Below are 144,179 nucleotides of genomic sequence, written 5' to 3'. Positions count from 1 at the left end.
GAGGGCTTCCAGGAAATACTCCAAAACGCCCCAGTCTCCATCTAACCAGGAACACTCTAAATTCCAAAATTTAAAGCTAACACTGGGACAATGTTTCTTGAGTGAGCTAAGAACATTTTGAATTATCCACAGAAGAAGTGCTTCAAAAAGCAATTACAGTTCTGCTTGAGACAAATAAAAACTTAGCCCCAGGAAAGAAATACCCATATTTTAAAATGACATGGAAATTTCAGAACTAACAAATAAAAGTTAAGTTTTAAATGCCTCTAAATGGTTTCAATAGCAGAATGAAGGGAAAGAAAGAATCAGTCAACTAGAAAGTAGAAATTAGCAAACTGAAAGAAGAAATGAAACAGACTTTTAAAAATTAAATAGTTTCTTCATTTTTCTAAAGTACATGTGAGAATTGAAGCAAAAAATATGACATGGTGTTATCCTAAAAGTATTAGGAAAATATTCGTAATAATTATGTTACAGAGGAAGAGTGTAAGACAGCTATATACATCACTGAACCTGTAAAATGATAGCATTTGTAGACTCTCATAAATCACTGTTAATACCAAAAACTATATAAGAGCACACTCGAGAATGCTACACATACATTAAAATGTTATGTTACACATTGAAAAATAGTCAAATAACCTATGAGAAGAAAGTAAAACAAAAATAAATCAAAGCAATAAATAAAAAGTAAAACAGAAGTAAAATATAACATAAAGAATAAAATATAAAAATAAAATACAACATAAAGAAAACATAAAAATAAAGAAAATAAAACAAATAAATAAAAACATATCATAGCAAACAAAAATTCAGGAAACAGAAAAGAAACAAAAACATAAAGTGGTAAAGTAGTAGTTATGCCTTAACACATCAACAGTTATATTAAATGTAAACAGTTTAAACATATTAATTAAAAGATATTGGCCAAGACCTATAATTTAGGAGGCCAATGAGAACCTTTAACACATAGCACAACCTTATCTTGAAAATAAATAAATAGATTGGCAGAATAGAATTAAACATGTGACTCAACTATACATTGTCTAAAAGAAGCTTACCCCAAATATAACAATAAAGAGAGGCTGAAAGTTAAAAAAACAAAAAAAACAAAAAAACAAAAACAAAAACCACTATTGAAAAGAGGTTATCATTTAAAGATTAATCTAGATAAGGTAAAAATTACTATATTAATGACAGATAAAGTAGACTTTAGAACAAAAAATTTATCATAAACAGAGAAAGTACACTAAAAAAGTGAGTCCTAAATCGGTACACCACAAACATAGAAGCAAAATAACAGAGATGAAAAGAGATACCGAAAAACTCAGAACTACTGTGGAAATGTCATCATCGTCTCTGAATATCTGATAGAATAGATAGAAAACCAGAGAGGAGGACTCAGTTCCATAAACTGATAGGATTAGTCATCGTTGACAGAATCCTCTAATGATTAGCAGAATGTATGTTTTAGCTAAAATATATCCTGGGTCCTTCAACAAAGCTAGAAAAATTTAAAGCAATTGGAACAATACAGAGTGAACTCTCTGTCCATGTGACAGTAAAGTGGAAATGAATACAGAAGAGAACAGCAACAAAAACCTCTGGATATTTGGAAACAAAGCATCATGCTTCCAGATAACCCATGGTTCAAAGAGGAAGTCTCAAAAGTGTGTGTGTGTGTGTGTGTGTGTGTGTGTGTGTGTGTGTGCGCGCGCGTGTGTGTATGTGTATGTGTGTGTATGTGTGTTTGTGTGAGTGTGTGTGCATGTATGTGTATGTGTGTGCATGTGTGTAATGTGTATGTGTATGCATGTATGTGTGTGTGCATGTGTATATGTGTGCATGTGTATGTGTGTGTATGTGTGCATCTGTGTATGTGTATGTGTGCATTTGAGTGTGTGTGTGTGCATTTTAGTGTGCGTGCATGCGTGCGTGTGTGTGTGTGTGTGTGTGTGTGTGTGTGTGTTTGTGCTTGTGTGTGTTTTGTCCTGAATGAAAATGAAGATGTACCATCCGACAATGAACTGGAAGCAGTTGATGCAATGTGGGGAGGGAACTGGCAGAATGAGGAGGTGGGAAGTTCCCACCTCAAGAGCCTAGACTGCAATGACCAAACCACCAAAACAATGGAAAGAGTAAAGATACATAATGAATAACTGGTTTAACAGTTTCTATGTGTTTGAAAAGCAGAGAAACAGTTTGAAAACAGAGAACAAGGCTTAATGTTAAAATATTGGGATAAGTTTAAGCCTGATTCTCAAGATTTGCCCACATTCAATGATTATATGTACATTCATATATATGACAGATAACAGATTGTTAGTGAGGAAGACAAAGCCAGGTGAAAAATGAGACGTTGTTCTCATCTCTTGCCTCTAATTTCTGAGCTCATTATTTGGTTTCTTTACCTCATTCTGATTCTGTTGGAATGATGTAACTAGAACTTCTTATGTAACTGATAGTTATTCCCCACTCCTCTCTTCCTCTTCTCCCCAGCTTCTGGTCACTATTTTCTCTCAATGTCCATAAGGTTGAACCTTTCAGATTCTATGTACAAGCGAAGTTATGACACTTGTCTTTCTGTTTACTGGTTTGTTTCATTTAACAATGATCTCTTCCATGGATGTAGCAAATCTAAAATTTTCTTTTTTAATGCTGAACGACATCTCACTGTGTTGTGGCAAAAATTAAAAAAGAATGTTTTCTATCAGTTCCCACAAGCTTGATCTGCTCACTCTGGGTGCTACTTTGCCACATGGTCTGCAAGCTGCCTACTCCTGGCTGTCTCCCTTTTAACTGCCCTCTCTGTGAAATCTCCTAGGTGGTAGTTACCACGCCTTACACACATGCACACGCACACGTGCACGCACACACACACGTAGTTCCGCAGGCCCTTGTACATTCTCACTCTACAAGGACAACAGAGCCATGTCCACACACTCCAACTGCCTCTCAGCCATTTCTTTCACACACTGTTGTCTTTAGCATGGTAATTCAAAGTTCCAGAAACTTGTAATTTAACAATTAGATTTACATGTTAGTTTCTCAATCTATAATAAATCCACACAATAAATTTATAAAGATATACACAACCCACCTACATGAGATAAAATCTGGTTCACCCAAATCTGAACCATCCTCCTCTGTAGACTCCATCTTGATCTCTCGCTTCTCCTCCTCCCCTCTCCTGCCTTACAAAAACTTTGTCCCCACCCGACTCTCTACTGTACAATCACGTATCGCCTTGACATCAACCTACATCACTATGTGTGAACCACATTTTCTTTGTGATATTGGAAAGCTTAGTATAAGTCAAATCAGGTTTACATTTCAAAACAATGCTTTGATAACCAACATAGTGTCATGGTGATCTATTATGGTATAAGGTTTTACAGGTCAGTACTGTTGTAAATGTATTATGACTACATGATTTAAATTCTCTCATCCTAAGAGCGTGCTCATCTTCTGTACATTAAGTTCTACAGAAATGTGTGAAAATGGAATTTTTGATTGATATCTAAACACATTAACGTTTTTTGACACATTATCTCAGAAGCCAGAAGCTTGAATCCCGAGTGTACCTCACTTCCACGTGTCTGGAATCCAGTATCTGGGAGATTAGACTACCTTAAAGGACAGCATTCATCCTGCAGCTGTCTTCTCCAGATGTGCCCCATGTTTCTTCTGCTAACACAATCCCATCCTATATGTCTCTCAGCAAATCCCCAGAAGCTCTACTCCATTGGTGCCAATTTCTCTTGTTCTCCAGCTTCACATTCACTTAGTTTAAAAATATGTTTTATGCTGGTGTCATGGCTTGGGAATTAGAGACAGGAGAATCAAGAGTTCAAGGCTAACCTGTGCTGTAGTTGAAGGGAAGCCTAGGCTACGTAAGACCCTATTTCAAATGAATGTACTTATGTGTGCATACGAGTGTGCATTCGTGTGTGTGTGTGTGTGTGTGTGTGTGTGTGTACTAGTTGAGCTCAGGAATTAGTGTGTAGCACGACTGGTCAAAAGAAAGGAAGGGAAAAAAGAAGGAAGGAAGATAGGAAGGAACAAGGAAGAAACATAGAAAAAGAGAAAGAATGAAGAAAAGTAGGAGAAAATATCCAGATAGTTGGAAGGATTTGGAGAGAAAGGCATCTGTGTTCCGTCTATCATCTTGTTTGGATCTCTTTTAGCTCCATTATAAGGGAAGGTGGGTGACTCAGAGAGTCTATAAAAAGAAACCCAGTAAGTATCTTTATATAGAGACGCTTTAGGAAACCGTCCTCCTCAGGGATCTCTGACCCTCTTGTCTGCCATTGGACCCTGTGACACATCATCTGTGAGGCTGTTTCCTCTTGAATGCCTCCAGCTGTGGGGCCTGGGGCAGAGCACACAAGTATTTTTCATATCATTTTAATGGATTAGTGGCTCAAAGTCAAATCCTGGCAGACTATCAGAGCCTCACATCAGAGGTGTGAGGTGAAAGTTCCCTTTTCTGAAGTGCAGAGCTTTGGGTTTTGGGTTTTTTTTTTTTGGTTTTTGGTTTTTGGTTTTTGGTTTTTGGTTTTTTTAATGTTAAATATATTCATCATAATCTTTTAACCTAAGAATTCAAACTAAAAGCCACATGATGCCAAAGAATGAAAGGCTCCAAAGAACAGAATAATTTTGGAAGCAATAAGATCTATTTTTTATAAAGAAATTGCCTGTTTTAAGTGGTCGGTGTCCTTGGGTTCCATATCTGACTCTCAGAGCTGAACACACGCTTCCTGTTTTCTATTTAAGGCTCTGGGTTCCAGTTCACAAAAATGCTCTGCCCACTTGCTTTGTGCTTCTCCCCTGACTAAAATCTACCTGCTTTGGTCAGCAAACAAGGTCTTTGCCACAAACTCCCACCAGAGGCTGTATCTTGGCGACATTGTGATCCTGGAATGTTGTCTTCCATTTATTTATTTTGCCCCTTCCCTGCTGGGAAAATATTTGCTTCTTCTCCCATGATTCTTTCTTTCCCCTAGCTGTCCAAATCTCTTACATTCTTTATTTCAACTCGAGTGTGAATGATAACAACAACTTGAACTTTAAGCCTTTAAAACATATGAGCATTTTGACTGAGCGCATTGGTGTGCCATTTTTTACTCCCTGAATTCAGGAAGCTGGGCCAAGAGGATTTTGAGTTTGAGGTCAAGTTGGGCTACAAGTGCAATCTTTTCTCAAAAAAATACCCAAGGGCTGGGAGTTAAAAAGATGACTTAGTAATAACACTTGCTGCTCTTGAGGACTGAGTTAGGTTTCCAGAACCCACATCGGCAGTTTATAACCACCTATAACTCCAGTTCCAGGGAATCCAACACCCTTTCTGACCTCCAAGGGCTTCTGCACATGTACAGTGCACATACATTTATATGCAGTTATGTGCATTTACAAGTAAAATTATATACATATGCATGCAACCACAAAGACTAAGAAGGAATTCCCCAGTAGAATACTTATATACCATGTACTAAACCCTAGGTTCAATTCATAGTGCTAGAAAAGAAAACTAAATTTTGACATTCCCCTCTCAGTATGGGATCCTTGGGTTTCTAGGGCATCTAAGGACTATGCCCAAGTAGTTGCCATATAACTTCCTTCATCTTGACGTCACTTGTCTTCCCAACAGGACTTTCATCCCACTGCGGCCAGAGTAATGTGTACATTTTGGGTCAAAGAAAAAGACTAGCTGCTGCAGGGCAATGCCGAGAAACATTTAAGTATGATCCCTTCAGGGGAGACAAGCAGAGAGAGTGGGATAAATTCTTCCCTACCCTGTTCAAAACATCTCTTTTTCTCCTCTTTTATTTTTTTCCTACTGTAAAATTTCTGAAAATTGGTTTCATGGTCAAATTATGAGTGTAAAACAACTGAGAGGGACACTTTCTGGTGTGGACAGATCTGGGTTCTAATTTCTACTTCCCAAGCCTCAGCTCAATATGCAGTGGCTTCTACAGTGGCACACCTAGCCAGAGCATACCAAATGCCCCATCTGTGTCCTGCCTTGAGCTGCACATTTGTGGAACAGAGACCTGCCCCTTTCATCCTCAGGGCTGGAAACATAGTGTAGATGGGATTGGTGTTTTCAGTGAACATGGAAAATTAGCTTGTGCCAAATGGTATGGTGTCTTTTAACTGATCCTCAATTTTTCATGTGTAAAGTAGAAATGCAGACAGCATCTCGCAGAGTTGTTGTGAGGATCCAGTGAGGAATGGACTCCAACTTCCCTGACAAGTGATGGGCCCCATATCTACAATTATCAGTAAGAACTGCCATTCTGGGTCTCTCCAGCTTCATACACATAGGATGTGTAATTTTTTTCTTTAATGATTTCACACATAGTCACATTTTGATCATATTAACCCTATCCTCTTCTTTTCCTTTTCCTCTTCCTTCTTGTTCAATAATGCACTTCTAAGTCTAATTAATGGTGCTTTTATCTTTTATGATTGAGGAGTGGGGATATCCACCAAAGCACAGGCAACCTACCAATGGCCAACTTCCTTTGCCAGGAGTCATTGACTACCAATAATTCCTAAGCTAGTGGTAGAAACTTATGAGCATTAGCCATGCCATGCCTGAAAGATGGCTTTTCACAGCACTCCCTGGTCCCCTGCCCATCCACCTGTTCTAGGCCTTCCTTTTCTCACATTCCCTGGGTCTTTGGTGAGGATGCTTACCCATGCCCCCTTTAAGGCTATAGTGTTCCATTTTCTTCATGCACAGTCCACTTGTCTTACAGCTATCCAGAAAACGTTGGGAAGGCATTCTATTTCTCATCTTAAATTGTCTAACTCCCACAGCACCCACTTCAGTGTCTAGCACACAATGAGTTCTCAAGTTATAAATATTGCCACTATGGATTCTTCCCTTCTGACACATTGAAAATGTGTCACCCTCTGTTCTCATTTCTATTTGCTTCTTATATAGAGAAACTTGCTGTAGTTCAAAGCACTTTAAGGGGGGGTCGAGTTTCTGTGATTTGGTCTTTTCATCTCTATATATACCTATGTAAAGAAAAATAGGGCATAGGAACTGAGCTTTTGTGTGCTTTTTCAGATATGTTCTTGGTAATCTAGTAAGAGCTTGTATCCTCTGCTCTTAAGCTACAAAATGCTGGGGGAATCTGTTGGTTTCAAATGACATCTATTTACAAAAGGAAGAGAAACATAGTCTGGATACGCCTGAAGAGCAATGGAAATGATTCCATTCTCATGGAAATAGAAGGACAAACATGTAAAGGATGAACATCTGTAAAGATCAACCACATAGAGCATGTTCAGCAGAGGAAGAATGTGGAAAGGTTTACATGATCTTTAGCCATCCGATTTGCTCTAAGCTAACAGTTTTCCAGCATGGCTATTAAAATATTCATGTTTTTAGAGAAAGAAAACAATGACACACATTTTTCACATTGCATACTCTGTCACAGAACTTCTGTTATCCCCTATATTTTCCATTATTCACACTTCTCTTTCCCTTCCATTCGGCCCTTGAAATAACTGCAGGGAAAAGCAGAGGGGAAACATAAACAAAAAGTTCTTAGGCTAACAATATCACTTCTATAATGGCCAAAGCCATCACAACCCAAGTCACAGGTGCCCCCAGTAGTCCTGAGACTCCGAGTGTCCAAAGGACTATGAAACATAGAGTGATCCACAGAAGAGTTACTGCTGGCTCACTTCTCAATAGCAATCGTGTACTAGGCGTTTTTATAGATAAAGAAACCAGATAAGTTGTAAAATTGTCATTGCAGTCTACAGAGCAACAAGCAAGGTCTGGCCCTGGCCCAGTTCCTGGAGCCTCTGTGTGGGTAGCCCCTCAGCTCTGCACTGTGTGTGGCCCACTATCTGAGGCCAGTTTCACTACTCTCTGCCTCAGGATCTTCACCTGTGAAATTAGGGTAGCGATAACCGGACCATCCAGCTGCCAAACAAGTTAACATTCTCCAGCTAGGCAGACCAGGAGTCTGTAGCTTATGGGGCCAAATCAACCCCATCCCCTATGGGGTTCTGGAAAACAGGTCTTGTTGGAATAATGCCTGGCTTCTTTTCTATGTGTAGCAAAACTGAGTAGTTACGACGGAGACCGTATGGCTCCCAACATGAGTGCATTCACAGAAAACATCCACCGAAATCTGATTTAGGTGAGTGCTTGGCTAGCCTAAGCAGACTGACTACAGTCAGTGTTGACTGTTGTCCTTGTTAAGTTTAGAGGTCACCTTGACATCTTGAAGAACAGACATTTCCATCTACTGATGCAACTCACATGTAATACTCTTTTCTTTGGCCATAGTTCTGAAGCCTCTCACTTGTGTCATGAGGTCATCAGCCTGGTAGAAAAGAGTTTTCTACTTTGAGAGAAAACTGTAGAGTCACTGTGATGGATTGTGTAGAGTCAACTTATCAAAAACGTTTGGTATTTGACATGGTTGAAATGAGACTTTTCCAAGTCTAACAACAAACTTGTTTTCTAGGAAAGCAGGAGACAAAGGGCCCATTGTCCATTTAGGCCACTGTGGGTATATTCTCCAGGCATAGGGATTGCCTAAAAAGGCCTTGCTATTTCTAGAAGTCAAATCTGTAGATGAGGAAAAGTAACAAGAGATGTCATATGCTAATCTGAGTTTGCAAGGGAAAATGAAAATAACAACCATTTCACTGACCTAGGAAGATGAGTCAATGCTGCCCAATCATTGGCATAAAATTGATCTATTCTCCACACAGCATAAAGAGTGATCTTGAGAAAAATCACCTAATAGCTTCTCCTTTGTTGCATAGGTGCCAAGTTCCTTGGTTCTGCTCTGTCTACACTACTGACTTCAAACCTTCCATTTTTCACCCTCCCTTAGTGGGTCACCACAGAAGGCGTCTTTTGTTCCCAGGGTGCCCTGAGTATGAATGTATCCCAGAGAATGTGTACCTGCTTCCTTCTCTTCCTGGCCCATTGTGACCCCACATCTTCACAGGGCTGCCTGTGATCTATGCTGGATCTCAGATCACAAGGCTAGCCCTAGCCAGGCTTTCTCAAGGGCACACTTACTCCAGTCTCCATCATATCGCCTATCTTATTTTATTCACAGCCTCAAAACAAATGAAAAGTATCTTGTCTATTAATTTGCTTGCTTGGTAACTGTCTGCTTCTCCCATCACCAGTGCATAAGTTCTGTGCTACCTGGACCTTCTACCCAGACATGATAGGCAGTTACTCAACAGTTGTTCAATACACGAATGAGCCAGCAAACTTCTTATCCTACAGCTAAAGGAAGCTGTCACTTGAAAGTCTGGGGTTTGGAAAGGTGACAGATGGCTCTGCTAGACAGACATGATTAATTAGCATATGCTTTCTAAACCCATTTGCATACATGGCTCTAATCCAGTGCCACTTAGATAACCTGCTTGGGAAGCCTATAGGAGTTCATATTAATGGGAAATAATATTCTTCCTCATTAATTTTCACAAACCACGTAAGGGCAGCAGACCAGGGGAATTCCCCTGAGTGCTGAGGCCACCTCGTTACAGTTATCCTCCTCAGCATCTGAAAGATCAGAATCAAAAGAGAGCAGACGTGGTGGCACACAGCAGCAATTCCAACACTCGGGAGACTGATGGCTCAATTGATAGTTCAAGGCCAGCTGGGCTAGGTAGTGTGACTCTGTCTAAAAGCCCAAATGAACACACAAGTTAGGCAACATAGCCTTTCTGAAAACAACGGAAACCACTCTGAACTTTCAATTCACGTTTGAATCAAAATGTTTCATGTTTTGAACCATTCAAAAAGTTCTTAATATATAAAGCCAGACAAGGAAAGTAACCCTGTAACCAAGAGGAGCAATCCAATAGCTTCGTAAACATCAATCTATAATCACCAGTTGCCCTTGGAATAACCTGGACCAGAAGCTCTATGGGCTGGACATGCAGCCCCGGTGGGAAAGTGCTTGCCTAGTTAGGGTGAGGTTGGGTGGGTGGGTTTAGTCTCCTGCCTTGCAAAACATAAGAAACAAGTTCAATTAAAATTTCCCTTCGCACTGGGAATAAAACAAATATCCCACAGCAGAATTACAAATCTAAACAATTCAGAGTCTTCCGGACTTTACCCACTTAATGGGTTACCACATAGATCTATTATACTAGAAATATGGTTATATTTAGACAAAACATGTGCACTTCATACACATGAAAGGTATTAGATTGACTTTACAAATGGGAGAGTTTATTGAATTCTGAGAAAAATGGCATGTAATACACAATGTTCGTTCATGAGAGCATTGTTTGCTAGATGTTTGTTGGGCTCTGCAGTTTCGTCATTTAAATCTTACAAGTGACCTGTCTAGACAAGTGTGAAATTCAAGGGGGCATAGCAAGTTAAGAAGTTTACCCAAGGCTCTTCCAGTGAGCAGGCCTATTGGGAGATTTGGCTTGAGTGTTACCCGATCCTGCAGACCAGAAGCACCCACTCACTTCACCAGGGCCTCTTCCAGTTGAGAAATGTCATTTAAACCTAAATGTGAATCAAGTGGGTGCCAAGGTCCATTTGACTTTTTCCCAAGAGGAAAGTGGCTTGCTTTGGACGTACTCCAGGGCATTGAATGGGCTCCTTTTGACCATTCTCAGCGAAGACACTCAGCACGAGTGCTGCTACTTTTGCAGTGAGTCTCTGTGGGAATGGAGCATTGCCACCGAAGAAAGCTTTTTTCACCATAGTGAAAAACATCTTCATGGAACCTTCACCAATGAATTAAAAATCAAGTGTGAACATGAATAAAAGTTATCGTTTGGTCTCAGAGCCCCTGGGACAAGGGACCGGGGTGCATATTTTATGTACCAAAGCAGGCCTGGCCTCCAGGTTCTCCCAACCTCCCTCAGTCCCTACCTGGCACACCTTGCCTCCAACTCTGAACTTTCCAGTCTAAGGGCTAGGCCTTCCTCCAGAGGCTCTTCCCTATCTCTATATAATCCAGACATTTTTGTCTCCCCTCTACCCCCCCTTTTCTGTCTCTGTCTCTCACCCCCACCCTCACCCTCGCTCTGTCAGCTCTTTCTCTCTTCCTCTTCCCACCTCTTGCTCTTTCCATGGTTACTTCCCTGGCCTCAGTCTTTGGGCCCAGTGAACTCCCTGGAAAGCAGCTTCCCAATAAGCCTACATTTAATATGATCTAATCTGGTTTGAATTGACTCATTTCTCCTGGTAGAGAAATAATTTCTCAGTTATTTTATAATTAAAGTTTCTACTAATCTCAGCCTCACATTATTTTGCTTTTCTCTTCTTCCTGGTGGTAAGCAGTGCTCATAGATATTTTTGGTAATCTTGCTATAATGGCTATATGTTCATACAAATGTTTTGTTGAAAGTTTTTGAGTTTTTCAAATCCTCCGCTCATCCTCTATGACTCACCTGTTCTACTTTGTTCTGAGGGTATATCCACATTAATATATTGTTTCTAACTGTTGTGTAGTGTTTCATTGTATGAGTAATCTATTCCATGTTTTCCCTTAGAATAAACAATGCTGTAACTGACTTCCTTTGGTATATTCCCCTACATTAGATTTTTCTGTGGTAGGTGTCTGCAAGTTAACAGATGCTAGTTGATAAAACAGCTATACCCGGAAACTTTAGTAGTTAAACGAGATCCATGACTTATTTATGTGAAGTTCATGTAGGTAAAGGGTAGGAAAGACACATCTGTCCTGTAGAGCCAATCAGAGACCTGGGCTGAAGGAGGGCCTGCTTTTGGTAAAGATTAGCCTGTGTGTCAATACCCAGCCGAAAGACTAGCCTTTTAATCTCTCTGGGTCAGAGGTTATTCTCACTCATCTACTCTGATAAAATTATCCTTCTTAAATTACAGCCTACAAACGCCCAGGACACCTACATGCCTGGAAAGAACAGTGGCCCTCCCTGACCTCATCCACAAAGCTACCGGGCCTGGGAAAGGGGAATGTGTTATCTCATGGACAACTGACTATCCCTGCCACTGCTTGACATTGTCATTGCCAGTGCTTTCAAGGAAGAGCTACTGGATGTTGAGACTTTGGCTTTCAGGACCCTTCTCTGGTGATACAGGTGTGAGGGGCTTGGTAGCAGCAGAAGTGCTAGACTCACTCCTAACTTCTGCTTGTCACCATATCTGCATTCATGAAAGAACCTTTGTGGGTCGTCCATTGTTGGTGGATGGGACTGAGACAAGGGTAAGGCCGAGGCTTTCACTCACCCAGTTTCTGAGAGAGCCCGCTGTGGCTGCAAGTAGGTACCAAGTAACCTTGCAAGTGCCAACTTCAAGAAATGGATTAGAAGAGCAGACTCATTCAGCCATATGTTAATGCCAAGGGTGGGCTTTCTTAGGCCAGCATCTTCAAGCTGTTAATGGCTTCTTTACCCCACCCTTCTGGAAACTAGACCTTCAGAATCTCAAATCATCTGCTCACCCAGCTCTGACTAAAAAAGAGAAAAGACACAAAACAAACCATGTAGAAAGATTTCAAATAAACATCAGTTATCAAGAGGAGGAAAAAGACTGGGGAAGAGTTTTAGATTTGTCTTTTAAAAACAGGCTTTAAAACAAGAGGGAACTGCCAACCAAACAAAAATACTTCCCTTTCAGGAAAGTACCAATCAGTCACCTCAGCAGAACTTTCTATAGCAAGTTTGGATAATATGATGGATTACCATGATAATTTTATATCTATAATTACTCGTCAGTTGACAATTATATGAGACCAATGAAAGGTGTAATAAGTGTAACTGAGAGGCTCTCAGCTTTCCTATTATGGCATATACTATACACCCACCAAGAAGAATATCTGTGTGTGTTATGCGGTATCTTTAAGCTATTTATTAAATATAAAATTGAATATGCACACATAAAACAAATAGTTGTATAAAAGCACATTTACATAGTACATGTAGCACATATAAGAAAGAGTCTCTAGGATAAATAAACAAAAAAACCCACAAATAATATTTGCAAAAGCTGCTTCAATGGTGGAAGTAATAAAGTTCAAGAGTCACAGGCTGCTGTCATCTCATAATTTTAAGTGTCTGGAGTAGCCGTATGAACATGTGCACATACGTGTGAACTTTGTGCATTTGTGTTTAAATGTGAGGAAGGGCGTGGTACAGTAGCTGGATCAACCATCCACTAAGAATGCGTTCTCAAACTAAGGATTAAACTTCTGTTAAGAGTGGACCTAGTGGGGCTGGGGAGATGGCTCAGTGGTTAAGAGCACTGACTGATCTTCCAGAGGTCCTGAGTTCAAATCCCAGCAACCACATGCTGGCTCACAACCATCTGTAATGAGATCTGATGCCCTCTTCTGGTGTGTCTGAAAAAAAAACCCAACAAGTGTACTTATAGAATAAATAAATCTTAAAAAAAAAAAAGAGTGGACCTAGTAACTATCATTACAATTAAAGGGGGGCTGGAGAGATGGCTCAGCAGTTAAGAGTACTGGCTCCCCTACCAAATGACCAAAATTTGATTCCCAGCTCACAACTGTGTGTAATTTCAGTCCCAGGGGATCTGATCTCCTCTTCGGGCCTCTGTGGGTACCAGGCACACACATGGTGATCCAGATGTTAAAGAATAGCTGTGGCTCTGTAAGGCTTCTCCATGCTGGAGCCACATCCCTGAAGAATGGTCTTCTTGCCAGTCTGCAAGAAACAGAGCTGTCCTTGTTCAAGGGGTTAGTGACAGAGAAGAATGGGAGGAATCACAAATAAAGTCAAACAGCCCAGAAGCATGTTCACAAGATTGTCAGGTCTAAAGGAACACATGTAAAACTACTAAACACACCTTAAACAGAAACATGATCAGCTCATGTTTCTCAGTTAATAAGAACTGATTGTTTTTATATATTATATTTATTTTTCTTTGCTTTTTGAAACAGAGCCTCATTGTGTAGTTCTGGCTGCCCTGGAGCTCACTGCACAGATCATGCCAACCTCAAGCTCACAGAGATTCACCTGCCTCTGCTTCTGAGCGCTAGAATTAATGGTATGTGCCACCACACCTGACTTGATTATTTTTTAAAATTTTTGTTTTGCTGTGATCCACTTAGGAAAACATTCTTTGGATTATTTAGGGTTATGTTGCCAGCTAATAAAGTTTGCATTAAAGTGTTTTTGATCAGTCGCATTAAAACTCAATAAATACATAAAGCAAATATGCAATGCTATGTACACAATAAAATATATTTATTAATAAAGAATAACTATGTTATTTATAAGAAAATGGGTGCCATATTATCCAAAAGTAAGCCAGTCTCAGAAGAAAAAAATAACAACAAAACCCAAAGCAACCCCTTTTCTCTTATGTGAAAACCTATTTTAAAGAAAGAAAGAGAGAGAGAGAGAGAGAGAGAGAGAGAGAGAGAGAGAGAGAGAGAGAAGACATTTTAATGGGAAAAAGGGACCATTTTAGAGGAGGAGCTGCCAGTTGGAGGGGAAAGAGTAAAATAGACTGGAAGCAGGGGAATATGGTTGAAATGAATTGTATACATGTATGAAAATGTATCATCATCATCATCATCATCATCATCATCATTATTATTATTATTATTATTATTATTATTGTCTTAGGGTTTTACTGCTGTGAACAGACACCATGACCATGGCAACCCCACTTGAATATGTGAGTACACTGTAGCTCTCTTCAGATACACCAGAAGAGGGCATCAGATCCCATTACAGATGGTTGTGAGCCACCATGTGGTTGCTGAGAATTGAACTCAGGACCTCTGGAAGAGCAGTCAGTGCTCTTCACCACTGAGTCATCTCTCCAGCCCCCAAGGCAACTTTTATATGTACAACATTTAATTGGGGCTTGTTCAGAGGTTCAATCCATTATCATTTAGGCAGAAGCATCCAGGCAGGCATGGTGCAGGAGGAGCTGAGAGTTCTACATCTTCATCTCAAGGACACTAGAAGAAGACTAGTTCCTGTGTGGTTAGGAGGAGGGTCTCATTGCCCACCCCCAAAGTGACATACTTCTTCCAACAAGGCCAGACTTTCTAATAGTGTCATTCTTTGGGCCAAGCATATTCAAAGCACCACATTTTGTTGATGTTATTGTTATGATTATTATTATCATTATTTTACACAGCATACACAACAATAGCATTTAAAATATACTTTTTCTTTGCCACCCTCACCTGGTAACAGCATTTGAGAATCCCGCAAAGGGGAGTGTAACATTGTCCTTACTGATCGCAAACTGCACTCACCATCCACAGCCACTGATACACAGGTCAACTTTCTACTTGGCTTTCCTCAGAGAGTCAAAGGTCAATGGTGGCTGGGCCTTGGGCCACTGTGATTGTCCACTCAGGAAGGAAATTGTCCCAACTCAAAGACAAGCATCGTCTGATTCTTTTTAAAGAAGGATAGTAAGGAGAGAAAGATACCCATGATAGTTCTAGCAAGCTGTGATCTTGGTATTGAACAGCTTTGACATTCTAGGAGTGTTAAGTGGGTCCTTTTGGGGTGATGTCTTCTGAAGGTGCATCTGAATTATTACTAAGTTTCTATTTTTTCTATAGACTCATGGGGTTAACTTTACTGAAAGGAAATTTGTGGCATAGTTTGGTGCTGAGAGGTCAGGGAACCAAATAGGGCTAGAAACTGTGGCCTGGTTTTCCTGGAAACGGGACAAAGTGCTGGTTTATAGGTCACTGCTTTTTTTTTTTTTTTTTTTTTTTTTTTTGGTACCAGAAGCCTCTGATTAAAGTAGATTATAACCTGCAGGTCCTTCACCTGTCTTTTGCATAAACAAAATTTCCCAAGAGCACCATTCCAGCCCCACTCACCAAATCAATAATTGACCCAAAGCCGTTTTGGCCCATATAAATTACTATATTTTTCCTCCTGTGCTCAAATGTTATAATATGAACTTCTGTTCAAAGGTAAAAGTGAATGATAAGTAGGGCTCTGAGATTTGAGAACTCCATGATTCTAGAATACGGTATAGAAACTCATGAGCTCTGTCTCACTCAAACAACTGAAGGCCTATGATAATTCAAGATTTATTTTTATGTCACACAAATCAGATTTTTTTTCATTTCAGAAAATAAGTTTTCTCTAGCTATTTTAAGAACACACTCAGGAAAGATTTAGGAAGATCTCAGAGCCTCAGTGAGGGGCCAGAGGACAACAAATGAATATCACATAGAAGTCACACGAGCAGGGCACTCTGGGAGCAGGTGGCACCCACCGACTGTGTGCACCAGACTCCTGTTGGAATCTGAACATGGTGTACAGAAAGGTGCTGACTAACCATTTACCTGACATGATGGGTGTTGACAGATGCTTCACAAGCCTCTCCCTGAGGTCTCAATCAGATGACAGTGACTGGCAGGGTCTGGTTCCCAGATCCTACAGTCTAAGATGTCAAGAGATTGAGTTTTGTGGTTGTTGTTTTGTTTTTGCTGTTGTTGTTTTGTTTTGTTTTTTAAGTACAACCTGAGAAATCTGAACATTCTCCAAATGTGAAATGGACTCAAAGGTAATGAGTGACCCTGTTAATTACTTTCTATTGGTGTGATAAAACACCATGACCAAAAGTGACTTACAGAAGAGTTTATCTTGGCTTACGGCTCCAGAGTTCATATTGTAGGGGGGTGGGGGTGGGTGGTGGTGGTGGGTGGTGGTGGTGCTGGTGGTGATGGTGGTGTGGCTCTAGAGTCCATATTGTAGGGGGTTGAGAGGTGGTGGTGGTGGTGGTGGTGGTGGTGGAGTGTTGCCATAGCAGCAGGTGGGTAGGTCAGGAAGCTAAGGGATCACATCTTCAACCACATGCAGAAAGAGTGAACCGGGAATGCAGTGAACCTATAAAACCTCAAAGCCTGTCCCCTTTGGTACACTTGCTCTAGCAAGGCTACACAAACCTAAAAAGTTCTAAAAGAAACTTCCCAAACAGTGCAACTGGAGACCAGTATTTTTTTAAAGGATTTTATTTATTTATTATACGAGTACACTGTAGCTGTCTTCAGACACACCAGAAGAGTGCATAAGAACCCATTACAGATGGTTGTGAGCCACCATGTGGTTGCTGGGAATTGAACTCAGGGACCTCTGGAAGAGCAGTCAGTGCTCTTTACTGCTGAACTATCTCTCCAGACCCTGGAAACCAGTATTTAAATATGTGAGCCTGTGTGGGGAATATTTCTCATTCAAACTACACGTAATGAAATAAACAAACAAACAAGCAATAATGACTTCAGTGAAATGGTTTGACCACAGTATCTTTTTTTTTTTTTTTTTATTTGGAGCTGGGAACCGAACCCAGGGCCTTGCGCTTTCTAGGCAAGCATTCTACCACTGGGCCAAATCCTCAACCCCGACCACAGTACCTTTTGATGCACTAAAAGAGTCAGTCACAGCTTTCCAGGAGAGTCAATGACCTATCAGCGGACTCTTGGCCAATGGGATCCAGACAGTGGGTAGAGGTCAAAAGGATCATTTTTCCTTCCCTTCTATTGGACTGCTTTCCAACACAGCAGCTCATTGCGCCTCACCGACCACGCCCTTGGGACAGCATTAAAACGGTACCTGTTACCCACAGTAGTCTGGCTCAAGCCTTCATTCTGTCTGCAGCTGCCTCGCTGGCTTCAGCCTCACTCTTGTGCACTAGGTTGTACCTCCCCCAACACATAACAAGTGGCACAACACAACTCTCCTCTCCCCGCAGCTCTGACTTCTAAGGGAACATGGTTTATAAATACATCGTATTGCAGATGCGAAGTTTTCTCACTACTGTCTTCCCCTGGTCTCTGTGTGCAACTAGCTTCACATATTTTCCATTGATAATACCCGTGCTGGTTTGTAAGCCTAAACTTCCATCTCTATCACTCGTGCTGGAAACTTCTTTTCTACTATCCCTAATTTATATGTCTTCTATGGAAAAAAAAAAAAGAATCGCTCTTTAGAGGGTCAGGGTTGTGAGAGAGCATAGGTGGACAGTGGGGCTGTTTGCTCTCAGATTTGCTGCTAGTCTCCAGCTTTCCCTTAGAAGCTCCGCGTTTTGCTATAGCCATGAGCTTCCTCTTTCTGTAAGCAAGCCTCCCTGCCTGGCTCCTCCATGCTCTTCTTTCTTGCTTTATTATCGCTCCCAAGAAGTTGTTTTCTTGTCCCCTATTATTATAACAAACTGCTTCTGGGACTATATGTCCTTAAAAGCCAGCTCTGTCTGTTACATCTTTAAGGAAGGCTTCTTGAAGGTGTCTCCAACTCGAATTGAGCTGTGCACTCCCATAGCTAGCTTGTGCACCATACTTATATGAGTTGCACTGAACTCCAGCCGTTGCGACTCTCAGCCTGCATTCCCCAACTTGACAGGAGGCATCCTCAACAGTCATTGCCAAGGCATTAAGTGGCCGATGTAAGGAACATATAAAAGCCAGTGGATGAATGTTGGTGGAATAACTGACTAAACCATTCTTGCCTTGGTCCCTGGACAATGTTGGGACGACAGTTGGAAGAATTCCCTATTCAAGTGCTTCCCTGGGGGGCGGTGGGGGTGGAGGTGGGGTTGGGGTTGGGGGGTGGGGTTGGGGGATAGAAAGGCTCAAGGGCATCTTGCACTCCATAGCAAGACCCCGATTCAAAGAAATTATTACAATGGTTTTCACACACAAAAAAAGAAGTCATATATTTAATATGGAATTTGGGAAACGATTTATTTTGGAGACTAGATGTTGGTAGCTCCATAGAGAGTCTGAATACAGAGACAGTGTGCTTGTTTGCCTGCCTGAATGCTAACTAGAAGGCTTCCTTCTCTTGCTACTGACAGATCACGACAAGAACATTCCAATTTTCACGCATGAAAGATGATAAATATTTCATTTGCAGAGTCAAATGTAGACCAGTCTTTTAAAACCTGTCTCTCCGCTGACATCTGGTGGACTACATCTCAAATACAGTTTTATAAAGGAAAGATCTGTTCTCAGAACCCATGGGTAGAAAAATCATTAAAAACTTGAGAGCCAAACTGATTGAGGGGTAATTTTGCTTATACTGCTGGCATCTAGCTATTTCTAAACAGACATGATGCTGTGAGATTTGACGGAGAAAGCTCTCTAGTGCTGAGGTACATCTGGCAGGCTGTAAATCCTCCTCAAACTTTGGGCAATGGTTTACTGACATAGTGAAATTTAATTCTTTAAGGATCTTCCAAAGTGAAGAGACATGTTAGCTATAGAAGGTAAAGATGGGTTCCTATTGGACTTCTTCGTGGAAATATAATATAGAAAAATATTCTTTTATATGTTAAATCTTAAGAGGTGGGGGGAGAATAAACATGGAAGGAAGACGTCCTGCTTAGGTTTTTAGTAAGAAAATGCCTCCATCAGATTGGCCTGTAGGAAAAGTCTGGGAGGGCATGATTAATGATCAATGTGTTTGTGGGGGGGGGGGTAGCCCACTGTGGGCAGTGCCATCACTGGCAGGTTGTTCTGGGGTGTAGAAGAGAGCAAACTGAGGACACCAGGAGGAACCAGGAGGAGGAGCCAGGAGGAGCCAGGAGGAGGCAGGAGAAGGAGGCAGGTGGAGGCAGGTGGAGGCAGGTGCAGGCTGGTGCAGACAGGTGCAGGCAGGTGCAGGCAGGTGCAGGCAGGTGCAGGCAGGTGGAGGCAAGAGAAGCCAGGAGGAGGCAAGAGAAGCCAGGAGGAGGCAGGAGGAGGTGGCAGGAGGAGGAGGCAGGAGGAGGCTGGAGGAGGCAGGAGAAGGAGGCAGGTGGAGGCAGGTGCAGGCAGGTGGAGGCAAGAGAAGCCAGGAGGAGGCAGGAAGAGGAGGCAGGAGGAGGAGGCAAGAGGCAGGAGGCAGGAGGAGGAGGCAGGAGGAGGAGACAGAAGGAGGAGCCAGGAGGAGGCAGGAGGAGGCAGGAGGAGGAGACAGAAGGAGGAGCCAGGAGGAGGCAGAAGGAGGCAGGAGGAGGCAGGAGGAGGAGGCAAGAGGCAGGAGGCAGGAGGAGGAGGCAGGAGGAGGAGACAGAAGGAGGAGGCAGGAGGAGGCAGGAGGAGGAGGCAGGAGGAGGCAGGAGGAGGCAGTAAGTTCCTTAGTGGTCTCTGCTTCAGTTTCTGCCTCCAGGTTTCTGTACTGAGTTCCTGCACTGACTTCCCTTCAGGATGGACTGTGAGCTCTAAGACAAAATGTATCCTTTCTTCCTCAAGATGCTTTTGGTCAGAGTGTTTATCAAAGCAATTTAAAAACCTCACTAAACCATCTGGTTATTAGGGGGGGATGAATGGAGCTGTGAGGAACACGAGAGAGTAATGGAAGGGCAAATACTATCAAAAGATATCGTGTGAACTTATGAAAACGCCACAGCGAACCACACCATTTCATAAAGTTAAAAATATGTTCAGAGTTCTGAGGGAAATTTTATTTCTGTCTCGCTTATCTTTCTACAGACAAACATACTTTCAGACTTGCATGTGCATGAATGTTAAATGTGCATGATTATTCCCTAAAGTGGAAACTAATTTAAAGGGTCATCTCTATTGAACTCTAATTTATTACATTTCTGTTTATAGAATGTGTGTGCTCCAACAAATACTTGCTACAGCTATTCAAAATTACCACATAGTAGTGCAGTATAGTAGTGCAAGCCTTTAGTCCTCATACTCAGGAGGCAGAGGCAGGGTGAGTTCCAAGTCAGTCTGTCCTATAACAAGTATCAGAAAAGCCAAGACTAACTAGAGAGAACCTGTTTCCAAAAAATCTAATACCGCATTGTTTTACTGAAAATTACTGAATATTTTTATTCGGATATATTTTCTTATGAGCTGTAAACCAGTGGTTCTCTAGCTTCCTAATGCTGTGACCTTTTAATACAATTGCTCATGTTGTGGTGATTCCCAACCATTAGATTACCTTCGTTTCTACTTCAAAACTCTAGGTTTGCTACTGTTATGAATTGTAATGTAAATAGTTGATATGTGACTCCCAAGGGGCTTCAACCCACACGTTGAGAACTGCTACTGTAGCCCAACTTGCCTATTTCCATTTCTTTTGGGGTCTGGGACCATAGCTTAGTGACCCAGAACTTGCACAGTGAGAAGATCTGGGTTTGATCTCCAGCGCTGCAAATGATACATAAATATAAACATATTCTGTTTTTATAGCTTCTCTTTATTCTTTTACATATTCAGAAGACATGACAGTGAACACACTGACACTGTCTTTTCTAGAATGGAGTGTTTTTTAACTTCAACTTATTATTAGGCATTTTTTTAGGTATATCGAAGGGAATCTGTGTTCCAATTATGTTTTATAACTGTGTCAACTGAATTTTTTCTTCTTTCAATTTTTTTTTTTGAGATGGGGTCTCAGTATGTTACCCAGGATGATTTTAAACTCATGATCCTCCTGCCTCAGCTTCCCAAGTAGCTGGGATTATAGACACACGCCTGGCTTTAAGGCAATTGACTTCTGCAGGCAAATTTTGTCTTCATTGATTCCATATGTTGTTGCATTGTTTGCAGTAGGTTTATATTTGAGGTTACAGAATTTTCCAGGTATACAACCATTTATAAACAGTGGTCTCTGTATCAATGTCCAGTGTTTACAACTCTTTTCTTGTCTTATTCCTTGGTTAAATTTCCAGAAGTTTGTTAAGTGAAAATGGAGACTACAGAATAATCATTTTGCTGTTGGTTTTAGTGTTTCTTCTCTGAGCAAAATAATGGCCATTGACAAATGCTGAACTTTTCTGCTTTGTTAAGATTGTTAGACAGGTGGTGGTGCCGCACACCTTTAATCTCAGGACTTAAGAAACAGAGACAGGACTGCCTGATCAGGTGGGCACTCCTGAGGCTGCAGAGCGGAGGAGACCACCAACACTGCCCACCCCTGCCCACATCCATGGCCCAAGAGGCAACTGTATAAGGCCTCTGGGTTCCCGTAGGGGAGGGCCCGGGAGCGGCAGGACCCCTGCGCCTGAGACACCGCCGGAACCTGAAGGAAACAGACCGGATAAACAGTTCTCTGCACCCAAACTCGTGGGAGGGAGAGCTGAACCTTCAGAGAGGCAGACACGCCTGGGAAACCAGAAGAGACTGCACTCTGTGCACATCCAGACGCCGGAGGAAAACACCAAACGTCATCTGGAACCCTGGTGCACGGAGGCTCCCGGAAAGAGCGGCGCAGATCTTCCCGGTTGCTGCCGCCGCGGAGAGGACTTAGGCGGTACCCCACGAGCAAACTTGAGCCTTGGAACCACAGGTAGGGCCAACTTTTCCCCTGCAAGAAACCTGCCTGGTGAACTCAAGACACAGGCCCACAGGAACAGCTGAAGACCTGTAGAGAGGAAAAACTACACGCCCGAAAGCAGAACACTCTGTCCCCATAATTGGCTGAAAGAAAACAGGAAAACAGGTCTACAGCACTCCTGACACACAGGCTTATAGGACAGTCTAGCCACGGTCAGAAATAGCAGAACAAAGTAACACTAGAGATAATCTGATGGCGAGAGGCAAGCGCAGGAACCCAAGCAACAGAAACCAAGACTACATGACATCATTGGAGCCCAATTCTCCCACCAAAGCAAACACGGAATATCCAAACACACCAGAAAAGCAAGATCTAGTTTCAAAATCATATTTGATCATGATGCTGGAGGACTTCAAGAAAGACATAAAGAACTCCCTTAGAGAACAAGTAGAAGCCTACAGAGAGGAATCGCAAAAATCCCTGAAAGAATTCCAGGAAAACACAATCAAACACTTGAAGGAATTAAAAATGGAAATAGAAGCAATCAAGAAAGAACACATGGAAACAACCCTGGACATAGAAAATCAAAAGAAAAGACAAGGAGCTGTAGATACAAGCTTCGCCAACAGAATACAAGAGATGGAAGAGAGAATCTCGGGAGCAGAAGATTCCATAGAAATCATTGACTCAACTGTCAAAGATAATGTAAAGCAGAAAAAGCTACTGGTCCAAAACATACAGGAAATCCAGGACTCAATGAGAAGATCAAACCTAAGGATAATAGGTATAGAAGAGAGTGAAGACTCCCAGCTCAAAGGACCAGTAAATATCTTCAACAAAATCATAGAAGAAAACTTCCCTAACCTAAAAAAAGAGATACCCATAGGCATACAAGAAGCCTACAGAACTCCAAATAGATTGGACCAGAAAAGAAACACCTCCCGTCACATAATTGTCAAAACACCAAACGCACAAAATAAAGAAAGAATATTAAAAGCAGTAAGGGAAAAAGGTCAAGTAACATATAAAGGCAGACCTATCAGAATCACACCAGACTTTTCGCCAGAAACTATGAAGGCCAGAAGATCCTGGACAGATGTCATACAGACCCTAAGAGAACACAAATGCCAGCCCAGGTTACTGTATCCTGCAAAACTCTCAATTAACATAGATGGAGAAACCAAGATATTCCATGACAAAACCAAATTTACACAATATCTTTCTACAAATCCAGCACTACAAAGGATAATAAAGGGTAAAGCCCAACATAAGGAGGCAAGCTATACCCTAGAAGAAGCAAGAAACTAATCGTCTTGGCAACAAAACAAAGAGAAGAAAAGCACACAAACATAACCTCACATCCAAATATGAATATAACAGGAAGCAATAATCACTATTCCTTAATATCTCTCAACATCAATGGCCTCAACTCCCCAATAAAAAGACATAGATTAACAAACTGGATACGCAATGAGGACCCTGCATTCTGCTGCCTACAGGAAACACACCTCAGAGACAAAGACAGACACTACCTCAGAGTGAAAGGCTGGAAAACAACTTTCCAAGCAAATGGTCAGAAGAAGCAAGCTGGAGTAGCCATTCTAATATCAAATAAAATCAATTTTCAATTAAAAGTCATCAAAAAAGATAAGGAAGGACACTTCATATTCATCAAAGGAAAAATCCACCAAGATGAACTCTCAATCCTCATCTTCGATTGGTTTATATACAAGTGTGCAATTTCTAGGCTTGAAAGTAAAATGATGCTATCTGGTGCTGGATAGAGGAGCCTTATTTTTTATTATGGCAGCTTGCTATTTTTGTAACATGGTGATTTGGTTGAACACAATAAAGTACAGTAGTAACTGATCTCCCCTTCTTCCTGGATGAGTGAGGAGATGATTAAATGTTGATGTCAGCATCCTTGAGCATATTCAGATGAGCTTCTGCTTCTGTTGAAAAGGATGCTGTGTTTGATTGTGGTCCGAAGCTTTGAAGCACTACTTGGCATCTTCTTCCTTGGAGGTCTCACTGTTTAAACGTAACAGATTTGATAGCTTGTTGGTAAGGTGAGGTCCAGCTTGTCTCCACTAGGTCATCTTCATGTGAATCCGGTGGTTATACGGTTTTGTTCTAGGGATATTTCATTTTTTTAATAACGGTATTAGCTGACATTCATGGAGAGAATGAACCCTTAGAAGTGTGCCACTAGTGAAAGGAAATCCTGTCTAGAGTATGTTTCTTTACAAAGCTGTGTCACACCATCCTTTGGGCCCTCTGCTGGAAAAGTAGAATCAAGTCTCAAATAATGCCTTTTAAATTGTATCCTCTAGTATTATAGATGTAGGACAGTACTGTATCATACCTCTGTGGATGTAAAATAGCTTGTACCTGCTTTATGATACGTTGTAGTGACCGTGCTTTATCAGAGCTGTTTTTAATGATGTTGCTCAGAATGTTTTCTTTCCAGATGATGATTGAGAAGCTAATTTAAAAAAAAATGGTGCCAGGTACCACAAGAGTAACAGAACTGTGCTGTTTTCTCGGGTTTTGTTTTTTACTTTTTTTTTTTTTAATGGAGTGTGCTGGATGTCTCTACAGTTTTGTTCAGATGACTGCAGAACCTGGAAAAGCTGTTGCTGCTGTTGATGCATAACACACTGCTATTATTGGTCTTTTTATATAAATATAAATATATATATACAGATATATAATTTGAATTTTTTGAAACTTTAGCTGTGCTGTCAACTTTGGAAAAAAGTATCCCCGTTTACTGTGTTGAGTTGGCACTGTACAGAAATTAACAGCCATATTGGTCTAGAAATGTTGAACTTAAGTTTTTTCCATTTGTACAGGGGTAACACACTGTATTAAATATGTAAGGTCTTATCTACGTGGGTTTGATTACAAAAACTAATAAAGTATTCTCTAAATTAAAAAAAAAAAAAGAAACAGAGACAGGCAGATCTCTGAGTTTGAAGCCAGCCTGCTCTATAGAGTGAGTTCCAGGATACAGCCAAGGGCTACACAGAGAAACCCTGTCTCAAAAAACAAAAACAAAAACAAGCAAACAAACAACAGCAGCAAAAATATTGTTATAATAAAATTAGGTATGTCAAAATTTGTTGAATGCTTTTTGAGGGCATATTTAGAGAAAACAAGATTTTTTTTTTAACCTTCAGTCTGTTTTAGCAGGCAGATAACAGAAAAGGGTTTATGGATTTAAGCAGGGGTTCAATTGCTTTTGAATTAAAGGTAAGCAGAAGCAGGCTGACTACACTGTAAAATGGGCCATTGCTGTCAGAATATGGAAGTTGTGCTCCTAGCCAATGTTTGTTGAGTGTCATCTAAAAAAGAAACACACACACACACACACACACACACACACACACACACACACACACACACAAAACCGAGAACCTGAAAAGTCCTCTGAGCACATAGTCACTAGAAGACTTGTAAGGGTCCAAAAATCACTGAAGGAAGGCCCTGACTTAGATAGTATGCAAAGACAAAGAGTGTTTATTCTGCAGAAACAACCAGCATACAGGAGTCAATCTTTCATGACAATCATGAAGGAGCTTACAGGCCTCTTTTTATGCAGGGCTAGGGAAATTTTCTAGAACAATTAGGTAATCTCTAACGTGATTGGTCCCCACCAAAGCAGTGACATCTGACATCGGTACAATTTTGATTGGCTACTATGTTAGTTCTTCTATATTTAGAAAGTGGGTCAGGTGGGCTGGAGAGATGGCTCAGTGGTTAAGAGCACTAACTGCTCTTTGGGAGGTTCAACTCCCAGCAACCACATGGTGTCTCACAACCATCTGTAATGAAATCAGAAGCCCTCTTCTCTCCAGAAATGGAGGTATGAGTACACTCACTGAAAACAGTGACAAGGTACTCGTACATAAAAAATAAAATCTTAAAAAGAGAGAGAGAGAGAGAGAGAGAGAGAGAGAGAGAGAGAGAGAGAGAGAGAGAGAGAGCAGGTTTGATAATCTAAATTTTCCTTGGTGCATGCTGGAGAGGTCACATGGAATAGCTTCTGATTGGCTTGTGCTAGGTGGTCAGTGGTCTGCATTCCTATGTCACAAACTTTTAACCATAGTATGAGATAAGGCTGCCCAGCACAGATGCCCATCCTGAGATAAGATATTTCCTATTCTATCTATTCTATCTATTCTATCTATTCTATCTGAGCCAGCTATCTCCAGGCTGTTCTTGGGAGAGGGGTTTTATAACCCTGTTCCTGGAATTTATAATCTGTTCCTGGAGCTGGTGACTTATAGCCTGGTTCCTGAGACTGGTGACTTTTCTTTTGAAGTCAGGTCTGGTTCTAAAATGGAGACAAATGGGTTTATGTCATCCTTTCACACAAAACTTACAGAATTAAGAAAGGATATTAAAAGCTGTAAGGGAAAAGGACAATGCAACATATAAAGGTAGACCTGTTAGAATAACACCTGACTTCTTGATGGAGACTCTAAAGTCCAGAAGGACCTAGATGGTTGTTCTGCAGACTCAGAATACTATATCCAATGAAACTTTCAAACACAATAGATGAAGAAAAGACATTCCACGATAAAGCTAAATATAAGTAGTATCCATCTATAAATTCATCCCTATAGAGGGCACTAGGAGAAAAATTCCAACCTTAAGAGGTTAACCACACCCAAGAAAACATAGGACTAAATAATGCCAAACTAGCAAATCAAAAGAAGGGAAACTTGAGTATATATGTGCTTGTGCACACACAATGCTAATGCACACACACATGCACACATACACACACTCACACTCACACATGCTCACACAGGCACGCGCACGCGCACACACACACACACACACACACACACACACACACACACACACACACCACTACAACAAAACAACAGGAACCAACAAACACTGCTCATGGATATCTTTCAACATCAGTGTTCTCAATTTCCCAAATAAAAAGGCACAGATTAACAAAGGGGATGTGAGAACAGAATCTACCTTTCTGCTGCATCCAAGAAACAGCTACATCAAGAATAGATGTCACCTCGGGGTAAAAGGATGGGGAAAAGATATTCCAAGCAAATATGCTTAGAGGCAAGCTGGTGTGGCCATTTTAATACCTGACAAAATAAACTTAAAACCCAAAGAAATCAGACGAGATGGGGAAGAACACCATATATTCATCAAAGGAAAGAATCACCAAGAAGACATTTTAATAATTAATTATTTTATGTGAGTACACTGTAGCTGGTGTGTCTGACACAGCAGAAGGAGGCATTGGATCCCTTTACAGATGGTTGTCAACCACCATGTGGTTGCTGGGACTTGAACTTAGGACCAGTGGAGAGCTGTCAGTGCTCTTAACCACTGAGACATCTCTCCAACCCAATATTTTAATTCTTAAAAACTATGCACCAAACACAAGAGCACCCAAGTCCATAAAAGAAACACCACTGCAACTTAAGTCACGTATTGACCCTCAATACACCAATCTTGCAATAGGTCATCCAGACAAAAACTTAATAGAGAAATGCCAGAACTAATTTTATAAATCAATTGGTTGAGCGTCAGGAGTGAGTGAGGGGGGATGTTTCCTCTTGATATCTCTGTATTACAGCTCTTTTAGCCAAAGGTCTTCTCTGACCTTCTTCAACGAAACAGCTCCTTTAGATGATCTTAACTTGGACACATACACTTTATTCCAGCTGGGCTTGAATTCATACACTTTATTTGGGGTGAGCTAAGGGTATATATGGACCTTGGAAAGTGGGAAGGAAATTTTAAGGTAATTGGTTAGAGTTTGAAAGGTCTATGAATAGCTCATTTGCATAGCGAAGTATTTCAGGAATGCCAGGTACTTGCTGGGTGGGTTTTGGGTGGTTGGTTGGGTGGGAGGAGTTGAATTTGTAGGTCTGCCAAGGACCTTCTCCAGGTAGAGGGCATGCAGGGTCTAGATACTCAGACAAGATCAGATAAGGGGAGGCCCTGCTAGTAAAGGGAGTCCTCCATTTTGTACAATGCTCAGAGAAGCTATCAGATGTTGGCAGGGTAAACTTCAACCTTAATTAACAGGATTTCCCTACAATGGGGAACAGCTAATTTGAGAAGCAGGGTGCAGAGTCTTTATTCTTAGTCATATTATACTGTTTTTTTTATAAGAACAAGGTTTATTTTTTATTTTATGTATCTGAGTACACTGTTGTTCTCTTCAGATACACCAGAAGAGGCCATCAGATCCTATTACAAATGGTTGTGAGCTACCCTGTGGTTTCTGGGATTTGAACTCAGGACCTCTGGAAGAGCAGTCAGTGCTCTTAACTGCTGAGCCATCTCTCCAGCCCCCTTGGTTTTTTTTTTTTTTTTCTTACTGTACAAGGAATAGCTTACCAGTTGCATTATTTCTCAGGAGATAAATGTGAAGAACATGATGCCTGTCTAAGGAAATAATTGTTGGAGTGTGAAGGCAATATTCTGCCACACCTTTGCAAACATCCTCGCTTTCAAGAGATGTCTGGCAAGTGCTTTGTCCTGACCTCATGTCAGTTCAGCAAGTCCCTTTTATTTCCCCTTTTTAATTTAGCCACATTTTGTAAATATCATTGAATACTTGGTGTTTGTTGTGTCAATTTTTGATGTTGGGAGGTTTCTGTCTAGACCATTTAAAACAAAAACAAAAACAAAAACAAACAATCAATGTAAACATATAAGCATAGGCAAAACTTGCAGTCTTAATTTGATTAAATGGATTTAACTTCCCCCACGCCATCAGAAATACCCTCCAATAATCCACCACCAGATAGTCCTTGCAACTATTCTGCCAATGTGTGATTAATATAGACTGTAATTACATTACCTTCTGAGTCATTTTTACCATAATTTGATAACTGTTTTCTAACCTTATCCCAGGGGAATGAGGTCTCATTCTAACCCACAGGAATAACACAGAACTGAGTCACACTCCAATTCCATCTTACTGACCACTGTCTCTGTAAGAAACAGCTGGATTACCCTAACAGGGTAATCCACAGCTGTCCTTAAATTGGTGGTTCCAGTATGCAACACACTATCTATATGGCTTTGAGTATTCCATAGTTTTCCTGAATCAGGAAGCCATCTTTGAATAGAATGTACGTTTTGAATGCTTTGATGTAGGGCTGCTGCAGTGGCAACAGCAGTGTTAGGTGGCATTCATTCTCAGTCCAATGGCAATAATTAGTTCAACCATTCTTTCGGTCCTTTACTGTATTCAATATGATAAAGCATAGACATGGGAGATTATTCCTAAGCTTGATCCATCTGTACAGATATCTAAACATTAATCTGGGCTCAGAGTACATGGATGCTGTGAGATCTCAAATGAACAGAAGTACTAGCAGTTAAACGTGTATATAAAGAACAATGAGAACAGGACACAAATCCTTCACATTGATTCCAAGTAGTTCCTCCAATCATAAACAAATAAGAAAGACATATAACGCTATAATATAATGAGATACTGAGAGAGAGAGAGAGAGAGAGAGAGAGAGAGAGAGAGAGAGAACATAGTATCATTGCTGGAAGTATTTTATATTGCCCAATGCTGACATTAGTTTCCAAAGATGTTCTTGAGCAACTCCTTTCTCCATATGAGGAGAATCCCACTCCCATGCCATACTAACCCCTCAGACCCATTACTATGGATGGTGATGGTATTACATGAAACAATCTTAAGTCTTTGCCTTTCTGTTTGGTGTGAGCAGAACCTATAGGACTTCAGAGATCCTGTTGTTTGCCAGTCAAAAGGACAGCTATTGGAGCAGGGTCTTTTCCTGACAGAAAATGGCATCGTAGCCTCTTAATATTAATAGAGAAATTTTATCAGTATAACAAACTAATTTTTGACTGTTTTATTAGGTAAATATAGCAATTCAATGACTGTATCATAATTGTGGTAAAATATGTCTGATAGAAAAGGATGTGCTAGAAAATTAAGTACTCTCGTACTCTCTTGTTGGGTCTATAGTCATTTGGAAAAAGTTTTATCTCTTCATCTATTGACCCGTTATTACTAGAAAATATTTTTCACTGTCTCTGGTAACAGTTTTTGTCATCAAACCTAAAGTTTGTTTAACTGAAATTGACATAGCGGCTGCAGCCTTGTTTGGGCTGCTATTTGTATAATACTCTTTCTCCACCCCTTTACTTTCAAGCTGTTCTGTATCCTCATGCAAATGCTTGTGTCTTGCAGAAAGGATATATTTAGGTCTTGGTTTTTTGTCTCTCCTGACAATCTTGGTCTTTCTACATAATTATTAATGTATAGCTGGACTTTTATCTATCACTTAATTATTTGTCCTCTATGTCTCATTTGGTTTTTCTGTTCTGTTTCACTGCTTTTTCTATCTTTATATATTTTCTTTCTAATTGTTTTATTTGGGTTACCATGGCTATGATGAAACAGTATGACTAAAAGCAAGGTGGGGAGGAAAGGGCTTATTTGGCTTACATTGTAATCCAAACACATCTCTGTTTATCATCAAAGGAAGTCAGGACAGGAACTCAAACAGGGCCAGAACCCGGAGGCAGGAGCTGATACAAAGGCCATGGAGGAGTGCTGCTTACTGGCTTCCCTCCCAGGCCTGCTCACTCTGCTTTCTTAATGAACCCAGGACCACCAGCCCAAGGATAGCACCACCCAGAGTGGGCTGGGCCCTCCCCCATCAATCACTAGTTATGAAAATGCCTTACAGCTAAATCTTATGGAGGCATTTTCTCAACTGAGGTTGCTTCCTTTCAGATAATTCTAGTTTGTGTGTCAAGTTGATATAAGAGTAGCCAGCATTGCTGAAGATAACACCTACACAGCTCACTGAGCATAAAGAACTTTAACTGGTACTTACATAGAGCCTCACCCCTACAGTCTAGTATCCTTGGTACAGAAAAGTACTCTGCAGACTATGACAAGACACATGTAAACACCAATCCAGCCATAAACCCCTTTATCAACAGTGGTGTCTTGCCTCCAAGACAGGGTACTATTGCTAGGGCAGTAGTGGCACAGAGCTTGTGGGAGTCACCAACCAATGTCTGACTTGACTTAAGTCTACTCCATAAGATGGAACTCATCCCTGACACTGCTCGGGACACCAAGAACCTGAAACTAGATAGCTCAGGGACTTGAGATAAAACTAAATACTTCCGTTCTATAAAACAAATAGTAACAACCACAAAATCTTAACAAAGTGTCTCCTTACAATAATCTGCTATGCTCATAGATCAGTGCCTTTCTCAGTCATCATCTGAGAAGCTTTCTCCTACAGCAGATAGGAACAAATCCAAAGACCCAGAACCAGACATTATGCAGAGAATGAGATACCTTGGAACACTCATCCCTAGAGGGGATTCTCCATCAAATCCCTCTCTCAGAGCTCAGGGAACCCTGTGGAAGAGGAGGTAGAAAAGGTGTAAAAGTCAGATGAAATAGAGGACACCAGGAAAGCAAAGCCTCTAAAGCAACCTTATTGAAGCATAAATGAACTCACAGAGACTGAGGCAGTATGTATGCACAGGGCTAGCATGGGTCTGCATCAGTCCTTTGCATATATATTATGGCTTCCAGTTTAGTGTTTCTATGGGATTCCAGACTGTGAGAATGGATGGGTCTCAGGTTTTTCTTACTTCTCTTGGGTTCTTTTCCTTCTGTTTGTTTGTTTTGTTTGTCTGTCTGTTATTTTTTGTTTTATTTTATTATATTTTATTATTATCCCCAAGAAGCAGGTTTTCTAATGAGAGACAGAAGGCAAGGTTGGGAAGAAAAGGAAGGGAAACCATAAGCCGGATAGATTATGTAATAAAAGGAAAAAATGAGAGCCTGTCACTACAATTCTCATTGGAACAATTCTGAGAAGAAACACACCTTCTTATCTGTTACCTCTGGACCAGCAAGCAGATACACCCATCAGTCCCAGACACTCTCTGTGCAGGCTGCTAGCTATCCTAGAATGGATCCTCTTGCCTTATTTTGTTGTTTTGAAATTATGTTTTGACCAAATGCATTTAACTCATCTGCAAACAATGTGCTTTGAGAACCCTAGCAGCAGAGAATCCTTGGAGAGAAAGATTCTACACATTCTTCTACCTCTGTAGTAATGGATGGCATCCTAAGAAAGACTTAGGCACGGAGTCAGGAGCTGTCTTTACTAACCATTGACATCACGAATACTACTAGATTTATACCTAAAGAAGATGAAGTCATTATACCAAAAGACACTTGCACCTGCAGCAGTATTCACAACAGCCAGAGCCATCTAGATGCCCTTCAGTGGGTGGGTAGAGAAACAATGCATGGTCTATTCATGCAATGGAATAATATCTCAGCATAAAAGAGAACGAAGTCCTGTTATTTGCACCAACATGAATGGAACTTGAGGGTGCATGTTGAGTGAAACACAGCAAGTACAGAGAGACAAGTGGCATGTGTTCTCACTTATGTGTACAAACCTGTGTTGGTCTTGTAGATTACACAATGTAGAAGATGAAACGGCAGAGACAAGGGAAAGGGAAGGTAAAGGGGATTGGGAAGGAAATTAGGAAGACTTTCAGAAAGAGGAAGACAAGAAGGAAGAGGAGTGGGAGGGAGAGAAGCAACAGCTACTCAGAAGGTAGCCAGTGCAGTTGTTCATATTAATATATAACAGTTGAAAAATTTCCAACATTATGGATCTCCCCATTTCTGTTTTCTTTTTCTTAAAACAAGTCTTGTTATATTAGTCCAAGTTGTCTTAGAATTCACAATCCTCCTGCCTCATCATGTCAACTATAGTGGCTACAGCTTGAATCGCCAAACATGGATATCATCTTCTTGGTGCACACATTCTTAACTTGTGCATTTATATAAAGGGTATGACTTCCATTAAAAATTCTCACAAGAATTTATTGGTGAGGAGTTTTGTTCTGTTTTAGCTAGGAGCTATTTCTGAGCAGTTTTCTGTATGTCTGATAGAGTACGCATTTGATGATATTTGAGTTTATTTTTCTATCTAACTATAAAATAAAGAACTCTCAAATTGCTGTCTGAAACTCACTTCGAAGTGATAGACCCGATCTCATCATCTGGGATGTGATTACTAAGTGGTGTGGTCAGAAAATTACAATCCATATGCAGAGGCATGTGACCGACAGCTACTCAATGTCCTCTTGTATTATCTGGAACCAGGGGCCCTGGTTTGTACTCTGGTCTCTTCCTATGCAGACTGGTCTTCCTTAACTTTATTCATGAAGTGGAGGTGATACTCACACTATATAGCTAAACCTAGCTATTTGTAAGGATTAAATGGAAAGCCATATGAAAAGCACCTACAAAGGGACTGCCATGTGTTTTTTTTTTTAAATTGGATATTTTTTATTTACATTTCAAATGTTATCCCCTTCCCATCTCCCCCTACCTCTTCTTCTATGAGGGTGTTCCCCTATCCATCGACCCGCCCCTTCCTGCCTCCCTGCCCTGACATTCCCTTACACTGGGGAAGGGAGGGGAGTTCAGGCTTTGGCAGGACCAAGGGCTACTCCTCCCATTGGTATCCAACAAGGCCATCCTCTGATACATATGCAGCTGGAGCCATGGGTCTGTCCATGTATACTCTTTGGATGGTGGTTTAGTCCCTGGGAGCTCTGGTTGGTTGGTATTGTTCTTATGGGGTTACAAGCCACTTCAGCTCCTTTGGTCCTTTTTTTAACTCCTCCAATGGGGACTCCGTTCTTAGTTTGATGGTTGGCTGCAAACATCTGCCTCTGTATTTGTTATGCTCTGGCAGAGCCTTTCAGGAGGCAGCTATATCAGGCTCCTGTCAGCACAAGTACTTGTTCTTAAATGCAGGGTTTGTTTACTTGCTTATATTCCCTCGTAGAAGTCATGAGAGGAAGAATCTTGCACATGGCCTTCAACCAAGAATTCCCAGAATCTAGAATGGCTCCTGGCACACAGCAGAAGCTAGAATGATGAAGGCATTTACTAAAGGAGAGGCAGAAGTACACATAGCCAGCCACTGGTTGCTTCTGAGAGAAAGATCCATTTTTCTCAATTTCCCACACAGAGTCTTAGGAATCTCTCATACAGTCCAAGACAGCAACTGTGGCTTTCCTGGCTCTGATACCTGCTTTTGCGGGAGATGTTTTTTTCTTTGAAAATATAAAATAATATACATTATCATTTACTAATTTTCACCAGGACGTGAAACAGAAATAGAAAACAGTACTATCATATGAAAAATACTTTGGTTGGCATAACACGAGTACAGTTTAAAGGAACACAAAGCATTTCTCCGCAGATACGGGCGTGAGCGAACAGAACAGACACCAGCACTAACAAAGCTCATATAAATACAAAATTGAGCCAAGCCACGTTGTGTCACACAATTCCGTGTCCACCTTGCCCCCTCAGTCAGGTTCAGTACCCTCACTCCCAAACCTACAAGCCACCGTTGGCCCCGCCCCTTCCAAGCCCCGCCTTTAACTCTGTGCTCCCCGGCCCCCACCTTGTGCTCCCAACGGAGTCCTCAGTAGCCACGCCCCGGAAAGCCCCGCCTCCAGCTGCCCACCCCATGTGGCCACGCCTCTCGAAGCCACGCCCCCGTAGGGCTAGGCGTGCTCCGCCTAGTGGTCCAGCAGTTAGGAACCGTGCGCGGAGCGTGGGAGGACGACCACGGGAGCTGATCCCGCGTACGGGCGCGGGAGTCTCGGCGAGGAAACATGGCGGCTCTGACTACTGTGGTGGTGGCGGCGGCGGCCACAGCAGTCGCTGGGGCAGTGGCGGGGGCGGGCGCGGCCGCGGGGACCGGCGTGGGAGCGGCGCCGACGCCGCAACAGGTAACGGCAGAGGCTCTGGCCTTGCTCAGGGCGGGCCTGGCGTTTGAAGGCGCTTGGAACCTTGGCTCTGCGGGTCTGGGTCAGGCCTCAGTTTGAGAGGACTCCCTTTCTTTAAAGAATAGGAGCTAGTGATGGGACCTTTGGGTATTAAGTCAGTGGCCCAGGGCTCCAAGCTGGTTTGGAATCTGAGCACCAAAAAGTGGATCTATTGACATCGGTGCTAGGACACAGGAGGGATTGGATAGGTTCCCAAGATGGGGGTCCTAAGGACCCTAGTCTCCACATGCCGGAATGGAAATTTTTTGTTTAGATGATCAGACCCCTTTTCTGCTTCAGTTTTTTTTTTCTAAAACCACGAGATATAATCCATATTTTATTCCTGTTCTTAAATTGTGTTTCTGCCTCCATGAAAATATAAGTACCAGTTAGGTAGACATTTTCGGAAGCTTTAGGCATTGTTGTATTCCTAACGCCAAGGACTGTACCTGTTGTGTGCCCAATACTGTACCTTTGAGATAGTAGGCACTTTTTAAATATTTGTGGTTCATTCCAGACATGAAGGAAAACTACTGTGAGCTGAGGAGTCTCCATCTTTCTTTTCTAAGGGAATACAGTGTTCTTTCTAGTGTGAAGTTAAGGGAATTACATCTAGGGAAGATTTTCTTATACAGCCTTTGTTTTTCTTATTCTCTCTGTATCTATATGGCTTTATAACTCCTAAATATATTAAGAGAAAATATATAATACATTTTAAAAATTATGTAAAATATTTTAAGTGTATATTTTTAAAAATGCATGATCATTGGGTTGTGGTGTATGCCTGTAATCCCAGCATTTCAAGAGACAGTGTTGGGAGTGTTAAGAGTTAGAGGCATAGGCTGTACAATGAGAACTTTTCTCAAAAACAAAACAAAACAAAAATTTAAAAAACGGTCTTATTCCAGTAGTGTAATTATGTTAAATGCCTTTTTTCACAACAACTTTCTGCCATTCTGTAGAAAACCAACATGACTTCCCCACCTAAATCATAGTGTTTTACATCCTGATGTACCTTTCTCACCAGCTTCCTGACCCTCTTACTGGCATACACTATTCTGATTCTGCCTCAGTGATTTGTAAAAGTTGTATTTGCCTTTTCTGGGGTTGGATCAGAATGACCTGTAGGTCTGTTTCACCGTATGACATTTAGTAATCCCTGGAGACATCTTTGGTTGTCACAAAAGGCAGGATATTAGTTACTAACTACTACTACTGAAAGGTGCTACTAACACCTAGTAGATACTAGGAGGCAGTCCCTCCCTGGAGAATTATTTGTCCAGTGTCAGTATACCGACATTATAGCTAAGAATCACAGTAGCAATGAAGTATTCTCAAGAATATTAATATTAAGGCTGGTTTTATTTTTTAAGTTAAAATAGGGGCTCATGTGGTGAAGTGCTTGTTGCATAACTTTGAGGACCCAAGTTTAAGGCTGCGCACCACAGCATGCACTGGTAATCCCAGTGCTGGAGAGTTGGAGGCAGATCCCTGGGGTTTGCTGGCCAGCCAGCTTCATCACAGCAGTGAGCTCTGTTCAGTGAGAGAATCTGTCAAATAAAATAAGGTGGAGAGAAATGAAGACACCTGACATCAACCACTGACCTCCACATGCATGTGTATCAACATGTAAACTGTACACTTGTGAAAAGTTAGGATCATTGTTGGACTATGTATGGTGTGATGTTCTGAACAAGTTTATGTGTTGTCTGTCCTTCATCTTCCCAGCATCTCCACAGCCACACATACACTTGCACATACAAAACCTGTACTCTATCACTGAACTTCAGTATTTGTCAGATGATTAAATGGACATTTGAACTAACCCCAAAACCATAAATGTTTGCTTGAGAAAAGATAATTCTTATCATAATAGTCTCACAATTTTAGACATCTCTGCCAAAAGATCTAAAGTTTCTGTCACCAGGGTTCCCTTGGCAAAAATACCACAGATAGGGTAATGTAAACACCAGAAATTAATTTCCTCACTTTTCTAGAGGCTTGATGTCCAAAATCAAGATGTCATGAGGGTTAGTTTCTTTTTTTTTTTTTTTAATTTTTTTTTATTTTTTAATTTTTTTTATTTATTCAAAGACTTTTTTTTTTTTATTAACTTGAGTATTTCTTATATACATTTCAAGTGTTATTCCCTTTCCCGGTTTCCGGGCAAATCCCCCTCCCCCCTCCCCTTCCTTATGGGTGTTCCCCTCCCAACCCTCCCCCCATTGCCGCCCTCCCCCCATAGTCTAGTTCACTGGGGGTTCAGTCTTAGCAGGACCCAGGGCTTCCCCTTCCACTGGTGCTCTTACTAGGATATTCATTGCTACCTATGGGGTCAGAGTCCAGGGTCAGTCCATATATAGTCTTTAGGTAGTGGCTTAGTCCCTGGAAGCTCTGGTTGCTTGACATTGTTGTACTTTTGGGGTCTCGAGCCCCTTCAAGCTCTTCCAGTTCTTTCTCTGATTCCTTCAACGGGGGACCTATTCTCAGCTCAGTGGTTTGCTGCTGGCATTCGCCTCTGTATTTGCTGTATTCTGGCTGTGTCTCTCAGGAGCGATCTACATCCGGCTCCTGTCGGTCTGCACTTCTTTGCTTCATCCATCTTGTCCAATTGGGTGGCTGTATATGTATGGGCCACCTGTGGGGCAGGCTCTGAATGGGTGTTCCTTCAGTCTCTGTTTTAATCTTTGCCTCTCCCTTCCCAGCCAAGGGTATTCTTTTTCCTCATTTAAAGAAGGAGTGAAGCATTCACATTTTGATCATCCGTCTTGACTTTCGTTTGTTCTAGGGATCTAGGGTAATTCAAGCATTTGGGCTAATAGCCACTTATCAATGAGTGCATACCATGTATGTCTTTCTGTGATTGGGTTAGCTCACTCAGGATGATATTTTCCAGTTCCAACCATTTGCCTACGAATTTCATAGACTCGTTGTTTTTGATAGCTGAGTAATATTCCATTGTGTAGATGTACCACATTTTCTGTATCCATTCCTCTGTTGAAGGGCATCTCGGTTCTTTCCATTTTCTGGCTATTATAAATAAGGCTGCGATGAACATAGTGGAGCACGTGTCTCTTTTATATGTTGAGGCATCTTTTGGGTATATGCCCAAGAGAGGTATAGCTGGATCCTCAGGCAGTTCAATGTCCAATTTTCTGAGGAACCTCCAGACTGATTTCCAGAATGGTTTTACCAGTCTGCAATCCCACCAACAATGGAGGAGTGTTCCTCTTTCTCCACATCCTCGCCAGCATCTGCTGTCACCTGAGTTTTTGATCTTAGCCATTCTCACTGGTGTGAGGTGAAATCTCAGGGTTGTTTTGATTTGCATTTCCCTTATGACTAAAGATGTTGAACATTTCTTTAGGTGTTTCTCAGCCATTCGGCATTCCTCAGCTGTGAATTCTTTGTTTAGCTCTGAACCCCATTTTTTAATAGGGTTATTTGTTTCCCTGCGGTCTAACTTCTTGAGTTCTTTGTATATTTTGGATATAAGGCCTCTATCTGTTGTAGGATTGGTAAAGATCTTTTCCAAATCTGTTGGTTGCCGTTTTGTCCTAACCACCGTGTCCTTTGCCTTACAGAAGCTTTGCAGTTTTATGAGATCCCATTTGTCGATTCTTGATCTTAGAGCATAAGCCATTGGTGTTTTGTTCAGGAAATTTTTTCCAGTGCCCATGTGTTCCAGATGCTTCCCTAGTTTTTCTTCTATTAGTTTGAGTGTGTCTGGTTTGATGTGGAGGTCCTTGATCCACTTGGACTTAAGCTTTGTACAGGGTGATAAGCATGGATCGATCTGCATTCTTCTACATGTTGCCCTCCAGTTGAACCAGCACCATTTGCTGAAAATGCTATCTTTTTTCCATTGGATGGTTTTGGCTCCTTTGTCAAAAATCAAGTGACCATAGGTGTGTGGGTTCATTTCTGGGTCTTCAATTCTATTCCATTGGTCTATCTGTCTGTCTCTGTACCAATACCATGCAGTTTTTATCACTATTGCTCTGTAATACTGCTTGAGTTCAGGGATAGTGATTCCCCCTGAAGTCCTTTTATTGTTGAGGATAGCTTTAGCTATCCTGGGTTTTTTGTTATTCCAGATGAATTTGCAAATTGTTCTGTCTAACTCTTTGAAGAATTGGATTGGAATTTTGATGGGGATTGCATTGAATCTGTAGATTGCTTTTGGTAAAATGGCCATTTTTACTATATTAATCCTGCCAATCCATGAGCATGGGAGATCTTTCCATCTTCTGAGGTCTTCTTCAATTTCTTTCCTCAGTGTCTTGAAGTTCTTATTGTACAGATCTTTTACTTGCTTGGTTAAAGTCACACCGAGGTACTTTATATTATTTGGGTCTATTATGAAGGGTGTCGTTTCCCTAATTTCTTTCTCGGCTTGTTTCTCTTTTGTATAGAGGAAGGCAACTGATTTATTTGAGTTAATTTTATACCCAGCCACTTTGCTGAAGTTGTTTATCAGCTTTAGTAGTTCTCTGGTGGAACTTTTGGGATCACTTAAATATACTATCATGTCATCTGCAAATAGTGATATTTTGACTTCTTCTTTTCCGATCTGTATCCCCTTGATCTCCTTTTGTTGTCTGATTGCTCTGGCTAGAACTTCAAGAACTATATTGAATAAGTAGGGAGAGAGTGGGCAGCCTTGTCTAGTCCCTGATTTTAGTGGGATTGCTTCGAGTTTCTCTCCATTTAGTTTAATGTTAGCAACTGGTTTGCTGTATATGGCTTTTACTATGTTTAGGTATGGGCCTTGAATTCCTATTCTTTCCAGGACTTTTATCATGAAGGGGTGTTGAATTTTGTCAAATGCTTTCTCAGCATCTAATGAAATGATCATGTGGTTTTGTTCTTTCAGTTTGTTTATATGATGGATCACGTTGATGGTTTTCCGTATATTAAACCATCCCTGCATGCCTGGGATGAAGCCTACTTGATCATGGTGGATGATTGTTTTGATGTGCTCTTGAATTCGGTTTGCCAGAATTTTATTGAGTATTTTTGCGTCGATATTCATAAGGGAAATTGGTCTGAAGTTCTCTTTCTTTGTTGTGTCTTTGTGTGGTTTAGGTATAAGAGTAATTGTGGCTTCGTAGAAGGAATTCGGTAGTGCTCCATCTGTTTCAATTTTGTGGAATAGTTTGGATAATATTGGTATGAGGTCTTCTATGAAGGTTTGATAGAATTCTGCACTAAACCCGTCTGGACCTGGGCTCTTTTTGGTTGGAAGACCTTTAATGACTGCTTCTATTTCCTTAGGAGTTATGGGGTTGTTTAACTGGTTTATCTGTTCCTGATTTAACTTCGATACCTGGTATCTGTCTAGGAAATTGTCCATTTCCTGAAGATTTTCAAATTTTGTTGAATATAGGTTTTTATAGTAAGATCTGATGATTTTTTGAATTTCCCCTGAATCTGTAGTTATGTCTCCCTTTTCATTTCTAATTTTGTTAATTTGGACGCACTCTCTGTGTCCTCTCGTTAGTCTGGCTAAGGGTTTATCTATCTTGTTGATTTTCTCAAAGAACCAACTTTTGGTTCTGTTGATTCTTTCTATGGTCCTTTTTGTTTCTACTTGGTTGATTTCAGCTCTGAGTTTGATTATTTCCTGCCTTCTACTCCTCCTGGGTGTATTTGCTTCTTTTTGTTCTAGAGCTTTTAGGTGTGCTGTCAAGCTGCTGACATATGCTCTTTCCTGTTTCTTTCTGCAGGCACTCAGCGCTATGAGTTTTCCTCTTAGCACAGCTTTCATTGTGTCCCATAAGTTTGGGTATGTTGTATCTTCATTTTCATTAAATTCTAAAAAGTTTTTAATTTCTTTCTTTATTTCTTCCTTGACCAGGTTATCATTGAGTAGAGCATTGTTCAATTTCCACGTATATGTGGGCATTCTTCCCTTATTGTTATTGAAGACCAGTTTTAGGCCGTGGTGGTCCGATAGCATGCATGGGATTATCTCTATCTTTCTGTACCTGTTGAGGCCCGTTTTTTGACCAATTATATGGTCAATTTTGGAGAAAGTACCATGAGGAGCTGAGAAGAAGGTATATCCTTTTGCTTTAGGATAGAATGTTCTATAAATATCCGTTAAGTCCATTTGGCTCATGACTTCTCTTAGTCTGTCGACATCACTGTTTAATTTCTGTTTCCATGATCTGTCCATTGATGAGAGTGGGGTGTTGAAGTCTCCCACTATTATTGTGTGAGGTGCAATGTGTGTTTTGAGCTTTAGTAAGGTTTCTTTTACGTATGTAGGTGCCCTTGTATTTGGGGCATAGATATTTAGGATTGAGAGTTCATCTTGGTGGATTTTTCCTTTGATGAATATGAAGTGTCCTTCCTTATCTTTTTTGATGACTTTTAGTTGGAAATTGATTTTATTTGATATTAGAATGGCTACTCCAGCTTGCTTCTTCTGACCATTTGCTTGGAAAGTTGTTTTCCAGCCTTTCACTCTGAGGTAGTGTCTGTCTTTGTCTCTGAGGTGTGTTTCCTGTAGGCAGCAGAATGCAGGGTCCTCATTGCGTATCCAGTTTGTTAATCTATGTCTTTTTATTGGGGAGTTGAGGCCATTGATATTGAGAGATATTAAGGAATAGTGATTATTGCTTCCCTTTATATTCATATTTGGATGTGAGGTTATGTTTGTGTGCTTTCATTCTCTTTGTTTTGTTGCCAAGACGATTAGTTTCTTGCTTCTTCTAGGGTATAGCTTGCCTCCTTATGTTGGGCTTTACCATTTATTATCCTTTGTAGTGCTGGATTTGTAGAAAGATATTGTGTAAATTTGGTTTTGTCATGGAATATCTTGGTTTCTCCATCAATGTTAATTGAGAGTTTTGCTGGATACAGTAACCTGGGCTGGCATTTGTGTTCTCTTAGGGTCTGTATGACATCAGTCCAGGATCTTCTGGCCTTCATAGTTTCTGGCGAGAAGTCTGGTGTGATTCTGATAGGTCTCCCTTTATATGTTACTTGACCTTTTTCCCTTACTGCTTTTAATATTCTTTCTTTATTTTGTGCGTTTGGTGTTTTGACAATTATGTGACGGGAGGTGTTTCTTTTCTGGTCCAATCTATTTGGAGTTCTGTAGGCTTCTTGTATGCCTATGGGTATCTCTTTTTTTAGGTTAGGGAAGTTTTCTTCTATGATTTTGTTGAAGATATTTACTGGTCCTTTGAGCTGGGAGTCTTCACTCTCTTCTATACCTATTATCCTTAGGTTTGATATTCTCATTGAGTCCTGGATTTCCTGTATGTTTTGGACCAGTAGCTTTTTCCGCTTTACATTATCTTTGACAGTTGAGTCAATGATTTCTATGGAATCTTCTGCTCCTGAGATTCTCTCTTCCATCTCTTGAATTCTGTTGGTGAGGCTTGTATCTACAGCTCCTTGTCTCTTCTTTTGGTTTTCTATATCCAGGGTTGTTTCCATGTGTTCTTTCTTGATTTCTTCTATTTCCATTTTTAATTCCTTCAACTGTTTGTGTTTTCCTGGAATTCTTTCAGGGATTTTTGCGATTCCTCTCTGTAGGCTTTTACTTGTTTATTAATGTTTTCCTGTGCTTCCCTAAGTGTGTTCATGTCTTTCTTGAAGTCCTCCAGCATCATGATCAAATATGATTTTGTAACTAGATCTTGCTTTTCTGGTGTGTTTGGATATTCCATGTTTGTTTTGGTGGGAGAATTGGGCTCCGATGATGGCATGTAGTCTTGGTTTCTGTTGCTTGGGTTCCTGCGCTTGCCTCTCGCCATCAGATTATCTCTAGTGTTACTTTGTTCTGCTATTTCTGACAGTGGCTAGACTGTCCTATAAGCCTGTGTGACAGGAGTGCTGTAGACCTGTTTTCCTCTCTTTCAGTCAGTTATGGGGACAGAGTGTTCTGCTTTCTGGCGTGTAGTTTTTCTTCTCTACAGGTCTTCAGCTGTTCCTGTGGGCCTGTGTCTTGAGTTCACCAGGCAGCTTTCTTGCAGCAGAAAATTTGGTCTTACCTGTGGTCCCGAGGCTCAGGTTCGCTCGTGGGGTGCTGCCCACGGGCTCTCTGCAGCGGCAGCAACCAGGAAGACCTGTGCCGCCCCTTCCGGGAACTTCAGTGCACCAGGGTTCCAGATGGTCTTTGGCTTTTTCCTCTGGCGTCCGAGATGTGTGTGCAGGGAGCAGTCACTTCTGGTTTCCCAGGCTTGTCTGCCTCTCTGAAGGTTTAGCTCTCCCTCCCACGGGATTTGGGTGCAGAGAACTGTTTATCCGGTCTGTTTCTTTCAGGTTCCGGCGGTGTCTCAGGCACAGGGGTCCTGCCGCTCCTGGGCCCTTCCCCACGGGAGCCCAGAGGCCTTATACAGTTTCCTCTTGGGCCAGGGATGTGGGCAGGGGTGAGCAGAGTTGGTGGTCTCTTCCGCTCTGCAGCCTCAGGAGTGCCCACCTGACCAGGCGGTTGGGAGGGTTAGTTTCTTGTGAGGTTTCTCTGTTGTCTCCTTGATGTCTTCATTTGATCTTTTACGATTCTAGATATGGGCTGGAAAGATGGCTCACATGTTAAGAGCACTAATTCTTCAAGAGGACCTGGGTTTGATTGCCAAACCTGGGCTTGACTCACAAACATTTATACCTCCAATTCCATGAGATCCCAAGCTCTCTTCTGGCCTTTACAAATAACAGTCACATACAGGGTGCATAAAACACCCAAGCAAAATACCCATACACATAAAATAAATCTTAAAAAAAATAAAGACTTTGGATGTTCTCCTTAAGAAGCAGGAACCAAACAACTCAGAAGCTTCAAAAAGTTCCTGAAATTGATCAAATGCACTAGGGTCTTCCCTCTCTAAGTTTATATATGTGGAAAGGACTGCTGAGAAACAATCTCAGACTAGATCAGCTTCCTAGAAGAGGTAGATGAGACAAGCTACCTGGAAGAAGCAGAGACCAGATACACTGCCTGGAAAAGTCACTCTTTCAACCTGCTGAGCTGCCTGTATGTTGAGCACTGAGCCCCAGGTTTCCAGCTTTCATGAGCTATCACCCATGCTGGGGTGAGCTTTTAGTGTTGCAGATGTCTTTGAGTAATTTCTTCTCCTGTAAGTCACCTCTCACCTGTACTCTGTAAGTAACCCCAATAAAACTCATTGGTTCACCAAGTTGGATTTTGACAGTTGTCCTTTGGCTGGTTTTGTATCAACTTGACACAAGCTAGAGTCATCAGAGAGGAAAGAGGCTCAATTGAGGAAATGCCTCTATGAGATCCAGCTGTGAGGCATTTTCTTGATTGGTGATCAATGGGGTAGGGCCGAGACTATTGTAGGTAGTGCCATCCTTGTGCTGGTGGTCCTGGGTTCTATAAAAAAGTAGGCTGTGATAAGCCAAGGGAAGCAAGCCAGCAAGCAGCACCCCTCAATGGTCTCTATCAGCTCCTACCTCCAGGTTCCTGGCCTATTTGAGTTCCTGTTCTGACTTCCTTTGGTGATGAGTAGCAATGTGGAAGTGTAAAGCTGAAGAAACCTTTTCCTCCCCAACTTGCTTTTTGGTCATGGTGTTTCATCAAAGCAATAGAAACCCTAACTAAGGCATCCTTACTTTGTTTGGTCTGTTGAACTAAGCAGATCTTTGTTCACATTTCTTTAGGAAGAGTCACACAGCCCTTTTCAAGGTTGAAAAAAAGTACTCTTCTCAAATTTGATATTTGTTCCTAGGAGCTATTTTTTCAGCCATATTGGTTGTTGAATTGCGCCTTTAAAACACTGTAAAGTGTGTGTGTGTGTGTGTGTGTGTGTGTGTGTGTGTGTGTGTGTGTTTATGTGCACATGTGCATATGCCTGAATATGACAAGGAGTACACGTGGCATAGCAAGCACTTTACCTCCTGAGCCACTTTGCCAGCTCCCATTTTTGAAGACTGACAATATCACCCAAATGGTTTTGGACCAGGTATTATATCAGAGACAGGGCTTTATATTGTTTTGGTTCTGGTGAACTTCCCTGTAATGACCTGAATTATGTCTCTTGGCTGACTATATTCCATGGGGCCTGAGAGGAAGCTCAGTGGTGCAGAACACTCTTCTGGAGGGCCAGAGTTTGGCTATTAGCATCAACATTGGGTGGTTCATTACCACCTCTAACTCCAACTCCAGGGGATTTGATGCCCTCTTCTGGTTTCTGAGGGCACCTGTGCACCCGAACGTGCGTGCGTGCTTGTGTGCTCTCTCTCTCTCTCTCTCTCTCTCTCTCTCTCTCTCTCTCTCTCTCTCAAAAAAATAACAATGTTTGAAAATTAACAAAATGTACATTTCAGGATTTGCTGGTGTTAAATGTTCTTCAAAATGGATTTCTTGTAAAAAGTCATGTCTATGACATAGGTCTGAGTGTACCGTCCAGGCATGTAAGGCTGAGTTTTGAATTGTACTGGAACTTTTGAACTCTCTTAAATGTATTTTGCATTATTATGATGGCATGAGTTTTGAGGTCTAGGAGTGGAATGTTAGACTTGGAATCTCAAATTACTCCAACAGGCTCATGTTTTGATTACTTGTTCACTAACTGGTGACTCTATTTTGAGAGCCTGTGGAGCCTTCCAGAGGTGGAAACTAGTGGAAGTGGGTCACTAGGGCAGGTATTTGGAGATTATAGTCCAACCTGTGGTTGCTGGTTCTCACATTGATTATGGGTCTTCTACAGTGAGAATGGTTTCCTTCACATTGTCAAAGTCATGAACTGAGCCCTTGACAGAGTTTATTGTCTTCTTCATCTTCTGAGTTTTCCAGACAACATGATCTGTGTTAACCTATATTCAAGTTTGCAGACTCTTTTTCTTCCAGCTAAACCTGGGTGGGGTGGACCTCTTTGGTGACATTTCCATTCCCTGTACCTTTTAACCCTTCAAATTTGATTTACATCTCTCTCTCTCTCTCCCTCCCTCTCTCTCTCTCTCTCTCTCTCTCTCTCTCTCTCTCGATACCATTCTCAACATTTTTTATTTCTTTAGATATGACTTCCTTCAGACTTGGGGCAATATCCTAGTTGTGAGCTTACTGAGTTAAAAAAAATAAAGTTACTTTAACGATACAGTGTTATAGAATAGATATTCCTATTCTGAAAGGGAAAAATGGGAGAATGAAGTGAGGGATAGGATCAAAGCTAGACTGAAATCCAGAGGGCCAAACGTTAAACCCTGTGGTTCCTTGGCCAGCACCTGGGGCACATAGTTTCATAATTGAGCTCCAACAGGTTTGGGTAGTGTTACCTCTCTACCATGGCCTTTTTTGGGTTGCCTTTCCTTGGTGTCTGTACTGAAAAGTAGAGAAGGATTATTGATTCAAAGATGATATCCTTCAATCTGTCAACTCCATATCCAGGTCCTGACATGAGATTTTGGTTTAGAGATTGTATTATTATTTGTCTTGTTGCTATTACAGAAGAATCAGCACAAGCAGCTCAGGAAGGGAAGGGTTTATTTTATTGGCTCATGGTTGGAGGGTACAGTCCATCATGTCAGAGAGGTCATGGCGGTAGGAATGTGAGACAGCTTGTCACTCTGCATCATTTTCTCCTCTTTATTTAGTCCAGGACCCTGTTCATCTAGAAAATTCCTTACAGGCCTACCCAGGGGCTTGTTTCCATGATTCTAAATTCTGCTAATTTGACAATCAAGATTATCACAGAAGTCAGGATGTCTGTAATAGCTAAGCAGTCTCGGTTGAGCTATGGTCCTGCCAGTCACTGACCCATCATTTCTGGGCTACCGTTTCTCCTAGGACACATTTTTAGAATTCTGTGAAATCTCTTTCCTGAAAACTGGATTCTTCTATGACTGGCTCCAGGCTTGTGCCTTTTCCATCTCCTAGCCTGAGAATTATGGGGAAATTCCAAGTTGTTGGAGCCCATTATCTCAGTAGCCTGACAGCTGAAGCGAAGACATAAGCATCTCTTTAGACTGTCTTCCTTCTGTTAGGTTGGTTGGCATCCAGTGGTCAGTCATCACCTCCACTGGCAATCCACACTTCGGTCAGAACCACCCTGCTTATGTTTGCAACGTTCAAGGACTTTCCCAGCACAAGTCTCCAGGCACTTGTAGATTCGTTCCACAGACCAGTTGAAAAGGCCTTTTCTGTGTGGTCAGGTATAGTTACATAATGACCAAATTTCTCCCATGCCAGTTTTCTGTATTAGTTACATTTGTGTTGCTATGACCACTATACTGGAGGAAAGATGTATTCTGGACATATAATGACAAACAATGAAGAAGTGCAACAGCTAAACTCTAAATGCTCTTCAGAGCCTGGGGAGATGGCACAGTGGGTAAGAGTTCTTGCTACATAAGCATGAGGATCTGAGTTCAAGTCCTCAGCACTCATGTACAATTCTAGGTGTGGCTGAATATATTTATAACCCCAGCACTATGGAGGACATAGACAGAATTGCTGGGGCTTGCTAGCTACCAGCTTAGATCCAGACATGGTGAGAGCAGTGAGACAGGATTGTCTCAAGGAAGTAAGGTGGTCATTGATAGAGCAGGACATCTGATCTTCTCTGGCCTCTGTACACATCAGGGACACACACACACACACACACACACACACACACACACACCCAAACAATGCAAAATACCTAAAATAGTAAAAAAAAAAAAAAAAACCCTGTTTTTTAAAAAGAATATTGAATTACTCATAATTCTTAATTTTAAATTGTTTCAAAGCCACTGTAACCATAACCAAATATGGTAGTGACTTAAGGCTAACCAAAGAATACATGGAGAGAAGAAAGCCAGATCTACATTGTAGGCAGTCAAGTTTCAGGAAGAGCACTATGACAATAAGGAAAGAATAAGGAAACATCACTTTCAACAAGTGATGTTGGAACAGCTGGATGCTCATCTGGCAGTTCAGTTTCTACGGGTGCTGTACACTTGAGTTAACTAAGAGTGGATCAAAGACCTCAGTCTTAGTAGCCCAACTCTCAAAAGATTAGGCATAGTCTTTATGACCTTTGATTGGGCCAAAGTTCCTTCTGTGTGTCCCACAGAGCACAAGCAACTTAAGCTGGATTAAGATCAGTGGACTCTGTCAGAGCTAACTGTTGTTCCTCTGTGGACATTGTCAAAAAAGTGAAGGGGCTGAGGGCTTGCTCAGTGGTTAAGAATGTGCTTATCATGTGCAAGGGTGTAGTTTCAATCCCAAGCACCAAAAAGTGTGTGTGTGTTTGTGTAAAGGCACGTCAGAGAATGAGAAAAACGTGGAATTTCATATACTGATTATGGTTCTGTGTCTAAATTACATGTTAGAGAACAAAACTGCAACAACTTTAGCTTAGCTGTCAAATTGGCTTTTATTTACAACTCATGAATTGAGGGCAATATCCTATCCTATGAAGGAAAAGTAAAACAGATTGTTTAACATCAGGGTACCTTTCTTGTATGGCCTCTTAGTGCTGTTGCTTACAACTTAATTAGAAGACCATGCATGTTGTGCCCAAAAGATAAGGGAATAGTGGTGAACAGACTTCTCTTAAAAGGTGGCAGTAAAAAGATGTCCAAATCATTGGTCATCATGAACTATTCTAAACCACTCTGAGAGGGGCTGTGTATGCAATAACTCTGATACAGAGTGTTTGTCTCATGCCCAAGGTCCTGAGTTTGATCCCCAGCACTCCAAATAAAAAATACAATGAGATGCCACTTAAAACTACTGAGATGGCAGTAATGAAAAGGACAAATAATAATACGTGTTGGTGAGGATACAGTGACATTAGAATCATCACATGTTGTTGGTCGGAATGTAAAATGAAGCAGTTACCAAGAAAATACCTGAAAATGTTTTGAATCCTTGGCATTATCAAAGAAGTGAATAGATGGTTAGTGATATATGGATATAAAATAAGGGATTTATATTCAGAATGCATAAAGAACGAATCCAAATCAACAATAAAAGGCAATTTAAATGTTAAAACAAGAAAGTGAAAAACAATTTCCTTACGATTTAAATTCTGTTGCTAGATGGTAACAAAACTTCAAACATTTTTCACATTAATTCTTGTATAGAGTGTTTGTAGTAGCACTTCATATTGGGAGAATAGTGGTAACAACCCAACTGTTGATCAGTCATATAATACAGTGACTCCTTAACCTGTGGGTAGCAACCACTTTGAGGGTTGAAAGACCCTTTCACAGGGGTTGCCTAAGACCATTGGAAATAGCAGACATTCAAACAAGACCACAGTTATAAAGTAGCAATGAAAATAATTTTATGGCGCTGGAGAAATGGCTCAGCAGGTAAGAGCACTGACTGCTCTTCCAGAGGCCCTGAGTTCAATTCCCAGCAACCACACGGTGACTCACAACCATGTGTAATGAGATCCGATGCCCTCTTCTGGTGCATCTGAAGACAGCTACAGTGTACTCATATACATAAAATAAATAAATCTTAAAAAAAAAAAAAGAAAATAATTTTATGGTTGGGGGTTACCAGATCATGAGGAACTGTATTAAAGAGTCACAGCATTAGGAAGGTTGAGAACCACTGATTAATACAATATTAATTTATCTATTAAAAGTATAAGGTGGGTTAGGAAGATGACTCAGAGGGGACAGTGCTTGTAGCACAAGTCTGAGAACCTGAATTTGGATTCCCCAGCACGTATCTGACAGCTGGGCACTACAGTGCAGATCCAACCCTAGGGCTGGTAGAACAAAGGCAGGGGCATTGAAGGGTCCTTTTTTGCCACTCAGCTAGCTGATGAGCTAAATTCAATGAGTGACCTTTTCTCCTAAAGATAGATGAAGACAGTAAAATGCACCAGCACTGACCTCTGGCCTCCACACACACATGAAGGCATGCAGACACATGAAAATATGTACAGTGCACACATATCCACACAAAAGGAAAGAAATATAGATCATAGAATAGCATGAATGGGTCTTAAAATGGTGTGCTAAGTAAAATAAGGCAGAAAAGACTGTGTATTCTATAAGCCCACTGATCCAAAATAGTCAAACTTAGAAAAGCAGGTGCTGAGAGAAGGCGTCATGAGGGAGAGACTGCTAATGGCTATGAGTTTGTCTTGGTGTGATAAAAATATTTTGGAGCCTGACGGTGGTGTTGTGTAACTTCATAAATATCTAGAAAATCACTAATTTGTCAACACTCTTAACAAATAATATCTTATGCCATGCTAGTCTTTTAAAACTGTTCTTGCTCCCAGAAATATAAAGCCTTGTTTACTTCTCCTCTCTCTGACACCTCCTTTCTCAGCAGCTGCCCTTGGTCCTAAATACTGTTGAGATACATGTCACCTTTTACTTTTGGTGGCCCAGGTAGCTGTCACTCTCTCACCCCTGGCCTATACTACTCTACTGACTTCTTCATGGCTCCTCCTTCCTGTTGTATTGGCCTCATCACCATACTTCCTATCAAATTATGTCAACAAAACAAAACAAACAAAAAACCTCAGCCAGAGAAATTGAGAACTAAGTATGGCAGGATTTCCTAAGCATTTCCTACTCTTCAACCCCATGGACCTGAGAAGGTTTTTTTCAAGACTGATTTTATTTATGTATGTATATGTGGGGGAGGGTGGAGGTGTATGAACATGCACAAGACAACTGGTGTCCACAGAGGTCAGGGGCCTAAAATCTCCTTGAGCTAGAGTTACAGAGAATTGTGAGTCTTCCATGTGGGTTCTGGGAATTTGAACTTAGGTTCCTTGCCTGAGCAGCATGCCCTCCTAACTGCTAAGCCATCACTCTAGTCTCCCTGTCAGAAATTTTATGTGACACTGGGTATATAAGTATGTAAAGTGGGTCTCCAAATCAAACATTTGCTGATAATGTATCATAAAGAAATTTGTTTTAAAACAATTATTTGTTGAACATACAGTTTTACCATTTGTTAATGATGAAAGCAAATTTGCACACTGCTGAAGTTAGAGTAAATCATGTGATAGGAAACTGACTGCCACTCCGAAAAGGCTGTAAAAAACATTATTTCTTTGGAGAAATGAAGCACCCTAGGGGGAACGGTAGAATGATTGATCACTCGGAAGGCTGTTCTCTGAAGAGTCATCTCTGGTCTCCCCTCTCTTCCTCTCTCTCTCTCCCTTCAATACGCCCTGGTGTTTTTATCTCCACAAGTGTATTAACTTCCTTTTCTGACTGACACCCTGCTGTTACCATCTCTGTTACATTGAACAACATATAGGTATACTCTTCAGTAAAATCCAATGGGCCCTAAACCATCTATGTACCTAGCATAAAACGATCTACCTACTTTCATCTCTAGCCACCTTTAGGAATCTCTTGCTGGAATTGTCTATTCTCTGCTAGCCAGTCTTCCTGGCCCTCAGAATTTACATAACTAATCCCTTGACCTAATCAGCTTCCCTTCTGATTGTACAAGGGCTGTCTCCCTTTTTCCTTTGATGTGAGCCTCTCAAATCGACCCTTGGGGGTGTTCTAAGAGAGTACAAGCACCCCCACTTCAGACTCTTATTATCACTTAGTACACTTTCTAGCCTTTTGTTTGTTTTGTCTCCTTTTTGTTGTTTATTCTTTTCTCTTTAAATCTGTATTTCCTCCTGATACTGGGCCATACAGGGAATTATCCTTCCCTGCTGTACTGTCATGTTATAGTGGTCAATCTAGAGATGATAAATGACTTTGTGAATAAAGTACGCCTTCTTTTAGTCAGCAATCCCTGAGCACAACATTTCACACTCAGTTTAGCATTTTAAGATATATTTTGTCTACAAATTATATTTTTACTTTATCTGTATAAATATTTTGCCTGCAAGTGTGTGTGACCATACCATGGACATTTATGGTCCCTGAGGAGCCCAAAAGAGGGCATCAGAACTGGAATCAGAGTTACAGTCAGTTATAAGATGTCATCTGGGTGCTAGAAACTGAACAAGCTCTCCAGCCCCCAAAGTATGTTATTTAAAAATCTAGACATGATTATCTCCAGAAAACTGCTGACGCTTTATTTCTCTAGATATCTCTTGCCACTTTATCATGGATGCTTGTTCTTGTTCATTCTGCAGAGTAATGTCGGCTTTAGTGCTTCAGGTGGAATTCGTCCTTTTCAGCTTCAAAACTGGAAACAGAAAGTTAGTTGGACAAAGAAAGCAGAATTCATACGCACAGCAGAAAAATTAAAAAACCAGTGAGTATAAGAATATTGTCTCCAAATAATATCACTAGCTATTTTATAATGAACAATATAGGATTAATTCAACTCCACCTTCCTTAATCTCACAATATTAGGAACCTTCTAATCACTAGCCTGACAAACATAGCATGGAGGAGGAGGGAGGTGTGAAATGCACCTATTTAATATATAGTAGCTGTATGAAAATGTCTCCATTTTATTTTCTTTTTTACCATTTTACATTAGTGTATTTTAAGGAAAACAAAACAATAATGCATTTATATTTTGTATCTCAAATTGTAGGTAAGCACTTTAAGAATATTTTAAGCATCTTATAGGTTATGAAATTGGTAAATGACTGGTGTAGAGTGAGTCCCTCCCCTCTAGACCTCTCCTGTCTCCCCACCACTGTGCTCTCCCTACAACATGTGATTTCTCATTCCTCTTTTTCAAGCCACTGATTTCTTATTGCTGCCTCTGTATTGGTGGGTCCAGGACCATTAGCTTAAGCTCCTTTCTCCCTTAATCTGCTGTCTCCTAGAACACAGGATCCATCTCCATTTCACTTCCTGGTGTCCCTTTAATACTCAAACCATATTTTATATGTTTCCTTTCTAAGCTTGCAATACTTATTCAAAATGCTCTTCATGGGACTTAACCAGAGAACAAAGTCTATGATGGGCATTTCTGAGACTTGCTTTGTCAGTGCAATTAAACTGAGTTTCTTCACCTTAACCTGAGGCAGACTTTTCAGACAAGGGCAAAAAGCAGCCATGTTCTTCACCAAAATACCGTCTCTAGTCCACATATCGAAATTCTCTACTGAAACCTCTTGGGCCAGGTTTGCACAATTCAAATCACTCTCAGTAACAAAGTCTTCCATATTCCTACTAGGATAGCCCATTAAGCCCCATTTAAAGTATTCCATGGCTTTCCAAATCCAAAGCCCCAAATCCATATTCTTCCAGAAAGCATGGTGAGGTCTATCACAGCAATACCCCAGTCCATGGTACCAACTTCTGTCTTAGTTAGGGTTTTACTACTCTGAACAGACACCATGACCAATGCAAGTCTTATGAAAGACAACATTTAGTTGGGGCTGGCTTACAGGTTCAGAGGTTCAGTCCATTATCATCATGGCAGGAAGCATGGCAACCTCCAGGCAGGCATGGTGCAGGAGAAACTGAGAGTTCTACATCTTTATCTGAAGGATGCTAGTGTAAGACTGACTTTCAGAAAGTTAAGATAGGGTCTTAAAACCTACACCTACAGTGATACACCTACTCCAATAAGGCCACACCGCTAAATAGTTCCACTCCCTTGGCAAAGCATACTCAAACCATGACACTGGGTAAGATTACTGACAATTTTTCTCTCCCAGTATCAAGTGGTCATTCCTAGTTAGGGTTACTTTTGCTGCAATAAAACACGATTACCAGGGGTTGGGGGTTTAGCTCAGTGCTAGAGAGCTTGCCTAGGAAGCGCAAGGCCCTGGGTTCGGTCCCCAGCTCTGAAAAAAAGAAAAAAGAAAAAAACAAAAAAAAAAAAAAAAAAAAACAACAACAAAAAAACACGATTACCAGAAGCAACTTGGGGAGGAAAGGGTTTATTTAGATTATACTTCCACATTATTGTTCATCAAAGGAAGTCAGGACAGGAACTTACAACTAGAACCTGGAGGCAGAAGCTGATGAAGAGGCCATGGAGGTGGGCTGTGTACTAGCTGGCTCCCTGTGACTTGCTCAGCCTGCTTTCTTATAGAACTCAGGCCCACCAGCCCAGGAGTAGCCCTGTCTACAATGGACTGGGTTCTCTTACATGACACTAGGTAAATGACCAACAGTCTTACCTGTAGCATGGTCTTATGAAGGCATTTTCTCAATTGAGACTCTCCCCTCCTGTCTGATGATTAGTTTGTGTCAAGTTGAAATAAAAGTAGCCGGCACACTGTCCTAATTTCTTTTCTTTTGCTGTAATAAGACAGCATGACCAAAGGGATTACAATTTGAGAGGCAGGGAGGCAGGTGTGACTGAACAGGAGCTAAGAACTCATGTTCCTCTTCACTGAGTGATGCAGTTTCTCTATGTTGTCTATGCCCCAATTTTTTAATGATCCATTCTACTGCTAGGCCCCTACTGAGGTTTTAATTCAGGTTATTGAGCTTTATTCCCCACATCATGTGCTTTCCTCAGCCAGTCTCTTTGTTGAACTCCATTTTCCTGTCTTAGAATGATGTTCAGCTCTCTGTTTTTGCCCTTCTAGAACATAATCACGTCTTCTCTGAGTTGTTTGCACATACTCATTCTTTTGAATGCTTTGTCTGAAAGTTTTTCAGGATGTTTGTAGTATGTGCCATTATTGTAGGAATAGTGATTTGTAGAGGAGATGCGGTGTCTTCATTTTTCATGTTCCTGTTTCTCTGCTGGCACCTGTGCATTTGGTGTTTGTTGGCTGAGCCAGCCTGCCTGCCTGCCTGCCTGCCTGCCTGCCTGCCTGCCTGCCTGCCTGCCTGCCTGCCTGCCTTCCTTCCTTCCTTCCTTCCTTCCTTCCTTCCTTCCTTTTAAAATTTTTTCTTTTTAAAATTCAAGTCCCCCTTTTTGCTTTCAGTGGTGGCATTTGCAATATTCAGTGCAGAGTAACTAAGTCACAGAAGAGCTGAAGTGTTTCCCTCTGTGGGACTGGTATTCAAGTCTTCTTCTGAGGATCAAGTATCATGTATATCCGTTTGGGCCTCTTGCTGTGAGTGGAGGAACTCCCTATGTGCCTGTGGGCCTCGCCTCACAGAGAGTCAGGTCTGGTCCTGAGCCCCGGTCCACAGCTTCTGCTGAAGCTTTGCAAGATGTGGGACTCCTCAGGCACCTAAAGGCCTTGGTTCAAAACTAATCCTACTAGTTCCTCAACTACCCATGGAGCCAGTAGGAGATGTGGACTTTCTGATCCTGAACGAGTGGCTGTGGGCTTAACCTGGATTCAGATCAGGTTCCTATACAAAATCTACAGGTTGTACCAAAGCTACTGGGAAATATAATGTAGGGGCTCTTCACTGCTCTCCTCAGCCAGTCTGAGAGCCAGTGTCCTCCTGGTAAGAGCTGCTCTGCAGTGAAGCCCCTTGGCTCACTTGCACATTGGCTCACTGAAGAAGGCTGTGAGCCGTTTTAGTGAGAGGACTGTGCCCTGGAGCTATTTTTCAATGATCTTTTACTTAATTGTCCTCCCTTGATTTATGGTCCTCTCAGATCCCCTCTGTATATTATAAGAATTCCACTTATTTCAAATTTTTATCATATACTCCATGTCTTTCCCCATAAACAGTGGTATTTACTGAGTGTTCATTGTTGGCAACAGCATCATGATATTATTACATTCTGAAAAATGTTTCTGTTAATGTTTCTAGTCCATAATAGCAAAATGTAGTTATGATTGCATATTCTTATTCACAGCAGACAGAAATGTCTCTGATGCCCAACTAGACCTTCCTAGGACTCCCAGCCTTGCCCTGGGTTTGTTTCTAGATAGGATGGAATTCTCTCAGCTTCTCTCTTACTTCTTGTCTCATCTCACAAACAACAAAAGCCCCTGAACACATGCACAGAGGCTTAGTGGCCCAGCCTGTAGGGCTTACTTGCTGTTTCTCCCAGTGTGGTTATCAGTATAAACTTTTTCTCTGTGTTGCCAGATGGGAAGCTCTAGGAAACTGTGTTGAGCATTGCCTCCCAGGTTGTGTGCAATGATGTCACTGGCTAGAGGCCTCATGCTGCACATTGGATTCAAGATGAGAGAGTAAATATTCATATTTACCTTGTAGGAGAAGAAAAACAAACATTGAAAAATTGACTTTTGCCAACTTAAAAAAATAAAACCTCTTTGATAATATATTTTCTTTTTTTTTGTTTTACTTGAGGACTATAACTAACATTTAGAACCTCACAGCTAAAGGCTTCTGAAATTTCAAGGGAAATATGTATCATTTCAAATTATAGATGGTTACAATTGGACTTAACTAGTAACTATTTTACCTGCTATTTTGATTCCTTAACCTTATTAGTCTAAGTAATCACACTCTTATTTTTAAATGACTTGAACATGAAGTACTAATTATTTTAAATGTATTGATATGTTAAACAAATAAAATGTACTTAAGACATATTTATACCATTTGTTTCTTTTCCTAAAGAGTTATTGTCATAGAAAAAGACAAACACAGTCATTTCTACAACCAAAGAGGCCACTTCAGAACTGAGTATAGTTTGCTGGAAGAATTGGAAAACAAACTGATCAACAGCAGGAAGATGGAAAGTAAGTTGGTGTCATGATGACTGTTGCCTGATCTAAAGGGCAGTGTTGCTCTGTACTGTCCGTGTACATAGTTCTGTGGTAATACAGAGCTGGTGACAAGTCTTTCTCTTAAGGACATGAATTTTCTTTTCAGGTTACTGTTTAGTATTCTAATGAACTGTTTTCTAAGTCTATTTCTTAATAGGAAATAGGAAAGATGATTTGGGGTTGGTAATCAGCAAATGCCATTAATATTTAAAAAAACAAAAGTATTTTGTTTCCTGTGCTATCTGATCCTAGCTCATCTCTCTGGCCTTGTTGACTGAGTGCTAGACCCAGTAAATGTCAGCACAGTCAGAGCCTCCATCACTATTTGTACAAAGCTATAATATTGGGTTACACCCAAGCTTGAGTTTCCTTGTCTACATTGTAAAGCCTTCAATTTCTGTGCATCTGATGCTGAGATGAAATACAAGAAAATACCTTACAGGTTATACAGTAAATATGTTCTGTTGTTTGTTATGTAGATTAATCATTATTATAGGGTATGAGAACACCTTGTAGGGTTAGATTCTGTATGTTGTAAAAATCCTTATAATATAAAACTGCTTTGCATTGCATACAGGAAAAAAATGGCCATCACTCAGCTTTACAACATACTGATTTGCTAGAAAGAGTAAACTGCTCATGATACTGCCTTATCACCAGCTAAAAGAAATTTTAGGAATCTTCCTTTCTGAATATAAGATCATACCATTTTTAAAAAAATTTATTTATTCTACATATGCGAGTACACTATTGCTGTCTTCAGACACACCAGAAGAAGGCATCAGATCTCATTACAGATGGTTGTGAGCCATCATGTAGGTGCTGGGAATTAACTCAGGACCTCTGGAAGAGCAGTCAGTGCTCTTAACTACTGAGCCATCTCTCCAGCCCAAATCATGCCATTTTTTAAAGTCATCTTTTGTTATGTAGTAGTGAGACTCACTCTCTCTCTTCTGATGAATAGGCTGCAGTAGAAACACCACCAATTCATTCTTGAATTCCTAGAACAATCTAGATCGTGATGTTGTAACTACTGCTATTCTTGCTTTTGCAGACACAGGCAGGGTGATCTTCCTTTTCTTATTTATATCCTTAAACAAAGGATCCAAATTTGTTTATTTTTAGGTGACTTGTTTTACCCTTTCCTTTGTTCCTTTGAGACAAGGTCTCCTGTGGCTCAGACTGACTTTGCACTCTATATTGCCATGGTTGACTCAAACTCGTGAGCTCTATATCCACTTTCTAAATACTGGCATTATGGGCACATACTGCCATGTCCAACTCACTTTTCTCTTTTTCAATGCAACTTTATTTATTTATTTTTAAACTGTTTTCTGTTCTTCGGTTTTGCTGCTCATTATTAATATTGTGTGCCTTGTCTAAAAGAGGAGGGAACACATGGTCTCTGTCTTAGGGTTTCTATTGCTGTGAAGAAACACTATGACCACAACTCCTAAAAAGGAAAACATTTAATTGAGGCCTAGTTTAACAATTCAGAGGTGTAGTCCATTGTCATCATTGTGGGAAGCATGGCACATGCAGTCAGACATGATATTTAAGAAGTAGCTGAGAGTTCTACAACCAGGTCCAAAGGCAGCAGGGAGAGAGTGACACTGGGCCTGGCTTGAGTATCTGAACCCTCAAAGCCCACTACCAGTAACATGCTTCCTCCAACAAAGCCACACCTATTCCAACAAGGCCACATTTCCTAATAGTGCCACTTTGTCTTAGTTAGGGTCTTACTGCTGTGAACAGACACCATGACTAATGTGAGTTTTATAAAGGACAACATTTAATTGGGGCTTACTTAGAGGTTCTGAGGTTCAGGCGGGAACATAGCAGCAACACAGCATCCAGGCAGGCATGGTGCAGGAAGAGCTGAGTTCTACATCTTTACCCTAAGGAAGTCAGGAACAAACTGAGCATCCTCAGGCAGCCTCCACAGTGACACACTTCCTCCAACAAAGCCACACCTTCTAATAGTGCCACTCTCTGGGCCAAACATATGCAAACCATCACACACTCCCTTGGAGCTTGTGGGGACATTCTCATTCAGTCACCACAGTCTCTATGCAAAGAGACACTTTTCTTCATGGATCTTAGCTCTAAAGAAACTGTTCCTTACCTCAGGGTTCATACCTTGGTTTTTGATACATGCCTGCATTTTTATTGACACTGAGTGGTTTGGCTGTGCAGTGTTTCATTTCCAAATGACAAATAAGATTGCATAAGATAATGGCAGAACTGATGAGCTGAGGGAAAAAAAGACAGAAGCCAGCTCTTAATTATTTAACTTGCTAACAAAATTCCTTTCTTTCCTTCACTGGTTTCTACCCTTGCCCACCACACATGCACACACTGTGTACACATATCATATAGAATTAATGTTGGTTAGATAGTTTTAATATTTACAAAATAAGTTGGCTGCCCTTTAAGTGGTCTTGGCTGTCTTTCAACTGAGGGACAGTGTAGAGTTTACCTGCAGAAGCTTAATTGTAGCCACACTTGTCACAGGATTAAAGTGTGGACTTTTCCTTACAGGAGCAAAAATCCAGCAACAGTTGGCCAAGATACATAACAACGTAAAGAAACTTCAGAACCAGCTGAAAAGTGTGAAGCCAACCCCTGACTGTAAGCAGAGTTCAGTGGAAGAGTCTCTTTAATACAGTGTTCTTTTCTGCTAGTGCATTAAGTAACTGCATGCTTCTCTAGTACATGTCTTGCCCTTTCCATCCAGTGTTAGTGGAGCCAGCCCTACTTTGTTAGGGATTAATCAGGGTAGAGTGGAGAAGTACAGCATTTAGAATTTATGTAGCATTCTTTAGCCTTTGAACTACCATTCAATCCTAAAACAATGTAAAGTAGGCAGAAGAGACAATGTGAGGCAGAAACACTGGCCCAGGAGGCTTTAGAGTTAGCCAACTAGAACAAGACTGCTTTCCCAGTTCCTGGTCTGGTGCTTATCCTGTCATTTGCTTTTTGGAAAAAAAAAAAATCTTTCAGAAGTATTTCAAACACATAAATGGTTTGACCCTACTGGGACAAACGCTAATCTGGAGGAGGAAGAAGTAAAAAAATTACGCCACATCCTGTTTCAAAATTCAGAGCCCAGCACTTGAACCTGGAGAGTAAATTGTGTCAGAGCCTCGCTCTGTCGTTTATTAATCAGGACATTTTCTCTCCAAGCTTTGTGTCTTCAGCTGTGCAATGGAGATCATGGGCCTGCTCATAGGCTGTGGGGCAGGATGGAGAGAAGCAGTGCTCCAGATTATGGGTGCAGTGCTTGGAGCATGGCAAACAATAAAACTGGGAAGCAGGAAAAAAATGGGAAGTACTCATTAAACTAATTGAAGCCATAAAGTGCTAGAGGGAACATGTAGCATCTTTCTCATAGAATTCTGTTGCATAAGAAAAGAACAAAAAAATCTAAAGGAAAAAAAAGGACAATAATTAATTACTTAAGAACAGGTAAACCCGTAAACACTGCTGAAAGACAAATTAGAAAACTCTAGCTACATATGCAATTTCATAATTAAATATTCCTAAGATATATAGAATGCCTACAAATTAGAACAACCAAGATAACAGTGAGAGGAAAATGGACAAAGATTATAAGGTACACACTGTATCAAGAAACACAAAACTCAGGTGAAATACATGTTTCTTAATAATCACAAAAATAACAGTTAAATTGATGACAGATTCTTGACTTATTTTGGACATGGTGGGAAGTACATGGGAGGAAGACGGTGAAAGAGTTGGTAGAGCCTCTGCAGAAGAGATGGACAAGTCTAACATACTGTAGAATAGGCACACTTTCCTATTTCAGCATTTCAAGCTTTAGTAGCTATTTGGTAAAAATACTTACATGGACATGTTATATTATAAATATATGTTCATGGATTTTTACTTTACCATTCTGCATATTTAAAGTTTCATGAACAGGAAAATTAAATGATTCAATGATTTCTATGCTCTGAAATGCCATACATAGTCATAGAAAACATGAGGCAGTAGTATATATACTTACATGCTAGGTTAAGCATAACTTTCTTTTTTCTTTTGAAGCCTCACTATGTAGATCTGGCTGTGTATAAGATATTCACCTGCTTCCACATCCCAAGGGCTGGGCTTAAAGGTGTGCACCACTATTCCTGACTATCCACATTTTTTTAACCAAAATATTTTCTTAAATAAAGATTAGAAGTCAAACGATAGTATGTGTTATACGAACTAATTTTTATAAAAGTAATATTGATTATAGGATTTAATAATATAGGTGTGAGGAAAATACCTTTAATCAGAAATTATGATCACTAAAATGTACTTATGAGCAAGTTTTCTTAATTGGTTAGGTTAAGTAATTTTTTAAATAGGGGAAGTCTGTATTTTATTATTATTACTATCAACTCAGCTACATTAAAATATGGCATTTTTTTTACAGTTGTTGAGAAGCTCAGAGAAATGATGGAAGAAATTGAAAATGCAATCAATACTTTTAAAGAAGAACAGAGACTAATGTATGTTTTAAACTAACTTAACCTAAGATTTTTACTTTGATTTTTCCAATAATTCACCCTTGAGTTCTTGTCTGTGAATGTACTGAGACTTATACAAAAGCAACATTAACACTGCCTTCTGTCCTATAGTTTAAATGGCCTTTCATACTTAAAGTAAATTTTCATTTATTTTGGACACCAGAAGATCACTAATAAAAGTTTGCAAGATTGTTTATGTTGGAGGAAACAAACTTCCTTTAAGGCTCATACATGACTATTACTAATATTAGAAATGCCAACAAAGGGGCAGTTAAATTTTCAGAAGAGTGAGGGTTAATTTGGATTGGTTGTTGTGTTATTCAAACTTCGTTCTTGTTCATTTTAGATATGAAGAGCTTATTCAGGAGGAGAAAACAACCAATAATGAGCTGAGCGCCATCTCCAGGAGGATCGAGTCCTGGGCGCTGGGTAATTCAGAAACAGAGAGAGCTTTCAGGGCCATCTCCAGCAAGCTTCCTGTAGACAGAGTGACACCGAGTACGCTTCCAGAAGAAGTGATAGAATTTGAAAAATTCCTTCAGCAAACAGGAGGGCGACAGGGGGGCTGGGATGACTTGGACCACCAGAACTTTGTGAAAGTGAGGAACAAACATAAGGGGAAGCTGACATTTATGAAGGAGGTTATAGAACATCTTCCGGGAAGAACGCTGGATGAAATTCAGCAACATGAGAAGTGGTACCAAAAATTCCTGGCTCTAGAAGAAAAAAAAAAAGAGGTAATAGTAATGATAACAGATGTCGTGAGTCATGTGCATCTGTGTGCTGGTGTCCAAATGTCCAAAGATTAACTCTCATTAGCTTTCCACAAACAGCCTACAGCAGCCCATGGTCTCTTATAGCAGCAGGTGAAACCAAGGTGTTGGGAAGCTAGGTTACTTGTGCTCAACAGTACAACTTCAGTTAGACTTCCCAAGAGCAAACATTGCTACCACAAGAGATTCCATAATGCTCTGTAAGACCCTGTCTCTCCACTCTCAGGACAAGGACTGATTCAGAACTGCACAGACAGCAGGAAAACTTCTCTTAGCAAATGCCACATTAATTACTATGGGGAGCAGTCTCTTAAAAGTTTCTTTGTTATTTTTGAACTTCAACATCATCTTGTAAAGACTCAAATTTTAGCTACCATAAGAAGCTTATAGCAAATATCCTAAAAGGTTCACTTTCAAATAAACGGTAGTCTGGCTTTGACTTAGGTCAAAGTTTTATATCAGCATCTGGTACTGGATATCTAGCTTTTGGTGGCTGTCCTGTCCATGGTGAGTAGTGTCACAGCTGGGCTCCAGCACTTGGTACTTGCAACACTCCCTTCTTTGCAATCAACAGCTATGTCTCTAGATATTGCCACTTTTGTCTGGGGAGCAAAATCACCTTGGTTCAGGATCATTAATTTAAAGAAATAGGTTCCCTGTTGAAAAGTCTGAGGTTTTGTGTATTCTTGTGTGTTTGCTCCTGTTGTCTGAGGTCAGCTGTTATAGCTGGTTTGGTTTAGCAAGAACACATGTCTTCTAAGCAAATAATGATCTCATGTATAATCTGAAGTTTAGATTAAGCTGTGGGTTTAATGTTCTTACTCTCATTGTTTTATATTATCTAAAATAAGGTGAATGTGAGGAGATTGACTTTGGCAGTTTTAAGCAATTTTTAGCATATAAATAATTTTTAAAGACTCAAAATTATAAGCTACTAAATAATGTGTAGCCTTTTCTTCTACCACAACTTGGAACACTAGATTTTCGGTGATAATGTAATATTACATCAGTACTGTCCTGGAACCAGTTAGAATATCATAGATCTCGACCCCCATCCCTACTGGAACTCTGGGCCCAACAATCCATTTTTTTTACCTAGTTGCTTCCCAGCTTTGTGGAATGCTGCATCTCAGAGAGGACATAGTGCTCCTTATATTTTTGGTTGTGAGCCTAGCCTTTAACGGCTGAGCCATCTCTCCAGCCCGACATAGTGCTCCTTATAATAGAAGCAAGCACCCCAGGCCCAAGTTACGCTTGCTCTGTTTCCTAATGTTTGATAGGTTTGATGTAAGGCTGAGGCAGAAAGTGGTGTGAACACAGAGATGTCGTTTGCATGTTAGAGGAGAGGGAAGTTGGGTGAAATACAAGTATTGAATGTTAAGTATACAGAGTTTAAGATGTTGAGTAGAGAATTTATCATTTCTACCCCAAATTCCTTCGGTATAGCCTGTGTTTTGCATAAACAAGATACTTAATGCTCTGCAGGCCCTTGAATACCCTGTCTTCTTGTGTACAGCTCCTTTCCCCATCCAGTCCCTGATTGACAAATATTCCTAGGTCAAAGGCCACCACCTTCTTTTCAACCCCAAAATAGTGATCACTCACTAACGACTTTTCCACCGTGCTCTGTAATGTGCCCATGCCCCATCTGCATTCAGTGCTGATCCATGGACTTGATAGCAGTCTATAAACTTTGACTACTCTGTCATGAAATGGGGCGATGTGTGATAGTCAGTAGGCCAGTAAGCATACTGTTCATTTCAGTTGATTTGTTCCAGAGATGTGAGTGTGTGTGTGTGGGGGGGGGGGGGGGGATGGGGTTTCTCAGTGAAAGAAGTACATTTTGCCACAAATTCATGATATGTTTGAGGACTGGCATATCAAGTGGTACTGTCTGGATGTATCATTAATCATCTCTGAATCCTATTGCTTTGCTTTTCACATTATCGCACTATGTAGAATGTATTGAATGCATGCATGTATGAGTTAATGAATGATACATTATAAGAAAGATGAGAAAATAGTTTCCTGACTGGGACAGGAACTGAGTGATATTTTAGATGGCATATTGTATGGTATAAAGGTTGCTAGAATTTTAGGTAATCTTTGACATATTCATACTGAGAGATGGGATGGTTTTATTCTTTCTTTCCTGAGCTTATGAAGCATCATGTACCAGGCACTAACTCATTTGTGACAAGAACTCTGTGTAAGAATTACTTCCTACAGCTTTATGAATGACTTAGTCACTTTTCTATTGCCGTGTCAAAACACTACAACCAAGGCAAATTTATAAGAAAGCATTTGATTTAGGGTGTATGGTTCCAGGGGTTTCAGAGTTCATGGCCATCATGGCAGGGGGCATGGCAGGGGACAGGCAGGCACGGTGCTGGAATAGTAGTTGAGAGCTTACATCTTGGTCTATAATCATGAGGCACATGTCCTCCTACAAGACTTCACCTTCTCATCCTTCCCAAACAGTTCTACCTACTTGGGACTAAGCATTCAAATATATGAACCTATAGGCCATTCAAATCACAGCAGATTCAGTCCCATTTTTAAATCTTCTTTTGATACTTGGTAAGAGAAAGATCTCTTAGAAAGCACTGTATGCCTAAAAATAGAATTTGAAAACAAAAGTGAGGTGATTGGAGGGAAATGGCAGTACCTGAGAATGACTGAGGAATCAGGAGGGCTCCTGCATGCAGAGGAAGGCCAAAGAATATCCCATGGCTCAGAGATTTAGGGCATACCATAAGTTTCTTAAATGTGAGTAGAAAAAATTGCCCTGGTCTAAAACAAACTCTAAGAACCTAAATGTCCAGCATCTCCAAATGAATATCTTTCTGGGAAAATAGAGCTGAGGTTGTGTTTGAAATGCCCTTGGCTGATCTCATCACAAACTTGTTTGATTTTGTTGCCTTTCACTCTGATCATTTTAGTCTATTCAAAATTGGAAAATCAAAAAGCAGCAAAAGAAGGAGGAAATACTCAAGTTAAAAGAAAAGGCAGACACCACACCTCCGCCTTCTCAGAGCAAACCAGAAGATAATCTAAAACAGAAAGAGGAACAGAGAAAGAAGCAGAAATTGGCAGTGGAAGCTTGGAAGAAGCAGAAGAGTATAGAGATGTCAGTGAAGCAGGCGTCCCAGCTCAGAGAAGAGGAAGAGAAAGAGAGAAAGCAGCAGAGAGAGCGCCAGCGGCAGTCAAAGCTGAAGCTGCTCCTAGAGAGCTACACACAGCAGAAGAGGGAACAAGAAGAGTTCCTGAGGCTTGAGAAGGAGATAAAGGAAAAGACAGAAAAGGCAGAGAAGAGGAAGACTGCTGCTGATGAGATTTCCAGGTTTCAAGAAAGAGTGAGTAAACACCCTTCCTAGGTAGTTCATAAGTTTGCATAGTGAAGGCCTTGCTTCCAGGTTTGCTTCTGGAGACACTGAGTTCATTCCTCATCTTACACATCACACCTGCTGGCATCACTTTAGCACAATGAGTGCGCTTTGCTCCCTAACTTGTAGTAAGTTACAGTTTAATAGAAAAGATGTGTGCAAGTAAAGTGTGCAGGACACTGTGTCCTGGTTAGATTTTTATTATTATTATTATTTTTTTTTTTTTTTGGTCAAGTTGACACAAACAAGGGTCTTCTGGGAAGAGAGAACTTCAGTTGAGAAAATGCCTCCATTAGATTGACCTTTAGACCTATCTATAGGGCATCTTTCTTATTACTGACTGATGTGGGAGGGCCCAGTCCACTGTGACCTGTGCTATCTCTGCACAGGTACTCCTGGGTTATATAAGAAAGCAGGTTGAGCAGGCCATGAGGAACAAGCTAGTAAGCAGAGCTCTTTCATGGTCTCTGTTTTAGTTCCTGCCTCCAGGTTCCTGCCTTCAGTCAGTGATGAGCTACAACTGTGAGCTAAAATAAACCTCTTGTCTTCCACGTTGCTTTGGTTGTGTTGTTCATCACACCACTAGAAACTCAATTAGGACAAGCGGTGTGGTAGCTAAGGTATAGACAGAGTATTGCAAGTGGGTAGGTAGTACAGAAGGTGCTTACCAGATCTGTGCGTGTTAGAGAGAAGGGGATGCTTGAATTGAGTCTTGAAGGAGAAGGGAAGGAGAGCTCTTCTCTAACAGAAGGGAGAGCATGACTAAAGGCTCAGAGGAGTGTCAACAGTGTGGTTCTCAGAAACTATACACTTTCGAGTACAATGCCCAGGATGTAGTTTACTGAAAGAACTCTTGCCTAGTAGGTTGGAGGCTTTAGGTTCAATTCCTAGTGGCCCACTCCTCCCCCCTACCCCTATACAGTTATATTTCCAGTATCTTTGGAACATTAAAGCAACAGATGGGAATCAACAGTCAAGGAGGTTATGAGCCAGGCTGAATGTGTTGTCTAAGCAAGGCAGGGAAGGTTATGCTAAGATGTTCAAAGTATGAACAAAAAAGTAGATCCCAGGGAGTGAAAATGTTAAGAATTGTTAAGGGCATCAAAATGCACAGCAACAACAATCATAAAGGGAGGCACAAAGGAAAACAGATAGGAAGACATGAATTGTATGCACTGCAATGTATTTCTTTTAGTTTCCCCTCTCCCCACAAAGTAAGCAGGCTCCATAATAAAACATATGAGAAAAAAAAAAGAAAACAAAACTGAAAATAGGAACTCACATGGGAAATTCCAGACTAGATGAAGCTAGGGGAAAAATAATCACTCATTAAGAGGTGTAGAGTGAACCTGTGTAAAACAAGTGACATTTACAAAGACATTAATGCAGGAAGACCAGCAGGGGTCAGGGAAGTGCAGCTCTTAGCCTTCCTGTGAAAACACCACTTTTGAAGGAGTGGGCAGCTGACTTGATTTAAATTTGCAAATCCTTAGGGAAGCAAATTATGTTAATTGTGTTTTTAATGTAATCTTTTTGTTGGTACTTTCTTAGGATTTACATAAACTTGAATTGAAAATTCTAGATAGACAGGCAAAAGAAGAGGAGAAAGCAGAAAAACAAAGGCGACTGACAAAATTAAAAGAAAAGGTATTCTATTCTGTTCTATTTGTTTCTGACACTGATCTTGCTCTGTAGCCCAGACTGTCCTTGAGTGCATAGGCTATCATCATGCCCTGCTTTAACATCTCTACTTTTGAAGTTCATTTTCTAAAACAGTATATAATCATAAATGTCTCCCATGAATGAGTTCTACATGTTCTCTTGTATGTAACGTGTATCTTAGGTGTATTTAAATAGGTTAAGCACGTCATCTCTTCAGATAGTCATCATTTGTTTATGGCAAAATCAGTAAACGTCCTTCCTTTCTGAAGTGTACAGTGGAGAATATCTGTAGTCAAGCAGAGGCAGAGCACACCAGAATGTCTTACCTTCCCCTGGCTCCCTCCTCCTCATTCTGATTCCTTGACTTTAAGGAGACTCGCAGAACCATTCCCTTTATATATATATAAATATATATAAATTTTCTCTGCCTTACATTTCACCCTTATGTACTACAGAGCAGAACTTAATGTTTAGCAACTGTTGAGTTCTGCCATGTCATTTTAGAAGCACTCTTTTCTTTCACCCTGACTTTTCTTGCTCCTCTCACGACTTATTCTTTCTGACCCTCCATTCAGCATCTGTGTAGCTGTGGGCATTGCTTAGTCCCATTGGCTCAGAACCAATGTGGTGTCCTCATGGGTCAAATAGATGTCTTTATTGGTGCTATTTATCCTACCTTTATTGTCCAGTTATAGTGCTCTTACACAAGCTGTAGTCTGTTTCTTATAATTAGAATAGAATGAAATAATAGAACTTGGAAAGGATAACTTAGCAGTTTATTAATTGATATTAGCAGCATAAGCACCTGGAGCTTATCTTGGACACCGTAGTTTGTTCCTGTTTGGGTGATGCCAAATATAGTTTTTAAAACTTCAGGCTCCATTATAAAACATATGAGGAAAAAAAAGAAAACAAAACTGAAAATAGGAATTCACATGAGAAATTCCAGGATTTTACTTGTACAAATTTAATTCATGAAGTTAACGGATACTATTTTACTTCTGATCACAGGTTGAAAGTAATGTGGGTAGAGATCCCTCTAGGCTTTATAAACCTACCAGAGGCTGGGAACAACGAACTAAGAAGATAGGTCCATTAGACTCTGGGCCACTTCTCCATATCCCACACAGGTGAGAAGGTAGTAGAAGGTGTTCATTTATAGAAACTTATTCTGTTTTATTTTATGCTGTTTTATGCATGGTTGTATTTTATGTAGTTTTTGGATATATATTTTTTCATTAACAGATTTATAAAGCAAATCTATATTTTTAACTTTTTATTTTATTGTGTGTTTTGTGTGCAAGGGTATGTGGGAACTATGGCTGCTCTGGTGTGCATGTGACTGTGAGAGGGTAACTTGCTTCTTCCACAATGTGACCTCAGATATCCAACAGGGATTGTCAGGTTGCAAGTACTTTTACCCTCTTCCCCTGAGAGCCATCTCACCAGCTCTATATGTATTTTAGGTTGCTGTTTAATCCGATGTTTTTATCTTCTAACCTATTTATAATTGATTTTCTCTTTTTCTCTTTAGGGCCATTCCAACCTGGCGACAAGGCATCTAGAGGGACTATGAGATAATCCAATTGCTACTCAGTTGATATTGTTAGTACATTGCTGTTCCAGGAGAAGGCAATTAACTATGCTATTTAAATATCACCTCCTTAGTCACGTGGGTTATTGTGCTGTATATGCATTATGAGGTTTAAGTGTCTTATAGTACTGTCAGTATTTTGTTTCTACAAAGATGGTGTATGTTGGCCTGTTACTGATATGAAAGTTATTTAAATAGGTTTGTGCTACAAACATTAATCCATTTAAATACTCAAAATATTTCAAAGATTTTTTTATCAATGCTTAGTGACCTAATTTGGGAGAATCAGTCTTTTTTAAGCCAAAATTTTGTTACTTTTATAACTTGAAAGTCATTAAGCTTGAGTAACAAAAACTTTTTTTTTTTAACAAAGAGTTGTTCATTCTAAGTTTAACACAATGGTAGTTTGTTAATTGTTTCATTTTTGTGTAATGGATATTTTATATTTGATTAAAGCACGCTTTGTCTTATGGAGACTATTTTAAATAACCTCCCTTCCTACCTTATTCATATATTATGATTTCATCCTATGGGTTTCCTGCAACTGTGTCAAATTTCCTTTCAACCTTTTTGGAATCCACAGATTTATAAAATCCTTGTGTCTTTGTATCTTATGGGCTGGTATGGTTTTCTTCTGCTTGTCCCAAAGTAGGAACATTCTTTCTTTTGATGTAAACTAGTTTTGCACAGTATACTGATGTTTTTGGACTGAAAAGTAGAAAACTTCACATATGAAGCAGAACTCAAGTCAGCTTTTTTTTTTTTTTTTTTTTTTTTTTTTTTTTTTTTGGTTCTTTTTTTCGGAGCTGGGGACCGAACCCAGGGCCTTGCGCTTCCTAGGCAAGTGCTCTACCACTGAGCTAAATCCCCAACCCAAGTCAGCCTTTTATATAAAGTGTTTTATGTCATCCTAACTTTAAAAGGTTTCAATTCACAAGTAAGTACTTTATACATAAGATATAAGACATTTACTTATTACAAATTTTATCTTTAAATGTCTTTAATTATAACTTGAGAATGACCCCAAAATTACTAGCTAATAGTTGCATAAGTAATTAGGTCCCAAAATTTGGAAAGTAAACTTTAATTGTATAGTTATTGGTGTACAATGAGGAAGTATTAGTTACTTATTTCTTCTTTTTAATAACTGAGATGCAAAATGAAAGAATTCAACAGAACAGAACATCTGTAAGATGCAGGGAAGGAAACTTTACTTGGGTTGCTTTGAATTGTGCACAAATGTGCTTCAGTGGTCTGTGTCAAAGCTAGGCATCCTACTTGACTTCTTTGGTGCTGGAGTTTAGATTGAACCTAGGGTCCTAAGTATGGCAGCTACATCCTCCACGATCTTTATTTCCAACCTTCATTATTTCATTATTATTTGTGTGTGTGTGTGTGTGTGTGTGTGTGTGCGCGCGCGCGCAAGTGTCATATCTCTAGGGGCAGGCACACATGTGCCACAATATGCTGTGGGAATATTAAAGGACAACTTGGTGTAGGTAGTTCTGTCCTGCCACCTTTATCTTGGTCCCTAGGATTGAATTCAGGTTGCCAGGCTTGTGTTGCAACTGCTTAGCACCAAAAGTCACTCAGGTGCTTTGGAGTGCTGAGTTTAAAAAGTATAACACACACTCACGGTTGCTGTTTTGTAAGAAATTGATTTTCTACAGTCAAAAGTACACCAAGATTTGGTTGGTTTTTAAAGTCTAGTGTAGGCCTAATCTTTGATGGAATCCTTCCTCATGAGTGCCTTGTGAACTTAAAGGGGATAATATAATACCAAGGCAATTTAAATTCTATTTCTGTATGAATAAAGTTTCGTCAAAACAACCTTGCCCATTGGTTATATGTTGTCTATAGCTAATTATGCATTATAGTGGAATTGCAACTGGAGGCCTGAATAGCTGTGACAGGCTATCTGATCCATAAAGCCTAACATTTTATAGTCTGGCCCTGGGGTGGGGGGAGTCAACCCATAATTGAATATCTGTATATTTGTAAACATAATTCAAATTCACTATTTTGTTATACTTATTAAGAGGAAATGTATATCAGTATTTCTAAACTATCAACAGTGAGGGAATAAAGTATAGTAGTTCTTAAATTGTCTAGTTCCCTTTATACAATCAATGATTTTATTTTTTAAGCAAAAATTAATCCTTATTAAGCAAACACTTTTTACATATACTGTCTACTTGTATTTTTTTTTAATCTTTTGTTTTGTTTGATTTTCATAAATTCTGCTTGGATAGCTTTATTTTCTGGTCCTATTGCCTGAGCTTTCTTAATCCTAATTATTCTTGAGCTCTGCCATACAATGCTATGGTCTTTGATGGGTCTTCTCAGTCAAGGGTCTTCTCAATCAACTGAACTGCTGCCTGCCAATTTGACATTGTCACTTTAAAAGCACCATACTTAGTACTCAGCATAGGTCAACACGTTGTAAAATGAGAACCATCTGTGCATGCATTTTGAAATAATTTCAGATATTCTAAAGATATTTATAAAAATGTCTGAATCTTCAAAATGTTGATAAACCTCTAGTGAAGCGTTTGTCTCCAATTTCTAACTGTATGTTTAGCTTCTCTATTCATTCAACTTAAAAGTGTGTCCCTCCAAAAATGTGTCTTTGCAAAATTAAACTTTTCAGATCTCACACTCTTAAATTGTTTAGGGCCAGGATTTAAAATGTTTTGGTTAGCACAAGAAGAAAGGGGTTTCACTCTGAAGTTTTAACAAACATACACAAAAAAATCATACGTGCCAGGCTGAGAGGCGCATGCCTTGAATCCCAGCACTCAGGAGGAAGATTCAGGTAGATCTCTTGAGTTTGATCGCAGCCTGGTCTACAGAGTTCCGGGACAGTCATACATACAAAGATACTTCTAAAAACAAAAATCTTATGGAAGGCATTTACGAACTGATTTTACGAGACATAAGAATGGAAAACTTCGGTACTGAGTAAAAAAGACTATCCAACCTAGGGAGAGGAGAGACGAAATGCTCAACTAAGGTTTCCGGGGTCGACAGGATGAAGTCTCCCACGGTTGCCTGGGTCTCAGGCAGGCTCCAGGCCCCAACCTAGCGCCTGTGAAAAATCGACTAGAGTTGACTTCACTCCCGCCAACTGCTTCCGGATCGCGGTGGGGTCGTTTCCGGGACAGCATGGCGGCCACAGAGGATGACAGACTGGCGGGGAGCGGAGAAGGAGAACGGCTGGATTTCCTGCGGGACCGACACGTGCGGTTCTTCCAGCGCTGCCTCCAGGTCTTGCCGGAGCGGTATTCTTCGCTGGAGACCAGCAGGTAATTAGTCGCTGCGGCGGCGGGGCTGGCGATGGCGGCCTTCCGGATGCGCGCCGCGGATCGGCTGGACAGCCCGGACCTGCCGGGTTGCACTGCTGCCGGGCCTTAACCGCGATCCCTGACTTGTCCTAGGCCTCCGGGTCCCCTCCACTCTGCACTTCCTCGGTCCCGGCCTCCCTCTGTATCTCCGCTGGCTGCCGGCACCCATTCCTAGTGCCCTGGGAGGTGTATGGAGCTCCTAGCTCAGGACTTTTGGAATCTCCCGGTTCCGCCTCTTTTCACTTCCCAACCATTTTGTGTGAGTGTCCCTTTCCCACTCTCTTAACATCCTGTGGGTCACTTAACGTTTACAAAAGCAAAATATTAAGTGTTTGGCCCTCATCACTCCTGCTCTGCCCTCCCCCCTTAATTAACTCTTAATTAAAAGGCAAGGGAACCCCTAAGATATGATTAGAAGTTTACTTAGGAGGAATTGTAAATCTCATGGTAGGATTAAAAGTTTCGGTGTTGCCTGAAGCATCCTAAGGCTGGAATGGGCAAATGTTTGACATCTAACAAAGGATAAGGAGCTGTTACGGAAGTATAACTGAGAAAACCAAGGGAAGAGATGGTTGCTGTGCACTGCTATGTTTTGGAGCCTGACATCAGAGCTACCTAAGGTCGGATGATGAGAAACATAGGTATTATTTTATTTCAGACAAGATCGCACAATAGCCTGGAATTCGCTGTAGACCAGGCTCATTGTGAACCACTTGCCTCTGCCTCCCAAGTGCTGGGATTAAAGACACAAGGCACCACATCCAGTACCCATTGGTTTTGTGCTGGCATCCTCTACATTTTCTGAACTAGGAACTTACAGTATATTTTGAACACTTCATGACTGGTTCAATTTGGGGATTTTTATAGATGACTTCTCCAAATGAGATCAAGAAGTACTTAACTGTGGTAGGTGTGGAAATGGAGCTAAACAAGGCAGGCTAGCACTCTGAGTTCTTGGCTATTAATGTAGAGTTTCTGAAGTAAATAGCAATGACATATACTGTAATTCAGATTTCTCTAGAGAAGCCTTTCTTGACTACCACCCAACTACCTGTAGTTCTTGGCTTGTTTAATAACTTTCTGTCTTTTATATAACACTGGAGCTGCCTTTTTTTTTAGTTGAGTGTCAGTAGCCATATTTGGCTGTTGTCAATCTGAATTAATTAGATCTGATTTAAAATTCAGTTCTTTTACAATGGCCTACACACTTCAGTTCTCCATGACATTGTAGCCACTGGCTGTTGTTTCCCAATGTTTGCGTCATCTCTCACTATGTCTTACAGGACAGCATTGCACTAGAACCTGTGGTGGCAGCTGCCATATACAAGGCATTAACAAGCCTTGTCAAGCAATGTGAGGTGAGCCTTAGAGGATGAACATACTTTTAAAGCATTTAAATTTATTTTATGTGTATGAGCATTGTACCGGGTGCCCATGGATGCCAGAAGAAGGCCTGGAATCAGTTGTGAACCACTGTGTGGGTGCAGGGATTTGAAAACCAATTCTTTAGAAGAGCAGCCAGTGAGCCATCTCAGCAGCTCCAAGATGAACGGATTCTTTAAGAGAAACAGTGAAATATTGTTTTTTTTTTCTCTGTATCCACAGATACTGATTGGCCAGCATGAGTTGCTGTACTTCATATATTACATGCCTAGACTTCAAGTTACTAATTCCAGAGATAGGAATGTGGCTTAGTGGTAGAGCAACTTCCTAGCATGCTGCAGGCCATGGATTAATTCCAACATTAAAAAAAAGTCCAAAATTTGCACCATTAATACAGTGAAGAGATATTTAACCTAGCCATCAGTAAAGAATTATAATTGCATTTTCAAAATCTCATTGTGTATATTTGTAAAATTAAGAGGGGTGCATGTCAGCACTAAACGATATATAATTTCTGCTCATAACTAACAGTAAAATTGTCTGAACTCATAAATCATTAAATAACTGCGGTGTAGACATACTCTCCACCACGTATTGTATGTATGTGTATTAGTGTGCAGTAACCTCTCACTGCACTGCTGAGAGCTGCTGTCTTCACCTTATGTCTAGTGAGCTACACTTGTATGGAATTTTTAAACATTTATTATTTATGTCTCTGTGTGTGTGCCTGTGCGTGTGTGTGCACACCTGTGTGTGTGCACGCGTGTGTGTTCACGTGTCTGTGGAGGCCAGACATGGGTATGAGAGCCCCTGGAGCTGGAGTTACATGTGGTTGAGAGCTGCCCGATGTGGGTGCTGGGAACTGAACTAAGGTCCTATGCAAGAGGAGGTCCAGGCCCTCCTATAGAACTTTTTAAAATAATTTTTTAGTTTTCTTGAGGCCCATTAATAATGTCATTTAAAAGATCTGACCTAACAATGTATTGGATTTTCAGTGGTTTTTTCTTCTTCTTGATTAAATCTGTATTTCACTTTGGTTATGAGTTTGCTTTTTGTAGTTCATAATTGATTTTAAGTTGTTTGTATTCTTCTTACAGACAAAAAGCAGCCAAGTTATTTATTTCAGGGTCTCGCTGGATAGTGTGTGGTGGCCTCCTGCACACAGGCTTCTTGCTTCTTCCTCTTGAGTACTGGAATTCCTGATATATGCAACCACACTGGCCAAAACCCGTAACTCTTGGGCTAAAGTTGGATGGTATATTTAAACATCCAATAATATTTTCTTGTTCAGTGCTTCTGTAAAATGATACCATTTCTGTTTCTGCTGTGCTAATGAGGACTTGTGAACCAAAGTGTGAAGCCGAGTTCCTGGAAGGAACTAAACCTTCCACTGAAACTGCTCCAAGGCTAGCTAAGGATTAGAACTTGAATGGTGTGGAGAGGTTGGAGCCAAATTGCAATTTATCTTGAGCTATCTTCTTAATAGCCATTCCATGCCTCTGTGTCTGACCTAGCATCCTTGTTAAATAGATAAAAACTGTTTGAAATGTATTAACAAACTTCCACTGGCAAAAAGGCCAGGAGTGTCAGAAAGTAAAGAAGGAGCCTATGGCAGAGATTTTCTATTTGAAAAGTGATTTATGGCTTTCTTTGTTCAGTTACTATAAAAACTTCATCAAACTCTAACTACATTGAAATATAGAATGTAGGTTAACCTAAATCTATATTCCTGGGCCATGATCGCTCGTGTTTGGCTCCAGAATAAACTATCTCTTACCCCTCTGACATGACAGTTGTAGTTTTTGTGTTCACAGAATACATGATTTTTCATTTTCAAATGGCACTGACCTCGTGAAAGTAAGTACATTATTTACTGTTTCACCAAAAAATTGCATTTTTTAATTAACAGAAAAAATCTTCAAAGACCATTTTTTTGACAGTGATGGAATTTGGTTATACTGATATGAGACAGATGAGTAGTGTGCTGTGAGGGTGTAGTAGTGATGATCTGACTGTGGTTTGGAAACACTGCTCTGTGTGAGCTGAGTAGGTTCCTAGGCATTGAACCCTTGTTTTGCTCCTTCCCTGAATAACCACTTCTGCCTGGGACTGTCAAGTGTCTTCAACAATGAAGACATCTTTGTGTAGCCTTAGGTAAGACTATGCATAATCAGGTTGCATTCTTCTAGAATGTTAAACAAGCAGCTACAGGAAGAACTGGATGGTGCTGGAGAGATAGCCCCACCTTGCAAGGACCAAAGTTCAGTTGCCAGCACCCACAGTGGTTCACTTACAGACTGCCTACAATTCCACCTTCACAGAATCTGATAACTCTGGCCTCTCTCTCCAGGGACCTGAACTCCTGTGTACAAACCCACATACTCGGGCACACACATACCCATGTTTGCACTCTTGCTGGTGGTGGGACCTAGGAGAATGGAGCTGATAATTGAGGCAGACTAAAGTCTCATGCAATAGCCAACTTTATTCTGAGCAGTAGACAGATTAGACTCTGAGGGTTAAGAGGAGTCACATGAATAAAGTGTCCACAATAACAAAGGCAAACTGCACATGATGGGCAAGCTAAGCTGCGAGTGGCAGAAACAAGTTTTTCTATAGAGGCATGTAAACAAATAATAGCTAGTTGTAATGAATGATCTGAAGTAAACTCCTATCCACTGCACCTGGGAAAGGCAGGAAAACATAATCCAAGAAGAGTTCTGTGGTTTAGAAGGAACTGAGGTCAAACTCTTACCTTCTTTTCTTGGAGTTTTCTCACGATTCTCACCCAGAATTCTCCTTAAACCACTCCATTCTTACACCTCTAATTAAAAATAAAAAAATAAATCTAGTGGTGTGTCAGACAGACATGAACATACAACAAACACGTAAAACCTACTTTTAGCCTTCAGGTTGCTCACATGCAAGCTTCAGTGGATTCCTGTACCCCACAGTTGAGAAGGGTTCATGATTCTAAAAGTTTCTTTCTTAAAAAAATTAAAACAAGGGTTTGACTGGTATTGTTCAGTTACTAAGAATACATTGTGAGGTTTGATTTGTTTTGTTTCCATATTTGTCAAGGTGGGGGATGGCATTTATATTATTTTAAAAATAGAATGAAGAGTATCGGTTGGTTTTATTTTGCTGTTGGTGGTGGTTTTTCCTTTGGTGTTTTGTTTTATTTTGTTTTGGGTTTAGGTCAGAAAATGGTTCATTGGCTTGATAGTTCAGGTGACATTTTCCCTTTCTCTCCTCTTAGGCTGACAATTGCATTTTTTGCACTCTCTGGGCTGGATATGTTGGACTCCTTGGATGTGGTGAACAAAGACGATATAATAGAGTGGATTTATTCCTTGCAGGTTCTTCCCACAGAAGACAGTGAGTGAGTTTTTAGCATTTTATTTTTAGTATGTTTAGCTGTTTTTGGCATGATGTGCATGGGATTAGCAAATCATAGTATTTATTCATACTCATAGCAAACTTTGCATATCCTTATATTTCTTGTAATTCAGGATCCCTTTCTGTCCAGATATAACACGTAACTGGTATTGGCTTTAATCTGTCTTGAGAAAACAATTAGAGTTATGGGAAGTTGGACTGCTGGTGTATCTGTAAGGTGTTTGTGAGTAGATCAAGCTGTCTCCTAATCTGTGAACTGAACTGCTAATTTCCAGACAACACAGGCGGAGTTGCTCCAAAATTCTTTCTAAAACATGTCTACTTTCCCAGTATCCCTACTTTTCCACTACCTCTGCTGGTGGTGGGCTACAAAGGAGGTTAAAGTGTTTAAGAACCATCATTAAAAATCGGATTTGAAAAAATTAAAGTTACATATATGGGTACATGATAAATTGAAAATGTATAAGGTCAGCGTGGTGGTGTACACTGACAGTTCCAGTAACTTAGGCCCTTAAGGCAGGAAGGTTGCTAGAGGACAGGAGTTCTGGACCAGCTTAGGAAATTAGTGGGACTCTTTCATCTGATCTTAAAAGCAAATAAGCAAATAAAACAGACAAGTTTAACTGTTAATAGTTAAATTGTAATTTAAGTGTATAGAGAAGGCCCTTGAAAGGATATATAAAAAGTCTTTGTGGAAGTAGATGGAGCAGAGAAAGGAGATACCACAAATAGTCAAGGAACAAGCAAGGCAATAAACAAAGTCCCATGACCACTGTTTCTAAGGGCCTATCAGGATGAACAAGATATCTGAGCCTACTTCCCTGTCCTAGCCCAAAGTCATTCTTGCCTGAAGCCTACTTCTTTGTTCTAGCCTAAAATCAGATTCCTCCCTGAACTTACTTCCCTGTCCTGGTCCAATGTCAAATTCCTGCCTGAAGTAGGCCTACTTTGTCCTGGCCCAGTGTCATATTCCTGCTAAGTGGCCCCAAAAGCTCTCCACTAGGAGGCACTAGATAGAGTTTTCTTTTTCCTCTCAGTTGAGGGCAGTAAATGCTGTAACTCTGAGGCTTATCATGACAGTAAATGAATTGGTGTTTTGCTTAGTAGAACATATAACAGACCAGGTTGGGTAGTGTGTAACATCAGTAAGAAGACAGATTAGTGAGAGGGTATGGTGGTTTTAATATGCTTTGCCCAGGGAGTAAGTGGCACTATTAGGAGGTGTGGCCTTGTTGGAAGAAGTATGTCTTTGTGGGGATGGTCTTTGAGGCCGTCCTCCTAGCTACAGTCTTCTTGCTTGCCTTTGGAACAAGATGCAGAACTCTCAGCTTCTCCAGCACCATGCCTGCCTGGATGCTGCCATGCTTTCTGCCATGATGATAATGGATTGAACCTCTGAACCTATAAGCCACCCAATTAAATGCTGTTCTCTATAAGACAACATTTTACCTTGATGATGGTGTATGTTCACAGTAGTAAAACCCTAACTTAGAGGGTAAGACATACTTACTGGTTTCTTTCTAAGTAGATATTTTCTCCTTTTTTCTTAATTTAATGTTTTTTATTTGTTTGTTTTGTTTTGTTTTTTACTTACTCACTTTACATTCCACTCGCTGTCCTCCTCCTGGTCACCCCCTCCCACAATCCTTCCCCATCCCTTCCCCATTTTCTCTGACTGGGTGGGACTCCTCTGGGTATCCCCCCCCCTCCTTCTGTCACATCAAGTCTCTGCAAGGCTAGGCACATCATTTCATTGAGGCCAGACAAGGCAGCCCAGCTAGAAGACCATATCCTATGGACAGGCAACACTTTTTGGGATAGCCTCATTCCAGTTGTTCAGGGCCCACATGAAGACCAAGCTGCACATCTGCTATATAAGTGCGCAGAGGCCTAGATCCAGGTTCTTTGGTTGGTGGTTCAGATTCTTAGAGCCCCAAGGGTCCAGGTTAGTTGACTCTGTTGGTCTCCCTATGGAGTTCCTATTCCCTTTGGGGCTGCAATCCTTCCTAGTCTTCCATGAGTCCCCAAGTTTTATCCATTGTTTGGCTGTGGGTGTCTGTATCTATCTGAGTCAGTTGCTTGGTGGAGCCTCTCAGAGAGCAACTTGGTCCTGTCTGCAAGCATAACAGAATATCATTAATAGTGTTAGGGATTGGTGCTTGCCCATGAGATGGGTCTCAAGTTTGGCTGCTCATTGGTTGGCTGTTCTTTCAGGCATAGTAGACAGAGCATCACTTTGAAAAACTTGGTGATCTAGCTCTTCAGCCCATCCCCAGTTCTCTGTCTGTAGGACTCCAACAATCATTAGTGGCAAAGAACAGTTCTAAGTCTCCAGTCTTTTGAGAAAGTCCTCTATCTGCCATCTCTTTAATTGGTCTCAGTCTTGTTCTAAAGCTTATCTTCGAAAATTTGAAAGTGCACATAAAAACACTTCCTAGCTATGATTTGGTTTTGTTTCACACGTACATTTGTTTGTTTTGTGGAGCTGTGGATTGGACCAAGAGGCCCAGAGCATGGTAGGTAGATGCTCTCCATGATCTACATCCCTAGCCTGACTATCCAGCTTTCAGTTTCTTTGGGTCTTTCCTGGCATCTTTAAACATGGAATTTGGCACAATGCATCCTTGTAATAAGAAAGCCTTGTGTTTTTTGAGATGTGTGACGAATTAGTTCTATATTCATAAAAGTGCACATTTCAAAATAAAATTTCCAAATTTCTCACTGGAATTCTGTCTGCTTTGTGCAGAAACCTAACTTTTAAAGTGGAAACCAAACAACAACTAATTCAGGTTTTGAATTGTACTAGCTGCCTGAGCGTACAATGACAGCAGTGCTCTAGCCTAAGCATTACCTTTTGCTGTGTTATGTGTGCCTACCTAAGATTTAGAATGGGTTTACATTTCATAATATAGTTATCTCTTAAAAGAGGGGAAATATACACATTCCTATGAAAAGCAACTTGCTTTATTAAAGTGAGTCCTATATTGCTGATGCCAAGATGTGCTTGCAGGCAGGAGCCTGGTATGGCTGTGCTGAGAGGCTCTGCCAGACCCTGACTAAGATGCAGTTACTCACAGCCAACCATTGGACTGAGCCCAGGGACCCCAGTTGAAGAGGTAGGGGAAGGACTGAAGGAACTGAAGAGGACTGCAATCCCATAGGAAGAGCAACAGTTTGAGTTAACCAAGACCCCTCAGTTCCCAGGGACTAAGCGGATGTAGCAGAGGATTACGTTATCTGGCATCAGTGGGAGGGAAGGCGCTTGAACCTGTGGGGTTTGATGCTAGAGAAGGGGGATGCTAGAGGGGTGAGGTGGGGGAGCACCCTCTTAGAGGCAAAGGGAGGAGAGATGTGGTAGTAGGGTTGGTGGAGGGCAGACGGGGAAGGGGGACAACATTTGAAATATAAACAAATAATAGAAAAATAGTCATTTTTGCTGTTTAGTTTGTTCTATATATCTCAGGTTTAACACAAACTCATGATTCCCCTGCCTCGGACTCTGAAGAACTGGGGTTACAACTGTGCACTACAACATCTAGCTAAAGTTTTTTTTAAGTTCTCATTAAACCTTTTATAAATACTTTGTAAGCTTGGGTGGTAAGTGTGCGTGCGTGCGTGCCTCCTTGTATGGAGGTCAGAGGACAACTTCTTGGAATGGATTCTCTCTTCCTACTTTATATAGATTCTGGGGATTGAACTTAGGTCATGAGCCTTGCCTGCCTTTACCCAGTGAGCCAAGTCACCTGTCTAACATTGTATTAAGACTATCTAAATGTACTGTCTTAAATTGCTTGGCATATAATTGGTCTTTATTTTGAACTTAATAGCAAAACCATAACCTTTAAAGTGAGGTATTACCCAATCACCAGGCAAAAGTTTTTTAAGTTAAAATACGATTATCTAGGCTTCACAGTCACGGTTTTCATGTAAGCTTGAGATAGGACCCAGAGTGTTTGTATGTCTTGTCAGATTCTATGTACAGCTGATTCTAGTGGGCAGTCTGTATGCAAGGGACTTTTCGCTTGTTCTGCTGATCTAAGTCTGAACACTAGGTGGTGCTCTTGAGTAACGTGTCACCTTCACCTGGCATACACTTGCAGGGATTAATTTGGAGAGAATTGCAGTTACACTTGAATATGATGAAATGTGTAAGTTTCTAGAATTACAAAGGAATTTTGAGTAGAAAACAGACTTGACAGGAACTAGAAAAGAATGCCCAATGAACTTAAAAATGGTAAATATTGTTCTCTTAAGGAACATCATTTTTAAAAGATTGGTACTAAGTGTCTGACTGATAAACCATCTTTTTCAGGCCCTAGGATTAAAGTACTAAACATTCCATGAGAAATAAGATCTTCCTTTGATGCTGTTGTTTACACTGATCTAGCTTCACAGTCCACAAGCCGTTCAAAAGAGGGAAGGAATACTACATTGTGTTCCATATGCTGTGACTGCCTCTGAACACTAAGTAGACTTTTATGGTGACACTGTGTTCTCCTATATGGGAAAGAGAGGACACTTTACTTTGAAGAAGTTTTTCTTTAAAAATTGAAAAAAAAAAAAAGGTGCAGGGCTCTTTGTTTCCTCTTGTTTTGCTTTTGATATTTTTAATTGGCCAGTTTTAAATAGTCGCTGTTTATAAGCCATGGTCACAGCTAAGTTATAACCTGAATATGCCCTTTATCCTTTATGAGAACCCTGCAACATTCTTCTGGCATGATGTTACTATTCCAGTTAGGATTATTCCAGTTAGGAAGTGGAGTAAATTTCAGTTGGGCATGCTCGTAATGTGCCTATGATCTTATCTCTTGGGAGGCAGAGACAGGAGAAGCTGGAGCTCAAGGCTTTGGCTGCCAACCTGAGTTACATGAGACTATCTCAGATGGATGGATGGATGGATGGATGGATGGATGGATGGATGGATAGATGGATGATAGGTAGGTAGGTAGGTAGTAGGTACACCTACGTAGGTAGATAGGGAAAACAACTCAGATAGTTTGTTACTTGCATGTAGAACACAAGTATTAGAAAGGGGTCATGCCTTTGGTGAGTTTGGTTATTTGTGTCCAAATCATTTAGGAGACTTTAGTCTCCTAATGATTCAGTATTTTTGAGCATCAGTTTCTTCTGCTGCTTCTCAGGAAGGTTATGAATTTAACCTAACTAACCTTAGAAGCAGACATGAGGCCACTTTGTCTCTAAGGAAGTGATATTTTACTCTGAAGCATTTTCTTTGAAGTCAAACTGTATGTAAAATGTCTTACTGAATTGTCCTAAGTAATTGGGCTGAAGAACTGTAGCTGTGAGTTTGGGCTACACTGCTTTGGTTCCTGGATTCCAGAATGAAAGACAAACACACATGTCAAGTAATTTTAAAATGCTTTGGCTGCCTCAAAGTCTGGGTACTCCTAAACCTTTCCCTTCTACCCCAGGCTAATCAGGGAAGTAGCCAGTGGCCACCCACCCGAATTCTCACATGGCTGGTTGGCATTCTTTCCTGCAGCTCCTATGTCCGTCTCCCACCACTTCATGACGAGTCCTCTGTTCCTTTCCCTAGCCCATAGAAATAGAAGGGTCCTGCCCCTTCCAGCTGTTGGCCACTGGCATCTTTACTGACCGATCAAAAACCAATTGGGAACAAAGAACTTCACTATTTGGACACACACATTCTCAATTAAATCAAAGCATTAGAACCAGTCCCCAACAAAGAACTTTCTAAGAAGGGAATTATACTCAAAATATACATAGCTTTTATTTTCATGCTGAAGTAGATATCAGACTTTTATAGTGAAGTATCAATGAGTTGGTAGCATGGAAGGAGATCTTTATCATGGGGAGAAAAAGAGGAAGCTGATGTTCAGGTTGGATCACTTTAAAGGAAATACACTTTAGACACACACTGCTTACTACCTTGAGAGTGATTTGAACAAAGTCATGATGAAGGATAAAGGCATCTGGTGGAGGCTGTTTGGAACCATGCTGACCCTGCACCTCAGATTCTTGTTTATACTTTTTCTGTCAGACATTGAGTTATTGCTGGTGGACTTTGTAGATGACAGTTAAGGTTAAACTAATCTGATGTTAAAATGCAGCCTATTCATAGGGGTCTTTCCCCTCATAGGTATACCGTGTGTGTGTGTGTGTGTGTGTGTGTGTGTGTGTGTGTGTGTGTGTGTGTCTGTGTCTGTGTCTGTGTTTGTACATAGTACAATTGCATGAGCAGCATGTCAGTCAGAATGTAGTGAAAGAATAGACAAAAAAGGCAGAAGGATACTAATCTTGAGAAGAATTTGAGTGATAGCTGCTGTCTGGTAAGAGTCTGGTGTATAAGAAACCATAAGTGAGGCTTTAGGAGCCAAGGAGAGCTTGTAGCTAAGGGCCCAATGACACTGAGGTCTCAGCCCCATAGTAACAGGAAAGTCATCTGTCAACAGTGTGACTGAGCTTAGAGGTAGGCTTTTCCTCCAGAATTTTAGTAAGGAAGTTAGTGCTGCAAAGGTTTGGTTGCCTTTGTGAGACTTGTATTGAACTTGTAAGATGATGCATGTGTCTTAAGGTCCTACATTTGGGGTGATAGCCCATCAGTGGTGACTCAGGATGGCAGTCTCAGTCCTGTCGTTCCACTGCTATTTCGCTATTCCCTCTAGGCTGTTAAGGCTTTACCATTTGCCTAATTATAAGCATCATACACATATGCTTTAATATTCTTTGTTTCTCTTGTTCAGATACAGCTTTCCACGTTGTTATTTAGTTTTTCTAATAATTACTTTCAACATCAGGATAATGCACACCTTGGTGGATGCGGATGATATTTTAGACTTTAAGACTTTTATGTCGCTTCTAAACTTGCTGTCAAGCTGCAGCAGACACTTCTGTGCATATGACCTCATTCATGAAGGCTCTGAAATGCTCTCGGATGTATCATCACTTAGAGAAAGGGTATGGAGTAACCTATGTTTTGGTTACTATTAAAAAACCTTAAATAATGGCTTACCCTTTTTTTTTTTTTTTTAGTCTTATCAAAAATAAGGCATGTTCAATGAACTTACTTATTGCCACCATTAGGACTGCCAATAGAGAGAAATGATTGGTAGGAAGTTTTCAATGTTTCTTATTTCTGCAAAGATGTATAAGCTACCACCTAGTGTTTCAAGGACACAGAGGGTGAGCGCAGTCAGAGCCTGCTTTGAAGAAACAGAATGGGAAAGTTAGGATTTGGTCTTCATCATAACAGGTGAAAGTTCATGGCATCAAAGTCCATTTTTATATCTATCATAATGGTTTTCTAACAGATATTGAACCTGTAATTATAGATGAGTGTTTGAGTTCTCAACTCATAATATAGTTACACAAATATACATAAACATAGATATATGTATATGTATGTGTATATATGTCTGTATATTTCCAGAAAAAGGAAAACAGAATAGAAACCAAGTATGGACTTAAGTATCCTACATATGTCAAAGCCAGGCACCTGGAATACAGGTTTAAGACTGAAATATGATTTACATTCTCTCTGGGGTGATAGAACAATATATACCTTTACTTTACTCATGTATCAAGAAGCAGTGAGCCAAGGTGAAAGACACTGGGTGGGAAGTCCAGGTTCTAGAGCCTGTTGTGTGAGCTGTTCCCTCCAACATGTCACTTAACCTCTGGGCTTGTTTCCTGATGATCCTTAATATGTAAGAGGATGTGATAGGAAGTCAAGAAGACCTGAGTCCAACCCCCAGCACCCACATAAAAGCCTGTCATGGCTGTACATATCTGTAAGCCCAGCTGTTGGAGGGTGACTGGCCAGCCAGCTTACCTGAGCAGTGAGTTTCGGGTTCATTGAGACTCCATCTCTAAATAGAAGATGGGAGCAGTAGAGGAAGACCCTGGCGTCCTCTTCTGGTCTCTGCATGTGCACACAGCCATGTATACCCTCACTTACCTGCATGCACCATATGTATATGCAGAGAAAATGGAACTTTGGTACTAAAATACTGTTGCTGAACAATCGTATAGTTAAACTGCCTGTATTCTATTCAGAGGTGGTGTATTTTAAATAAGCAAATGCTTTGTTTTTCTAGGGTCAAATCTGGATCGCTGTGGTTTCCGAGGTTCTTCATATTTGGGTATTCCATTCAACCCATCAAAGGTTAGTTCTCTGTAGATTGGAGGGTTGGAAAAGAACAGAAGGAAATTTTGGTGAGAAAGCAGATGATGTTCAGAAACACCTAGGCTTCTAGGTGCTATATGCTAAACATTAGTGATTTCCTGGAGAAACAAAATAAAAAAACCTCAGGTACTTTCTGTGAAGTCAGTGAACTTCCCTGTGTTGCAGGGTTTATGCTGGACTCTTTTTTTTTTTTTTTTTTTGGTTCTTTTTTTCGGAGCTGGGGACCGAACCCAGGGCCTTGCGCTTCCTAGGCAAGCGCTGTACCACTGAGCTAAATCCCCAACCTATGCTGGACTCTTGTTTCTCAAGAGAGAGCTGTTTTCCAGAGTGACCAATGTCTGTTATAGCAGGAAGCTTAGCTTCCCCAGCATTTTGGACAGAGGCTTTTGAATCAGATGGTGCCAATGTACAGAGAAGTCCCAATGAAGCAAAGAGCTTTTTCTTCAGAGAAGCAGGACCAGAGCAAGCAGTGTAGGTTCTACTTGTGCCTAGAATTACCAGGATTCTTTATGGTAGACAGCAGAGCAAAGTCTGCTCCCCCTCCCCCTTCCTTCTTTCTTTCACTAGGATGGTATGGCACTCAGGACTCACGCGTACCAGGCTCCACCAACTGAGCCACATCCTTCCTCTCCTTTTTCTCTTTCAAAAAGAGGTCTCACAGGAGCCTGATACAGGAGGCTCTATAATGAGCTTAAGGTTGGCCTGGATTCTATAATCAGTTCTATGTCAACCTGGGCTACAAGTAAAAATATGCCTCAGAAACAAAGAAGAGGCTTTTTTTCTTGATGAATTAGTCTGCTTCTAGGATGGTTGTCAGTCATGGGATTACTCTGAGTATTTCAAGAATTGTGTACACTTACAAGATGGATGAGAAATTCCCAGTCTTTCATAACTCTGAAGATTTTAGAAGGGACAGTGGTTGTAGAGCGATACAAGTCTAGATTGAGACTGTTCATTTTATTCCTCTCGCTTAAACTGTAGACAAGCTTGTCTGAATCATGGTCAGATGACATCAGCAAGATGTCTCCAGTTAAGTGCCTTGGTAGCAGGGGATACGGCAGCGAAGCATTTATAAAATGGGTTTCTTTTCTTTCTTTTTTCATATGTGTATTTTCCAACTTAAGCCAACCCTGCATAAAAGGAAGCCTTCTAGTTATGATGGACAAGGTTATCTGTCGACATAAGGTTTGATGCCTGTTGTGGAGTACAAGGCCACGTGCAGATGTACGCTGTGCTTGTTGGTGTAAAACAGTGATTTAATTACGCCTTTACAAGATACCCTCTTACCTCCAAGGCATTTTATATCATGTTTTTTAAAATTTATTTTCAGACGGGGTCTTGAGTTTTGCTGAAGTTGACCCTAAACTCCCGGGTTCAGGCTTTCCATTTAGCCAGCACTGTAGTGTACCTGAATCCCTGAACAGTTTAGACACTCCAAGGACTGAAATCTCCCCTAAGAGTTAAATGTTTGCCCCTAGTTCATATGTTCTCATGTGCCTCACTGTTTTGTGGCCTTTTTCTGCATCTTTGGTAACAGGAACTAGAGACCCAGATATAATCACATAGGCCTACAAAAATCTGTCATAGAGGACAGCTGGGGGACAGAAAAAAACCTAAGGAAGTGAAAAGAGATTTTCCAGTACTATATATAAATAAAATTGCTCCATCAGTTTTTTCCCTTCAGACCTCCTGTGTGCCACTGCCATGCTAATATATGCATAGTTTTGATGGCATAAATACTCATAAATCCACCCATCTTACCCTTTCATTTATTTTGTTTCACAGATCCTATATTCTCTGTTAAGTTATGAAATACCAGGGATTTTCTTTATCTGCTTCACTTTTGATTTTTTTCCCCCCTCTATGACACCGTGTCCCTGTCTGTACCTTCCCAAGCTCCTGTTCTACTGCAGCAAAGAGTCCCTGTTTAAGTCTGTGTAGAACTGTATCTTCTTCATGACCATTTCAGTACTCATCTCTAGGTTATCTCATTAGAACCACTCTGGTTTCTCCTTATCTCTTAAAGATCAAGGTTCATATTTAATTCACGTTTGGATTCCCTGCCATTCTTCCAAAATAGCAGGTGTTTGGTTTGAATACTGAAAAAGGAGACATGCTGTGGGCATTCCAAGAAGCCTGTTATGCATGTGAAATAGAGTCATCAAGAGAATTAGAGCTTGGGTTCTGAGGAAGGACTCAAAATGTGGTACAATGAAAATTGGTGTAATGAGACTGTATAAAAGAGTTGTATGTGGGTGGCTCAGTGGGTGAGTTTAGAGTTAAAAGGATTGAATTTCATGAGATTTGCTGTGTGAAGAAGCACATGTCACAGTACTAGAAAATTATGGGTTCAAGTTTCTAACCCTTTCTAATACATTAACATTGTTGGCTAGATTCCGCATATGAGGTTTAAAATGCGGTTTATTTCTGAGATTGTGTGACCTTGCTTAATATTATACAGATGAGTAATATAAAATTAACTACATTCCCTTTTTATATTTGAATGCTAGTGTTTATTAGAGGTTGACATGATTAAACTTCATGATAGAATGATAAGGTTATGTGATGAATAATACTGTGCTATTTAATTTAGGTTTATACCATATATAATACATATTTTTTGTTTCTTGGACAGTGCTGGGAATTAGACTCACAGCCTCAACACACATTAGGCAAGCACTCTACCACTGAGCTCCATGCTCAGCCCAAGGTTTACTTCTTTTTATAATTTTTTTGGCATAAAATACCAAGTTTCTAACTTTATAAGGCATAACTTCTATAAATGATAGGGTTGGTTGGAACTAAGTAGAAAGTTTTAAATACGTGGTTTATTCAAGTGTCATAACTACTTTTATAAAGTTGGAGGATCATAATATTTTGAAAATTATGTAACTTGTAAGAAGACATATTGAGACATCTAAAAATTAAGGCATATTTTTCTCCATTGGATATCTGTCCAAATTTAGGCAGCTTTAACTAAGACCTCATGCTGAATGTTTATTTGTGAAATAAAATGTAAAATTTAAATTAGTTTAACATAATATTAATTTTGCATTTAGAATCCAGGCACAGCTCATCCTTATGACAGTGGACACATAGCGATGACTTACACTGGTCTTTCCTGTTTAATTATTCTTGGAGATGATTTAAGCCGAGTAGATAAAGAAGCTTGCTTAGCAGGCTTGAGAGCACTTCAGCTGGAAGATGGGAGGTATGAACTACTCATTGTTATTTTTGTGTTTAAGTAAAAACTCTTTGGAACTTAAAAAAAACCGTATCCTTAGAACCCAGGACTAGAAATATAGTTCAAGAGTTAGTACCTAATTAATGTGTTGAAGTTCCTGGATTAGACCCCCACTCACACAATGGAAATGAGCCACATAATGTTTGAATATATAGTTAAGTGCTTGATGAAAACAGATCTCATCTTAGATGAACAAAAATAAAGCTAACTTTCTAGTAGAACTCCTTTCTCATTTTTTTGAACTTACCTTTTAGATGAAACAAATATTTTGAAATAAGCTATTTAATTTGAGTGTTGGTTCCTTAAAAGTACTTTTGGGAGAAAAAGGATTGCACACTAAATATTACATTCAAAGTTAGGTAATTTGCTTTCTAGTGCATTGAAAAACATAGAGAAGCTAGATACCTGATACTTTGCTTTGTGCTTGAAGATTCTTCCAAGAGTAACAAACAGTTCTAAGTTGTTAGTGTGATGAAACAGTCACCAAGTAAAAGGCTTTGTGGACTAATCCACTGCTATGTTACATCCTTGCACTGTATACTGTGACCCTTATTTTCTTGTCTGTGTTTTCAGGATACAGCTCTTGATGAGGAAAAAATTACTGCAGACATAATAAATGGTCATTCGGGAATCCAGTGTTGCCCCAGGTTTCTGCAGAAAGAGGAATAGAACACAGAGCATTACCTCTTGAAAACTAACTGTGTAATGAAACACAATATAATTGATCAATTAATAGTTCTCCCTATATACATTTAGGAGAAATTTTACATAATAAAAGATGGGTTTACGAGTTTCTTACTACTAAATAGTATGTGTGCGGTTACTTTTTCTGAAGCTAATTGTTGTGGCACAGCTTCCCTTCTTGAGAGTAAACAGCTTACAGTTGTTGTATAGTAACATATTCAGTGACCACTTGTATGAGTACCACCAGGAGATTTAGGGGTCATTTGTAGTATGTGGTACGGGTGAAGTCAGCAGTAGATGTTTCTGTGAGTGAAGGCACAGAGCACATGCTCCTGTCTTGAGGTAAATGAGCTTAATGCAGCCTCACATTCTTGTTGTTTTCAGCTTCTGTGCTGTTCCTGAAGGCAGTGAGAATGACATGAGGTTTGTGTACTGTGCTTCCTGCATTTGCTATATGCTCAACAACTGGTCAGGCATGGATATGAAGAAAGCCATCAGCTACATTAGAAGAAGTATGGTGAGTTATGTTGATAAATCAGGACCAGTTTAGGTTATTATTGCTAGTATTGAGGGCTGCATCTTTTCATCAAGATTTGAAGAGTAGTAAGATTAGTTTCTTTGGTGGATTTGTCTAGAAACACCCTATAGAAATGATCTCAGATATCGATATCTTGACCATTAAAACATGGTGCATACATGTGTTTTCTAATCTAATTTTAAAGACGATAACTAGGAATGTTCTTTCACACAGTACAGTTTATTCTAGCACTAGGGAGGAACGCTTAGCTGCAGCTGGAACCACTCTTTGCTCCTGTATCTTCTGTATAAACTAGAGGCAGAAGAGTTGCTCTCCAGACTTATCAGTACCCAGCTACAAGGGTTCGATCACATTTTACAGATGAGAGTTCTAAAGCCAGTTAAAGGTATTAATTTAACTTGTACCAGATCTGTTAGTATGTCTCCATGGAATATCTGAGCTCATAAATGAGTGGGATTGGTTTAACCATGCATCGGATGTTTTCTTTCCTTCAGTACCCCGGACTAGCCTTCAAATCCCAGAGATTCTCCTGCCTCTGCCTTCTGTGGGCCTTATGCATAAGATTTTTATCACTTGCACAAAACGCAGAGTTTAAAAGCTTCTGGGGCTGGGGATTTAGCTCAGTGGTAGAGCGCTTACCTAGGAAGCGCAAGGCCCTGGGTTCCGTCCCCAGCTCCGAAAAAAAGAACCAAAAAAAAAAAAAAGCTTCTGACTACAGAAAGAAGAGACCCTGAAGAATTTTAAGGGAGAGAGTCATAAGCTGTGCTGACAGAAGGCTGAGGCAGGAGAATGGTTGGGAATTTGAGGGAGGGGAGGAAGAAATGGGAGTTGGGTATAGAAGGAGGGAGAAGAAAAGGAAGATGTTAAGAGGTTGGATGGTAAATACTAATTTGTCCTGTTTGTGCTTGCGTGGTTAAGGTGCTGTGTGGTAATTTTCTCTTTAAAGCTAGTGTTTCTTCTTTTTTGAGATTATTAAGCATTTCATGATAAAATATGTGGAGAAAGTAGCCTGTGTTTTACAACCTTTTATTGATCAATGTAGTGTGCACTGATGGTTTCCCAGCCCTAGTAGCTGTGCTACAATAATTGGAAATTCTACTAGAGAAAGTCTTCTTTCTGCCGTCATTTCTTTATTTACATATATATTGCTATAGACTCAGTAGAATATAGTCCTGGAGAATCATATTGTCCTTGTTAGCTTTCATTGTCGACGTGACAAAGCCTGGAGTCATCTGAGTCTCAAGTGAGGGATTGCTCAGATCAGATTGACCTGTGAGGATGTCTTGGGAAACTGTCTTGATTGATGATTGAATTGGTGTAGGAGGACCCAGCCCGTTGTGAGCAGGCCTATATAAAGCTAGAAGCATGAGCCTCTGAGCTAGCAACCAACATTCCTCCATGGTTTCTACTTCAAGTTCCTGCCTGAGTTCCTGCCCTGACTTCCCTGAGTGGTGAACTGTACACCGAAATAAACCCTTTCCTTCCCTAAATTGCTTTTGGTGAAAGTGTCTTTATCTTAGTGAAACTAGAACATAACTATATTTTGATGCTTAGATTGTCCCAGATTTAGTCAGTGAGAGTGCTGGATCAGTCAGTAGTATCCTTTTACCCTTTAATGTGTGCTCTTCATTCCTTGAAGGCTTACTGGTATAAGAGTTTGAACTAGTACCTGAGTTTCAATTTTTACTTGTCTTTTTTTAATTTTTATTTATTTATTGGATATTTTATGTATTTACATTTGAAATGTTATACCCCCCACACACACCCCTTCCCCTGCTTCTATGAGGATGCTCCCACTCCTACCCAACCACTCCCACCTCTACACCCTGGCATTCCCCTACACTGGAGAAAAGAGCCTTCACAGGACCAAGGGCTACTCCCATTCGTGTCCTACAAGGCCATCCTCTGCTACATATGTGGCTGGAGCCATGGATCTCTTTGTGTGTGCTCTTTGGTTGGTGGTTTAGTCTCTGGGAGCTCTGGGGGGGTTCTGCTTGGTTGATATTGTTGATCTTCCTATGAGGTTGCAAACCCCTACAGCTCCTTCAGTCTTTTCTTTAACTCTATTAGGGTCCCTATGCTAGGTCTGATGGTTAGCTACAAGCATCCTCATCTGTATTAGTAACGCTCTGGCAGAGCCTCTCAGAAAGCATCAGGTTCCTGTCAGCAAGCACTTCTTGGCATCAGCAATAGTGACTGGGTTTGGTGTCTGCATATGGGATGAATGCTCAGGTGGGGCAGTCTCTGGATGACCTTTCCTTCAGTCCCTCCTCCACTCTTTGTCCCTGTATTTCCTCCCTTGAGTATTTTGTTCCTCCTTCTAAGAAGGACTGAAACATCCATTTTACTCTTCCTTCTTGAGCTTCATATGGTCTGTGAGTTGTTTTTTGGGTATTCTGCACTTTTGGGCTCAGTGATCACATACCATGTGTGTTCTTTTGTGACTGGGTTCCCTCACTCAGGATATTTTCTAGTTCCATCCATTTGATAAAGAATTTCGTGTAGTCATTGTTTTTAATGGCTAAGTAGTGTAGTACTCCATTGTACAATTGTACCATGTTTTCTGTATCCATTCCTCTGTTGAAGGACATCTAGGTTCTTTCCAGCTTCTGGCTATTATAAATAAGGCTGCTATGAACATAGTGGAGCATGTGTCTTTGTTGTATGTTGGAGCATCTTTTGGGTATATGCCCAGGAATGGTATAGCTGGGTTCTCAGGTAGTACTATGTCCAATTTTCTGAGGAACTGCCAGACTGATTTCCAGAGTGGTTATACCAGCTTGCAATCCCACCAACAATGGAGGAGTGTTCCTCTTTTTCCACATCCTTGCCAGCATGTGCTGTCACCTGAGTTTTTGATCTTAGCCATTTCTTACTGGTGTGAGGTGGAATCTCAGGGTTGTTTTTATATGCATTTCCTTGGGTGCTTTTCAGTCATTTGATATTCCTCAGTTGAGAATTCTTTGTTTAGCTCTGTATCATATTTTTTAATAGGATTATTTGGTTCCCTGGAGTCTAACTTCTTGAGTTCTTTGTATATATTAGTAATAGTCCTCTATAGGATGTAGGATTGTTAAAAATCTTTTCCCAAACTGTTGGTTGCAATTTTGTCCTATTGACAGTGTCCTTTGCCTTACAGAAGCTTTGCAATTTTCCCATTTGTCTGTTGTTAATCTTAAAGCATAAGCCATTGGTGTTCTGTTCAGGAAATTTTCCCCAGTGCCCATGTGCTCGAGGCTCTTCCCCGTTTTTTCTTCTATTAGTTTGAGTGTATCTGGTTTGATGTGGAGGTCCTTGATCCACTTGGACTTAAGCTTTGTACAAGGCAATTAGAATGGATTGATTTGCGTTCTTCTGTATGGTGACTGCCAGTTGAACCAGTACCATTTGTTGAAAATACTGTCTTTTTTCCACTGGATGGTGTTAGCTCCTTTGTCAAAGATCAAGTGACCATAGGTGTGTGGGTTCATTTCTGGGTCTTCAATTCTATTCCATTGGTCTACCTGCCTGTCTCTGTACCAATACCATGCAGTTTTTATCACTATTGCTTGGTAGTACAGCTTGAGGTTAGGAATAGTGACTATTACTGGAATAGTTTTGGCTATCTTGGTTTTTTTGTTATTACAAATGAATTTACAAATTGCTTTTTCTAACTCTATGAAGAATTGAGTTGGAATTTTGATGGGGATTGCATCGAGTGTGTAAATTGCTTTTGGCAAGACGGCCGTTTTTACTATTTTAATCCTGCCAATCCATTAGCATGGGAGACTTTGCTTTTTCTGAGATCTTCAATTTCATTCTTCAGTGACTTGAAGTTCTTGTCATACAGATCCTTTGCTTGCTTGGTTAGAGTCACACCTAGGTATTTTATATTATTGTCACTATTGTGAAGGGCGTTGTTTCACTAATTTCTTTCTCAGCCTGTTTATCCTTTGAGTAGAGAAAAGCTACTGATTTGTGTGAGTTAATTTTATATCCAGCCACTTTCTGAAGTTGCTTATCAGGTTTAGGTGGAATTTTTGGGGTCACTTAAGTATACTTTCATATCATCTGCAAATAGTGATATTTTGACTTCTTCCTTTCCAATCTGTAACCCTTTGACCTCCTTTTGTTGTCTGATTGCTCTGGCAAGGACTTGAAGTACTATATTGAATATGTAGAGAGGGAGTGGGCAGCCTTGTCCAGTCCCTGATTTTAGTGGGATTGCTTCAAATTTCTCTCCATTTAGTTTGATGTTGGCTACTGGTTTGCTGTATATTCCTTTTACTATGTTTAGATATGGATCTTGAATTCCTGATCTTTCCAAGACTTTTAACAGAAAGGAGTGTTGAATTTTGTCATGGTTTCTCAGCATCTAATGAGATGATCATGTGGTTTTTTTTCTTTGAGTTTGTTTATATAGTGGATTACTTTGATGGATTTCTATATATTGAACGATCCCTGCATCCCTGGGATGCAGCCTACTTGATCATGGTAAATGATGTTTTTGATGTGTTCTTGGATTCAGTTTGGGAGAATTTTATTGAGTATTTTTACATCGGTTTTCATGAGGGAAATTGGTCTGAAGTTCTTCTTTGTAGGGTCTTTGTCCAGTTTAGGTATAAGCGTAATTGTGGCTTTAAAGAAGGAATTGGGTAGTGTTCTTTCTGTTTCTATTTTGTGGAATAGTTTGAAGAGTATTGATGTTAGGTCTTTTTTGAAGATCTGATAGAATTCTGTACTTAATCCTGAGCCTTTTTTGATTGGGAGACTTTTTTTTTTCCTTTTCTTTTTTTAGGAGCTGGGGACCGAACCCAGGGCCTTGCGCTTGCTAACCACTGAGCTAAATCCCCAAGCCCCCGATTGGGAGACTTTTAATGAATGCTTCTATTTCTTTAGTGGTTATGGGACTGTTTGGATGGTTTATCTGATCCTGATTTAACTTTGGTACCTAGTATCTGTCTAGAAAATTTTACATTTCATCCAGATTTTCCAGTTTTGTTGAGTATTGGCTTTTGTAGTAGGATCTGATAATTTTTTGAATTTCCTTGGTTTCTGTTGTTTGTGTCTCCTTTTTCATTCCTGTTATTATAAATTTGGATAATCTCTCTATGACCTCTGATTAGTCTGGCCAAGGGTTTATCTATCTTGTAGATTTTTCTCAAAGAACCAGCTCCTGGGTTTGTTGATTCTTTGTATAGTTCTTTTTTTTTTTTTTTTTTTTTTTTTTTGGTTGATTTCAGCTCTGAGTTTATTTTCCTGCCTTCTACTCCTCTTGAGTGAATTTGCTTCTTTTTGTTCTAGAGCTTTAAGGTGTGCTGTCAAGCTGTTAGTGTATACTCTCTCCAGTTTCTTTTTGGAGGCACTCAAAACTATGAGTTTTCTTCTTAGCACTGCTTTCATTTTATCCCATAAGTTTGGGTAATTTTTGCCTTCATTTTCATTGAATTCTAAAATGTCTTTAATTTCTTTATTTCTTCCTTGACCAAGTTATTATTGAGTAGCGCATTGTCCAGCTTCCATGAGTATGTGGGCTTTCTGTTTTTGTAGTTATTGAAGACCAGCCTTAGTCCATGATGATCTGATGGGATGCATGGGATTATTTCAATCTTCTTGTGTATGTTGAGGCCTGTTTTGTGACTGAATATGTGATCAGTTTTGGAGAAGGTACCATGAGGTGCCAAGAAGAAGGGATATTCTTTTGTTTTAGGATGAAGTGTTCTATAGATATCTGTTAAATCCACTTGTTCATAACTTCTGTTACTTTCACTGTGTTTCTGTTTAGTTTCTGTTTCCGTGATCTGTTCATTGATAAGAGTGTGGTGTTAAGTCTCCCCCTATTATTGTGTATGGTGTAATGTCTGCTTTGAGTTTTAGTAAAGTTTCTTTTATGAATGTTTGTGCCCTTGCAGTTGGAGAATAGATATTTAGAATTGAGAGTTCATGTTCATAGATTTTTCCTTTGATGAGTAGGAAGTGTCAATTTTTTTGACAACTTTTGGTTAAAAGTCGATTTTATTCAATATTAGAATGACTACTCCAACTTGTTTCTTGGGATCATTTGCTTGGATTTTTTTTTTTTTTCCGCCTTTTACTCTGAGGTAGTGTCTGTCTTTGTCACTGAGGTGCATTTCCTGTATGCAGCAAAATGCTGGGTCCTGTTTACATAAGCAGTCTGTGTCTTTTTATTGGGGAATTGTGTCCATTGAGGTAAATAGTGGATTGAGGAATAGTGATTGTTTTTTTCTGTTAATTTTGTTGTTAAAGGTGGAATTAAGTTTGTGTGGCTATCTTCTTTTGGGTTTGTTTAGGGTATAGTTTCTCTCTTTGTTTTGGAGTTTTCCATCTATTATCCTTTGTAGGGTTGGATTTGTGGAAAGATATTGTGTAAATTTTGTTTTGTCCTAGAATATCTTGGTTTCTCCATCTATGGTAATTGAGAGTTTTGTTGGATATAATAGCCTGGGTTGGCATTTGCGTTCTTTTAGGGTCTGTATGACATCTGCCCAGGATCTTCTGGCTTTCATAGTGTTTGTTGAGAAGTCTGGTGTGATTCTGATAGGTCTGCCTTTATATGTTACTTGACCTTTTTCCCTTACTGCTTTTAATATTCTTTCTTCCTTTTTTTTTCTTTTTAAATCTGGTGTTTTAACTATTATGTGTCGGGAGGAATTTCTTTTCTGGTCCAATCTAGTTAAGAGTTCTGTAGGCTTCTTGTATGTTCATGGGCATCTCTTTCTTTAGGTTAGGGAAGTTTTCTTCTATAATTTTGTTGAAGCTCTTTACTGGCACTTTAAGTTGGGAGTCTTCACTCTCTTTTATACCTATTATCCTTAGGTTTGATCTTCTCATTGTGTCCTAGATTTCCTGAATGTTTTGGGATTCTTTTCAATCTCATATATTCTGTTGGTGATGCTTGCATCTATGACTCCTGATCTCTTTCCTAGGATTTCTATCTCCAGGGTTGTCTCCCTTTGTGATTTCTTTATTGTTTCCATTTCCATTTTTAGATCCTGGATGATTTTGTTCAATTCTTTCACCTGTTTGGAGGTGTTTTCCTGTAACTCTTTAAGGGACTTTTGTGTTTCCACTTTAAGGGCTTCTACTTGTTTACCTGTGTTGTCCTGTATTTCTTTAAGAGAGGTATTTATGTCCTTCTTAAAGTCCTCTAACATCCTCACGAGATGTGATTTTAAATCCAAATCTTGCTTTTCTGGTGTGTTGGGGCATCCAGTACTTGCTGTGGTGGGAGAACTGGCCTCTGATAATGCCATGTAGTCTTGGTTTCTTGTTTTTTCTGCTTGCCTCTTGCCAACTGGTTTTGGTCTTGCTGTCTCTGACTGGAGCTTGTCCCTCCTATGGGCCTGTGATCTTAGGAGTGAGAGCACTCCTCGGAGACCATTTCTCTCTAGGAAGGCTTTGGGTCCACAGGGCTGTGGGACAGCCTTAGCTCTGGGCACACATCAAGACTGGAAGGAACTTTTACTTTTCTTAACCTTGAGCCTGCATTCATATATTTCTTGGAGGAATCTTAGAATGTATTGAAAGCACTTGTTAGAAACAAGGATGCAGGTTCTAAATATGCTTACCTATTAAACATTGGCTATCACTTCTTCAGGGCCTTTTCTTATCAAGCAGAACTAAGAAAAAAATATATATATCTATAAAATTATAAAAAATAAAATGCTATTCTCCCCTCCCCGCACTAGGTCCAACACTGCAGTGCCCCAAGATATCTGGTAGATATCTTCATCTCAGTCAGCAAAGCGTCTTACTGACTCTTCTCCATCCCATATCACATTGCTGATGGCTTCTCTCTGAGCCTGACAGTAATCTCTCTAGCCATCTAGTTCCCAAGTCAAGTTGCCACCATGCCAGAAATATACATCTTACTTCCGTGTCAACTTAGTGTCTCCGGCTGCCACGTACTCTATTAAACTTAAATTGCCACATGAAAGAACACATAACACAATAACCTCTGATCCAATTGATAAGATATAATTGTCCACCTAAATATACAAAACCCTGTACACACCCATCCCTTAAGAATATTCATAACAACCTGTAAATGTGCAGAGAGAAATCTTAGCATCAGCCTCCGTGTTCTCTCTGTTGCTTCTCCTCTACCTCCAGTCTTCTCCTTTCTCTCAAACTTTTCTCCCGCCCCGTTCTTCCTTCTCACTCAATGACAGGCCTCATTCTATCTTGTACCTGCCTTTACTGTATGGCATCCTACATACGTATACAGAGACTGTTACCTTATACACATATGCAAACACAGTCTATACACAGTCTATACTTCTGTGTGTTTTTATTAGCCTATATATTAAGAACCATGAATCTATATAGATAAGCTCAATTTTCAATTTACTATATAGGATCTATTTCTTTTTCCTCTTGATAAGTTTATTCCAACTACAGTTACATTTATTTCTGTTCAAATTCCTCTCGTAGGTATTCATTCCATTTAGATTTCCCATCTCCCCAAAAATTGTTGGTATCTATCTGTCTCTGTCTGTCTGTCTTATGTTATTTACTTAATATGTATAACTTAACCTTTCTGGATGTCAGAACTATTAAAGAAACACTTCAGAAGAGTGTAAGTATTTAATCCCCTTACTAGCACCTTTTCTTAACCCCTAAACCTATCATCTTGATTTCGTTCATTCACTCTGTAGGTAACATTCTCATTTATCTTTCCTATATTTCAGTTTGAGAAGATGATCTATGTGCCTTTTATTTTTTCCTTTTAAATCAATAATGCCATACTCTGTATTAGATTGGAATAAAGTGACTCACATAGGCTATGTTCTGCCTGGTCTAACAGTGGGTGTCTCCTGATGGAGAGGGCACATATCTGGCTTGTTCAGTCCACGAGACTAAATGTCTCAGCCAGTCATCAGTCTATTTTGGAGTCCCAAAAGAAGTAGGTTTTAATATCTGATAAGGGAAGCAGTGCCTCAGCAACAGGATAAACTTGCCAGTGAGAGTGCTGGGGCCTGCTCTGGCCTTCAGTGGAATGTATTTGGAGGGACACAGTACTAAACAAAGGCTAAAGATCCCTGGTCTTATAATCTTAGTATCTGTGCACTGGTTTCTTTCTTTGTAACTCTCTATATATTGCGCCTTAACTTTCTGTGAACCAGAGAAAAAAGAAAACAAAAGAATTAAAATCTTTTACACAAGCAATATCCACAGACAGACAGACAGACAGACACACACACACACACACACACACACACACACACACACACACACATTCTTGTCTTGTCAGGCACAACCACTTATCTCATCAACTCAACAAATGTTCGTGCCTGCTTACATACATACACATATACCTGCACATGTATGTAGAGACAGTCTGACATATACATATATATTTATTGGATGGGCCAAGCCACCCTTTATTTCTTTTCTCTGGTCTTCTTACAACTTTTTAGACAAAAGTTCTTTAGAAAATTATCTGTAAATAAAATGTTATACAAAAGGGGAGTTACAGAAGGATGTTGATATTAAGTTCAAAGCAGTGTTTCATTCTGTAAGCTCATTATAATTTCAGAGCAACATTTTCACATGGCTTCCCTTTATTATCCTAGTGCACACCTGTGGCTTCATCCCTAGACCTGACCTAGAATGAATGTTTTTTCCTGGTAATCTGTTCCAAGCCTGCTTTCATATCCTAGTGCCACATGAAGCTTACAAAGCCCTATTTGCAGCTTTTCAGAGTGCTGAAAATTACTTGTGTAAATTTAGGAATTCTATAAAATTATCAGTTTGTCTACATATCATTACTACATGATAATACATCTGCACTGATCTGCAGAAAATCTTGCTACTGTTAGGAAAGGCCTATCAGTAGCAAGAAGCAATACTCAGATAAAAATCTCTAAAGGCCCTGCAATTCAGAGTTTACCCATTGCAGCCATGCAAAGCATTGGGCCATCTCCAGAAAACTTACTTGAATGCCTTTAGTCTTTCCTAGTTGGCTCCTAACAAGGCAAAAAGCAAATATTTCCTTTTTTCAGATGCTTTTTTGTGGGCTGCCACCAAAAGTGGCCCAGATTTAGGGTTAGTCTTCTAATCTCAATGATCCAGCTTTAGGATGGGTCTCCCCACCTCAAATAATTCAATCAAGAAAAATTCCTCACAGGTAAGCTGTGGGTTTTTTGTTAATTATACATGTAGTTAATTATAGATTAGTCAAGTTGACAACCAAGATTAGCCATCATGCACAATCATATCTCTTTATATAATACTTAATTTCTAAATGAAAACCATAACCAGGTATAATTATGCCTAACAAAACTATCCCATGTAGAACTGCAAACAATATATTTAACCAGGTCATAACATACTGAAGATATCTTTTCTGGTAATTTGCCTTTTTCCCATTGAATGGTATACCTTGAAAATCTGTTTTCCTCATTAACTTTTTCTTACATTTTTCTTAAAATTTACATTACTTAACTGTGTGGCTATGACATAATCTCTTCTGAAATTCTTTATTTACAACTGTTCTATATAGAGATTACTTATTTTTCACTTACAAATATATATTTTTCACACACACACACACACACACACACACACACACACACACACACACATACGCGCTTGTCTTTCGTTTCAATAAGTTTCTCTCTGGCATCGTTTACTCCTTTTAATTAAAGAAATGTTTAAGATCAAGTCCAGGGCTGGGTGCATGCTAAACAAGTACTCTACCACTGTTCCATTTTTACCTCCTTATCTCAGTTCTGTATTCTTATTTTCTGCCTTTATTTGATTTCCCTTCTTTTTAGAAAAAGATTTATTATTTGTAATTTTGTGGGAGTAGTCTATGTGCATACAATTCACATGACTATAGGGGTCAAAGAAGTTGGTTCTCCCTGGAGATGGAGTTACAGATGGTTATGAGCCTCTTTATCCCTCCCTAATGTAGGTGCTGGAAACTGAACTTGGGTCCTCTCTCTAAGAACAATCTATTCTCTTAACCATTGAGCCATCTCTCCAGCTTTTCCAATTTTGCTTTTTGTGTTTTTACTTTAAATAATTGTGCTTCAAAAGTCCTGTAATTTAGTGTCTTTTTGATTTGTTGGATTTTTTTCTTTTGTTTGTCTTTTTGAGACAGAGTATCTCTGTATCCCTGAATGCGCCGGAAGTTCCTATGTAGACCATGCTAGCCTTAAACTCAAAGACATATGTCTGTCTACCTCCTCACTGCTGGAACTAAAGGTGTGGGCTAACACACCTGGCTAATCTCTTTATACCTGGCTGATCTCTTTGTCTTTTCCTCCCTGAAACCATTTAGATATTATTATTCCTTCCTACTGTCAGTCCAGATTTGTATGTGTGAGTGTGTTGTGTGTGTGCTTGCTAGTATTGGGGTGTGTGCATGTGTGACGGCTGAAATGGATATAGGGTGTTCTTTTTTGGTTGCTCTCTAACTTCATCTTTTGATACAGTCTCTCACTGAACCTGAGCTTCATTGGTTAGGCCCGCTACCACTGAGTTTAAGGGTCCTCTTTGTTGGCATTACTGCCCCAGTGTTGGGGTTATAGGAATGTGCCACTAAACCTGTGTTTTTACTCTTAGAATGATCTTCCTCCTAGATAGTGATTTTAGATCAGTCTTACACCAAACCGTAGCTCCCTCCTTTTTCTCCCTCAAAATTCTTCAAAAATTACTATTGGACTTTGTAAATGTTTATCTGAGATAGTTTGCTGAGATTTGATGCTTTTTCTATAGCAAGTAATCTGAAGGTTAGGAGTGGAGTGTCTTTGCAAAGTTTGTGTTTTATAAATTTTATTGTTCTTACTGTTTGGACTTTAGAAGATGTATGAGGACCTTGGAATTTAGGAGGCTCTCATCCTCAGTAAAACCAGTGTCTCAGAATAGATTTATTTTATGACTGAAGTTGAATAGGTATGAAATACTTATATTTTAGTTCACTGTCAATTCACTTGGAGGAATGTGAGGAATAAGGCTTGGAGATTTTTGCTGAACAGAACCAAGTATATATTGGTGGCCTGGACATGTCTCAGATGTGCCTCTCCTAAAAACACTCAAATGATTTGGCCTGAGAAGAATGGAGACTGCAAAATTCCCTCTTCTATTTCTCTGGAGAGGGTACTTATTTTAGAAGATATAAAAGCAATCACAAGAGTAACTCATTGTCAACTTACTGACTATGACAATTATTATCTCTCACTAAACTGTTCTTCTTTTTCAGTCCTATGACAATGGCCTGGCACAGGGGGCAGGACTTGAGTCTCATGGTAAGTCCTCCTAAGTGTTGTGTAGTTCTAAAATGTCATGCAGCATCTTCAATATGAAAACACATCAGCTTTTCTCAACCCTTGCTGTAGCATGACTCTGTCGCTTTCCCACATGTGGTACTTGGCTGTTTGAAACCTCTTAGATCACTAATCATTAAGAGATTATTCAGATCAGAAAGATTTCTATTCATCTGTTAAAATGTTAGCTTCATGAAAATATCTTGGTATCATTTTTTAGGTTGTTCCTAGAATTTTACAAGGCTATTCACTTTGGTATAACACTTGAAAGACTAAAGAGATAGACTGAACATGAAAAATTTTATTTATCTCCTATTCTGTCCGTAGTGATAATTAGATATTTTTATTGAACCAGTCTACTCTCTCACATTTCTCTAATTTAGGGCAGGACTAGAATTGTGTGAGGGTAGCCATTAAATTAGCATATCAACAATATGCACTCTCACATCCAAATCTGTATTCAGAAATAATCAAGCTTCCTTTCTGCTTTTCTAAGAGGTTAGTCCAGGTGCCTGGGACCCCAGTGAACTGGAGTTTCTCATCACCTGCTGTGCTGTGCTGTGCTGTGCTGTGCTGTGCTGTGCTCACTTCCTGCCTTCATTCCTCTGCTCTTAGTCTTGGAGAATGGCTTTGACTTGACAATGCCAACAGTGTGACCCATGCTTCCTGAATCTCCCTAAGAGTTTCATCAGCAACAGAACAGAAGTTTTGTCCTGTATAGACAAACGTTTTGACTTTTTTCTCTGACTCCCTGTTATGACACCACTGTTTCAGTATATGCTTGAGTTCCACAGATGGCTGTAAGTGTAGCTGGTGACAGAAAGATTCACTTTTCATGTTACAGAATAGCCAAATGTATGGCACTGAGTTTGCAAAAACAAAGGTCTTATGAAATTTCATGAGTAGTCAGCATGGAAGTCAGGGGCTATGAATTCAAGTCTGCCTTACCAGTCAGTCAGTTTGTCCTGGGAATTTATGGCAGGGAGAGGCTGTTTATTCATTGGATGATGGAAAGGGAAGTATCCTTAAACGTTTTTTAGGCATACATGGTCCATCATACCTTTTTATAGGCCACATGTTTCTTTGGAGTAGAGTGTATTCTTGGGGATTTCATGTTTGAAACTTTACATCAAATGCTAGTGACTGATGGCTGGCTTCTCCACATTTCCATTCTTGAAAAGTGAGTTTGAAACTATCTTTGAGTGAATTTCAGAGACTCGTATTGTGAAATAATACACATTTAATTCTCTGAGCGTTTTCCATCCATGTATGCCTAAGTGCTACCTGGCTTCAGGAGTATTTACCTTTCTGTTCGTCCCCATGATTAGGAGGGATGTGGTTACATGAAGAAGAAATATGATAGCTCCAGGAATTTGCAGAAGGACAAGCTCTCATGCTTGCTACTGTAGACTCTGAGGAGACACGTCACTGGTATGGGAGAAATTGGTATATGATTCTCCAGGATATGAAAGACTGTCCAAACATGATACTTACTCTCCGAAGCATCCTGTCAGGAAGAACAATCTTCCTGGATCCCTCAGGTCTTCATTTGGAGTTGAGTTCTCACCCTCCACCTTGTTTGAGAGAAGTTTCTTATTTGCCAGGAAAACTAGACTTGCTAACTTGCTAGGATTACAGCCCTGTGTACTATGTCCAGCTTTATGTACATTCCAGAGATCTGAACTCAGCTCTCTACATTTGTCCTATAGGTACTTTATCCACTGAGTGGCCGTCTTCTCAATCTTGTTTAATTTTCTTGTGTAGCCCAGGCAGACCTCAGCCTTGCATTCCTGCTTCCGCCATTGTAGTGTGGAGATTGCAGGCATTCCACTACCGTACTCAACCTGCTCACAGGATCACAGAGGGAAGGCGTCTCAGCTGGGAAGTGCCTGCCAAATCAGCATGCTGACTGATGACCTGAGTTCAGATTTCCCTCTATAAGATGGGCGTGGTGTCATGTCCCTGGAACCCCAATACCAGAACCTAGTAATATACCTCGTCTCAAAAAAGAACATCGAGCCAGGCGTGGTGGTGCACAACTATAATCCAGCACTCGAAAGACAGAGGCAGGCCGCTCTCTTGTGAGTTTGAGGCCAGCTTGGTCTACAGAGTGAGTTCTAAGACAGTCAGGGCTAAACAGAGAAGTCCTACTTCAACAAACAAACAAATATCTCAAGGAAGACACTTGACATCACCCTCTGACAGAATATGTGCTTATGCACTCACATACATGTATGCACTCACTACATGAATAGCACGTACCACACATACAGTCTTCTTCATTTCCAAGCCTGTTAGCACAGTATAGGAAATATGGAACAACTTCCTATCAAATCTGCTGAGTTTTCAGAGTAGCCTGGCAGTTCATGAATTTGAATGTTTATTGTCTCAAGGGTTTTTTTTGTTGTTGTTGTTGGGTTTTTTGTTTGTTTGTTTTTAGTTTTTAGTTGTCCAGTAAACTAATTGTCCCCCACATGTCACCCATTTGTAGTCTTAGATTTGTGCATTAAGATGAAAGTCACTATGTAATTTAGCTACTGCTCTGTGCTAGCTACCATTTGATAACTTACGTATAGTCTCATTTAATTGGAATATCAGCCTGCTGAGAAAAGGTGTCTTTCTAGTAATAGAGTCAATCAGAAGGGCTAGACCACTGTGAGAGCCAGACAGAAAGAGACCTGTTATAGGAACATGCCTTACCTATTTATACTAGTTAATTGTTGATGGGACAAGAGAGCTGAAACAACTGGGGAGGAAGGGTTTATTTCGACTCCCAGTTAAAGGGCACAGTCATCTTGGAGACGGCATGGAGACAGAAGATTGAGGCATCTGCTCACACTCAATCTGCAGATAGGAAGCAGAGAGCTGAATGCTACTATAATGATGCCATTCTCCCTAGGGTGGACTTCCCACCTCAGCTAACCTAAGGCAGAAACTGCCACAGGAAATGTAAATCCTATCAAGTTGACAATTAGGATTAGTCAGTATAGTGCTCATGAGTAAACAGTCTCAAGAGTGTAAAGCAGCTGTGCTGGGGCAGTACCACCTTCAGTGCTCAGGCCAGAGCACTCTAGCTGCTTCACTGACCTGTGGGGGATTGCCAGCATGCCCAGTGCTCTCTCCTTACTTTCCTTCTGTGTGAGCTTTGCCTTTCCTTTCCTTGTTCCAGTGTCACTTGTTAGGTGAAACTGTCATTTGTCCCCACCCTGCCCTGAGCAAGCTCTGATTTTTGTAACGCTGGCTTCATGCTGCTTTCATTGTCACTGTTGATCTACTAGGCTGTAACAAGTGTTTGCATCTTCCGTCCTGAGCTCACCTACAGTACACCTGTGCACTGATAATGTGTGCAATTGATTGTCCTGTGTGGTACTTTGTATCCCTTGGATGGGATACAAAGTTGAGTTTGAACTGTTTGGGCTTAATTATATTTATTTAAGTATATGAGTACACACACTGTAGCTGTCTTCAGACACCAGAAGAGGGCATCAGATCCCATTACAGATGGTTGTGAGCCACCATGTCGTTGTTGGGAATTGAACTCAGGGCCTCTAGAAGAGCAGTCAGTGCTCTTAACCGCTGAGCCATATCTCTAGCCCTCATAATAGTAATCTCAGACAAATTAATTTGTTTCTATGATTCTTTAAAAATATTTCTGTTCTTAATCCAGAACAGAAATGTTCCTTTGGCCTTAATTTCCTTTGAACACTGAATTCCCATAAACTCACTTCTCTTTATGCTTTTTGTGTGGTGCTTAAGTAAAAAAAATAAATAAAATGTACTTGTTTTATGTGCCTGTGTGCTTAGTTTTCTGCTCTATCTCTGACTACAGAGGTAACTTGTTGACTGCCTTAAGTTCCACGTTTCAGAGGACAGAGATTCTTCTGGATAATTTGGTATATACAAACACGAATGATAATAAAACTCACAAAATTGAGTGGTAAAGCCATTATGGGGCAGAGAGTTTAAGCTGCATGTAGCCTGTGTTGCTGCTCCTGTCTTTAAACTTCTTGGGCAATAATGCCTATGTAAATACTGTTTTTGCAGAATTAGCTAGGAAGTGATAAGAGGAAAGTCTGTTTAGAAGCCATTTGCTTTTTTTTTTTTTTTTAATTTTTTTTTTCCCGGAGCTGAGGACCGAACCCAGGGCCTTGAGCTTGCTAGGCAAGCGCTCTACTACCCTGAGCTAAATCCCCAACCCCGCCATTTGCTTTTTAATGGTTTGAATTCTCAGCTGCCTCCCTGAATGCAGAACTGTGGACATACAGAAGCTCATGGAGAACTTAAGAGAATTAGTTCTAGTGTAAATGTAAATCATGTAATCTGGAACAGATTCCTAGATCTTGCTCCTTATAAATATAATGTCTTACAGCTTTAAATTATTTTAAATTCTATTCTGTTTTGCCAGTTGACATGGGAGACTTTACTGTAGTATTTTGAGTTTGTTACTGAACTTTATTTCATTGTCCTGTAGGCTAATGGGACTGTTCCCCTCTCCCGACAAGTGCTGCTTTCATAGGCCCATAGACATACAGTTTGTGTTTTGATCATCAGGAGGATCCACCTTTTGTGGCATTGCGTCACTGTGCCTGATGGGTAAACTGGAAGAAGTTTTTTCAGAGAAAGAACTGAACCGGATAAAGAGGTGGTGCATAATGAGGCAGCAGAACGGGTACCACGGAAGACCTAACAAGCCTGTCGACACCTGTTACTCTTTCTGGGTGGGAGCAACACTAAAGGTAATAAGACATCCAAGACACATGATACCTAGACCTGCTTAAAATGTTTATAGGACTAGTTACATACCTATTAGACCAGACACCTTGTTAGTAAAGCTAACTAGAGCATCTAGAACAAGGATTAATCAGAAAGTCATAACCCAGAAACAGGAAGTTAACTTAAAGAGGTAATGTGGACATTCACTGGAAATACATTTGAAACTTTTCTTTTTATTGTTTGTTCTTCCTTTTTATTGTTTGTTTTGCCTAAAACTTCCAAAATTCATTGATTGGATTTGCTACATAAAGTTACTGAGCCATTATTTATATCATTTTCATCTGAAATGCCTTTACTCTTAAGAACCACCTTGTGTGCTCATGTTCTGAATATAACAGAGCTTGTGTTCATCTTGTATGTAATGTCCCTATGTTAGGGTTTCACTGCTGTGAAGAGTCACTATGACCAAGGGAGCTCTTATGAAGGGACAACATTTAATTGGGACTGGCTTACAGTTTCAGAGGTTTAGTCCGTTATCATCATGGTGATTGGAAGCATGGCAACATGCAGGCAGACATGGTGCTGGAAAAGGAGCTGAGAGTTCTACATCTTTATCCACAGGCAGCAGAAGGGGACTGTGTGTCAGACTTGGTGTAGCTTGAACATAGGAGACCTCAAAGCCTGCCCTTACAGCAACATACTTCCTCCAATAAGACCACTCACTCTAACAAGGCCATCTCTACTAATAGTTCCACTCCCTGTGACCCAAGTATTTAAACACAGAGTCTATGGGGCATACCTATTTAAACCACCCCAGTCCTATTTTTTCCCCTCTTAAAAATCATGCATGTGGTTGAAACAAATCTGAAAACAGACTGGTTTAAAATGAAGGCAATAGCCTATTTGTTTGGCTCTAATGACATTTAAAAATGTCTTCGGACATACGTAAAATAGAGAGGATAGTGTGCTGAGTGCCCATGTGTCCCTCATGCATCAGAGCTGGCCGTCCCGGAGCAACTGCACTTTATCTGTTTCATATTCACTCTTCCTAGTCACCGTGCTGATGTTAAGATAATCTTTGTTTTCTGGAAATTCTTCAGTGTGTTTCTAAATGAAAATAACTTAAGAAATGACACCACTAGTATCAATGCCACATCTAAAAAGTGAGCTGTAATGACTTTCCACGCTAAGTATTATGTGATGATTTCTGTTGCATCACACCCAGAAGCTTCCCATACCAGACAGAACATCTCTCCATTTACTCAACAGGCTCTGAGTTGTCAAGCTTGTTGTTCTGATATAATGGTCTGTAAACTCTGTTTCACTGTGGTGAACTATAGCATAGTATGTCTAGTACTTTAACCATTCAGTAGTAATACTGATATCCAAAATAATATATACCACCATTGCTGTTGAACACATGACTTCTGATCCTGTCAGCAGTAGTGTCTCACTGTCCTCCCCCAAGCTTCCCGTAGTCCATGTTCTACTCTGTGTCTCCATGTGTCCTTTCTGGGTATCTCATCATGTTAAAATACCAGACAGAAGCAATTTGAGGGAGGAAAGATATGTTTAGGCTTAAGAGTTTAGGGAGTTCCATCCCATTGTGCAGGGAATGTCTGGCAGCAGGAGCAGGGAGTGGCCCATCACATTTGTCTGTAGTTGGGAAGCAGAGAGCAGGGGTTGCTAGGGCTCACTTAGCTTCTCCTGTCTATGCAGTTCACCATCTTATCTTAGGGAAATAGTGCTGCCCACATTTAGGGTGGGTCTTCCATCTCGGATAACCTCATCTTGATAGTCCTTCAGAGTTATGTTAGAGGTTTGTTGAAAGTTGACTCTAGATCCTATCGAGTTAACATTGTAAACTATCATATTCATATATCACAATCATGTAATACTTGTTCCTCTGTGTCTTCCTCATTTACTTTAGTATAATGCTAGGGACCATCTTTTATTTTTTTAATATAAAGTTTTCCTTTTTGTGCCTAGATAATGTTCCTCTGCATGTGTTGTGTGTGTAATTTTAGTGGGTATTTACTGAATCCATAGGTGTACCTGGGTAGAAGTCGTATCTTGACAATATCAAACCTTCCTGCTAATGAGCTTGGTAAGCAAATGAAAAAGATACTATAGTTGGCTAATTTAAGTGCTCAAGTCTCCAGAGATTTGCTCTGAGAGTCTAAGCTAGAAGAAGTCTATCTGAGTGATCATTAGTAAGAAGTTTTGTGCCTGTTAATTTTTGTCATTTTGTTTTTAGCTTTTGAAAATTTTCCAGTACACTAACTTTGAGAAGAATAGGAATTACATCTTATCAACTCAGGATCGCCTTGTTGGGGGATTTGCTAAATGGCCAGACAGTCATCCAGGTAATTACATTTGACATGAATCTAAAGGAGTATGCCTTTTACTTCTTGAATAGACCTTGTAAGTATATGTTTTCTTCAGAAATTGTATATGGAAGAAATTACTGCCACTAGTAATAGTAAATAATATGTTCTTTAAATGATGATGTCTGGAGGCCGATGAAATGGCGCAGTGGATATATACTCTGCTGCCAGACTGACCTGCCTTACTTCTCAGTGCACATGGCGGAAGAGGAGAACCAATTCCACATGCTGTCCTTTGATCTCTCTATGTGCTCGCATGTACTACCCATAACTATATGCAAAGTAAACATCATAAGCACTATGTTTGAGGCGGGTGTAAAGCATGGATAGTATAAAGAAAGGGTAAAATTTTAAGTACTATTAGTATAGTATGCAGCTCCCCACATCCCCAATACTTAGCGATGTTTATTTCATGTGTGAAAGTTAAGGCAGATGTTCTGAGTGGGTCCTATCCAAGGTGTTCAAGGCTCACCTGAAACATCAGGATTGTTAGCTGTGACATCAGGGTTATTAGCTTTGACTTGAGCTAACAGTGTTCTAGTTTGCTTTTTTGTTGCTGTAATGTTACTTTGACAAAGGCAACTTGAGGAGGAAGGGGTTTATTTGGCTTCTATAACTAGGCTTCTACGTCATTGAGACTTGTCAGTTAAGGGACACTTGCTTACTGGCTTGTTCTCTGGCTTGCGTTGTCTTATGCTCAAGCTGACTTTTTATATAGCTTAGGGTCACCTGCTTAGTGATGTTTCTAACAAGAGAGGGGTGAACCCTCCTACATTCAGCAGAAATCAAGACAGTGCCATACAAACATGTGCACAAGACAGTTTGAACGGACAGTTCTGTAATGGAGCTTCCCTTTTCAGGTGATTCTCCGTTACTTCACATTGATAAGGCTAACCAGGACACTGAGCTCTAAGGGGACAAGAGAGACTTCTAAGTTTAAAAGATAGATTCCCAAAAACCAAATCCAACAAGATATTAAAAACATTGCTTCAGGGCTTGCTCAATCCCAAGTATGCCTAATTGATGGAATGCTCGTTAGCCTGTTGGAGCCCTGGATTTGATCTGTAGCATAGTATAACCAGATGTGGTGATGCGTGCTTGCAATCCCACCTCATAAGCAGTGAAAGCAGGAGTGTCTGTACCAGTTCTCCCACAGGAGTGCCTTGTGGGAGAGCAGCACACTACTGAGGGCCTTGTGCCACCATGCGTCCTCAGTAGCTAAGGTAAGACCCAGCCTAGGTGTTCAACAACTGATGAGTGGGTAAATAGAGTTTATTGAGCCATAAAAAATGAAATTATGGGGCTGGAGAGGTGGCTCAACGGTTAAGAGCACTGACTGCTCTTCCAGAGGTCATGAGTTCAAATCCCAGCAACCACATGGTGGCTCACAACCATCTGTAATGAGGTCTGGTGCCCTCTTCTGGCCTGCAGTCACTTATGCAGGCAGAATGCTGTACATAAAATAAATAAATAAATCTTTAAAAAAAAAAATGAAATTATGTTGTTGGTGGGAAATGGTTACAATTGGAGACCCTTACATTAAGTAAAATGTACCAGGCTCAGACAGGTCCCTGTCCCATTTTCTCTTGTTTGGGATCTTTGACTTTGACATAGAAAATCATTCATATGCACGGCACTAAAGCAACAGAGATTGTCAGGTTGGAAAGAAAAGAAGGTACGTGATACCTTTCAATGAAAATGTCTTATGCAACTTATTATGAACAGTGAACATATACTAACTTAGTTAATACAAATTTCTCTAATTCTCAGTATCCCTTGCTGCCCATAAATTTTGGCAGTTTCAGTCCCCCCTCCTTTTTTTTTAAAGACAGGGTCTTACTTTGTTGCCCCCAGATGGCCTGGAATTCACTGTGTAGATTGGGATGTCCTCAAACACACAGAGATCCACCTGCCTCTGCTTCCTAAGTGCTGGAATTAATGGCTACTACTCTGGTTTCAGTTAATTTCTTTAGACAGGTACTTTAATTTCTGGATTCTCATGCTCATTTCCTAAAACACAGGAACCATAGCTACAGACCATATGACTGGCACCCCCAAATTAGCACTCCTTTCTAGCATCCTTCTCCAGCCTTTACTCACCCCATTTTTATTTTACTCCAGCAAAATGAGCCTGTTTGCAGCTTGTCTATAAAAATCATTGCTAAAATAATGGAGGGCTCTGATTGGTGTATTTGATAACATGTTATTGGAGGATTCTCAGTAAGGCATGGCTACTGTAGCATTGCAAGAGATCATGGTCTTAGTTATTATGACACTGAGGACTGCTTTTCTGCTCAGCGCTATAGAGCTTGTGTACTTGGAGTGTGTATGTGAATCAAAACACAGAAGAGACTCATGAATTTTTTTTTTTTTTTTTTTGGTTCTTTTTTTCGGAGCTGGGGACCGAACCCAGGGCCTTGCGCTTCCTAGGTAAGCGCTCTACCACTGAGCTAAATCCCCAGCCCCTGTATTTTTCTTAAAAGGAATAATTACACTTGTTTTTACGAATGTGTCTTAGAGAAAATGTGGGATACTTCAAAGGTATACTCCAAGATATGTTTTCACAAATAAGTTTCTCAAATAAAGTAATAATTTTGAGTTTTTTTTTTTTTTTGGTATGTATAACACATAACCACATAGCTGTAAATAAGTTTGATGTCTAAGAAATCTGGTAATTTGGTAATTATTTTGGTCCCCCCCCCCCCACTTTTCTGTCAGTCTGGCAGTGTTTTAACAAATAATAGAAATAAACTCAAACTCAATCTTTTGAATCCATATTATGTATTTGAAATGCCAGTTAGTTCAGGGACCATGAGGTTTCATTTTGTGGGCTTTAGGTTTTTGAGACAGGATCTTATGACATGGCTAGTGTTCCTCGTGGACCCACTGCATAGGCAGGGATGATTTTGATTTCTTACTACTCACTCTTATGTGTAAGTGCTGGCTTCAAGGTGTGGACCACCACCAGGCCTAACTTTCAGTTCTGTGTTCAGAGGGAAATTCTTGAACCTTTTTTTCCAGAGGGATCAGTTGTTTGTATCCATATGTGGGTGGATATGAGGATGACTTAGAGACTGTGTCTTAGAGCCTGTACACCATTGAACAGAAGGTCTGAGGGCAAGGCCTGCTCAGTGAGTCTATAGGAAAACCTCTGAGCTACTGTCTTCCAGTTGAGTGCCTTAACTAAGATTAATAGCAGATTTGACTCAAGGCTTCTGTTACTCTTGTAGAGAATATATGACTGTCTACAGAAGAGGGCTTTGGGTTTTAGATTTCTTCAGTAGTTTTGCTTTGGTTTGCTCTGTTTTTATGATTGAAGGTTTAAAATTAAGAACAGATTTCTGGCTTTTACAAAACTTCTTTTGAGGAAAAAGTTTCATGTGGAGAGATTAGATTTTTCCACAAGACATAGTTGATACTATTCTCAGTGTATGTGGCACACCTGGCTATTCACCTCTTTCTTTTATTTTATGTGTATGGATATTTTGCCTGTATGTTTGTCTATGTACCACATGCATGCTGTGCCTACAGATGCCACAAAAAGGTATCAGCTCCCCTGGAACTGGAGGAACAGACTGTTATGAGCTGTGGATGGTACAGTTCAGGGAGCAACCAGTGCTCTTAACTGTGGAGCTGTCTCTCCAGTCCCTTGTTTCTCCTTTTTTTTTTTTTTTTAATTTCCAAACAAGGTTAATAATACTGCTTTGTTCACCTTGGAGTTTTAGAGTAACTATAAGAAACAGGGGGAAATTATTATTCTTCTACTCCGAAAATTAGAAGAAAGTGAGGCATTTAGCATGTGGCAAAGTTAGATTTGCAAAGGTATTCTGAACTTTAATAGCTCTTTGGATCTTAAATGCTGGCCATTTCAAAAATAGAGTCACATTCTTGGCTGCTGTGAAGCCTTTTTTTAAATAGTGTCCTATAATTGCAGAGTTCTGAGCACTTAAGAAGACTATATAAGGTTCTCAGGCAGACAGAAGCCATGCGTTTTCATGACTACTCAGTAGAGGGTTGCAGCTCCCTCTGAGAAACACAGGGGATGTTCCAAGCCACAGAGAAAGTGAGTCTGTGCTGTCTGTCAGGTCAAGCTGCACAGCACTCTTAAGTGGTGTCTCTGCTTCTCGCACTGCACACAAGATTGGTGTGTGTCTAGGATTGGTAGAGACAAAGCTCAGGTTGGCAGGCAAGTACTTTTGCTTGGTTTCAGAAGCTATTTTTGTTTTCATGACTCTGGTAAAGTACATGCTGAGCATCTAGAGGGCCCTGGATATACTTAGCACCACAAAAACAAAATTGAAATGAAAGAAAAAAATATTATATAAATTCTTTTTTTCCTGTATTTTATAGTCAGCAGAAGGTATTGCTGTCCCAGTCCTTAGAGAACACAGGCAAGAAAAACCATGTGATGTAGTCTTCTAATAGTGATTTTTATAGTAAAATACATGATTTTGGTTGACTTTTAAAAATAATGTTTGAAATTGAGACTAGTTCTTTCACAAACTAGCATTTCTCTAATTTTAAATGTAGTGATTTGCTGTAGATACTTTGCAGTGTGTAGAAATAAGAATGCTGACTGTGGCTTCAAATGCCTTTCCAGATGCTTTGCATGCGTACTTCGGGATCTGTGGCCTGTCACTAATGGAGGAGAGTGGAATTTGTAAAGTTCATCCTGCTCTGAATGTAAGCACACGAACTTCTGAGCGCCTCCGAGATCTCCATCAAAGCTGGAAGACCAAGGACTCTAAACAGTGCTCAGACAATGTCCATATTTCCAGTTGACTAACCCTGGGGTAAAGGGTGTGTAGCATACGTGTAGCTCAAGGTTAAAAGCCATGTGTAACCAAGTGTGCTCTTCTTTAAGGGTTAGTCGTAAAAGTCAGAAGCGTGTACTGCTAGTTCTTCAGGATATGCTCTTAGGCCAGTGACCACTGTCATGGATTTCAAGAAAATCCTTGTTGACGTGTGGACATCAGCAGAACTCTGGTATGGTTCTTAACTGTTACACTGTGTTTCTGAGACCTTTCATGGGGCAGATATGTTTGTAGGTTATCTTCTTAAAACCCTCAGTACAAGTTCTGGCTTACAAAATGTACGTAAACCTTCAAAACAAGTTTACACTCCATATGGCATTGATAATCTTCAGGTGAGCATTTAACGATCACTTAAAAATCGCTACTGCTGATGGGAAGAAATTTGTTTATTGAATTAAGTATCTGGGATTATTCTTTAAAAATTGATAGTCTCATAATTCTCTTAAAGAATAACGTATTTTGCGTTATTCTTAAGGTGTGCCAACTAGACTTGTGTAACCTATACAGATAAAAATTAAAAGTTCATATAAGAAAAATGTAGGCTTAACTAGTACTATAGTTTTGTAAAGGGAGAGTATTACCTAATTGAGGGAGAAGTAATTGAACTGTTTAATTATGAATGAAAAAGTTATGTGTCTTTATTATAGATTCCTTAGGGGAATACCTGATGTGTTTTGTTTTAATCCCAAATCATTGACTGCCATTTGTCTGGGGCAAAGGAAGAAACAATCTTTGCTAACTAGAGAAAAGACATTCAGTGTTTTATTCTTCTGAGAAACTATAAATTATACTTGTATGACTATCACCAAGTTCTTTTTAGTTGCTTAGATTTTTTTTTTCCGGTGTTTTGTGGTTACTATAGTTAATGGCTTTATCTTCCACCTACCAGGTTGAGCATCCTTAATCCAAAATCCACTCTCTGGGTCAGGCATAGTGGCACATGCCTTTAGTCCCGTACTCAGGAGGCAGAGGCAACCAGATCTCTTTGAGATCAAAGCCAGTCTGGTCTAAGAGTGAGCCAGTCAGAGCTATATGATAAAACCCAGTCTCAAAAAACAAAACAAAACAACAACAAAAATAATAATAAAATCGAGTATCTGAAATGCCCTGGAATCTAAATTTTTTAACCGACAGCATGACACAATTGGAAAATCTCACTCTTTATGTTGAAGGTCACAGGTAAATTTCAGAGACACTGTAAATAGTGTATAAAACCACTTGAAACTACTGAAGAAAGTGTATGAAATAATGCATTCTGTATTTAGACCAGGTCGAACCCCAGTCACAAGGTAAAGTGTATATGCAAAATCTGAAAGCAAAATCTAAAACTGGAAACATTACTTTTGATCCCAAGCATTTTGGATAATGATACTCAACCTGTAAATACTTTTCTAATGTTTTTAAGTTTGGTAAATCTTAAACAGAACCACTGAAGTATAAATAGTCATTTATATTTTTATATTTTTGGCTAAGCGGGAGGGAAATACATTCATTTAGAGGGATAAACTAGGGTTTTACTTACTTGTCATCTTGTTTTATTGTCTTAATTCTATGAACTAACAACCAAATGGAGATGGTGTAAGAATCCTTTGTTAGCAATCAACATGCTACATTAAATTACATCTATGACTTGGTGACAAGAAGGACATTTCTTCAGTAGAGGAAACGGGTGTGTTAGTTTTGGTAGTAATAAGAGTTGTATTATTAATCAACAGGCATCATTGTAAAAGCTAAATTACTAGTGTCCCTCGATAGACAATAGCATTTTCATTTATTTTCTGAATTAAAGATTCCTACATAACAGTTCTTCTAAAGGAAACCCGGCATATGATTACTACATCTCTTATCAGCAGACTTGGCTTTAGACTTGAATTTGTACTGCTGGGAGTCTAGCTCACTGCCTGATGTGCACAAGGCCCTGGGATCCCTGGCTTTGATCCTTGGCCCTCAAGCTAACAAATGAACCAAATCCTATTTAGAAATAAGTCTTCTGGTGGTGGAGAGAAAGCTTTACCAAGAAATGTTATCCTCTCACAAGTTTTTCCAGTTGCTTCTATTTAAATAACAAATAACATTCCTGTTTTAACCTGAGTTATCTCCTAGATGTTAAGAGCGGAAGTAGCATGTTGAAAATGTTAAAGGGGTATTTCAAGGCCAGTACTTTTCCTGAGTTGCCATTAGTTGTTAAAAAGTAAGAAACATGGTTTTTGCCAGGAGGTGGTGGCTCACATCTTTAATCCCAGCACCCAGGAGACAGAGGCAGGTAGATCTATGAGTTCAAGGCCAGTCTGGTCTAGAGTGACAGCCAGGGCTACACAGAGAAATTTTATCTCAAAAAATAACAAAAAGTGATTACAAAATAGATTTATAACATAAAAGTAATTTATATTTTCACACTTCTTGAATAAATTACTGCAAAGGCATTTTAATGACAGAATGATTCTAATATATCCAAGAGATAAGGTTCTGTGTGATACTTTATGGATCAGTGAATGTTCATATTTCTTAGAAACCAACCAAAAAATACTGACTTGTTATGAAGTATGAAAAAAATTGTTTCTAGCTTTTCCTAAATACTATAAGGAAAGTATTTATTAATAAATTATAAGCAACATATATAATCTTTTTTCTAGAAGTAGTGACATAGTAAGAGGAAAAACACATAGTTCAGATGTCTAGCACCATTCACTCCTCACCAGCCTCTCTCCTCTTTCTGTATTTTCTGAAGAATAATAGCAAGAAACATTTATTTATCACCTACATTTTTAAGTTTGACCTATAATATTTGTTTTTATTAGGCTTTAAAATATGTAGTTGTAAGTAATTAAATTCAAAATTTTGCTGACAATGGTCATAATTTAAGAAGCGATAACTGAGAAGGAGGTCGTCTGAAGCTAGATGGTTTGCAGTTTATCTGCCCATTGAGCAGCATGGTCTCGGACCCAGTTCTGCCACTGGTAAGGTGAAGTAGGGTTTAAACTGAAGGCAGACACTGCCAATGGTATAGTTCTTTTTAACTGTCCCCATAAGTAACAGAAGGAGTAGCAAGTGTAGCCATGGTCACTATAGAACTACATGACAGGTGGATCCCTATGAGCCTCAGAATACAAGTGAAAGAACAAATGTGCAGAGGCTGTTGGAGAAAGAGCTGTAGTCTGACACCTTGCAAATGGGAGAACTGTGACATCACAATGTTCTCACTTCAAACAACAGTGATCAGTCGGGAAATAATGGCTGAAACTCAGAAGAGCTCTACAGAATCCTGTCAGTGGGCTGGCGAGTGTTGCAATAGGAAGGCCTTTTGAAATCAATGAGGTAAAGCACAGCACTGGGAAGAAACTGATAGAATTGAATCCAAATTGGACAGAATAGGCATGAGACATAAAAAAGAGACTGCTAAAATAAATGTTGGGAGGAAAACCTGTAACAGATGATGTATACATAGAGACATACATGTTCATACATCACAGGAAATGGAAGGGAGCTAGAAAGACGGAGCCATTTTCTAGAACAACCCTTCCTTAAAAACAGTGACTTCAGTTAGAGTGAGGTGTAAGAATACAGTTGGTTCCTAAAGGTAAAACAAGCAGAGCAGCGCCTCACAGACGGGAGCACAGAAGGCACATGTAAGGCCCTTGGGACCTCACCCTTGAAAAGGCAGGTAGTCACGTAGAGTGTGGTGTTTGCAGTGATGCCCATGGTCTCAGAAGTGGGGCAAGGAGCAAAACAAAGCAGCAGAGACAAGAGGCAGGAAAGATGAAAGCAAGAGGCAATTAGTCTAAAGCCAAGAAATTCAAAAGCTTCTTGGCATGCTCAGGGAAATAACCCATTAGCTAACCTCTTTAAGACAGGAGAGACATGTGGGAAACTTTAAGTGAGAAGAAGAATGGGTTGTTAAACAACTGTTTCCAGTTGTCTGAGGAATCACACACAAATTCAGAGATGGAGTTTTTAGAGAACAATGCTAATTGATAAGATGTAGTACAGAGAATACAGCTACCATGAGAATGCATATGAAAGACCACTGTGCAGACCTGAAAGATTGAAGGATCTCAGTGTTGCTTTCGTCATTCCAGAGGCTACAAAAAGGGTCTTGAATCTTAAATTACTACATAAAAGAAAATTTTCCCATATTTATGTTATAAAGTAGGTACAATAACAACAATTCGAAAAGCACAGTAAAGATTGTGTGAAAAGGAAATTTTAGGTGAATCTGACTTGCTGTCTCCAGAGACAGGGACCATAGCTCTTTCAGTTTTGTTTGCCACTCCATTGTGAAGGCCTGAGTTTGACCACAGCACTCATGTAAAAACTGGTCTTGATGTTGGGCAGTTGTTCCCAGTGCAGAGAAGGCAGAAAGAGGCAGATGTTGGAATGTGTTGGTTAGCTAGCCCAGTCTAACTGATGAGTTTCAAATCCCCTTGTCAACCCCTGTCTGGACAATAAAGTGGGGCAGATGAGCTGTTCCAGTTAGTTGAGGCTCTTGGTGTGCAGGCCTGGCCACCTGAATTAGAGTTCCTAGAACTCATGAAAACTGGAGGGAGAAAAGCAACTGGAGGGAGTTGTCCTGTGACCTCTATATGCATGCTCATGGCGTGTGTGCCCTCACACACAAATAATAAATTCTATCCCAATGTGAGAAACTGACAAACAACTAAGGTTGACCACAGGCCTCCACACATCTGCAAATACAAACATAAGTATCAATACAAGGTATTCAGGTATTTGTTTGGCACATAACCCAATAGCACTTGAAAGAAAAAAATAAATCATGGCTCATTTGAGATAACATTAGGAGTGCCAGAATAGTTCAATTTTAGACAATCTTAATATGGTATTAAAAGACATGATTTGATAGAATTAAGCACTCCTATTAGAAACTGATATATAATTCACTGACATGGCAACTCTTCCCTAGAGGCAAGATTCTTATTTTTCTCTTTTAACCCTAACCCTAACCTGAACCATAGCCCTAGACCTAGCCCTAACACTAACCCTAACCTCCTAACCATAACCCAAACCCCTAACCCCTAAACCTAACCCTAACCATTATCCTTACTCTTACCGTAAACCTGAACCTACCCTTACCCTAACCCTTAACCCCTAACCCTAACCTTACCCTTACCCTTAACCCTGACCCTTACCCTTAACCCTAACGCTAACACTAACCCTAACCCAAAACCTAACCCTAACCTGAACTCTAACAATACCCCGAAACCTAACTCGAACCCTAACAATAACCCTAACCTAACAATAACCCTAACCCTAACCCTAACCCTTACCCTTAACCCTAACGCTAACCCTAATCCTAAACCTAACCATAACACTTACCCTTAACCCTAACCCTAACCCCTACCCTCACCCTAACCCTAACCCTTAACTCAAACCCCTAACCCTAACCCATAACACCTAACCCTTACCCTTACACTTACCCTTAACCCTAACCCAACCCTAACACACAAACCCTAGCCCTAACCATAACCCTAACCCAACTCTAACCCTACCTGAACACGATCCCGATCCCAAACCCTAACCCAGCCCTAACCCTAACCCTAACTAGAACCTGAACCTGAACCCTAACCGGAACCCTACCCTAATCCTAAACCTAACCCTAACCCTTACCCATAACCCTAACTCTAACCCTTACCCTAACCCTAACCCTAACATTTAACCCTAATTTACCCTTACCCTAACCCCTAACCACTAAGCAGTAACCCTAACCCCTAACGCCTAACCCTAATGCTAGCCCAACCCCTAACCCTAACAGCTAACCCTAACCACTAATTCCAACCTTAACCCTAACCCTTACTCTTAACCCTAACGCTAACCATACCCTAACCCTAACCATAACCATAACCTTAACCCTAACCCTTCACCTTACCCTTACCCTTAAACTTACCCTTAACCCTAACCCTGAACCTGAGCTTAACCCTAACCCTAAAACTAACACTAACCCTAATTCATAACCCTTACCCTTATCCCTAACCCTAAACCTTACCATTAACCCTAACCCTAACCCTTACATGTACCCCTACCCTTAACCCTAACCCTTACCTGTACCCTTACACTTAACCTTAACCCCTAACTCTTAATCCTAATCCCTTAACACTAACCCTAACCCTAAACCTTACCCTTACCCTTAACCCTAACACCTTAACACTAACCCTTAACCCTAACCCTAACACACTTACCCTTAGCCCTAACCCTAACCCTAACCCTCACCCTCACCCTAACCCTACCCCTAACTCCTAACCATAACCCTAAGGCTAACCCTAACCCCTAGCCCTAACTCCTAACCAGAATCCTAACCCAATCATGAACCCTAACACTAACCCTAACCCTAACCGTTACCCTTACACTTAACCTTAGCCCTAACCCTAACCAAACACTAATGCTAATCCTAACCTGAACCCGAACCCTATTCCTAAGCCTAACCAATCCTAATCCTAAACCTAAGCCTAACCCTAATCCTAACCCTAAACCTCACCCTAACCCTAACCCTAATTCATAACCCTTACCCTTATCCCTAACCCTAAACCTTACCATTAACCCTAACCCTAACCCTTACATGTACCCTTACCCTTAACCCTAACCCTTACCTGTACCCTTACACTTAACCTTAACCCCTAACTCTTAATCCTAATCCCTTAACACTAACCCTAACCCTAAACCTTACCCTTACCCTTAACCCTAACACCTTAACACTAACCCTTAACCCTAACCCTAACACACTTACCCTTAGCCCTAACCCTAACCCTAACCCTCACCCTCACCCTAACCCTACCCCTAACTCCTAACCATAACCCTAAGGCTAACCCTAACCCCTAGCCCTAACTCCTAACCAGAATCCTAACCCAATCATGAACCCTAACACTAACCCTAACCCTAACCGTTACCCTTACACTTAACCTTAGCCCTAACCCTAACCAAACACTAATGCTAATCCTAACCTGAACCCGAACCCTATTCCTAAGCCTAACCAATCCTAATCCTAAACCTAAGCCTAACCCTAATCCTAACCCTAAACCTCACCCTAACCCTAACCCTAACCCTAACACTTACCCTAACCCTAACCCTAAACCTTAACCCTAACCATAACCATAACCCTAAGCCTAACCCTAATCCTTACACTTACTCTTAACCGTAACACTAACCCCTAACCCTAAACCCTATCCTCACCCATAAACGCAACACTAACCCTTAACCCTAACCCTAACTAACCCTCACACTTTCCCTTGCCCTTAGCCCGAACCCTAACCCTAACCCTAAACCTTACTCTTACCCTTTCCCTTAACTCTAACCCTAACCCTAAACCTAACTCTAACCATAACTCTTATACTTACCCTTAACCCTAACCCTAACACTTACCCTTTACCCTAACCCTAACCCTTACATTTAACCATAACCCTAACCGCTAAGCCCTAAGACCTAGCCCCTAACACTAAGCCTAACCTTAACCCCTAAACCTAAGCCCAACCCTAACCCTTAACACTAACACTAACCCCAAACCCTAACCCCGAACCCAAACCCTAACACTAAACCTAACCCTTATACTTACCCTTCATCCTAACCCTAACCCCTAACCCTAGTGCTAATGCTAACTCTAACCCCTAATCCTAACTCTAACCCTAACCCTAACACTATCCCTAACCCTAACCCTAAACCTAAACCTAAGCGTGACCCTAAGCCTAAGTCTAATCTTTAACACAACCCCTACCGCTACTCCTACCCCATACCCTAACGCTAACCTGAACTCTATCACTAGCCCTAATACTAACACCTAACCCTAAGCCTAACCTTAACCCTAACCCTTACCCTTAACCCTAACACTAACCATAACCCTACCTTTACCCTAACCCTAACCCTAACCCTTACCCTAACCCTTACCCTAACCCTTACCCTTAAACCTAATCCTCACCCTCACCCTAACGCTAACCCTAACCCTATCCCTACATCTTACCTTAACCCTTAAACCTAACCCTAATGCAAACCCTAACACTAACCCTAAACCTTACCCTAATCCTAACTCTAAACTTAACCCTACTGTAACCCTTACGCTTACCCATACCCTTACCTTTATCCTTAACCCTAAACTTAACCCTAACGCTAACCCTAACAAGTGTTAACCTTTAACCCTAACCCTAACCCTAACACTTACCTTTAACCCTAAACCTAACCCTAACCTTAACCCTAACCCTTAATACTAACCCTAACCCTGACCCTAACACTAACACTTGCCTTTAACCCTAACCCTAACCCTAAAACTAAACCCTACCGCTAACCCTAATCATAACCTTAACCCTAACCCTAACTCTATCACTAACCCTATCGCCTAACCCTAACCCAACCCTAACCCTAAACCTAACCCTAACCCTAACCCTAACCCAACCCTAACCATTAACCCTAACCCTACCACTAACCCTAACCGTAACCCAACCCTAAACCTAACCCTAACCCTTACACTTACACGTACACTTATCCTTAACCCTAACCCTAAACCCAAGCCTTACCCTTACTCTTACACTTACCCTTACGCTTACACTTAACCCTAACACTAACCCAAATACTCAACCTAATCCAAATCCTAATCCTAACCCTTAACTTTACCCTTAACCTTACCATAACCTAACCCTTATCCTTAAACTTACTCTTACTCTTAACCCTAACCCTGACCCTAAACATAACCCTGACTCTAACACTGAACCTTAACCCTAACCCTAACATTAACCCGTAACCCTAACCCTTGCCCTAACCCTAACCCTAACCCTAACCCCTAACCCTAACCCTAACCCTAACCCTAACCCTAACGCCTAACCCTAACCCAACCCTAACCCTAACCCTAGCCCTAACCCTAACCCTAACCCTAACCCTTAACCCTAAACATAACCCTGACCCTAACACTAACACTAAACCTTAACCCTAACCCTAACATTAACCCCTAACCCTAAATTTAACCCTAAACACTAACCATAACCATAACAATAACCCTACCACTAACCCTAACAAAATCCTAACCCTTAACCCTAACGTTAACCATAACCCTAACCCTAAAACTAATCCTTAATCCTAAATATAATGGTAAATCTAACCCTAACTCTAACGCCTAACCCTAACCCAACCCTAACCCTAACCCTAGCCCACACCCTAACCCTAACCCTTAACCCTTAACCCTAACCTTAACCCTAAACATAACCCTGACCCTAACACTAACACTAAACCTTAACCCTAACCCTAACATTAACCCCTAACCCTAAACACTAACCATAACCATAACAATAACCCTACCACTAACCCTAACAAAATCCTAACCCTTAACCCTAACATTAACCATAACCCTAACCCTAACCCTAAAACTAATCCTTAATCCTAAATGTAATGGTAAAGCTAACCCTAACCCTAACCGTAACACTAACCCTTACCCGTAACCCTAAACCTAAGCCTAACTCTAACCCTAAATATAACACTATACGTAACCATAACCCTAACCCAACCCTAAACCTAACCCTAACCCTAAGCGTAACACTAACCCTTACCCGTAACCCTAAACCTAATCCTAAGCCTAACTCTAACCCTAAATATAACACTATGCCTAACTATAACCCTAACCATTAACCCTAACCCTACCCCTACCACTAACCCTAACCCTAAACCTAAACCTAACCCAACCCTAACCCTATACCTAACCATAACCCTAAACATTAACCATAACCCTACCCCTACCACTAACCCTAACCCTAACCCTTACCCTTACCCTAACTCTATCATTAACCCTAACCCTAACCCTAACTTTACCCTTAACCTTACCATAACCCTAATCTTAACCCTAACCCTAAACCTAACCCTTATCCTTACTCTTAACCCTAACCCTGACCCTAATCCTAATCATTATCCTTACGTTAACCCTAACCTTAACCCTGACTCTAACACTAACACTAAACCTTAACCCTAACATTAACCCCAACCCTAACCCTTACCCTTACCCTTAACACTAACCCTAACACTATACCTAACCATAACCCTAACCCTAACCCTTAACACTAACGCTAACACTAAACCTAAGCCTGACCCTAACCCTAAGCCTAAGCCTAACCTTTAACACTACCCCTACCACTAACCCTAACCCTTACCCTAACTCTATCACTAACCCTAACGCCTAACCCTAACCCAAACCCTAATCCAAACCTAACCCTAACCCTTACACTTACACTTATCCTTAACCCTACCCCTAACCCTAAACCCAAGCCTTAACGCTTACTCTTACACTTACCCTTACGCTTACACTTAACCCTAACACTAACCCAAATACTCAACCTAATCCAAATCCTAATCCTAACCCTTAACTTTACCCTTAACCTTACCATAACCCTAACCTTAACCCTAACCCTGACCCTAATCCTAATCATTATCCTTACCGTTAACCCTAAACATAACCCTGACTCTAACACTAACACTAAACCTTAACCCTAACCCTAACATTAACCCCTAACCCTAACCCTAAACTTAACCCTAAACACTAACCATAACCATAACAATAATCCTACCCCTAACCCTAACACTAACCCTAACAAAATCCTAACCCTTAACCCTAATGTTAACCATAACCATAACCCTAACCCCTAATCCCTAACCCTTACCATTACTCTTACCCTAATCTTAACCCTAACCCCTAACCCCTACCCTTTCCCTTAACCCTAAACCTAACCCTAACCCTAATCCTTAACCCTAACCCCTAACCCCTAATCCGAACCTGAACCCTAACCCTAACCCTAACCCTAACCCTTGTCCTTGTCCTTGTCCTTGTCCTTGTCCTTGTCCTTGTCCTTGTCCCTGCCCTTAATCCTAACCCTAACCCTGAACCCTAGCCCTTATCCTTCCCCTTTCCCTTATCCCTAACCCTACCCCTAACCCTAAACCTGTTGGGAGCGATGCCCTTCAAACCCTCCATTATTGATGTTATTATTATGGTTAGAATTAAGTATGATCAGGTTCATGTAAAATTCCCTGCCAGCTGCAGAAGACCTGTATTAAATCTGGTGGTCAGGATGAATAATATGATAAAGTTCTGACCTTGTTGAGAAATACATCTGACGTCAAGATTCCCAGTGTGATGACCTGTAACCTTTCTGAAAAAGCAACATCCTGTTGACATCAGCTCACCACACAAATACTGTGTCCTTGGCCTGTGTAAATGTTTCCCACTTTCCCCCTCTCTCTGTTCCCCATGTTATGGTATAAATTCAGCCTTAGGAAAAAATAAAATTGCTGCCTTAATCAGACTCTTCTTTTCGTGCCCTTCTTCGTGTCCCTTGTCCCCCATTCTCTTCCAGGTACCCTCTGCCCTGTGGTTGACAAATGACACATAGCGTGCAGCTGTTCTGAGGTCTCCTGAAGGAGAACGTCATCCCCCATGAATCAACAGGCCTGTCTTCCTTCTTCGTCAGAGCCTTTGCTCCTCCTTGGAGCTTTTGCTACCCACTCAGAGCCTTTGCTCCCCCTTTGGAGCTGTTGCTCTCCCCGGCTTCTGGCAACCATGGACTGCCCAACCTTGGTTCAGAGGCTTGTTGTGTGTTTCTCCCCAGATGATGCAGATCTCAGTGGTGAGTGATGGGACAAGCATTCTACAGGTACCTTTTGTGACAGGACTCAGTGAGTCTCTCAGGACACGAGGAATACAGTTAAGAAAAAAGATTTAAAGAAATTCTTAGATTTTATAGGAAATATTTTTCCATAGTTCCTCCAGGTTGGAACAATTAATACAAAAGATAGTTCAGACTTAGTGATTGTTTTATGGGCCAGCTAACCCTGTTGCTGAAGTCTGCCCTAGTAATGAATAAAAGTTGTGTACTTTTTGGGTTTGAGGTTGCCTCTCCCTGCATGGATGAGCAACCCCACATACGTGGATTAAAAACCTTATACCCTCATGCTATTGCAGCCGTCACTTTGTCAATCTGTGCTCTGTGGGTGGTGCTCCTGAGGCTACTATGGGGTCTTACAACATTTTGGTGAATTAGTTGGGAACTGAGCTCCCCCCAAACCACAATTGGGGAGGAGATCGGAGGTAAGCTCAAGCAAATCTTTGTTTTGTGTTCTGTGTTACTTTCTGTTTTGTGTCTGTGTCATGTTGTCTTGTCTTTATTCCATGTTGTCTTGTGTTGTCCGTGTCTGATATCTGAAGGGTTCGAGTCCCTTCAGAGGGGGGTTTGAGTCCCCTCTGGAGAGGGGTTCGAGTCCCCTTGGTGGTTGCTGTAGGTCCCGTGATGTGCTGCGACAGGCAGATGTGCTAGTTGTCACAGGCCACAGGCCCTAAAGGATGCTCTAGGAGGAGAAAGGAATCTAGAGGACACTCTAGAATCCCATTGGGAGGTGGAATCAGATGGTTCGTCTCATCCTGGAAGCAGCTAAAGTTAAGCTGCAGTTTGGGCCAGATACTGAGGTGTCAGGCATCTGTGGAAATCACTTATAGGATGCCTTGTCTTGGTCTTGTTTGTCTAGTTTGTTTTCGTGGTATTATGTCTTTTTGGCTTTTGTTACGTTTTTGGACTTGGACTGACAACTGTGTTTGAAATCATGGACTGACAACTGCGTTTAAAATCATGGACTGACGACTGTGTTTGAAATCATGGAACTGTTTCATTTGTCGAAGAATTTTACTTGGTCCTCTTGGTGCTTAACTTGGGAATGATTTGCTTGAGAGAAATTCTTTTCTGCCAGGGAGTTTTGTCTTTCTCTTTTGAGCCTCCACCCCAAGGAGAGATGCCCCTCCCTTTGCTTCCCTTGTCCAGTCTAGCTGCTGTTAACAGTTCATCACACATGTGTATGAAGGACTCCAGATTAGCAAGTGACCCTTTCTGAAGCAGGCATTCACAAGAACCTGAAAGCTTTGCCTTGGATCCTGAAGAAAGGATCTCCCTGTTGTTTAGACATTCACAAGAAAGGGACAGCACAGAGTGAGGAAGTGTGGGGCTAAGGGTGGCAGGTGCGTGGGCTGCTAGCAAGCAAGCTACAGGCTGCGTATGGGCAGTGGCACAGTTCAGGCTGAGTGGGCATGAGAGTCTCAAGGCAAAGGGACCGCCAGCCGGGGCTGACGCTTTGACAGCAAAAAGATAGTAGAGAATTAGTGATGATTTTAAAGACTATTCTGAGACTTTTGGCCCTGAAAAAAATTCCAGTCGCTGCCTTCAGTGGCCAGACCTTCAACACTTGCTCAAAGAAGGAGAGCGTTCATTAAGAGAAGTTCTTTAAGGGAGCCTGCCTTATCTGCTGGACCTATTCCAAGAGAGGAGTTATCTCCAGCATTAAGTCACCTTCCCCGTTAGTCATCATTGACATACAAAGTCTGTATGACATACAGAGTCATGCCTGTGATACTATCCCTGCAACAGTCAGTTCCTGCCCCTGTGGTCAAAGTGCCCCAGGTTAGGGGGCAGGAGAGCCCCTAAAGTAGTTTCAGAAAGTGTCTGCAGCAGACAGTGAGGAACCTTGTTTTGCCAGACAGACAGGCTTTACTCTAGGATGATGAGAGGAGGAAGTCTGGGCACCGGCTCTTCAGCTACTCCAACTGGAGACTGTGGCCAAGGTCAGGATCAATGTTTTCTTTTCCATGGCCCTTAACCCAGTGAGACAGCTTGGTGAAGGACTGCTACTGAAGTTCTGGAATTCAGAGGCTTCTAATTCCAGGGGAGGGCTATGCTTCTATTAAAGGTCAGTATTCCAGTGTTAACAATATCTTTATTGGATGTAAAAGGCAGAAAGCCCAACTCAATTGTGACCCCTGCCTCAGGAATGGCAGCAGAAAGAGTCCTTATAACCAGTTATCTTTAACTATAGCTTGTTCTCTGATACCCGAGGCTTCAATTGGATCACACCCCCCTGGGCAAGCCCCCCTTCAATACTCAGATGCTATTTTCTCCTGGTCCCTTGACCCAAGGTTGCCAGGCGTATATGAGAGCTTGGAAGAAACTTTCCCCCTAAAGCAGACAAACCATACAATTCTTTTGTCAGCCGCTTGGCATCTAGCACCCAGGTCCTAACCATCTCTCCATCCTTTTGTTATTAGTTCTTACTAGGCTTCCAGTAAGAACTTTGGAGGCTGGGTCTCTTGAGAGGCAGAGACACTCAGCTACACTAAAAGGAGGTACTCCTTAAGGAGAATCTAAGTTCAGAGAGACAGCCCATAACAGACTTCAGCTGCCCTTCTGCTCACCTTTCTGTTTCACAGACAAAAAGCTTGCACTTATTTTTGCTTTCACTGGGCCACTCACTAGCTTTCTTGCCTGGACCCTTTCCTGTGTTCTCAAGAATTTTATCACCCAATACACTGTGTTGTTTGACTTATAATATCTCCCGTCCTACTAATATGCGTGTCTCAGATTCTCATTGTGAAGGTTCTAATTCTAAAACAAGGGGATGGTGCATCCCACTAAATATTAAATTTAACTCCACGGATCAAACCAGGATTGGACATGTGGATATACTTGGGGTCTTAGAATGTTTCAATCAGGTGCCGATACAGGGATTATATTTACCATAAAATTGTTGAAAGAGCCTGTGCATTCCTACTCCTGGCTTCTGGGCACTGACCCCAAGAAGGAGCCCATGGAGGCACTGAACATGGCGCAAGGTACACGCAACTTCATTTACAGCCTGCACTCCACTGAGAGGAGCTGCTTGCTCAAACAACTGCACTGCTTCAAGTCCATTGCCATCACACAAGAAAAATTGGAAGCTCTACCACCCACTCCAGGACAGCTGAGATATGTATTCTTCCACAATGCGATACCTTTTGTAGGATCTGGCTTTTTGGATAATGCAGTTATTGTTGCAGGAACCCAAATTGAATTGTCTGTTGGAATTATTTTGGGAATTTCAACAACGGCAGTCAACATGTTATCTTTTCCTCCTATGTATCAACATATCATTTAACTTTCAGTCATTGACACTGTACTGTACTAAGTTGGAGTTTGCTTATTTCTTACATAACATGCACGGGATACCTATTTATGTATTTATTCTTTTTTCCCTGATGGTTATAATTCAATGCTGATGTTTCTCTAAATTATTTAAGATGTTTGTTATCAGTTAAAATTGTAATTCTCTGCCTGGTGGCATCCCTTCTGTGATATTTCACAGTAAACATTTACAATCATATAAATTCATTCAATTTTTAAACTTCCACATCTATCTAAAATGGAGCAGAGTTTTAAGTATATCTGACTATTTTAGTTTTGACTCACACTGTCTTTAAGAGTCAGAGGTTAATCAAAAAGAACAATTGTCTGCCCCCCCCCCTTTTACATAAGCTGTATATGCTAACAAGTGTACTTCTTTCTGATTGGCTTTTTACCTTTAATTTCCCAACTTTGAGCAATCACAGTGAATTCTGGTTTGTGAGAGAAAGGCAGTGCTTGGATATTTTGTGTGTCTTAGAATATGGTTAAAGAGAGCATGAAAAAAGTCAGAGAAGGCTTGGAAAAGAGAAAATGAGGAAGAGAAAAAGCTGAGAGCTGATATCAAAATTGGTTCTCCGCCTTCCCTTGGTTGTCCACCCTGCTTCCTTTCCTGTTGGGATCCCTAGTAGGCCTTCTTTTGCTTATATCCTTTGGCCTTGGTCATTTAATCATTTAACCAGCTTTATTAAACAACAGGTAGATAATATAGCAGCAAAATCTATTCAGGTATATTACCATAGGCTAGCTATGGAGGATGCTTTGATGATGGCCAAGCTCACCTACACATCTCCTCCCAGCCCAGGCAAGGACATTTTTGTCCTTCAGCCAAATGAGGCCAACATTCTTTTCAGCCTGCTGTCCTGATGTCTTTGCTGAAACATCAACAAATCATCACCCCTGCGTGCTGAGCTGGACAGTCAATGACAGGTAAGAGTCATGAATAAAGGGCCTAAGACAGGAGGACTGCCATTAGCTGCTGCCTTATCCCATGACAGACCCTGGCCACAAGATTCTCTTGGCCATGTGACAAATATTACTCCAACCTAAGACAGACGCAGTTCCTGATGGGCTCATTCCAGGACAGCACAGCCATTTGGTCACCTTTTGATTTGACTATAAGTAAGGGGGAGATGTTGGGAGCGATGCCCTTGAAACCCTCCATTGTTGATGTTGTTATTATGGTTAGAATTAAGTATGACTAGGTTCATGTAAAATCCCCAGCCAGCTGCAGAAGACTAATACAAATCTGGTGGTCAGGATGAATAATATGATAAAGTTCTGACCTTGCTGAGAAATACTTCTGACATCAAGATATCCAATGTGATGACCTGTGACCTTTCTGAAAAACAAACATCCTGTTGACAACAAACAGCTCACCACACAAATACTGTGTCCTTAGTCTGTGTAAATGTTTCCCACTTCCCCCCATCTCTCTGTTACCCATGTTAAGGTATAAATTCAGCCTTGGGAAAAAATAAAATTGTCGCCTTGATCAGACTCTTGTTTTGGCATCCTTCTTCGTATCCCTTGTCTCCCATTCTTTTCCAGGTACCCTCTGCCCCGTAGTTGACATAAACCTAACCCTATCCCTACACCTAAACCTAACCGTTACCTTTACCCCTAACCCTAACCCTAATCCTTACCCTTACCCTTACCCTAACCCTAACCCTTACCCTTAAACCTCACCCTCACCCAAACCCTAACCCTAACCCTAACCCTAACCCTAACCCTAATCCTTAACCCTATTCCTACCCCTACTCCTAACCCTAACCCTAACCTTAACCGTAACCCTAACCCTATCGTTAGCCCTAACCGTAACCCTGACCCTTAACCCTAACCCTTACCCTTACCCTTAACCCTAACTTTAACCCTAACCCTAACCCCTAACCTTAACCCTAACCCTTAAACCTAACCCTCACCCTAACCCTAACCCTAATCTTAACCCTAACCCTTAACCCTACCCCTACCCCTAACCCTTACCCTTAAACCTAACCCTCACCCTAACCCCTAACCCCTTACCCTAACCCTAACCCTAACCCTAGAGGCAGGATTCTTAAAATTGAAACCAAAGAGCCTTTCTGACAAAACAGGCTGTGCTTTACTACCTAACACCATGCTAAAACTTTTCACAAGGAAGTTAGAGCAAAGACATGAATCAGGAAGAGTTCAGGCTTGGCAAATAGGATCATCTACTTGAAAAACCAAACCATAAAAGAAACTAAGTAGCTGCAGTAGTTAACATGCAGGTAGCAGTAGGACTTAGCATACCTTGGCATAGGCCTTCATTTCCACAGTTTCAGATTGGGCTAAGTGTTGTCAGAAATCTCCCTTTCAGCCACTCCTTCCTCTGCCCAAGTAAGTGCTATTAGAACTGGCTCGATCACCACCTAGGGCCACCTGTTTGTGTACAATGTGTACAAGTGCAGCCATGTGGAGTACACTGGGTTTTACCTGGCTTCTTTGCCATAGAAGAGAACACACAGACTCTCTGGTGCTGGTAGTGTTTGTTTTTGATTTAGGTGCTGGTTACATGGGTGCATTCAACATTTTATAAGTATTTACCAAGCTGTTCAGTCAATCATGCTTTGCTTACTGTTCTGTATTATAAATATAATTCAATAGAAAATGTTTAGTTAAAAAAAGACTTCATATCTATCTATCTGCATAAACCTAAACAGTTTAGAAGACAAACTGCAAACTCTTTGTGATTACTGAAACAGAAAGACTCATGTATGAACTCAGCAAGACATGTCTTAAAAACTTACATGAGAAAATCTAGTTTTGGAAAAAGAAAACTCCTAGGAGACAAAATAGACTCAAACAAGGATGTACCTTATTACTAGGATGTTACTAGGAAGATAACATCAAAGCAGTTTGCTTCTTGGGTTAGTTTCTAAATTTACTACCACTGCAATAAACAATATTCTAGTTCTCATTGAAGAGAGCATATTATAATAGGCATTAAAACAAAAAGTGAGAAGAAACCAGCCCCACTGGACACTTGAATATCTTGGCAAAAGCTATCAGAATTAAATAATACACGCTTTGCTTAGGCAAGTCCATATCTATAAATGTATGATGTTGTATCTCAAGGATCTTCTGGTGTATTTATAAGTCATAGGAGAAGATGCTGTTTGTTACATTTATATAGTGTGATACTACACAAGTGTCAAAAAGACACAATGGCAGTCATAATATATTGATAAATGAACTAAAGGTTTGGTATTGACAACTAGTCCAATAAAACAAAGGAAATGAAGTGTTAGAAATAGTCCCAGTAGTACATTAGAATACAATAAGGCAACATCTGAATTCAGTGAGAAAGAGCCTTTAGCTGAGGACATTGATTGGGTGTTCTCTGTAACTATTCACATATGCCCAAGTTCTTACATGCATAGCTTTATCTGTCTTGAACCTTTGCATGTTACACTATATGCCAAGATGCTATCCTGTAATGTTTTGTAACTCAGTGATACAAACCTCTTAATAAGTGTATTTTAATGATTGTTGAGTATTGCCTAAGTTATCATTAGTGCCTTGATTTTCAGTTACAAATGTGTTGATATAAGATTCCTAAAACTACATCACTGCCTATTTGTATGTTTCTTTACGCTAAGTTTATAGATGTGGAGTTGTTGGGACAAATGCTTGTCCATTTCATAGTCTGGTAGCTCTTGCCAAATTGCTTCCTAAGAAAGTCATGCTTGCCTTCACACTGAGACTTCACATACCATGAGAAAAATCATCTGCTAGCAAGTCACTGCTCTGTGGTACTGGGAGACTGGTAGCTTGGTTCCTTGTCATTTTGCAACTTGATCTCAGCTCCAGCTGCAGAGTGCCTGACACTAGGTCAGTATCGGTGATGGTGGCAGTACTTGTTTGCTCTTTTAGTCTGCAGTGGTTCATTGTAGGTCAGCTGGAGAACAAGATGGACTGACTATATGCTGATTGTCTGTCAAACTTTGTAATTTACATGATTGTTATGGGTTTATGAATTTATGTCTGGGAGAAGAGGTGTTTGTTTGTCTTATTGGACAGAAAAGTTGAGGTGTAGGGGTGGAATTGATAATTGGGCCAGTTGCTGGGTGGAAGGGTAGGTAGGACTTCTAGGACCCTCAGGCAAGCTGAGAGACACAGGAGAGAAAGGAACCAGACATGTGAAATCTCAGGTGGGCGGAGTGGCCACAAGCCACTTCTTGAGGCAGGAAGTTGGGCTGTTGTGCTGGGACTGAAGATGGCTAAGCAACTAAAGCTAGGGCAGGTTGAGAGGTGATGAGCAAAGAGTTTTTGGAAGGGCATGCTAGCTGCGGGAGATTAATAGTGCCCAGCAATAGACTAATTATGTGTGTGTGTGTCTGTGTGTGTGTGTGTGTGTGTGTGTGTGTGTGTGTGTGTGTGTGTGTGTGTGTGTGTGTTTCATCTGTGGACCGAAGATGGGAGAGAACCTGGGTGGGGGCTGGTAGCACAAGGTTCCTGGAGCTTGGGGTGGGAGCAGGTAGCACTGTTAAATTAGAATTCTCAGATGAATTACACACACACACACTATGATAAAAGTCTAGGAAGAGGGGAGAATTGGTTTCTCCATGAGTGGAGTAGATTGAGTTACGTGACTAATACAGAAGAAACTTGAAAAAGAAACATAGGGAGAGCCTCAACTCAGTGATGCTGAGATCCCCTATTGTACAAAGAGATAAGATGTATACAAGCAAATAATCAAAAGGTAGGGATAAATAAATTTTAATTTAATTGTTTTTAAGGTAAAAAAGAATATAGTGGCAGTTGTTCAAATGTCTTAAATATACAGATATTAAGCTCCACGGAAGAGAGGTTAGGGAGATTAAATGAAAAAATACTTTAGGAAAGATTTAAAAACCCTTGCCAGGACAATTTTTTGGAATCTTTGAATGTGGTCTAGTCATAGGATTTCTGAGATCTCTTTGACTAGTAAGATTCATGTATTACAGAACGTACAGCTTTGGCGAGATTCATCCTCAGAGATGCTGAACTGACCTGCTTGGCTCCCTGCTTCCGGTTGGTTGCTGCCTCAAACAGCTCTGGGGATTGCTGCTGATTCCAGGTCACCTTGCCTCATCCAACCGTTCAGATGGATCCAATCAGAACCACTGTTAAGCCCTAAGCCTTCTAAACATACAGAGACTATATAACAGATGCTAAAGCTAGCTTTCTTAAAGTCTAACCAATTTCTCTAATTTTCCTACCCCTTCCCACCCCTTTAAAGAACTTTTTGTTGCCCCTATTCAACAAGAAGAAGCTATAGGGAGTCATCAGCTCTATTCCCTGGGTTTGGGTGTCTGATAATGATTGTTTTACAATTCATAGATAGGTTATCATCTTAAGGGATAATTTGGGAATGGTCATAATTTTGAACAGGAAGGAAATAGGTGGGATAGATTACTAAAGTGTATTCTTAAACAAAACATTGGTTAGCGATAATCATAATTGGTAGAAATCTTATACTTGACGCAAAATTGGAGTTATGGTTTTTTTACATTGATACAGAACTTATATATTGGTATAAAATTAAACTTTTCATTGATATAAATTTCTTATATTGATACAAAATTTGAAGTTAATATTGTCACTCTTAGATAGGCATCGTGCCTGTACAACTTATTTAAGAATACAAAGCTTAGACCCAGCTCGTCTAGTAACTACTGTTACAGAGAGCACAGGTCAAGGGCCAGATAGCAAACTCAAACTTTGTTAGATTCTGATTTAATTTAAATAGGGTGCTTTTGATATTAATAAATTGCAAATAGCTAAGAATAGCTGCCTCTACCTCTCTCAAGAGCTTCACTTTTTAAAAGAGTACAGTGTAATCTCCACCTTTACCCAAGACAGAATAGTGAAGACTGGATTTAATTTTCTCAAAAAAACATTAAAACTTTAGTGAGTCTATGGGCTCGGCTATCAAGACATTAAATATCAGGCAATGGGAAGTGAACCCTGTGAGACAATAAAAGAAAAATGAGATGAGCAATTTCCTGTTTTGCTCCTTTGAGACTTCCTAAGCCATCACACAGAGAAGAGACTCAGGAAGAAGGCAGAGGTTTCTAAGAGATCAAAATGGGTTGAGTTCATAGGTCAAAGTATAAGAAGATGAGGTCATAAACAGTTACTTTCCTTTTTCTTCCTTGGAGACAAGGTTTCTCTTTGTGTAGCCCTGGCTGTCCTAGAATTCAATTTGTAGACCAGGCTGGCCTCAAACTAAGATCTGCTTGCCTCTGTCTCCTGAGTGCTGGAAATAAAGGCATGGACCACCATCACCAGACCTAACAGTTATGTTCTTATAATGCTTATGTTCAAAATGAGTGGAAAAAAGATTAACCATGTTGAATACAGACATGGAAAATGTGGACTCAGCTTTTACATAGGAAGAAGTGAGATGAGACAGTATTGTCAGTAAGACAGTACAGGTTGGTGAGCTTGAAGACAGTAATAGATGCTTATGCAAGATGAAATGCAAAGAGAAATAATTTTGAAAATGAAAATGCCATCCATGGACATGGGGCAGTGTTCAGGATCTTAATGTCATGACTTGGAGTTTGAAAGGCTTAGAAAGCATTCAAAAAACCTGAAATGCTAAGATGTTTCCAAATTTGATTTTTTTTAAAGTGTAAATCTATGACTTCAAGAAACAAACTGCTTAAGGTCAGTGATTAGAAAAAATAGTTATGCACAGAGCAGAGGTATGTGGCAGCAGAGTTCTCATCAGAAACTGCAGGACTGGAGAAGAATAGCCTCCACAGCCTTGGGGGAGACTGACAGCTTAAAGTTCTAAACCCAATGCAATGACTTCAAGACTACTCCTAGAGTCCCCTGTCGCTACTTCCCATATTACCTACATTCTACTATTCCCATCATGTGAGGCATCATTTTCCATCTGTGCTCTTTATAGCTTTGGGTCTCTACAGAAGCTAGGCTGAATACACAAGACTGGGAGATTCGAAGATCTCTCACAGATTGTATTTGAGGTCCATATCAGAGAATCTAAACCTGGTGATATATTCTTCATGGACTCAAAAGTCCATGAAGGTTGAGATCCTAGGTCCTCTTCTGTTATTTAGCTAAATTGGCATGGTGTTGAGCTGCTCTCTAAATATGTTTTAACTCATAGACAACCACTCTTAGTCTTAGGGAAGCCTCTGCCATGAATGCAGAGACCTTTGACTATATAGTGTGCTGAGAATAATACAAGACATTTTTACTACCCACTATAAATCTTGGAATGCTGCTGAAGGGGGTGAAAAGAAAGCACAATCTAGGAGATAGGAAGAAAGGCTACAAAATATCTCAGCAGTACACAACCACAAATCCAGATATTTCCAGGGCCTGCAAAAATATGCCCCCATCACACAGCTGGACATGGATGGAAGAAGGCTCAGGAGATCCTGTCTCTTATTGCTGAACCATTTGCTATGGATAGGCAGGGAGAGGGGGAGTTGCTGCCTTTAGTTCTTGTTTGTAACCCTACCAGGATCCAACCCAATAGTCACACAGGTAGACCTGGATAATAACTAAATGGTCCACAAAACCAAATCTAATGTCATGAATCTGGAAAAAGGGCAGGTAAGGAGTGGGAGGGGTAGTAAGATTAAGAGGAAAATATGAGAGTGGGGAGTAGCCAAAATATGCATACATGTATAAAACTGTCAACTAAATCTTTTAAGGAATTCTAAATGGCAGGTGTAGCAGATGTAGGTAGACAGGTGAGTTTCTGGAAGCACTGTTAAGTCTTTTCAAACATATTTAGAAAGGTGTAAACATCATAGAATGAGATACAGCACTGATCCTAGTTGCTATGGTTTTCCTTTGCACACAAGCATGTATCAGCATAACTTTAGAGTCCCTGTTACTTGGAAATCTCACTCCAGTTTATTAAAATGAGGTTTTATGCAAGTCATGGGAGTGCAGACTGGATTCTAGCTTCTGAATGTTTAATACAGTATTTATGGGAGACAATAATGCTTCTTCTGTGCTTATAAATATATAATAGGGTAATGGAAGCTCTCCATTAACTGTTACTGGTCTGTATAGAGTACATAGCTGGTGTATGTTTTCCCCCAGAGTTCTATGATAAAGTTGGGAGTGAGGGATGGCTGAGAGATGGGCAGAAAACAAATGTCTTTTTCTCTGTTTTTTTTTTAATGCTGTGTCTCATCAATTATTTTATGTCTGAACATAAGGCAGAAATTCTCAACTGAAGGCTTTATGTATCAAAGGCTGACCTCAAACTTGCTAGGCACCCTGGGGATGATCTTGATTTTCTGATCCTCTTGTTTCCACTTCTCAAGTGATGGGATTACAAGTGTGAATCCTCACATCCTAGTTTGTGATGCTAGCAACTGATCATGAACCTGGGCTTCATGAATGCTAGGCAAATGTTCTGTCAACTACCCTATACCTTCAGCCCTTGGGAACCTTTTAAAAACATGATTGTCTAAATCACTGTTCTATTTCTGTGAAGGGAGACCATATCATGATTAATGTAACTTATTAAAACATTTAATTGGGGACTTGCTTACAGTTTCATCGAGTTGGTTCTTAACCATCATGGCAGAGAGCATGTCAGCAGTCATGCAGGTGTGCTAGAACAGTAGCTGAGAGCTTACATCCTAATCTGAGAACAGTAGGCATTGAGGGAGAAGGGTGGCAAGGGGAGGAGGAAGAGGAAGAAGCAGAAAAACAATACTGGCCTAGTTTGGATTTTTGAAACCTCAAAGCCCACCCCCAGTGACACACCTTCTCCAACAAGGCCACACCTAGTATCTACATCCCCAGTTTTCCCTCTCTCTTAAACACACACATGTGCATACAGAAATGGATATTAAAGCAGACAAAAGGCAATAAGACCCACACACACTAAAAGCCAAAACAAGCAGAATGCCCCCGCCCCTAACCAACAAAACTACGGAGTTCATTTTGTGTTAGCCGACTACTCTTGGGTATGTGACCTGCCATGGATATACCCAGTGGTGATATTCCATTGGAGAAAACTGGCTTTCCCTTTGCCAGCTGAAATCAACTGCAAATAGCTTCTTGATTAGGACTGAACTCTAATCAGTGCTTCCCCTCTCAGTGCTGGGCTATCAAGTGGCTCGAATCTGCGGAGGTCTTGTGTGTGCTGCCACAGTGTCTGAGTTCACATGTGCATCAATCCTATTATATCTGGAGGATAGTATTTCTTTGAACTCCTCATCCATCACCTCTAGCTCACAATCTTTCTACCTCCTCTTCCTTCAGCTTTGAGGGGAGATGTTCCGTTTAGGACTGAGTGCTTCAAAGTCTCTGACTCCACCCTGGTGCCTCCATATACATACACATTGTCTTGTTGTCAGTCTCTTTGTTAATTCCCATCTACTGCAAGAAAAGGCATTTTTGAAGAGAGATGAGTGATGTTCCACTCTGTGCATATAGCAATATGTCATCAGGGGTCATTTTTTGGTATGTTTCTTTAGCAGAATAATAGTGTGAGTTTTTTCTAGGGCCTAGAGTCTAGGCTGATGATCAATCTAGTCACAAATTCTTGGCCACATCTCATGGAGTGGGCCTTAAATCCAACATTAACAAAACAGTGTGTAGTTACTCCCATAATATTTACTCCACTATTGGACCAGTATACCTTACAGGTGTAGATCACTGTTGTAGGTCACAGGGTTAGTAGATGGGTGATACTAATGATTGTCTTTCTCCTTCAGTAACATGCATGCAGGGTACCTTCTAATATGAACACTAGTCAGTAGGGGGTGAGGCTTCTAGTTAGGTACCAGCTGAACTTCTCCATGTTTGATGACATAAGTGCGGGCCTCAGCAACAGGGCCCTACCATCAGGTTGTAGAGAGTGACCAATAGCCTCTGGCTATTATAAATAGAGCAGCAATGAACAAGGTGAGCAAGTGTCTCTATAGTAGGATGCAGAATTTTTTGTGTATATGCCTATGATGGCTATTCTTAGTTGCCAACTAGACTATATCTGGAATGAAATACAACCCAGAAATGTAGGGCACACCTATGAGAAAGGTTTTACTTAGTTTGAAGTGGAGAATATACTAATCTGGACCTTTGAGATGGGAAGATACATATCTTTGATCCAGATCTTGAGGTAGGACACCATTAATCTGGGCAACACCTTCTGGATGCTATATAAGGACATTGAAGAAGGAAGCATGCCTGCTTGCTCTCACCATGCTTGCAAGTCCATTCCTTCACTGGCATTAGAGCCTACTGGCATCAGCATCTACTGAAAGACCAGCTGAGACATCCAGCCTCTTGGATTGAGCAGCTACAGGATTCTTGGACTTTCAATTTATAGCCAGTCATTGATGGCTTAGCTGGATGACAGCCTGCAAGTCATTCTAACAAATTCTGATCTATCTACCCACCTACTTACCTACCCATTCATCAACCCAGTTACATACATACATACCTACCTACCTACCTACCTACCTACCTACCTACCTACCTATCTATAGAGGAATTCATTGTATAAGTTCTGTTTCTCTAGAGAACCCTAGTACAATGCCCAGAGTGGTATAGATGATCTTCAAGTAGATCTATTTTCAACTTCCTACGGAACTACTACACTGGTCCCTACAGTGGTTGTACCAGTTTGCACTCACTAGAAATGAATAAGTGTTCCACTTTCCCCAAATTGTCAGTGTATGCTTTCATTTGTTTTATTGATCTTCCACATACTACCTTTTAAGTCTTTATCTGCTGGGGTCAGCCTACCATGTTAAGGAGTCTGAATAAAAAATATTAAAAACCAATTTCCCTGGGCTTGAGAGCTGGCTCATCAGTTAGGAGCACTGGCTGCTCTTTTGTAGGACTCAAGTTCAGCTCCCAACACATGCCTGGTGGTTCACAATGGTCTATAACTCCAGTTCTAAGGGATCTGATGCCCTCTTTTGGTGTTGGAGTTATCACACACAAGTAATGTGCAGGAATACAAGCAGGAAAAAAAATACACATGTAAATTTTAGGCTGGATGTATAGTCATAGCACTTGGGAGGAAGAGGCAGGGGGACCTCTGTCTAGTCCTACATATATTCATGCTAGCCAAAGCTGCATATCAAGACCTTGTCTCAAAATAACAAAATTTTCTCTTGTTCAACAACTAGTTAAATAATTTACCAACAACTCAAAGCCTGCGTGGCCACACAGATGCTAAATAAAGGGCAGCAGGTAGTTTCTGGTGCTGACAAAAGTGTCTGTGATGGGATGGATATCAACTAACTTGGGCTATGTGATGTGTACCTGCCTTGGAGAGAAGGGGAGAAGCAAAGGGGGATGAGGCCTATTTTCCATTCCTCAGAAAATGACTCAGGAAATGGGAGATTAACTCTAATCATTGTAGAGTGGATTCACAAGGAACAGACAACTGACTTGGAGCCTTCATGTTGGAAATTTGCTTTTCTAATGTGATGACCTAACATCAAAGAAAGAAAATCCTCTTATTGACAAAATGGACATTATCCAGTGCCTAGGACTAAGAGCTAAAGAGAATATGACTTCCTAAATCTCACAGAGAGCGAAGGAGTCAAAAAAAAAAAAAAAAAAGAGTCTTCCAGATCTGACTCATACATAAAGAAGAAAAAGAAGAAAGGGATCAGGGGGATCATGCCTTGTCTTAATATCAAAGGATATGAGAAAGACCATTCCTCTCTTCATTTGCCGACTTCATTTGGTAATCAGTCCTAAGGCCATCAGGGCCATCAGGAGAAAATGCAGGACCATGTCTACTATTTTAGGGGAGGCAACATGTTTTACAGCCTGGAAAATCCTGCACAAACCTCTCTTCACCATTCATACTTCAGAGGCACAAGAGTTAGCCAAATTACTTGGATCGTGAGTTTGCTACTCTTGTATATCAAAGCCCTTTCATGTTCTCACAAAAACTGGACCACTGAATGTAAGATGAATGCCCTGACAAGAAAACTGGCCTTAGTGTAGTCCCCCTACTGGTACCAAGTAACTTTCAAAAAGTCTTGAAGCTCTGAAAACCCAGAAGCTTCAGAGCCCTTTTAGAATTAACTAAGCCTTTTTCCCCTAGGGAGAATTATTAGGTACTTCAGACTCAGACTTTGCTCTGGGGCTGAGTAACTCTCTCTACTCTAGTGAAGTGCCACCCATACACACTCCACACCCTTACCATACCCCTTAGTGGTGTTTTGCTTCTTGAACTCCAGTTGGTTCATAGCTATCACCCTCCTCCTGCACCAGGTGGACTTGAACAGGAAACAGTCCATTTCTCTTTCAAATCTCTAGCTCTTACAATGCAGAAGAAGTTCAAGTTAACATTTTTTAATTGTGTGGAATTGAATTAATCTAAGAGGCTTTCCTATCCAACCTCTAAAGGCACTGGGCGTGGTAAACAATCACACCCAGCAATGTGCCCATTTAGTGACCTTTAGCAAGCAATTTCCCATTGAGATCACAGGACTGTGTAACATGGGAATCATAAACTCATTGCCACCTGGATCAGCAGGAACAATAAAAGCCAGTGTGTTCTTGTCTGTAAAGTGGCCAATGCATTGCAGAGGTGAGGGCAGAGATTCAATGTCTCCATGAAGACTAGAATACCACAGCAGCCAGCCCAGAAGGCTCACAGACTTCATACTGAGCATGAAAAAAGGCCAGAACCTTTTTTAGGGCACTTGGACTTAGAAAGCTGCAACTGCAGTAGATTCGTAAAACCTGCATTAGTTTCCTACTATGAGCATCTTGGTTTCGTTTGGTTTATTATTACAGCTAATGAATCACTGTTGCTGCATGGTGGTTAACTATATACAGATTTCCTTAGGGTTTTCTCAGTGGCTGGCTGTTTCAAGCACATCTTCCAGGATGCCATGCTACATCTCGTCATGTCTTCTTGGCTGTGACAATTCTGAGGATTTGCTTGTCCTTAATGACTGGCAGTTTTAAGGATAGTTGTGTGTTTTGTGGCATGTTCCTAGGATTTGCCTGATGTTTCTATCACAGTTAGACAGGAATTAAACCTTTGCGGAAGAAAATGGCAAGAGGAAAGGACACCCCACCCCTCTGGCATGCGCATGCATGCACATGCGTATACACACACACACACACACACACACACACACACACACACACACACTTTTAAAAGTTCCTCTTATCCAGCCCTCATCTCCACAAGAGCTGTAATTGTATTGGCAGTGCCTGGTAGGGTCAAGGAAAAACACCATTATCTTTTGTTAATCAGAGGAGGTTGGTCTCACCCAACTGGATAGCAGCAAGCAATTCCTTAGAACTAAGCCCCCTAGAGGGCTAACCTTGGACTCCTGGGGCAAAGACTCCCTGGGACTTGAAAGGGAACAGAAATGAAGGAAGGTCCCATCAAAGCAACAAGCCTCCACATAGAAGTCAAAACAGTGCAAGGAACTGACTAGCGGAGGGTAATCATGTGAGACGGCTGAAAGGAAGGAGGAGTACTGGTGAAAGAAGTGTGACCACAATTCAAGGCACTTGGCACTGAAGCACATTCAGCCCCAGTGCAGCTTGAAACACAAAGGCATTAAGTGGGGTGTATTTGTATTTACAAATACAAGCCAAGGCAGTGGGAGCTGTGTGAGACTGGCCAGCCAGGTGACAGCCCCTGTTTCATCTCTCCAGTACTCTATTGACTCTGACCCTCACAGAAGGGCAAATTTGTCAGAGCCTGCCCTGTGGAATTCTGAAGGATCAAATGGGACGATACAAGTAAGCGTTGGGTGCCCTGCCCAGAGTGTCAACATTTACTAGTCACTGTCACTGTGCCTGTGGAAAATGGCTCTAGAGTGTACTTGGAGGCATACTACAGTCCAAACCCAAAGGCTCATAAGGCCTCTAAACAAACTATGTGCAGAAACGTTTCGGATTTAGCCAGGTCTAATATATCTGTAAGCCTGAGACAGGAATATATGTAAGTTTGGGTATATAGCTCAATCAGTGGTAGAGTGCTTGTCAGCATGGTTGGTTCAGTCTCCAAAATGCTGGTCTTGGAAAATAACTGTCCTTTTACTGCACATGTAAAACTTAGAGCCATTGATTTTTCTCTCCCACATGCTTTGAAGTTGGAATCACAGCCCAACAGCAGGTAAGCGGTCTAGCGTCTTGAAACCCAGCCTTGATTGGTCTAGTGAACATGGACTCCAGTGATGGAGCATATGGGCAGTCGTTATGACCTGCCACTCAAACCAACACAACACTTCCCCTCTCAGAAACTCTGGTAGGAATGAGAGCACTCAGGTGTGACACAGCCTCCCAGTCTGCGTGGGACTCTTAGCTGAGAAATCTCATGTGCTAAGCTCTGTGCCCAGCTCTGTTACGCTAGTGATGGTGATAAGACACCACGGCAGAGATTTTTTCCTCCTTGTATGCCAATCAACTTACACTGCAACTACTACGTCCTGGCTGATCCAGGTGTGAGCAGTAGCAGCAGCAGCAGCAGAGAGGATTCACCAAGTCCTCAGTCATGCTGGCTGGCATTCTGAAGTCTTCACATGCATTAGCTCAACCCTTGTAATAATCTTTGGGTTACTATCATACAAATTAAAAAGAGTAGAGTGAGATACAGAGTTCTAATATGTTATTAAAAGACAAACCAGGGTGTGGGGGCTCCAAGATAGTTCAGCAAGTAAAAGGCACTTGCTAATAAGCTTTGATCCACAGAATCTACATGGTAGGAATACTGGTGCCCACAGATTCCTCTGACTGCTTCCAAACTCTGTCTCTCTGCTCCCCCCAACACATGTTTTAAGTTATTTAGATTGCTTTATATATGCTTATGAGTGTTTTGTATATATGTATGTATACCATATGGCTGGTGTCTGGTGTCTGAAGATGTCAAAAGGAGTCAGATCCCTTGGAACTGGAGTTAGAGGTAGTTATGAACCAACATGTGGGAGCAGAGAATCAAGTCCAGGTCCTGTACGGGAGCAACAAGTGCTCTTAGGTGATAAGCCCCCAATAATATTTTTATCAGTTAAATGGCTGTTAGGTAACTCTCTCGTTAGGATCTTTGTTTAGCTGTACTAAACATGGTTTAAATAAATTCTTGAGGGAAAGAAGTAGGAGGTGGGTAATTAACAGTTACAGTAGTGGCTCCACGGTTTTGCCCCTCGGGTCCTCTCTTCTGGGGTCATCTCAGTGAGTAGCTTTTAGCCTCAGGTTCTCCTCAGCAGTTCAGTATGGCAATACATTGTGCTTTTTCCAGAAGCCACTTAGCAGCAATGTCTCTTGCCATCCATGGGCAAGCCCTTCTGCAAAGAAGGCTACCAAATCTATCTGTATTTTTGTTGTGTGTTGCTAACATTTCTTTGGATTCTGTGACAAGGAAAGAAGAGCCATGTATCATAAGTGACAGTTGTCAGACTGGGACTGTGCTGTTCATGGCAGCCGAGGCCAAAGCCGCACACCCATCTCTGGTTTCCATCTGGAAAATGCAGGTAAGGTGGGTGGGACCATTAAAGAATTAGAATCAGCCGAAGACAGCCAGGCTTGGCTTAGACAGCTGTTATTTAGGGTTAAGGGAATTCTTTAACCTCACAGTATTTAAGCAGTATTCTGAGACTTACAATCAAGATGAAAGAAAACTGGCAATTTCCCTTTTTTATTCTGAAATTTTATTTTTTAAAAATTTTTTTAAAGATGTATTTATTTTTATTTATGTGAGTACACTGTAGCTGTCCTCAGACACACCAGAAGAAGACATTAGATCCCATTACAGATGGTTGTG

General features: G+C 40.6%; 2 protein-coding genes and 1 long non-coding RNA gene across 8 annotated transcripts; 2 read left to right on the top strand and 1 right to left on the bottom strand.

The window, feature by feature from the left end:
- Nucleotides 1–34,872: 34,872 nt before the first annotated feature.
- Nucleotides 34,873–69,061, top strand: Ccdc112 (coiled-coil domain containing 112). Its single transcript, NM_001109124.1, has 10 exons — nucleotides 34,873–35,073; nucleotides 52,149–52,270; nucleotides 56,431–56,552; nucleotides 59,121–59,210; nucleotides 61,024–61,099; nucleotides 61,464–61,854; nucleotides 64,833–65,246; nucleotides 66,828–66,923; nucleotides 67,950–68,068; nucleotides 68,473–69,061. Exons 1-10 carry the CDS (start codon nucleotides 34,957–34,959, stop codon nucleotides 68,501–68,503), a joined length of 1,578 nt encoding a protein of 525 aa, NP_001102594.1. The 5' UTR covers nucleotides 34,873–34,956; the 3' UTR covers nucleotides 68,504–69,061.
- Nucleotides 52,063–71,615, bottom strand: LOC134483014 (uncharacterized). Of its 3 annotated transcripts, none has more exons than XR_015642530.1 (5): nucleotides 71,513–71,615; nucleotides 58,705–58,831; nucleotides 58,387–58,477; nucleotides 54,105–54,225; nucleotides 52,063–52,201 (listed from the first exon to the last, which is right to left on the bottom strand). It is a non-coding gene; the product is annotated as an uncharacterized LOC134483014 (long non-coding RNA). The 3 variants fall into 3 exon arrangements; XR_015642531.1 differs by having other exon boundaries at nucleotides 58,719–58,831; XR_015642532.1 differs by lacking the exons at nucleotides 58,387–58,477; nucleotides 58,705–58,831; nucleotides 71,513–71,615 and adding an exon at nucleotides 55,879–56,054.
- A 68-nt stretch (nucleotides 71,616–71,683) lies between these two features.
- On the top strand, nucleotides 71,684–124,753 carry Pggt1b (protein geranylgeranyltransferase type I subunit beta). 4 transcript variants are annotated; one of them, XM_087593543.1, is made up of 9 exons: nucleotides 71,684–71,837; nucleotides 76,519–76,641; nucleotides 84,737–84,804; nucleotides 87,885–88,036; nucleotides 89,138–89,270; nucleotides 101,500–101,545; nucleotides 106,115–106,299; nucleotides 108,534–108,642; nucleotides 113,264–124,753. In XM_087593543.1, exons 4-9 carry the CDS (start codon nucleotides 87,927–87,929, stop codon nucleotides 113,443–113,445), a joined length of 765 nt encoding a protein of 254 aa, XP_087449669.1. In that variant the 5' UTR covers nucleotides 71,684–71,837; nucleotides 76,519–76,641; nucleotides 84,737–84,804; nucleotides 87,885–87,926; the 3' UTR covers nucleotides 113,446–124,753. The 4 variants fall into 4 exon arrangements, with proteins under 4 accessions (XP_087449669.1, NP_112344.1, XP_087449668.1 ...); NM_031082.2 differs by having other exon boundaries at nucleotides 71,691–71,837; nucleotides 76,519–76,637; nucleotides 113,264–113,867; XM_087593542.1 differs by lacking the exon at nucleotides 71,684–71,837 and adding an exon at nucleotides 73,160–73,234 and having other exon boundaries at nucleotides 76,519–76,637; nucleotides 113,264–115,296.
- Nucleotides 124,754–144,179: the final 19,426 nt, after the last annotated feature.

Source organism: Rattus norvegicus, chromosome 18 (assembly GCF_021556685.1).
Source record: "Rattus norvegicus strain SHRSP/BbbUtx chromosome 18, alternate assembly SHRSP_T2T, whole genome shotgun sequence".
NCBI classification, from domain to species: Eukaryota; Metazoa; Chordata; class Mammalia; order Rodentia; family Muridae; genus Rattus; species Rattus norvegicus.
This window is presented reverse-complemented; position numbering and strand designations above follow the sequence as displayed.

Bases quoted from the DNA above. Each gene is read 5' to 3' on its own strand.
- Ccdc112 (NM_001109124.1), top strand. From the start codon at position 34,957: ATGGCGGCTCTGACTACTGTGGTGGTGGCGGCGGCGGCCACAGCAGTC. The intron at 61,855-64,832 runs GTAATAGTAATG...TGATCATTTTAG, and splicing joins TAGAAGAAAAAAAAAAAGAG to TCTATTCAAAATTGGAAAAT. The intron at 65,247-66,827 runs GTGAGTAAACAC...GTACTTTCTTAG, and splicing joins TTTCCAGGTTTCAAGAAAGA to GATTTACATAAACTTGAATT.
- Pggt1b (NM_031082.2), top strand. From the start codon at position 71,698: ATGGCGGCCACAGAGGATGACAGACTGGCGGGGAGCGGAGAAGGAGAA. The intron at 84,805-87,884 runs GTTAGTTCTCTG...TTTTGCATTTAG, and splicing joins TTCCATTCAACCCATCAAAG to AATCCAGGCACAGCTCATCC. The intron at 108,643-113,263 runs GTAATTACATTT...ATGCCTTTCCAG, and splicing joins ATGGCCAGACAGTCATCCAG to ATGCTTTGCATGCGTACTTC.